The sequence below is a fragment of the Coregonus lavaretus genome, assembly GCF_964263955.1.
Source record: "Coregonus lavaretus genome assembly, chromosome: 2".
NCBI lineage: Eukaryota > Metazoa > Chordata > Actinopteri > Salmoniformes > Salmonidae > Coregonus > Coregonus lavaretus.
The window spans coordinates 37,369,388-37,513,566 of NC_139989.1; the positions used below are offsets into that span (position 1 = coordinate 37,369,388).

A 144,179-nucleotide genomic window follows, 5' to 3' on the forward strand; every position below is an offset into this window, starting at 1 on the left:
GCAGGCGTCGTTATGGACATTTTCCGCCTTTCCATGTCCTAGTGCGTAATCCCCACATGCTTCAAGCAGACCACCATCGTTCCTGTTCCCAAGAACTCTAAGGTAACCTGCCACAATGATTACCGCCCAATAGCACTCACATCTGTATCAATGAAGTGCTTCGAAAGCCTGGTCATGGCACACATCAACTCCATCATCCCTGACACCCTAGACCCACTCCAGTTGGCATACCACCCCAACAGATCCACAGACTATGCAATCTATAATGAACAAAAATATAAATGCAACAATTTCAAAGATTTTACTGAGTTATAGTTCATATAAGAAAATCAGTCAATTGAAATAAATTCAATAGACCCTAATCTATGGATTTCACATGACTGGGAATACAGATATGCATCTGTTGGTCTGTGGATCAGAAAACCAGTCAGTATCTGGTGTGACCACCATTTGTCTCATGCAGCGCGACACATCTCCTGTGCATAGAGTTGATCAGGCTGTTGATTGTGGCCTGTGGAATGTTGTCCCACTCCTCTTCAATGGCTGTGCGAAGTTGCTGGACATTGGCGGGAACTGGAACAAGCTTTTGTACAGTATGAAAAAATGTATGCACTCACTAACTGTAAGTCGCTCTGGATAAGAGCGTCTGCTAAATTACTAAAATGTAAAAATCGATCAAGAGCATCCCAAACATGCTCAATGGGTGACATGTCTGGTGAGTATGCAGGTCATGGAAGAACTGGGACATATTCAGCTTCCAGGAATTGTGTACAGATCCTTGCGACATGTGGCGTGCATTATCATGCTGAAACATGAGGTGATGGCAGTGGATGAATGGCACAACAATGGGCCTCAGGATCTCCTCACGGTATCTCTGTGCATTCAAATTGCCATCGATAAAATGCATTTGTGTTTGTTGTCCTTAGCTTATGCCTGCCTGCCCTTACCATAACCCTACCGTCACCATGGCGCACTCTGTTCACAACGTTGACATCAGCAAACCGCTCGCCCTCACGACACCATACATGTGGTCTGCGGTTGTGAGGCCTGTTGGACGTACTGCCAAAATCTCTAAAACGACGTTGGTAGAGCAATTAACATTACATTCTCTGGCAACAGCTCTGGTGGACAATCCTGCAGTCAGCATGCCAATTCCATACTCCCTCAAAACTTGAGACATCTGTGTATTGTGTGAAAAAATTTCACATTTCAGAGTGGCCTTTTATTTTCCCCAGCACAAGGTGCACCTGTGTAATGATCATGTTGTGTAATGATCATGTTGTTTAATCAGCTTCTTGATATTCCACACCTCTCAGGTGGATGGATTATCTTGGCAAAGAAGAAATGCTCACTACCAGGGATGTAAACAACTTTGATCACATAATTTGAGAGAAATAAGCTTTTTGTGCTTATGGAACATTTCTGGGATCTTTTATTTCAGCTCATGAAACATGGGACCAGCACTTTACATGTTGCGTTCATATTTTTGTTCAATTTAAATTGCAATACACACTGCCCTCACCCACCTAGACAAGAGGGGAAATACCAATGAGAGAATGCTGTTCATTGACTACAGCTCAGCGTTCAACACCATAGTCCCCTCCAAGCTCATCACCAAGCTTGGGACACTGGGACTGAACACCTCCCTCTGCCACTGGATCCTGGACTTCCTGATGGGCCGCCCCCAGCTGGTGAGGGTCGATAACAACACCTCCGCCACGCTGACTAACAACACTTAGTTGTGTACTTAGTCCCCTCCTGTACTCCCTGTTCACCTACGACTGCGTGGCCAACTCCATCCTCAAGTTTGCTGACGACATGGCGGTGGTGGGCCTGATCACCGACAGTGATGAGACAGCCTACAGAGAGGAGGTCAGAGACATGGCAGTGTGGTGCCAGGACAACAATCTCCACCTTAACATCAGCAAGACCAAGGAGCTGATTGTGGACTGCAGGATAAAACAGGGGGTGCACAAAGTAATGAGACTTTTAAACATACAGTGAGGGAAAAAAGTATTTGATCCCCTGCTGATTTTGTACATTTGCCCACTGACAAATAAATTATCAGTCTATAATTTTAATGGTAGGTTTATTTGAACAGTGAGAGACAGAATAACAACAACAAAATCCAGAAAAACGCATGTCAAAAATGTTATAAATTGATTTGCATTTTAATGAGGGAAATAGTATTTGACCCCCTCTCAATCAGAAAGATTTCTGGCTCCCAGGTGTCGTTTATACAGGTAACGAGCTGAGATTAGGAGCACACTCTTAAAGGGAGTGCTCCTAATCTCAGTTTGTCTGCTAAATGGCATATTATTATTATTACCTGTATAAAAGACACCTGTCCACAGAAGCAATCAATCAGATTCCAAACTCTCCACCATGGCCAAGACCAAAGAGCTCTCCAAGGATGTCAGGGACAAGATTGTAGACCTACACAAGGCTGGAATGGGCTACAAGACCATCGCCAAGCAGCTTGGTGAGAAGGTGACAACAGTTGGTGCGATTATTCGCAAATGGAAGAAACACAAAAGGACTGTCAATCTCCCTCGGCCTGGGGCTCCATGCAAGATCTCACCTCGTGGAGTTGCAATGATCATGAGAACGGTGAGGAATCAACCCAGAACTACATGGGAGGATCTTGTCAATGATCTCAAGGCAGCTGGGACCATAGTCACCAAGAAAACAATTGGTAACACACTACGCCGTGAAGGACTGAAATCCTGCAGCGCCCGCAAGGTCCCCCTGCTCAAGAAAGCACATAAACAGGCCCGTCTGAAGTTTGCCAAAGAACATCTGAATGATTCAGAGGAGAACTGGGTGAAAGTGTTGTGGTCAGATGAGACCAAAATCGAGCTCTTTGGCATCAACTCAACTCGCCGTGTTTGGAGGAGGAGGAATGCTGCCTGTTACGCACGCCTCTCGGAAGAGGGAACGCAACACCCTGCTACAACTCAACTCTACGTGGTGTGAAAGAGGTATGGGACTGTAGGTGTGAGTAAGGATGACAAAAGGCAGAGAATACCGTTAACATGGAATTTATTCCTTCGCACGGTAAGTTTGGGGAAAAGGGGCTGGACGGAACCAAAGCAAAGAAAGTAAATATCAAAGCCCCCTCTCCTACCTTACCTGCCTACCCACTACTTACTTAACTAGCACCACCTGGTGCACTAACCAAAATACAAGGGATGGTCCGCCCAGTTCTTTCCTAGTGTGCTTAGACAGTCAACTTCTACGGGTAATGTATGCCCGCGGGCCTCTTGCTTAAGCACTCCCTAGGTGCCTTCCCCTTCCCCCCTTGGGAACAAATGAAACAAAAATAGCACAAACTGGTTCACAACAAAAACCTGAGAAAAAAACTAACTCAGGACATTAAAGAAACTCTGAGCCACAAACTAACACAAAACATTACAATTGGTTCTCAGAGCAACAACAACACAGTACATACCAAACTCTTAGCATACAACCAACAAGCTGTAACTCTCAGCAATTCTGGTTCCCCTTTTTCCTCTTCTGAGCAACAGAACTGGGGCTTGTATAGCTTCAGAAGGAGTTGGTAATTGGAGACAGCGGCGTCCTGACGAGGGCGCAGGGTCAGCTCTCCAATCATCAATGTTCATTGACCAATCAGCTGCTTGTTGGGGATATTCAGGAACCCATTTCCTGAAATACATACATGAAAATACACAACCTACAACACAGAAACTGAGGAACGTAACACTGCCTATGACCCCAAGAACACCATCCCCACCGTCAAACATGGAGGTGGAAACAATATGCTTTGGGGGTGTTTTTCTGCTAAGGGGACAGGACAACTTCACCGCATCAAAGGGACGATGGACGGGGCCATGTACCGTCAAATCTTGGGTGAGAACCTCCTTCCCTCAGCCAGGGCATTGAAAATGGGTCGTGGATGGGTATTCCAGCAAGACAATGACCCAAAACACACGGCCAAGGCAACAAAGGAGTGGCTCAAGAAGAAGCACATTAAGGTCCTGGAGTGGCCTAGCCAGTCTCCAGACCTTAATCCCATAGAAAATCTGTGGAGGGAGCTGAAGGTTCGAGTTGCTAAACGTCAGCCTCGAAACCTTAATGACTTGGAGAAGATCTGCAAAGAGGAGTGGAACAAAATCCCTCCTGAGATGTGTGCAAACCTGGTGGCCAACTACAAGAAACGTCTGACCTCTGTGATTGCCAACAAGGGTTTTGCCACCAAGTACTAAGTCATGTTTTGCAGAGGGGTCAAATACTTATTTCCCTCATTAAAATGCAAATCAATTTATAACATTTTTGACATGCGTTTTTCTGGATTTTCTTGTTGTTATTCTGTCTCTCACTGTTCAAATAAACCTACCATTAAAATTATAGACTGATCATGTCTTTGTCAGTGGGCAAACGTACAAATTCAGCAGGGGATCAAATACTTTTTTCCCTCACTGTATAGACAATAGCTGCCCACCCCCACCAAAGACTATATGCACTGACTATATGCATACTCCCAGGTCTCTACCAACACACTCACACACGCCTACACTGACACTCTTGCACACACACACACACACACACACACACACACACTCACATTAACACCCACACATGTGCCTTCAGAAAGTATTCACACCCCTTGACCTTTTCCACATTTTGTTGTGTTACAGCCTGAATTGAAAATGGATTAAATTGAGCTTTTTGTAACTGGCCTATACACAATACCCCATAATGTTTAAGAAATGTTAGCAAATGAATATAAAAATGAAAAGCTTTAATGTATTGAGTCAGTAAGTATTCCACCCCTTTGTTATGGCAAGCCTAAATAAGTTCAGGAGTAAAAATTTGCTTAACACGTCACATAATAAGTTGCATCGACTCAATTTGTGTGCAATAATAGTGTTGAAACATAATTTTTGAATGACAACGTCATCTGTGTACCCCACACATACATTTATCTGTAAGGTCCCTCAGTCGAGCAGTGAATTTCAAACACAGATTCAACCAGAAACACCAGGGAGGTTTTCCAATGCCTCGCAGGAAAGATGGGTAAAGATGGGTAATAATTTAAATAAAAGCAGACGTTGAATATCCCTTTGAGCATGGTGAAGTTATTCATTACACTTTGGATAGTGTATCAATACACCCAGTCACTAAAAAGATACAGGCGTCCTTCCTAACTCAGTTGCCATAGAGGAAGGAAAACGCTCAGGGATTTCCCCATGAGCCCAATGGTGACTTTAAAACGGTTACAGAGTTTACTGGCGGTAATAGGAGAAAACTGAGGATGGATCAACAGAAAACAAATATTCAAAAACATGCATCCTGTTTGCTAAAGTAAAACTGCAAAAAGTGTGGCAAAGAAATGAATCCAAAGCGTTATGTTTGGGGCAAATCCAACACATCACTGAGTACTGCTCTTCATATTTTCAATCATGGTGGTGGCTGCATCATGTTATGGGTATGCTTGGCAAGGACTAGGGAGTTTTTTAATGATAAAAATAAACGGAATAGAGCTAAGCACTGGCAACATCCTAGGGGAAAACCTGATTCAGTCTGCTTTCCAACAGACACTGGGAGACAAATTCACCTTTCAGCAGGACAATATAACGTAAAACCCAAGGCCAAATACACAGTGCTTTGGAAAATATTCAGACATTTAAATTTTAGTCATTTAGCAGACGCTCTTATCCAGAGTGACTTACAGTTAGTGAGTGCATACATTATTTGTTTATTTTATTTTTCATACTGGCCCCCCGTGGGGGAATTGAATCCACAACCCTGGCGTTGCAAACGCCATGCTCTACCAACTGAGCTACATCCCTGCCGGCCATTCCCTCCCCTACCCTGGGCCAATTGTGCGCCGCCCCATGGGCCTCCCGGTCGCGGCGGGCTACGACAGAGCCTGGATTCAAACCAGGATCTCTAGTGGCACAGCTAGCACTGCGATGCAGTGCCTTAGACCACTGCGCCACTCGGGACCCCTTGACTTTTTCCACATTTTGTTACGTTACAGCCTTATTCTAAAATTGATTAAAAAAAGTAAATAATCCTGAGCAATCTACACACAATACCCCATCATGAACAATTTAAATAAAACTGAAATATCACATTTACATAAGTATTCAGACCCTTTACTCAGTACTTTGTTGAAGCACCTTTGGCAGCGATTACAGCATTGAGTCTTCTTGGGTATGATGATACAAGCTTGGCACACCTGTATTTGGAGAGTTTCTTCCACTCTTCTCTGCAGATCCTCTGAAGCATTGTCAGGTTGGATGGGGTGCATTGCTGCACAGCTATTTTCAGGTCTCTCCAGAGATGTTAGATCGGGTTCAAGTCCGGGCTCTGGCTGGGCTACTCAAGGACATTCAGAGACTTGTCCCGAAGCCACTCCTGCTTTGTCTTGGCTGTGTGCTTAGGGTCGTTGTCCTATTGGAAGGTGCACCTTCGCCCCAGTCTGAGGTCCTGAGTACTCTGGAGCAGGTTTTCATCAAGGATCTATCTGTACTTTTCTCCGTTCATCTTTCCCTCGATCCTGACTAGTCTCCCAGTCCCTGCCTCTGAAAAACATCCCCACAGCCTGATGCTGCCACCACCATGCTTCACCATAGGGATGGTGCCAGGTTTCCTCCAGACGTGACACTTGGCATTCAGGCCAAAGAGTTCAATCTTGGTTTCATCAGACCAGAGAATCTTGTTTCTCATAGTCTGAGAGTCTTTAGGTGCCTTTTGGCAAACTCCAAGTGGGCTGTAATGTGCCTTTTACTGAGGAGTGGCTTCCGTCTGGCCACTCTACCTTAAAGGCCTGATTGGTGGAGTGCTGCAGAGATGATTGTCCTTCTGGAAGGTTCTCCCATCTCCACACAGGAACTCTAGAGCTCTGTCAGAGTGACCTTTGGGTTCTTGGTCAACTCCCTGACCAAGGCCCTTCTCCCCCGATTGCTCAGTTTGGCTGGGCGGCCAGCTCTAGGAAGAGTCTTGGTGTTTCCAAACTTCTTCCATTTAAGAATGATGGAGGCAACTGTGTTCTTGGGGATCATCAATGCTGCAGAAATATTTTGGTACCCTTCCCCAGATCTCTGCCTCGACACAATCCTGTCTCGGCGCTCTACGGACAATTCCTTCAACCTCATGGCTTGGTTTTTGCTCTGACATGCACTGTCAACTGTGGGACCTTATATAGACAGGTGTGTGCCTTTCCAAATCACATCCAATCAATTGAATTTACCACAGGTGGACTCCAATCAAGTTGTAGAAACATCTTAAGGGGTATCAATGGAAACAGGACGCACCGGAGATACATTTTGAGTCTCATAGCAAAGGGTCTGTATACAGTTGAAGTCGGAAGTTTACATGCACTTAGGTTGCAGTCATTAAAACTTGTTTTTCAACCACTCCACAAATGTCTTGTTAACAAACCATAGTTTTGGCATGTCGGTTAGGACATCTACTTTGTGCATGACACAAGTAATTTTGCCAACAATTGTTTACAGACAGATTATTTCACTTATAATTCACTGTATCACAATTCCAGTGGGTCAGAAGTTTACATACACTAAGTTGACTGTGCCATTAAACAGCTTGGAAAATTCCAGAAAATTATGTCATGGCTGTAGAAGCTTCTGATAGGCTAATTGACATCATTTGAGTAAATTGGAGGTGTACCTGTGGATGTATTTCAAGGCCTACCTTCAAACTCAGTGCCTCTTTGCTTGACATCATGGGAAAATCAAAAGAAATCAGCCAAGACCTCAGAAAATGTTTTGTAGACCTCCACAAGTCTGGTTCATCCTTGGGAGCAATTTCCAAATGCCTGAAGGTACCACGTTCACCTGTACAAACAATAGTATGCAAGTGCAAACACCATGAGACCACGCAGCCGTCATACCGCTCAGAAAGGAGACGCGTTCTGTCTCTTAGAGATTAACGTACTTTGGTGCGAAAAGTGTAAATCAGTCCCAGAACAACAGCAAAGGACCTTGTGAAGATGTTGAAGGAAACAGGTACAAAAGTATCTATATCCACAGTAAAGTGAGTACTATAACGACATAACCTGAAAGGCCGCTCAGCAAGGAAGAAGCCACTGCTCCAAAACCGCCATAAAAAAGCCAGACTACGGTTTGCAACTGCACATGGGGACAAAGATCATACTTTTTGGAGAAATGTCCTCTGGTCTGATGAAACAAAAATAGAACTGTTTGGCCATAATGACCATCGTTATGTTTGGAGGAAAAAGGTGGATGCTTGCAAGCTGAATAACACCGTCCCAACTGTGAAGCACGGGGGTGGCAGCATCATGCTGTGGGGGTGCTTTGCTGCAGGAGGGACTGGTGCACTTCACAAAATAGATGGCATCATGAGGAAGGAAAATATGTGGTTATATTGAAGCAACATCTCAAGACATCAGTCAGGAAGTTAAAGCTTGGTCGCAAATGGGTCTTCCAAATGGACAATGACCCCAAGCAGACTTCCAAAGTTGTGGCAAAATGGCTTAAGGACAACAAAGTCAAGGTATTGGAGTGGCCATCACAAAGCCCTGACCTCAATCCTGTAGAAAATGTGTGGGCAGAACTGAAAAAGTGGGTGTGCGAGCAAGGAGGCCTACAAACCTGATTCAGTTACACCAGCTCTGTCAGGAGGAATGGGCCAAAATTCACCCAATTTATTGTGGGAAGCTTGTGGAAGGCTACCCGAGTTTGACCCAAGTTAAACAATTTAAAGGCAATGCTACCAAATACTAATTGAGTGTATGTAAACTTCTGACCCACTGGGAATGTGATGAAATAAATAAAAGCTGAAATAAATCATTCTCTCTACTATTATTCGGACATTTCACATTCTTTAAATAAAGTGGTGATCCTAACTGACCTAAAACAGCACATTTTTACTAGGATTAAATGTCAGGAATTGTGAAAAACTAAGTTTAAATGTATTTGGCTAAGGTGTATGTAAACTTCCGACTTCAACTGTAAAATCTCTGGCAAGACTTGAAAATGGCTGTGTAGCAATGATCAACAACTAATTTCACAAAGCTTGAAGAATTTTTAAAATACTAATGTGCAAATATTATATAATCCAGGTGTGCAAAGCTCTTAGAGAGTCACAGCTGTAATCGCTGCCAAATTTAGAATTCTTCTTCCACTTTGACATTAGAGTATTTTGTGTAGATCGTTGACAAAAAATTACAATTAAATCAATTTTAATCCCACTTTGTAACACAACAAAATGTGGAAAAAGTCAAGGGGTGTGAAGGCACTCACCACCACGCACACACCCACCCACCACTTATGCTGCTGCTATAATGTTTACTATTATTTGTATTATTTATCCTGATACCATTCACTTTCTCCTAACCCCTGCCTACATGTACATATCTACCTCAACTACTCCAGTATCCCTGCACATTGTAAATTTGATACTGGCACTGACCCTGTATATACAGTGGGGAGAACAAGTATTTGATACACTGCCGATTTTGCAGGTTTTCCTACTTACAAAGCATGTAGAGATCTGTAATTTTTATCATAGAGATTGAGATATACCTGCTGGAGCGCATACTACGGGTGGGTGTTGCTATGGTGACCAATGAGCTAAGATAAGGCGGGGATTTGCCTAGCAGTGATTTATAGATGACCTGGAGCCAGTGGGTTTGGCGACGAATATGTAGTGAGGACCAGCCAACAAGAGCGTACAGGTCACAGTGGTGGGTAGAATATGGGGCTTTGGTGACAAAACGGATGGCACTGTGATAGACTACATCCAATTTGCTGAGTAGAGTGTTGGAGGCTATTTTGTAAATGACATCACCGAAGTCAAGGAAATCGGTAGGATAGTCAGTTTTACGAGGGCATGTTTGGCAGCATGAGTGAAGGAGGCTTTGTTGCGAAATTTGAAGCCGATTCTAGATTTAACTTTGGATTGGAGATGCTTAATGTGAGTCTGGAAGGATAGTTTACAGTCTAACCAGACACCTAGGTATTTGTAGTTGTCCACATACCCTAGGTCAGACCCGCCGAGAGTAGTGATTCTAGTCGGGTGGGCGGGTGCCAGCAGCGTTCGATTGAAGAGCATGCATTTAGTTTTATTAGTGTTTAAGAGCAGTTGGAGGCTACGGAAGGAGTGTTGTATGGCATTGAAGCTTGTTTGGAGGTTTGTTAACACAGTGTCCAATGAAGGGCCAGATGTATACAAAATGGTGTCGTCTGCGTAGAGGTGGATCTGAGAGTCACCAGCAGCAAGAGTGACATCATTGATATACACAGAGAAAAGAGTCGGCCCGAGAATTGAACCCTGTGGCACCCCCATAGAGACAGCCATAGGTCCAGACAACAGACCCTCCGATTTGACACATTGAACTCTATCTGAGAAGTAGTTGGTGAACCAGGCGAGGCAGTCATTTGAGAAACCAAGGCTATTTAGTCTGCCAATAAGAATGTGGTGGTTGACAGAGTCTAAAGCCTTGGCCAGGTCGATGAAGACGGCTGCACAGTACTGTCTGTTATCGATTGCGGTTATAATATCGTTTAGGACCTTGAGCGTGGCTGAGGTGCACCCATGACCAGCTCGGAAACCGGATTGCATAGCGGAGAAGGTACGGTGGGATTCGAAATGGTCGGTGATCTGTTTGTTAACTTGGCTTTCAAAAACTTTCGAAAGGCAGGGCAGGATGGATATAGGTCTGTAACAGTTTGGATCTAGAGTGTCACCCCCTTTGAAGAGGGGGATGACGGCATCAGCTTTCCAATCTCTGGGGATCTCAGACGTTACAAAAGAGAGGTTGAACAGGCTAGTAATAGGGATTGCGACAATTTCGGCTGCTAATTATAGAAAGAAACGGTCCAGATTGTCTAGCCCAGATGATTTGTAGGGGTCCAGATTTTGCAGCTCTTTCAGAACATCAGCTGTCTGAATTTGTGTGAAGGAGAAGTGGGGGGTGCATGGGCAAGTTGCAGCAGAGGGTGCAGAGCTGGTGGCCGGGGTAGTGGTAGCCAGGTGGAAAGCATGGCCAGCCGTAGCAAAATGCTTGTTGAAATTCGCGATTATTGTAGATTTATCGGTGGTGATAGTGTTTCCTAGCCTCAGTGCAGTGGGCAGCTGGGAGGAGGTGCTCTTATTCTCATTATAGCACAGCTTTATTCCTTTTGCACATGACCGCTCTATTCATTTGTTTTGTCCTGTTTTAACCTACTAACCAATTCTAATTGCTTAATTTTCAGATCAGCATATATTTCAAAATATATAGTTGTTGTTACCTGGAATGGTACACCTTGGAAACTTTAAAGTCTCCCCCGTCGTTTAAAAAAAGATTGCCTGATCTGTTATCTGCAGCACCACTGTTTATGGGATCTGTTGTGTACCCCTGCTGGCCCCCACAACTCATCTGTCGTACATTTAGTAGGGAGTGCCTGGCTCCATGTCAGGCCTCTATCACCGGGTCTCTCTCACCCTTTCATTGCCTGTCCCAGAATCCTTACCTAGGTAGTTGTTTAGTCTTGAACTTCAAGCACACATAAGGGATCATTCACAAAAATTCAACTAATCTAATTGTGGCACTTAGTATATTAATGCTGTAACAATGCGTTAGTGTTTAGTCATTGTTCTTTAGTTAGCAAATGTTTTCTGGACCCACTACTTCCATTTTTCAAGCATAAAAAAAAAAGTTTGATAAATGAGGCATATTCAATGCCTTATGAGTGTTTTTCAGAGAGCATGGAGGCCTGGTCACTGAGATCCATTACTTTGGGTGAACCCAGAACACTCGGCAAGTAAGTGAGACAAGTGCCTTAATCCTCCATTGCTCATTCAATTAGCCAGCTACCTCAAACATGATGTTACACTCAATTTACAGTATGTCAAGTACTGTGGGCCAGAGTACCACAGAAGTCCTGACCCCCAAATTATGGGGGATAAAAGGAGGGGTTCAGCCAATGGCTTTGCTCATTACACAGGAGCAACGGCTTAGTTTACAGATGTAGGATCGTAATTTGAGCCAGGTTTCTCCAGCAAGAACAAAATTATGCAGCAACAGGAAATGTGAATTATTATAATTATAATTAATCTACATTTTTGGAGGAGTTGATACATTTTTCGTAAGGGAAAATCAAATCTGAAATTTCAAAGTGGAAATTACAAACTTCAGAAGCCTTTTTAAACCTCAAATACACTACAAGTTTTACATTTCCTGCACTGCAGGAAAGTTGTCCTGCAAAAGGGTGATCAAATTAAGATACCTGGATTAACCTGCATGAGACATCAACTATGATGACTCACACAGCATGGTGGAGTTTTTACCCTCTGTAGATGTAGTGTACATTCATTATGGCAATAAATAAGGATGAATTAGTGCTTGATAGTCACACACTGCACAGGTATTGGTTTATGTTACAGCCAATGCTTTGCTGCAATGTAGTCATAAAGGTAAATCAAGTACTAAGACCTATTTTTCGATTACAAACTGGAAGATAACAGGGCAAAGATAACTTGGTGTAAGTATATTAGGAATGTTGACAGGCTGCAGGGGTTACTGAGTTCTCATGTCCCAAAATAAGACATATTCTAATTTCTCACTCAATTTGTCATTCCAATTGCAGTGCTATCTTGACAGTTTAGAATGCACTGAGGGCTGTGGGTTTGGAGAGAGCACTGCACTGTACACTGATATGCTGCGGCTTCCATAATTAATCCTTGTATCGCCATACCCTTAAAGAACTAACATCAAATATATGTTGATACAATTTTAAAATCTGATATCTATAGAAAATAACAGTTTCATTCTATTGAAAAGCCCCAAAATCTGTAAATTCAGTAAATAAAAACGTGTAAAAAGGAGAGAAAATCAAATGTAGAATAATAATCTATTGTCAGACATAAACAATAATATATTTATTTTGAAGATGATCTTGTAAACATCGCACATGTAGTGGTTATTTTTCTACTAAATTACCTCTGCTCAGCCCTCAGCCAAGTGATACTGTACTATAGGATTCGACCAGCAGGTGGTGCAGTTTGGAGGAATTGTATTGTGGAAAGTTAATATTGTATTCATCCTGCATACAAAGCTCATTGGAATTGATCGCCATGCACTGGTTGACAGTGTTTTATAGCAAAAAGTTATAGGGCGTTTGGGAAGTTTTCTTAGAGGAAGTTTGTCCTCTCACACAGATGCCACTGGAATTCCTTAGTTAATAAGGAGCTGACACACACATTTACTGTCTGGCGCTGTCTGTCAGCCTGCCGTCTCTCTGCCAGTCTGTCTGCCTGTCTGTCTATTTCAGATGTTTTACATGTTTTACAGAAGAGACCAGGCCTCTTCCTCATGAAAATGTATGCACTCACTAACTGTAAGTCGCTCTGGATAAGAGCGTCTGCTAAATGACTAAAATGTAAAATGTAAAATGTAAAAATGTAAGAGCCTGATCGAACATCTTCATTGATCCAGGGGGATAGACAATGACGTCATTGGCCTTGGCAAGCACCCTTACTGTACTCTGGGTCTGTTGTTGTACCTGCAGAGAGCCGGAGGGGACATGGGCACTCAATGACAGGGATCTCCCAAACATGTCTGTCTGAGCCTCAGGTCACCTTTAGAAATATAATGCCTCCTCAAATAGAGTTGAATAAGGATTCAATTGTATAAGAAGCCTACATTGCAACACTATTGGAATTGTATTGTATACTGTCTACCTTTGTAAACTTTATAAACCTGAGCTCTTTAATAACTGACAATTGAGCAGTTTTAAGAGCTCCCATCTGATTAACCCAAGCGAAAAATAAATATATTTAAATATACTTAAATCATACTTCCTTAAGATATTTGAATATATTTAAATAGGTGTGTGATAAATATACTTAAGTACACTACCGGTCAAAAGTTTTAGAACACCTACTCATTCAAGTTTTTTTATTTATATTTTGCACTATTTTGTAGAATATTAGTGAAGACATCTAAACTATGAAATAACACATATGGAATCATTTAGTAACCAAAAAAGTGTTAAACAAATCAAAATATATTTGAGATTCTTCAAATAGCGACCCTTTGCCTTGATGACAGCTTTGCACGCACTTGGCATTCTCTCAACCAGCTTCAACTGGAATGCTTTTACAACAATCTTGAAGGAGTTCCCACATATGCTGAGCACTTGTTGGCTGCTTTTTCTTCACTCTGCGGTCCGACTCATCCCAAACCATCTCAATTTGGTTCAGGTCAGGGGATTGTGGAGGCCAGGTCATCTGATGCAGCACTCCACTCTCCTTCTTGGTAAAATAGCCCTTACACAGCCTGGAGGTGTGTTGAGTCATTGTCCTGCTGAAAAACAAATGATAGTCCCACTAAGCCCAAACCAGATGGATGGCGTATCATTGCAGAATGCTGTGGTAGCCATACTGGTTAAGTGTGCCTTGAATTCTAAATAAATCACAGACAGTGTCACCAGCAAAGCACCCCACACCATAACACCTCCTCCTCTATGCTTTACGTGGGAAATACACATGCAGAGATCATCCGTTCACCCACATTGCGTCTCACAAAGACACGGTGGTTGGAACCAAAACTCTCCAATTTCCGGAGACATTTGAAACCCCACCTCTTTAAGGAATACCTGGGATAGGATAAAGTAATCCTTCTACCCCCCCCCCCCCCAAAAAAAAATTGTAATTGTAAAGTGGTTATCCCACTGGCTATAGGGTGAATGCATCAATTTGTGAGTCGCTCTGGACTAGAGCGTCTGCTAAATGACGTAAATGTGCCCTTGAGCAAGGCACTTAACCCTAATTGCTCCTGTAAGTCGCTCTGGATAAGAGCGTCTGCTAAATGACTAAAATGTAAAATGTAAATGTAAATGGACCAGACCAAAGGACCAAAGTTTATATTTGCTTATTTGAGCTGTTCTTGCCATAATATGGACTTGGTCTTTTGCCAAATAGGGCTATCTTCTGTATACCCCCCCCCCCCCACCTTGTCACAACACAACTGATTGGCTCAAACGCGTTAAGAAGGAAATAAATTCCACAAATTAACTTTTAAGAAGGCACACCTGTTAATTGAAATGCATTCCAGGTGACTACCTCATGAAACTGGTTGAGAGAATGCCAAGAGTGTGCAAAGCTGTCATCAAGGCAAAGGGTGGCTATTTGAAGAATCTCAAATATAAAATATATATTGATTTGTTTAACTCCTTTTTTGGTTACTACAATTTTCCATTTGTGTTATTTCATAGTTTTGATGTTTTCACTATTATTCTACAATGTAGAAAATAGTAAAAAATAAAGAAAAACCCTTGAATGAGTAGGTGTTCTAAAACATTTGACCGGTAGTTTATATTTAAAATGATCTAAATTGGAACAATTTTAAATACATTGAATGCATTTAATGTCAATTGTATTTTATTAGCATTTAAGTGTATTAAATACATTTTAAATTATCTAAATTGGAGAAGAAGAAAAAATGTACTTAAGTATATTATTAATATATTAGATAAAGAGCAAAACAAATATACTTTGAATACACCTTACAGTGAGGGAAAAAAGTATTTGATCCCCTGCTGATTTTGTACATTTGCCCACTGACAAAGAAATGATCAGTCTATAATTTTAATGGTAGGTTTATTTGAACAGTGAGAGACAGAATAACAACAAAAAAAATCCAGAAAAACGCATGTCAAAAATGTTATAAATTGATTTACATTTTAATGAGGGAAATAGTATTTGACCCCCTCTCAATCAGAAAGATTTCTGGCTCCCAGGTGTCTTTTATACAGGTAACGAGCTGAGATTAGGAGCACACTCTTAAAGGGAGTGCTCCTAATCTCAGTTTGTCTGCTAAATGGCATATTATTATTATTATTACCTGTATAAAAGACACCTGTCCACAGAAGCAATCAATCAATCAGATTCCAAACTCTCCACCATGGCCAAGACCAAAGAGCTCTCCAAGGATGTCAGGGACAAGATTCTAGACCTACACAAAGGCTGGAATGGGCTACAAGACCATCGCCAAGCAGCTTGGTGAGAAGGTGACAACAGTTCGTACGATTATTCGCAAATGGAAGAAACACAAAAGGACTGTATTTGACCCCTCTGCAAAACATGACTTAGTACTTGGTGGCAAAACCCTTGTTGGCAACCACAGAGGTCAGACGTTTCTTGTAGTTGGCCACCAGGTTTGCACACATCTCAGGAGGGATTTTGTTCCACTCCTCTTTGCAGATCTTTTCCAAGTCATTAAGGTTTCGAGGCTGACATTTGGCAACTCAAACCTTCAGCTCCCTCCACAGATTTTCTATGGGATTAAGGTCTAGAGACTGGCTAGGCACCCCAGGACCTTAATGTGCTTCTTCTTGAGCCACTCCTTTGTTGCCTTGGCCGTGTGTTTTGCGTCATTGTCATGCTGGAATACCCATCCACGACCCATTTTCAATGCCCTGGCTGAGGGAAGGAGGTTCTCACCCAAGATTTGACGGTACATGGCCCCGTCCATCGTCCCTTTGATGCGGTGAAGTTGTCCTGTCCCCTTAGCAGAAAAACACCCCCAAAGCATATTGTTTCCACCTCCATGTTTGACGGTGGGGATGGTGTTCTTGGGGTCATAGGCAGCATTCCTCCTCCTCCAAACACAGCGAGTTGAGTTGATGCCAAAGAGCTCTATTTTGGTCTCATCTGACCACAACACTAACACCCAGTTTTCCTCTAAATCATTCAGATGTTCTTTGGCAAACTTCAGATGGTAATGTATATGTGCTTTCTTGAGCAGGGGGACCTTGCGGGTGCTGCAGGATTTCAGTCCTTCACGGCGTAGTGTGTTACGAATTGTTTTCTTGGTGACTATGGTCCCAGCTGCCTTGAGATCATTGACAAGATCCTCCTGTGTAGTTCTGGGCTGATTCCTCACCGTTCTCATGATCATTGCAACTCCACGAGGTCAGATCTTGCATGGAGCCCCAGGCCAAGGGAGATTGACAGTCCTTTTGTGTTTCTTCCATTTGCGAATAATCGCACCAACTGTTGTCACCTTCTCACCAAGCTGCTTGGCGATGGTCTTGTAGCCCATTCCAGCCTTGTGTAGGTCTACAATCTTGTCCTTGACATCCTTGGAGAGCTCTTTGGTCTTGGCCATGGTGGAGAGTTTGGAACCTGATTGATTGATTGCTTCTGTGGACAGGTGTCTTTTATACAGGTAACAAGCTGAGATTAGGAGCATTTCCTTTAAGAGTATGTTCCTAATCTCAGCTCGTTACCTGTATAAAAGACACCTGGGAGCCAGAAATCTTTCTGATTGAGAGGGGGTCAAATACTTATTTGCCTCATTAAAATGCAAATCAATTTATAAAAACATTTACATGCGTTTTCTGGATTTTGTTGTTGTTATTCTGTCTCTCACTGTTAAAATAAACCTACCATTAAAATTATAGACTGATCATTTCTTTGTCAGTGGGCAAACATACAAAATCAGCAGGGGATCAAATACTTTTTTCCCTCACTGTAAGTACATTTTATGTATATTTCTCATGAATCTGAAGTATACTGAAATCATATTTGAATTAGAATTCCTGTATTTCCTTTACAAATACAGTTTATTTATAATGTGTTTCAAGTATACTTTTACAAATATACTTTTTGTTTCATTTGATATTGTAATTATTAATGTAAAGGTTACCTTGATTGACCAAGGCATCTTCTCAGCCAATGTTAACATGTTATTTACAAAGCAGTTCTGGCTGCAACAGCATCAAAACATTTGAATAAGCTAAATATGAGGCACAATATGATATTATATATCAGAACTTCAGCTGCAGAAAAGGATGCTGGGTAATATGTACATTTTTGGCACATGTGTTTTTGAAAGTATACTTTAAATATATTTTGTGGTCATTTAAGCTAAATATACTTTTTTGAAAGTACACTTAAGTATATATTTTTGAGATATAAAAAAGTATACTCTCAGGAAGCATGTTCCTCAGCTGTGCATGTTTCCTTATGTGGAATAAGGCCCTGTGTCGCTCAGTTGGTAGAGCACGGCGCTTGCAACGCCAGGGTTGTGGGTTCGATTCCCACGGGTGGCCAGTATAAAAAAATAAAAAATGTAAAGTCGCTCTGGATAAGAGCGTCTGCTAAATGACGTAACTGAATAAACTATCATTGTCAACTCTCTCTGCACACATATTGGCACTGAAAAAGTATTCATACCCCTTGGATTTCTTCAAATTGTATTCTTACAAAGTGGGATTAATATGGATTTAATTGTAATTTCTGGTCAACAATCTACACAAAATACTCTGTATTGTCAAAGTGTAAGACAATTTTTTATTTGTTTTAAAGATGTATTAAAATTAAATTCACGCACCTGAGTCAATACATGTTCGAAACACCTTTACAGCAATGTGTCTTCTTGGGTAAGTCTCTAAGAGCTTTACACATCTGGATTGTGCAATATTAGCCCCTTATTGTTTTCATAATTCTTCAAGCTCTGTCAAGGTGCTGGCGATCATGGCTAGACAGCAATTTTCAAGTCTTGCCATAGATTCTCAAGCAGATTTAAGTCAAAGCTGTAACTTGGCCACTCAGGAACATTCACTTTCTTCTTGGTAAGCAACCAGTGTAGATTTGGCCTTGTGTTGTAGGTTATTGTCCTGCTGAAAGGTGCATTCTTCTCCCAGTGTCAGGTGTAAAGCAGACTGAAGCAGGTTTTCATCTAGGATTTAGCCCGTGCTTAGCTCCATTTCATTTTATCCTGAAAAACTCCCCAATATTTGCCGATGTCAAGCATACCCATACCATGATGCAGCCGCTACCATGCTTGAAAATAAGGAGGCAGTTAATCAGTGATGTGTTGTGTTGGATTTGCCCCAAACATAATTATTTGCTTTGGATAATTATTAACTTGACCATGCTTAAAGAGATATTCAATGTCTGATTTTAGCTCAGCTGGTAGAGCACGGCGCTTGTAACGCCAAGGTAGTGGGTTCGATCCCCGGGACCACCCATACACAAAAACAAAAAAAATGTATGCACGCATGACTGTAAGTTGCTTTGGATAAAAGCGTCTGCTAAATGGCATATTATTATTATTATTATTATTATTTTATATTGTTACCCATCAACCAATCAATGCCCTTCTTTATGAGGCTTTCGAAAGACTCCGTGGTCTTTGTAGTTGAATCTGTGCTTGAAATTCAATACTTGACTGAGGGACCTTATAGATGTTGTATAAGTGGGGAACAGAGGAAGGGTTAGTCATTTAAAAATCATGCCAACCCCTATTTTCTCAGAGTGTGCATCTAACATATTATGTGATTCGTTAAGCCAAATTGTTCTCCTGAACTAATTTAGGCTTGCCTAACCAAAGGGGCTGAAAACTTATGCAACTACTATATTTTAGTTATCAAATTTGTATGATTCTTTTTTTTTTTATCGTCCACTTTGACAGTATTTTGAGTAAATTGTTGACCAAAAAATGAGAGTTAAATCAATTGTAACCCCACTTTTTAACACAATAAAATGTGAAGAAATCCAAGGGGTATGAATACTTTTGCAAGGCACTGTATACTTATAGTGTGCTTGATCACTCACAGAGTTTCATAAAAAAATATAAATGATTCAACTTTAAAACAACTCCAAGTGTATTTTGAATGAAAATACTAAATGACAACTAAAGCGTTTGAAATTGAAGTACAATTTTAATGAGTGTGTAAGTTTAATGATAGTGAACATATGGTATACTTAAAGACTGAAAAACAATTAATTTAAAGTACAGTTTTAATAAGTGTATTGAAGGTTGATGATAGTATATTTATATTGTACTAAAAGACTGAAAAACTATTAATTTAAAGTACACTTTTCATAAATGTGTTGAAGTGTAATGATAGTATATTTATAGTATACTTAAGATATACTAGAAATGTACATCTCGTATTTGAAGTATATTTTTTGTATATTTAAGTATACTTTAGTGTACTTGTAATACATTAAAATAAAAAATAGAAAATAGCTTGGGTAGCTATCACCTCTTACCGGCAGAGCAGGTTGCTTTACATATGTTCCTGAATCCTTAGAAAATGGCAGTGGATGCGTGACCACAATGTCAAATAATTACATTTGACTCCTTGTCATGCATAGAGGTTACATATTTAAACATTTACATAATATTATCTACACAGTTGTCCTGCCGAGGGTGTTACAGAGCCTTCTTTGAAGTTCTACTTTTAGGCCAAATTATTTTTGAAAGACTGTGGGGCTATTATGTTGATTTCCCTATTTTGAAGCCAAATATAGGCTAATACTTGATTATTTATAATTATTTCAGAGATGTAAAACTCACAAAAAAATAATCTTCACCAAATGATAGAGCTAATTATCTTGTTTAGAGCGGAGGAGGCTCCCTGCAGCCAAACCAGCCTTCACATACTGTAGCCCTCAAGGAATTGATTTAGCTGTTCCTGTCATACACTGTACTATAATTAGCTTCAGGCTTCAAAGTTACAAAAACTCTGTAGGATGGCCTCCCTCGCATCCCAACGTAATTATGTATCTCTGTTAACCTACAAACACACCGTAAGCCAATGTGTCTTTAGTACAGTTATGTATCATAGGGGGATTAAGTGCAGTGATGGATACACAAACAATAGCATGACTGTAGCAGTGTTTTTCTAAATAGGCCCACTCTCTGTGTGAGTGAAAGAACATCGCCTACCTACAGTACATTACCAAGCCTCTACCCTCATTTTAGTCGAGCATACAGAAAAGGACACAGCCAAAGTCTGAGTGTTTTTTTCTTTCTCCTTTTTCATTATCTCATTTGCGCTGGATCATTCTGCTAAATGTAAAGCTGGTATCTCCTGGCTGGCATCAGTTAATCTTGCAACCTCAACAGGGAGAGACAGAGTCATCGCGGCAATCTAAGATCCTCCACATACCCTCGGAATTGAACAGATTCACCTTTTATAACCCTACCACTTGTAGATATTATTGTTATTAAACCTTTATTTTGACAGAGAAGGTCTATTTTTCTGATGAGCCCTGTGTAAATGCATCAAACGTATTGTATATACAGTGCATTCGGAGAGTATTCTGACCCCTTGACTTTTTCCAAATTTTTGTTACGTTACAGCCTTATTCTAAAATGGATTTTTAAAATTACACAATACCACATAAGGACGAAGCAAAAACAGGTTTTTAGAAATTTTTGCAAATGTATTAAGATAAAAAAAACGAAATATCACATTTACGTAAGTATTCAGACCCTTTACTCAGTACCTTTGGCAGCGATTACAGCCTTGAGTCTTCTTGGGTATGACGCTACAAGCTTGGCACACCTGTATTTGGGGAGTTTCTTCCATTCTTCTCTGCAGATCGTCTGAAGCCCTGTCAGGTTGGACAGCGACTTTCAGGTCTCTCCAGAGATGTTCGATCGGGTTCAAGTCCGGGCTCTGGCTGGGCCACTCAAGGACATTCAGAGACTTGTCCCGAAGCCACTCTTGCATTGTCTTGGCTGTGTGCTTTGGGTTGTTGTCCTGTTGGAAGGCATTCTGGAGCAGGTTTTCATCAAGGATCTCGCTGTACTTTGCTCCGTTCATCTTTCCCTCGATCCTGACTAGTCTACCAGTCCCTGCCGCTGAAAAACATCCCCACAGCATGATGCTGCCACCACCATGCTTCACTGTAGGTATGGTGCCAGGTTTCCTCCAGACGTGACGCTTGGCATTCAGACCAAAGAGTTCAAACTTGGTTTCATCAGACCAGAGAATCTTGTTTCTCATAGTCTGAGAGTCCTTTGGGTGCTTTTTGGGTAAACTCCAAGCGGGCAGTCATGTGCCTTTTAGTAAGAAGTGGCTTTTGTCTGGCCACTCTACTATAAAGGCCTGATTGGTGGAGTGCTGCAGAGATAGTTGTCCTTCTGGAAGGTTCTCCCATCTCCACAGAGGAACTCTGGAGCTCTCTCAGAGTGACCATCGGGTTCTTGGTCACCTCCCTGACCAAGGCTCTTCTCCCCCGATTGCTCAGTTTGGCCGTGCGGCCAGCCCTATCTTGGTGGTTCCAAACGTCTTCCATTTAAGAGTGATGGAGGCCACTCTGTGTTCTTGGGGACCTCATAGCAAATGGTCTGAATACTTATGTAAATAAGGTATTTCTGTTTCTTATTTGTAATACATTTGCAAAAATGACAAAAACCTGTTTTTGCTTTGTCATTATGGGGTATTGTGTGTATATTGATGAGGAAAAACATTTATTTAATCAATTTTAGGATAAGTCTGGAACGTAACAAAATGTAGAAAAAGGGAAGGGGTCTGAATACTTTCGGAATGCTCTGTACAACATACAATATACAAAATTACAAAACATATTAAGAAAAACAGACACATTTATCAGCATAGGTCTCTGATCATTTCTCTGAACTGACCAAGGGGGACCAGAACATCTCATTTCAGAGATCCTTTATGAATTGTTCCACATAAAGGGTGATTTAATAAAAATGCAGCAATACCCAACTCTGTGGAGACTAAAGGGGCCTCCAGTGTTATCCAAGCCTGTAACCAGGTTTGTTAATTTATAGGACGTTTCTGCATGAGTGCTTTGTAAATAAACACAAGAGAATGCTGCTCTCTCTTTACATATAAAGAGGTCCAACCCACTTTTTGATAAAAACACAATGGTGAGTTCTATAATCATCACCAGTAATAAACCTAAGGGCACAATGGAAAACAGCATCTAGTGGTTTAAGTGCAGATGCTGCTGCATGCATAGAGATAATATCACCATAATCAAAATAGACATAGAAGTGTCCTGGACAATTTCCTTCATATTAACAAAAGTCAGACATGCTTTGTTTCTTTAAAATAAACCAACCTTGAACATCACCTTCTTCACCAGCTCAGTGACATGTTTTCTTTATGACAGTTTTCCCTCAAGCCAGATACGAAGACATTTGTAGGAAGGAACTCACTCAATTTGTGTACCGTTCAAACTAGTCATTACAAGTTCATTTAAATCTGGGTTATGGGACCTAGAAAAAAACATGCATTTTGTTTTGTTTGCATTTAGCACTAACTTTAGGTCCAATGGGGACCTCTGCAGTGCTATCAATGTTAATTTCAAATTTGAAAAGGCTTGTCCAACCAATGGAGCAATGGAATACAACACTGTATCATCTGCATACAAATTAATAGATGTAGTTTTTACAGCATTACCAATGTTATTTATATAGATTGTAAACAGTAATGGGCTGAGTAAAGGGGCACCCCTTTATTTAACTCAAGGAACTCAGATTTGACTCCATCTACCTTGATGGCCTGAGTTCTGTCATAGAGATAACTATCAAACCATCGGCAAGCATCAGTACTCAACCCTATCGTGGACAGCTTATTCAACAGAATAACATGGTCTACAGTATCAAAAGCTTTTGCCAAGTTATGGCAGTCCAATTCTTTCTATCATCTAAGGCATTTGCAATATCGTTTACAACAAGCATGGTAGCCATAGTGGTACTATGTTTAGGTCTGAATCCGGATTGATTAACTGTGGCGTACAGCAGGTCAGCCACCAGGGGGAGACTCGTCGAGGCCTGGTAACAGATGGAGTATACATCACGAGGCGGTGGCTCCATCTGCTGGACGTGCCAGGTCTCGACGGGCTCCCCGGACAGGACTAATTGAGGCTGATTGGGAGCTGGTGAGTAATTAAGGGCCGATTGCTCACCAGCTGTGGAAGGCCCATAAAGCTGCCAGAAGGGCAGCACATGGGAGAGGACTGGGGGAAGTAAGGTAACTTCTGTGTAGTTGGAGACGGTATCCTGGAGAGGGTCTCATAGGGAGACTAATCTTTTCTTTTGATTATTTTATTAATAAACACCCTTGAAACTGAGCTAATCATACTCTGTCCATGTCTGATCTGTGTAAACGTCTTGACCCAACCCCCTGACCTGCCACATAACATTAAGAATACCATTTACAGATATAAAATAACGTAGCTGTCTGCTGACCAATGATTCTAGGATTTTCGCAACACAAGGGAGCCTGGAAATGGGTCGATAATTATTGAGATCACTACTATCCCAGCCCTTATGGAGTTGAGTAGCAGCACAAAAGCTGCTTTCCACACTTTTGGAATATTTATATATTAAAGTTAAATAAAGAATGTGTGTTACGGAGCCAGCAATGGGAGGTGCTGCGTACTTAAGCAAAGACGGGTCCAAATTGTCAGCCCCTAATGACTTCTTGGTGTCAATAGCTAATAAGGCAGCAGGAACTTCTGTTTCTGTGATTGCCAAAAATAAAAACCCTGATAAAATTCCCTTACTAATCAAACATGAGATGGACACCACTATTTCCATCTAAAGCTATCGCCCACCCATCCTGACCTTAAACCTTCAAACCCAAGGTGAAAATCTCCATTTTTAGCACATGGCTGAGCGTGTCTTTGCCCTCTTTGGCCTCTAGGGGGAGCAGGGCCTGCAGCAGCATGATTCAGTGGACTTTTGACTTGAAGGGCCTGAGAAGCGGAGGGATGGAAAAAATTACTGTGACCAAGGAGGCGTGCCAGGGAGCTGTAATGGGACAATATAACACCATTTCACCCACACATACAATTGGCCCGTTGGTCACTTAAGCGTAATATGTTGCAGTGCATTGTGGGTCCAGCTGGTCTGTGACTATACTGTGGAGGGGTGATAAGGGATTAGACAAGTATGTTGACATAGGCCCGAATATGGTGTTTACAATCACTAATTGTTATTCGGATTTAGATGGGACTTTTAAAAACTTGTTTTCTTTAATTTCTGCTCATTCTTTTTGAGCCGTTCACACGAGAAGTATTATTTTCAAGGCAAAAGCATTGTTCCATCTTGCACTGTCACAAATGAACAGTTTAGAATTTTCCCATTCTCGTCCCCTTTCTGAAGACGGAAATAATATTCTCCCTCGTCTCCTGGCTTGCTGTCTCATCGTTTTGGAAGAAATCCAACGAGACTAAGGTTTTTTTTATAGCCTCCCATTTCTGCCATGACTATGTGAAATAGTACATCATCATAGCAGTATCAGGGATTTAACTGATCTGATCCCATGTTGAAGAACTAAGAATAAATGTTTCATTCTGGACTTTTCCATTCACTTCCTGGTTTGTTTCCTTGTCTTGCCAGCATCCTGCGCAGAGTGCTGAGGTGTCAGTGTAGTACTGCAGTGGGCACCAGGCCCTGGCCTTTATTTTGGCATTCTGTGACATTGTTTGTTGGCTTTGGCTTCCGCCTGAAACTGAAACAGTAAATCTATATGTCTGTCACCAGTCCCCTTACGCCGCCACATCCTGCCGGTTAGACTAAACATAATTTGATCTCTCAGAGGCCTGCGTGCTTACGTGTCAAATTCGGATCTCGGTTTAATCTGTAACCAAGTACAATTCCTCATATGAAATATAATGTACCTTTAATTACGGCACAATTAACAAAAATATGTACGTTTATAAGTAGACATATTTATTGTAAATCTGCTGAGGTCATATCTCAGGCCATGTAGCTCAGTTGGTAGAGCATGGCGCATGCAATGCCAGGGTTGTGGGTTTGTTTCCCACAGGGGGCCAGTATGAAAATGTATGCACTCACTAACTGTAAGTTGCTCTGGATAAGAGCGTCTGCTAAATGACTAAAATGTAAATGTAAGCATCTGGAATTTCCTCTGGCTGCTCAGATGGTTAGAGGATTCTCCTGTGCTAAAAATGTAGCATTAATTAGTTATATGACAAGGGCTGTGGTGCATATGTAGTTCATATTTTGAATTGCTTACAACATTGTGGTCTGAATTTGAATTTAGCTTATTCAATCATCATTCTTGTATCATCATAGAACCTGACAAGCTTCTCCCCACACTAAAGCATTGAACAACCCATTTGACTAGGCTACATATCAATAACCACGACTGCAACAGACAGACTACAGTAGACGGACATGGAAACATGGAAACCCACACCCTCGTTAGAACCAGTCCAAACAGACAGTGACATGCAACACGTATTACAGCGTGCTCAGCAAAAACCATGTTGGCAGGCGATTTGTCCGTTGACCGACTTTTTCACAGACCTGTTTGGCATGAGAGGTGGGCCAACAACCCTGAGGCCACTTGGGGTGAAGTGAGAAGTCAAGACAAGCAGATGAAGCTTCTTTTGACTGAGTTGTTATTTTTTAAAAAGGAACTAAGTTCCTCTTTGTGTTATAAGAGAAGGTGCCGTCTCGGCAGAGCCAATTGAGAGGTGTGACTTTTTCAACTTTTCTGCTGAGTCATTTATGTGTCTTCTTCCCTTTCAACACATCTGAGGCTGTTCTGTACACACACACATGCACATTCTCACACACACAGTTACACACTTACAAATATACCCAAGCAATGTGTCGACTGTAGTCATTTCTACTACTATTACAACTAATACTACCACTACTACTTCTACTACTACAACTACACTACTAGGCCTACTAAATTAATGAAACAACCAATTTGGAACCTAACAATAAAACTCCTATCTCTACTGTACCAGCATCACAGCTGCTGTAATAAGCCAATGGAAATGTTATTTCTTTGAAAACACATTGTACCCATCACTAATGGTGCTTTTCCATTGAGACTTTCCCACACCAGTGGGCCGCCAGTGTTTTATGTTAATGTTGGCTCTAGTGTTATTGTGTTTCCATCAGGAGTGTGATCCTTAAGACATGTTGCGAGCAGAATCAACACCTGCATCATTCAAGACTGTTGCTTTGTGAGAAGGTGTTAAAGTTCACAGTTAGCCATTGTTATGTAAATGCTGCTGAAAAGTAACCAGGACCTTGCCTTGGCTCCAAGATAGAGCAGGTCCACTGGAGCCATGACCCAGTGAGACACAGGTGACATCCGACGTAGATGGAAACAGAAAAGTCTGAGCATTTTGGGTAAAACACTGGGGTAAATCCTCGATGGGAAATGCACCGTGAGTGAAAATGACTCAAGGAATTATCTGCTGCTCAACAAACCCTGTTTCTCAAATCGATGTTGATAGCCATATTGTCATGACTTCCGCCGAGGCTGCCTCCCCTCCTTGTTCGGGCAGGTTTCGGCGTTCGTCGTCACCGGCTTACTAGCTACTGCCGATCCCATTCTCATCACTCCACTTGTCATGTCTTGTCTTGTCAATCACACACACCTGGTGCTCATTCCCCTAATTAGTATGTGTATAAGTGTTCCCTCTGTTCCCCTTGTCTTTGTGAGTGATTGTTTATTGTGAGAGCGAGTAACTCTTCCATTGGTATTTGCCAAGGTGGAATTTTTCCCTTGTTATAGTTTCGTTTTCACGCTGGGTGTGTTTTATATATGTAAACGATATAAACTCTGGACTTCTGTGTTTTACCTCCTGTGCCTGACTCCTTCATTCACACCTCGTCACAGAATCACTCACCCGCTGAATGGAGTCAGCAGGAGAAGACCGCATGCCTGGAGTTGTGGCAAGGGTCCAGGAGCATTCCTCGATGCTGGCCAGCTTGGGGGAAGCGATTGATCGGGTTCTTCAGGTAGTAGAACGCCTGGAGAGGAGAGGACCCGATCTATCGAGACCAGCTGGTCAACCGGATCCAGCCACCTACACCCCAGCCCCTGGAGGGATCCAGATATCCCGGCCACCGGCATTTGATGGGACGGCAGTGCGATGTAAGGGATTTTTGCTCCAACTCGAGCTGTATTTCTCCAGCATCAGGCCAGCGCCACTGGAGCGGGAGAAGGTATCCGTCCTCGTTTCCTGCCTATGTGGGAGAGCCCTGGTGTGGGCCAACGCGGTGTGGAACAAGAGAGGTGCCGTGTTGGAGGACTATGGGGAGTTTGCTCGCCTCTTTTGGGCCGTTTTCGAACGACTGGTCCATCTGAGGCAGGGGACGAGGACCGCACAGGACTACGCGCTGGAGTTCCGGACGCTGGCTGCGGGGTCCGGGTGGAACGTGCGGGCCCTGATCAACCATTTCCGGTGCCACCTAAGGGAGGATGAGCTAGCCTGCCGTGATGCCATGCTATCGTTCTCCCAACTGGTGGACATGGCCATCCGGCTGGACAATCTACTAGCAGCCAGAGGACGTCATGGTAGGGGTCTGCCCGTTCCCACTCTGGACAACTCTGACCCCGGGCTGATGGAGCTGGGGGGAGCCGCCGGTTGAGAGAGCGCAGTCTTAGGTATTCCGTGGTTAGCCCTTCACAACCCCAATTTTTCATGGCCGCAGAGGGTTCTTATGGGGTGGTCCGGGTAGGTGTCTACGTGTTTCTGTTGGTGCGACCACGGTGGAAAGTCTAGACGGTACTCCCACCGTGCGCATTCCCCCCGAATACCATGATCTGGCGCTTGCGTTTTCCAAGATGCAAGCGACTAAATTACCACCTCATCGAGAGGGGGATTGTGCGATAAACCTTTGGGTAGACGCTGTACCTCCCAGGAGTCATGTGTATCCCCTGTCGCAGGCTGAAACAGAAGCTATGGAAACATACGTCACCGAGACCCTGCGCCAGGGGTATATACGTCCCTCCACTTCACCTGCTTCCTCGAGTTTCTTCTTTGTGAAGAAGAAAGATGGCGGTTTACGCCTGTGCATTGATTATAGACCACTGAATAAGGTGACGGAACGATTTAGTTATCCTCTTCCCCTCATTCCTTCAGTGATTGAGTCAATGCATGCGGGCCGTTTTTTCACAAAATTAGACCTCAGGAGTGCCTACAACCTGGTGTGTATTCGGGAAGGGGATGAGTGGAAAACAGCATTCAGCACAACCTCGGGGCATTATGAATACCTGGTGATGCCCTACGGTTTGATGAATGCTCCATCCGTTTTCCAGTCCTTTGTGAACGAGATGTTTCGGGACATGCTTGGTCGCGTTGTGGTGGTCTACATCGATGACATCCTGGTGTATTCCTCTACGCGCGCCGAGCATGTGTCCCTGGTTCGCAAGGTACTGGTCCGACTGCTGGAAAAATATATTTATGCCAAGGCAGAGAAGTGTGAGTTTTTCCAGCAGTCAATCTCCTTCCTCGGATACCGCATTACTACCACAGGTGAGGAGATGGAGGGAGATCGCATTTCAGCCGTGCGTAATTGGCCGACTCCAACCACGGTGAAGGAGGTGCAGCGTTTCCTTGGCTTTGCCAACTACTATCGGAGGTATATTTGGGGCTTTGGCAAGGTCGAAGCTCCCATTATCTCCTTATTGAAGGGTGGGACGTCCCGGCTCCGCTGGTCAGCTGAGGCTGATTTGGCCTTCAGTAGATTGCGGGGTCTGTTCACCTCCGCCCCGGTACTGGCTCACCCCGATCCGTCACTACCGTTCGTAGTGGAGGTGGATGCGTCCGAGGTAGGGATAGGCACTGTCTTATCCCAACACTCGGGGACGCCACCCAAGCTCCGCCCCTGTGCCTTCTTTTCGAAGAAGCTCAGCTCGGCAGAGCAGAACTACGGTGTTGGTGATCGGGAGCTGCTGGCTGTTGTCCGAGCTTTGACGGTGTGGAGGCATTGGCTCGAAGGGACGAAAAACCCTTTCCTCGTCTGGACAGGCCACTGTAACCTGGAGTACGTTCGGGCAGCGAGGAGGCTGTATCCTCGCCAGGCCAGGTGGGCCCTCTTCTTCACCCGGTTTGATTTCACACTCTCATACATTCCAGGTACGAAGAACGTGAAGGCAGATGCACTGTCTCGGCTGGATCCGGTTGGCCAGCTGGTCTCGACAGATCGGGTCCTGTCCTCTCCAGGCGTTGGACGACCTGAAGAACCTGATCCATCGCTTCCTCCAAGCTGGCCAGCATCGTGGAATGCTCCTGGACCCGTGCCACGACTCCAGGCATGCGCTCCTCTCCCGATGACTCCATAGTGAAGGGTGGGTGATTCTGTGAGAATGTGATTTGAAGGAGTCAGGTGCAGGAGGGTAAATCACCGAATACAGAGTTTATTCCGTAGGACACAGTTATGCTGGATAGCGTCAACAAAAACACAGGCACAAGGGGAACAATATCCCCGGAAATACAAGGTACGGTACAACCGAGCTACACTCAACTCACAAATAACAATCACCCACAAGGACAAGGGGGCAGAGGGAACACTTATACACAGACTAATGATGGGATATGAACCAGGTGTGTGTAATTGACAAGACAAGACAAGACAAATGGAGTGATGTTATATGGAGCGGCAGTGGCTAGTAAGCCGGTGACGACGAACGCTGAAACCTGCCCGAACAAGGAAGGGAGGCAGCTTCGGAGGAAGTCGTGACAACATTAAAGGGCCAATATGCAACTTTTTGGGTGACCTGACCAAATTCACATAGAAATGTGTGTTATAGATCTATCATTCTACTTGAAAGCAAGACTAAGAAGCGGTGGATCTGTTCTATGTGCGCTATTTCTAAGTTTTGTTTTTGCTACTTTCGGTTTTGTACACCAGCTTCAAACAGCAGAAACAACAACATTTTGTTTTAGATGGTACAATGATTCTCTACACTATACTAGCTTATTTTGTCACATAAACTGAAATTAGGCGAACTATTAGAGTTTTAGCAACCAGGAAATGCCGGAGCAATTGTGCATATTGCAATGGATTGGCAAATAACAGTTACTGATGTGCACACTCCAAAGGTATCTTGAAAGATGCAACATTAATGTATATTTGACACGTCTGGTTTTATACTCTTGCGCATTAAGTTTTCATCAGATGAAAAACCGAGGGCCTGATCGAACTCTCAATGTTCAGGGCTGGAACTGTCATAAAATATGCAATTGGAGGAAACAAGACAGAGTGTGTGTCAGAACTATTTTACTGGTCTGTCAATGGGAACTCGTCAAACTTAATAAGGCTAAATAAAGCAGTGAAGTGAACGTTTTTTTCATTCAGTATGTCTGTCCCCTTGTATTTGTGTTGTGTGTATGGGTATATTTGGGTGTTAGAGAGGTTGTGAGAAAGTGTGTGTGTGTGTGTGTGTGCGCGCGCGTGTGTGTGTGTGTGTGTGTGTGTGTGTGTGTGGACGTGTTTAACTATACTTGAAGAAGTGTGGACGTGTTTAACTATACTTGAAGAAGTGTGGACGTGTTTAACTATACTTGAAGAATAGTAAACCCCAAAAAATTTGACCAACTGGGGACATGTTGTTAGTCCCCACAATGTCAAATGGTATTTCTAGGGGGTTAAGGGTTAAGGTTAGAATTAGTGTTAGGGTTAGGGTTAGGATTAGGTTCAGGGTTAGGACCTAGGATTAGATTTAGGGTTAGGAGCTAGGGTTAGGTTTAGGGTTAAGGTTAGGTTTTCAGGTTAAGGTTAGGGTTAGGGTTAAGGTTAGGGTAAGGGTAAGGGTACGGGTTAGGTTTAGGGTTAGGGGTTAGGGAAAATAGGATTTTGAATGGGACTGAATTTTGTCCCCCCACAAGGTTAGTTGTACAAGACGTGTGTGTGTGTGTGTGTGTGTGTGTGTGTGTGTGTGTGTGTGTGTGTGTGTGTGTGTGTGTGTGTGTGTGTGTGTGTGCGTGTGTGTGTGCTTAGGTTGGTTGTTTGGTTTGTCACAGGCTACTCCATAAATGGGTATATCTCTGTTAGCCACTCCCCTTCTGACATACTGTATGTTGGTGTATAAATATACATAGGTTTACTGTTGTCCTATCCAATGTATTTCACCTCGAAATACCAACGTCTCTGTGTAAGGTGAGTCCAAATAATTTGATTGCATTCCTCTTGTAGAAAACTCACTATTGTTTTTTCATTGCCACTCAATGTACATATTTTATGAATCATCACTTGATATATTCAAATTTAAGTAATGTTATTCTGAATTTCAGTTCTATTTTGGTCATTTACATTTTAGTCATTTAGCAGACGCTCTTATCCAGAGCGACTTACAATTAGTGAGTGCATACATTTTTCATGCTGGCCCCCCGTGGGAATCGAAACCACAACCCTGGCGTTGCAAAAGCCATGCTCTACCAACTGAGCTACACGGGACCATGATGGTCATATAGTCACTATTGTGAACCCATTAACTATTGTTAAATAATTTGACTATTTTCAACAGTCAATAAGATAACTATTCACAATCCAAAGAATTGAAAGAGCTCAATTGTTCAAAAGGCCATATTGCCTAATATAAGGTTTAGTGATTTGAATTATCAAAGACAGTTCAAATGAGAGAGCCATTCAGTCAGTGAAGGGTCTGAATATTGTAATCCTTGTTGCACAGTATGGAGAAATTGAGAGATAGAAAAACACATCTTTAGGATGTGATGGAGGCTCAGTAAATCAAATAATAATCAATTTGTTCCTCAAATTAACATGAGTTTTAAAAGAACTTGCATTCATTATGAAACTCATTTTTGTCACGATCGTTAGACGGAGTAGACCAAGGCGCAGCGTGATGAGCGAACATACTTCTTTATTTGATGAATACACGAACAAACAAACGATGACGTGACGTCCTAGGTTAACAACCAACACGGAACAAACCAAACGGAACAAGATCCCACAACTATTGTGGGAAAAACAGCCTCTATAAATATGGCTCCCAATCAGAGACAACCAGCAACAGCTGACACTCGTTGCCTCTGATTGGGAACCACTCTGGCCAACACAGAAATACAATACATAGAATAAGCACGCCCTGGCTCAACATATAGAGTCCCAGAGCCAGAGTGTGACAGTACCCCCCCCTAAAGGCGCGGACTGCGACCGCGCCTAAACATAAACAAACCAGGGGAGGGCTGGGTGGGCATTCCTCCTCGAAGGCGGTTCCGGCTCCGGGCTCGCCCACCACCCTCCAATAATCCCCCCATAGCGCCCCTGGTCCGGTCTGGCCCCGCTGGCTGGAGCTGAACATCGTAGGAGCGGATAGCTTCAGCTCCGGTGTGGAGCAGCTGACCGGTACCTGACCAGGCACCGGTGACCCAGGCACGGGTTGTGCCGGACTGACGACGCACACCCCTGGCTTGGTGCGTGGAGCAGGAACGGGCCGGACCAGGCTGACGATGCGCACCCCTGGCTTGGTGTGTGGAGCAGGAACGGGCCGGACCGGGCTGACGATGCGCACCCCTGGCTTGGTGCGTGGAGCAGGCACGGGCCGGACCGGGCTGACGATGCGCACCCCTGGCTTGGTGCGTGGAGCAGGAACGGGCCGGACCGGGCTGACGACTCGCACCCCTGGCTTGGTGCGTGGAGCAGGAACGGGCCGGACCGGGCTGACGATGCGCACCCCTGGCTTGGCGCGTGGAGCAGGAACGGGCCGGACCGGGCTGACGATGCGCACCCCTGGCTTGGTGCGTGGAGCAGGAACGGGCCGGACCGGGCTGACGATGCGCACCCCTGGCTTGGTGCGTGGAGCAGGCACGGGCCGGACCGGGCTGACGATGCGCACCCCTGGCTTGGTGCGTGGAGCAGGAACGGGCCGGACCGGGCTGACGATGCGCACCCCTGGCTTGGTGCGTGGAGCAGGAACGGGCCGGACCGGGCTGACGATGCGCACCCCTGGCTTGGTGCGTGGAGCAGGAACGGGCCGGACCGGGCTGACGATGCGCACCCCTGGCTTGGTGCGTGGAGCAGGCACGGGCCGGATCGGGCTGACGATGCGCACCCCTGGCTTGGTGCGTGGAGCAGGCACGGGCCGGACCGGGCTGACGATGCGCACCCCTGGCTTGGTGCATGGAGCAGGAACGGGCCGGACCGGGCTGACGACTCGCACCCCTGGCTTGGTGCGTGGAGCAGGAACGGGCCGGACCGGGCTGACGACTCGCACCCCTGGCTTGGTGCGTGGAGCAGGAACGGGCCGGACCGGGCTGACGACTCGCACCCCTGGCTTGGTGCGTGGAGCAGGAACGGGCCGGACCGGGCTGACGACTCGCACCCCTGGCTTGGTGCGTGGAGCAGGAACGGGCCGGACCGGGCTGACGACTCGCACCCCTGGCTTGGTGCGTGGAGCAGGAACGGGCCGGACCGGGCTGACGATGCGCACCCCTGGCTTGGTGCGTGGAGCAGCAACGGGCCAGACCGGGCTGGCGACGCACACCGTAGGCTTGGTGCGAGTGGCAGGAACAGGCCGGGCCGGGCTGGCGACGCACACCGTAGGCTTGGTGCGAGGAGCAGGAACAGGCCGGGCCGGGCTGGCGACGCACACCGTAGGCTTGGTGCGAGGAGCAGGAACAGGCCGGGCCGGGCTGGCGACGCGCACCGTAGGCTTGGTGCGAGGGGCAGGAACAGGCCGGACCGTACTGGGAACACACACCACTGGCATTAAACGGGGATCAGGAACGGGCCGGACCGGACTGGCAATACACCTCAGTACCTCTCGCCGTGCCTCTACAACTTCCTTCCCTCCTCTCACCAATGGCTCCCGTAACCCGGTGGCCTTCTCTCCTCGTCTCCCATTTCGCCCTGTGGCAGCCTCCTGCTGCCCAGTCGCCCATGCCGTGTGCCCCCCCCTAAAAAATTTCTGGGGTTGCCTCTCGTCCGTCCGACGACGACACTGTTGACGCCGTTGCTCCTCTCTCGCCAGGGCCTTAATCTTAGCCCATGGCCCTTTGCCCCCGAGCATGTCCTCCCAGGACCACGATTTGCCCACCTGGGCCATCGCCAACCTCTCCAGCTCCTTTCCCGGCGCTTCCTCCCATGTCCAGGCCGCCTGCTCCTGGACACGCTGCTTGGTCCTGGTATGGTGGGATCTTCTGTCACGATCGTTAGACGGAGTAGACCAAGGCGCAGCGTGATGAGCGAACATACTTCTTTATTTGATGAATACACGAACAAACAAACGATGACGTGACGTCCTAGGTTAACAACCAACACGGAACAAACCAAACGGAACAAGATCCCACAACTATTGTGGGAAAAACAGCCTCTATAAATATGGCTCCCAATCAGAGACAACCAGCAACAGCTGACACTCATTGCCTCTGATTGGGAACCACTCTGGCCAACACAGAAATACAATACATAGAATAAGCACGCCCTGGCTCAACATATAGAGTCCCAGAGCCAGGGTGTGACAATTTTAAGATATACTTTATCAAAATTATTTTCTCAAACATGTACAGCAAAATCCTCTCATTAAATGTCAACCAGTTTTCTTTGCTTGAATTTAGATCTGAATCCAAGATGTTTGTGTGCATCAGTAACTCCTCTTATATCCAATATACAGTGGGGAAAAAAAGTATTTAGTCAGCCACCAATTGTCCAAGTTCTCCCACTTAAAAAGATGAGAGAGGCCTGTAATTTTCATCATAGGTACACGTCAACTATGACAGACAAAATGAGGAAAAAAAATCCAGAAAATCACATTGTAGGATTTTTAATGAATTTATTTGCAAATTATGGTGGAAAATAAGTATTTGGTCAATAACAAAAGTTTCTCAATACTTTGCTATATACCCTTTGTTGGCAATGACACAGGTCAAACGTTTTCTGTAAGTCTTCACAAGGTTTTCACACACTGTTGCTGGTATTTTGGCCCATTCCTCCATGCAGATGTCCTCTAGAGCAGTGATGTTTTGGGGCTGTCGCTGGGCAACACAGACTTTCAACTCCCTCCAAAGATTTTCTATGGGGTTGAGATCTGGAGACTGGCTAGGCCACTCCAGGACCTTGAAATGCTTCTTACGAAGCCACTCCTTCGTTGCCCGGGCGGTGTGTTTGGGATCATTGTCATGCTGAAAGACCCAGCCACGTTTCATCTTCAATGCCCTTGCTGATGGAAGGAGGTTTTCACTCAAAATCTCACGATACATGGCCCCATTCATTCTTTCCTTTACATGGATCAGTCGTCCTGGTCCCTTTGCAGAAAAACAGCCCCAAAGCATGATGTTTCCACCCCCATGCTTCACTGTAGGGATGGTGTTCTTTGGATGCAACTCAGCATTCTTTGTCCTCCAAACATGACGAGTTGAGTTTTTACCAAAAAGTTCTATTTTGGTTTCATCTGACCATATGACATTCTCCCAATCCTCTTCTGGATCATCCAAATGCACTCTAGCAAACTTCAGACGGGCCTGGACATGTACTGGCTTAAGCAGGGGGACACGTCTGGCACTGCAGGATTTGAGTCTCTGGCGGCATAGTGTGTTACTGATGGTAGGCTTTGTTACTTTGGTCCCAGCTCTCTGCAGGTCATTCACTAGGTCCCCCCGTGTGGTTTTGGGATTTTTGCTCACCGTTCTTGTGATCATTTTGACCCCACGGGGTGAGATCTTGCGTGGAGCCCCAGATCGAGGGAGATTATCAGTGGTCTTGTATGTCTTCCATTTCCTAATAATTGCTCCCACGGTTGATTTCTTCAAACCAAGCTGCTTACCTATTGCAGATTCAGTCTTCCCAGCCTGGTGCAGGTCTACAATGTTGTTTCTGGTGTCCTTTGACAGCTCTTTGGTCTTGGCCATAGTGGAGTTTGGAGTGTGACTGTTTGAGGTTGTGGACAGGTGTCTTTTATACTGATAACAAGTTCAAACAGGTGCCATTAATACAGGTAACGAGTGGAGGACAGAGAAGCCTCTTAAAGAAGAAGTTACAGGTCTGTGAGAGCCAGAAATCTTGCTTGTTTGTAGGTGACCAAATACTTATTTTCCACCATAATTTGCAAATAAATTCATAAAAAATCCTACAATGTGATTTTCTGGATTTTTTTTTCTCAATTTGTCTGTCATAGTTGACGTGTACCTATGATGAAAATTACAGGCCTCTCTCATCTTTTTAAGTGGGAAAACTTGCACAATTGGTGGCTGACTAAATACTTTTTTTCCCCACTGTATGATCTATGTTATATTCAGTGGTGTAAAGTACTTAAGTAAAAATAGTTTAAAGTACTACTTCAGTAGTTTTTTGGGGTATCTGTACTTTACTTTACTATTTATATTTTTGACAACTTTTACTTTTACCTCACTACAGAAAATAATGTAATTTTTACACCCTGACACCCAAATATACTTGTTACATTTTGACAGGAAAATGGTCCAATTCACACACTTATCAAGAGAACATCCCTGGTCATCCCTACTGCATCTGATCTGGCGGACTCACTAAACACAAATGCTTAGTTTGTAAATGATGTCTGAGTGATGAGTGGTGCCCCTGGCTTTCCGTATTATTATATATAAAAAAAAATGGTGCCATATGTTTTGCTTAATTTAAGGAATTTGAAATTATTTTTACTTTGACTTTTGATACTTAAGTACATTTTAGCAATTCCATTTACTTTTGATACTTAAGTATATTTCAAACCAAATATTTTTAGACTTTTACTCAAGTAGTATTTTACTGGGTGACTTTCACTTTTACTTGAGTCATTTTCTAATAAGTTATCTTTACCTTTATCCAAGTATGACAATTGAGCACTTTTTCCACCACTGGTTATATTGTTTTCCAATTCATTAACTTTAGTGACCTTTTAAAGGCAATGTGGGAAATACAGATCTTGGAATGCCTGAACGAACTTCCATGTGGATTTCACAGTGACTTGAGACCTTTTTTAGATTTTTGTCCTTTAATAATACACCCAAATTTAGTAAATACACCCATTTTTGGGATGTTGATGTGACGTCTTTGCCCAGTGGGATGGCAATTGCAAAAGCTTATAATAACTTTATTTCTAAAATCCCTCATTATATTCTTTCTACATCTATACCCTGCCTTTGTCACACCATATTTGTCCATTTTCTCTCTTCCCAGCACCTGCCATGCCTGTCAACCTTCTACTCTTCCTCTTCCTCCCTGTGTGTCACGGTTGCCACACTGGCTCCTTCACCGACTGCCAGAAGGTTCAGTTCGTCCCCGGCCACAACCTGGCCGGAGAGGGTTTCGACATCGTCAAGATGCAAGATGCAAGATGCGCCTTTGTGGTGGATGTGCAGAAGTTCATGGTAGATGGGCACGACGGTAACTGCACCCTGTGCATCAACACTCTGATGAACAACCAGGTCCAGAAGTTGCCACTCTCTGTAATGGACTGGCGCACAAAGGTGACATGTCGTCGGATCATCAGCAGCAAGATGTACGAATCAAGCAGCTCCGTTCTGAAGGAGACCACTAACTCTGCCAGCATCAGCTGGAAGGTTGGCCTGGGATTCAAGGGCATTGCTGGGGTTGCTGTTGGAGGCACACACTCCAAGACTGCCAGTTCGCCAGAGGCCACTCCACCAAAGATAAGTAATCTTTCACCAGCCATGAATTCAAATGCAAATATTACACATGAGTCAAGATTTTGATTTTAGTGTCATAGGATGTAAATTGAGGTGGTCTAAAGCCAAAAAACAACAACAGCTAATTATATAAAATGTGTACGGAAAAAAACGGTGTTCTCCATGTTGTTGAAGTTGTTTTCATTCATCATACCTCTCTCCCTGTCCTTAGCTTCCGCCTACGAACCCAACCTCCCCTGAGCCAGGAGTTTCAGGACTCCCTAAAAAACCTCCCCAGCATGTAGACTCACAAAACCGACCCCGCCTACCGCCACTTCCTCTCCATCTATGGCACCCACTACATCCGCAGGGTGCACCTGGAGGGCCGGGTGCACTCCACCACAGCCGTACGCACCTGTAAGGTGGCCATGAGCGGCCTCTCCCTCCATTCTGTCAGAAACTGTCTAGGGGTGGAAGACAGTGGCACCATCAACGGTGTCACGATCAGCGCTGAGACCATGTACTGCAAGTCCCAGAGCAAAAAACTCAAGACAGGCCAAAGCTTCGGAGCCACCTTCTTGGACCGTGTCACCGAAGTGCAGGGCGGCAACGTCGAGGTTGCGGACATCCTCTTCAACCCCGACAAGAAGTCTGGCTACAAAACCTGGCTGAAGTCCCTGAAGAAGGTCCCTGCTGTGGTCTCCTACCAGCTCAGCTCCCTGCACTTCCTGGCCAGAGACAACCCCATCCTCAAGGCCAACCTGCGCAATGCCATCAGAGACTACATCCAGAAGTACACTGTGTACACCTCCTGCCCGTCTGCTTGCAAGATGGGGAGACGCAACAAAGACTGCGTCTGTAAGTGCAGCGGTCACAGGAACGTGGTCAGGATGAATGTGACGGTGGTCCGAGCTACGGGGCTCTGGGGCGACTACTTCTCTAAGACAGACGGCTACGTCAAGGTCTTCTATGGAAAGCAAGGCGATTCCACTCCTGTGATCTGGAACAATGACTTCCACTACTGGAACTACAGGATTCAGTATGGAACGGTGGATTTGAAAAGTAGTTTTTTCAATTTTTTTGTTAAATAGTCAGATCCGTCTCTTGAGGGTTACTATGCATAGGCTTCCTGTACAAAGGAATAAGTGGAGCAGCAAGACATATGTTAAGGGTGTTTTGGGATCTCCAGGGTAGTTTCCAGTTTGCTAATTTTGCTCCCTATTCTATAAAACCTTGTAACAGTAAAAAATATATTTAAAAAATAACATTTTGCCAGCATTGTGAATATATTGTGTATTCCCACTGCTCTTACTTAGAGTTCTTTGTCTCGTTCACCCACTCTCTGTGTTACTTAACAGAGCCTTGCACATTGAGGTGTGGGACCGCGACAACAGATGGAACAATGACCTGCTAGGAAAGGGCTCCATAACCCTTCGAAGGGGCATGAACGTCAACCAAAGGTTCAAGTTGAAACACGGCACACTTTATGTCTCCCTGTCTGTGGTTTGCGGCCCCAGCCTTAAAGGAGCCTTCTGTGATCAATATGCCCCCTCGCCTGGGTCCCAGGGTAGGCTGAGTTACGTCCATGACTGGGACAGAGAGACAGAGATGTTACCCACTCTCCGGAACAGGACCTTCCTGTGAGCGGCGCCCCTCGTGTTAAATTACTTACTTAATTATAATATAATAATAATATATGCCATTTAGCAGATGCTTTTATCCAAAAGGACTTACAGTACAGTGCATACATTTTAGAATACGTGACCCCCAGCGGGAATCAAACCCACAACCCTCTAACCAATGCTCTTACCATCTGAGCCACACAGGACTACTTACTCCTCTTCACTCCATGTGGAACATAAGGTCGCAACAACACACACCATGCCAGACGGTCCTTTGCAGCTTTCTCTCTGCTTCACCTTTGTTACATGAGGCTAATGGTAAATCAGTAAAAATAATGCATTAAATCTATAGGTCAACCAATTAGTCTTTCCTTTCCAAGGCGATAAAATTATGCATTGTTTCAGGGTTGCCTCTACATTCGTATCTTTTTTATTTCTGTCACAAAAATAATTATTTCTCATTATTTACTTTTTTTTATTTTTACAATTCAATGTAATGTCTGATACATCCACTCGTATAAATGTGACACACAAAAAAACCTTCTTCAAAGTAATGTGAAAGGAGGGATTTTAAGTTTATTTGAGGCCTGCTTGAAGGGGAACATTACAGTGCCTTGCAAAAGTTTTCATCCCCCTTGGCATTTTTACTATATTGTTGCATTACAACCTGTAACTTAAATGTATTTTTATTTGGATTTCATGTAATGGACAAGCACAAAATAAACTTTACTTGATTGAAAAAATTCAAAAAAATAAATAATGGAAAAGTGGTGCGTGCATACAGTGGGGAAAAAAAGTATTTAGTCAGCCACCAATTGTGCAAGTTCTCCCACTTAAAAAGATGAGAGAGGCCTGTAATTTTCATCATAGGTACACGTCAACTATGACAGACAAAATGAGAAGAAAAAAATCCAGAAAATCACATTGTAGGATTTTTTATGAATTTATTTGCAAATTATGGTGGAAAATAAGTATTTGGTCAATAACAAAAGTTTCTCAATACTTTGTTATATACCCTTTGTTGGCAATGACACAGGTCAAACGTTTTCTGTAAGTCTTCACAAGGTTTTCACACACTGTTGCTGGTATTTTGGCCCATTCCTCCATGCAGATGTCCTCTAGAGCAGTGTTGTTTTGGGGCTGTCGCTGGGCAACACGGACTTTCAACTCCCTCCAAAGATTTTCTATGGGGTTGAGATCTGGAGACTGGCTAGGCCACTCCAGGACCTTGAAATGCTTCTTACGAAGCCACTCCTTCGTGTGTTTGGGATCATTGTCATGCTGAAAGACCCAGCCACGTTTCATCTTCAATGCCCTTGCTGATGGAAGGAGGTTTTCACTCAAAATCTTACGATACATGGCCCCATTCATTCTTTCCTTTACACGCATCAGTCGTCCTGGTCCCTTTGCAGAAAAACAGCCCCAAAGCATGATGTTTCCACCCCCATGCTTCACATTAGGTATGGTGTTCTTTGGATGCAACTCAGCATTCTTTGTCCTCCATACACGACGAGTTGAGTTTTTACCAAAAAGTTATATTTTGGTTTCATCTGACCATATGACATTCTCCCAATCCTCTTCTGGATCATCCAAATGCACTCCAGCAAACTTCAGACGGGCCTGGACATGTACTGGCTTAAGCAGGGGGACACGTCTGGCACTGCAGGATTTGAGTCCCTGGCGGCATAGTGTGTTACTGATGGTAGGCTTTGTTACTTTGGTCCTAGCTCTCTGCAGGTCATTCACTAGGTCCCCCCGTGTGGTTCTGGGATTTTTGCTCACCGTTCTTGTGATCATTTTGACCCCACGGGGTGAGATCTTGCGTGGAGCCCCAGATTGAGGGAGATTATCAGTGGTCTTGTATGTCTTCCATTTCCTAATAATTGCTCCCACAGTTGATTTCTTAAAACCAAGCTGCTTACCTATTGCAGATTCAGTCTTCCCAGCCTGGTGCAAGTCTACAATTTTTGTTTCTGGTGTCCTTTGACAGCTCTTTGGTCTTGGCCATAGTGGAGTTTGGAGTGTGACTGTTTGAGGTTGTGGACAGGTGTATTTTATACTGATAACAAGTTCAAACAGGTGCCATTAATACAGGTAACGAGTGGAGGACAGAGGAGCCTCTTAAAGAAGAAGTTACAGGTCTGTGAGAGCCAGAAATCTTGCTTGTTTGTAGGTGACCAAATACTTATTTTCCACCATAATTTGCAAATAAATTCATAAAAAATCCTACAATGTGATTTTCTGGATTTTTTCCCCTCAATTTGTCTGTCATAGTTGACGTGTACCTATGATGAAAATTACAGGCCTCTCTCATCTTTTTAAGTGGGAGAACTTCCACAATTGGTGGCTGACTAAATGCTTTTTTTCCCCACTGTATGTATTCACCCCCTTTGCTATGAAGCCCCTAAATAAGATCTCGTACCTTCAGAAGTCACATAATTAGTTAAGTCCACCTGTGTGCAATCTAAGTGTCACATGATCTGTCACATGATCTCAGTATATATACACCTGTTCTGAAAGGCCCCAGAGTCTGCAACACCACTAAGCAAGGGGCACCACCAAGCAAGCGGCACCATGAAGACCAAGGAGCTCTCCAAACAGGTCAGGGACAAAGTTGTGGAGTACGGATCAGGGTTGGGTTAAAAAAAAATATCAGAAACTTTGAACATCCCACGGAGCACCATTAAATCCAGTATAAAAAAATTGAAAGAATATGGCACCACAACACACCTGCCAAGGGAGGGCCGCCCACCAAAACTCAGGGACCAGGCAAGGAGGGCATTAATCAGAGAGGCAACAAAGAAACCAAAGATAACCCTGAAGGAGCTGCAAAGCTCCACAGCGGAGATTGGAGTATCTGTCCATAGGACCACTTTAAGCCGTACACTCCACAGAGCTAGGCTTTACGGAAGAGTGGCCAGAAAAAAGCCATTGCTTAAAGAAAAAAATAAGCAAACACGTTTGGTGTTCGCCAAAAGCCATGTGGGAGACTCCCCAAACATATGGAAGAAGGTATTCTGGTCAGATGAAACTAAAATTGAGCTTTTTGGCCATCAAGGAAAACACTATGTCTGGCGCAAACCCAACACCTCTCATCACCCCGAGAACACCATCCACAGTAAAGCATAGTGGTGGCAGCATCATGCTGTGTGTCACACCCTGGTTCTGGGACTCATTATGTTGAGCCAGGGTGTGTGCAGTCTATATGTTTATGTTCTATGTTGGGTGTCTAGGTTGGTGTTTTCTATGTTTAGTCAATGACTCCCAATCGGAGGTAACGAGTGTCAGCTGTCGGCTCGTTATCTCTGATTGGGAGCCATATTTATACTGTGTGTTTTCACCTTGGGGTTGTGGGTTTTTGTTCCATGTTTCTGTCAGTGTTACAGAGGACTTCACTATCGTCATTTGTTGTTTTTCGTGGTTGCTTTATTTAATAAAGTAATGTTCGCTCAACGCGCTGCGCTTTGGTCTACTCATTTGGAAGACGATCGTGACAGAAAAACCCACCATACCAAGACCAAGCAGCGTGTCCAGGAGCAGGCAGCCTGGACGTGGGAGCAGATCTTGGACGGGCAGGGGTCCTGGACCTGGGAGGAAATCCTGGCCGGGATGGATCGCCGGCCATGGAGTGAGACGGTGGAGGCGCGCCGTAGAGAGGAGCTACGGCGTGATCAGGGTCGTCGTCGGACGGTCGTGAGTCAACCCCAGAAAATTTTTAGGGGGGGGCACACGGCAAGGACGACGGGGCTAACGGAGGCAGAGAAGGGGCGAATCCAAGAGGCCACCAGGTTACGGGGGCTACTGGTGAAAGGAGGGAAAGGAGATGTAGAGGCACGGCGTGAGAGGCTGAGGTGTGTATCCAGTCCGGTCCGGCCCGTTCCAGTTCCCGGGGTAGAGCCAGTGGTGTGTGTCCCCAGTACGGTCCGGCCTGGTACGGCCCCTCGCACCAAATGGACGGTGCGCGTCTCCAGCCCGGTCCGACCTGTTCCTGCCTCTCGCACAAGGCCTACGGTGTGCTTCGCCAGCCCAGCCCGGCCTGTTCCTGCTTCCCGCACTAGCCCTGAGATGCGTGTCCTCAGCCCGGGACCACCAGTTCCGGCACCACGCACTAGGCCTTATGTGACTTCGAGATATTAGCTGATGTAAGAAGGGCTATATAAAATAAAATTGATTGATTGATTGATGTGCGTCCCCAGGGTCCAGCATGCCCTGTTCCTGCTCCCCGCACTAGCCCTGAGATGCGTGTCCTCAGCCCGGGACCACCAGTTCCGGCACCACGCACTAGGCCTTATGTGCGTCCCCAGGGTCCTGCATGCCCTGTTCCTTCTCCCCGCACTAGCCCTGAGATGCGTGTCCTCAGCCCGGGACCACCAGTTCCGGCACCACGCACCAGGCCTATAGTGCGTCTCGGCCGGCCAGAGTCTGCCGTCTGCCCAACGGCGCCTGAACTGCCCGTCTGCCCAACGGTGCCTGAACTGCCCGTCTGCCCAACGCCGTCTGAACTGTCAGTCTGCCAAGCGCTGCATAAGCCGCCCGTCTGCCATGAGCCTTCAGAGCCGTCCGCCAGACCGGAGCCGCTAAAGCCTTCCGCCAGACAGGATCAGCCAGAGCCTTCCGCCAGACAGGATCAGCCAGAGCCTTCCGCCAGACGGGATCAGCCAGAGCCTTCCGCCAGACGGGATCAGCCAGAGCCTTCCGCCAGACAGGATCAGCCAGAGCCTTCCGCCAGACAGGATCAGCCAGAGCCTTCCGCCAGACAGGATCAGCCAGAGCCTTCCGCCAGACAGGATCAGCCAGAGCCTTCCGCCAGACAGGATCAGCCAGAGCCTTCCGCCAGCCATGAGCAGCCAGATCCGTCAGCCAGCCATGAGCAGCCAGATCCGTCAGCCAGCCATGAGCAGCCAGATCCTTCAGCCAGCCATGAGCAGCCAGATCCGTCAGCCAGCCATGAGCAGCCAGATCCGTCAGCCAGCCATGAGCCGTCCAGCCAGGATCCGCCAGAGCCGTCCAGCCAGGATCCGCCAGAGCCGTCCAGCCAGGATCCGCTAGAGCCGTCCAGCCAGGATCCGCCCGCCAGCCAGGATCCGCCATTCAGTCCGGTGCTGCCCCTTAGTCCGGTGCTGTCCCTTAGCCTGGTGCTGCCCCTTAGTCCGGTGCTGCCCCTTAGCCTGGTGCTGCCCCTTAGTCCGGTGCTGCCCCTTATCCTGGTGCTGCTCCTTATCCTGGTGCTGCTCCTTATCCGGGTGCTGCCCCTTAGTCCGGTGCTGGCCCTTAATCTAGTGAGGTTAAGGTGGAGGGTGGTCAGTTGGAGGAGGCTACGTAAGCGGGTAGTGACTATGGTGGGGTGGTGGTCTAGGCCGGAGCCAGAACCGCCACCGAGGAGGTATGCCCGCCCAGCCCTCCCCTGTTTGGGGGTTTTGAGGCGCGGTCGCAGTCCGCGCCTTTAGGGGGGGGTACTGTCACACCCTGGTTCTGGGACTCATTATGTTGAGCCAGGGTGTGTGCAGTCTATATGTTTATGTTCTATGTTGGGTGTCTAGGTTGGTGTTTTCTATGTTTAGTCAATGACTCCCAATCGGAGGTAACGAGTGTCAGCTGTCGGCTCGTTATCTCTGATTGGGAGCCATATTTATACTGTGTGTTTTCACCTTGGGGTTGTGGGTTTTTGTTCCATGTTGCTGTCAGTGTTACAGAGGACTTCACTATCGTCATTTGTTGTTTTTCGTGGTTGCTTTATTTAATAAAGTCATGTTCGCTCAACGCGCTGCGCTTTGGTCTACTCATTTGGAAGACGATCGTGACACTGTGGGGATGTTTTTCATCGGTAGGGAAACTGGTCAGAATTGAAGGAATGATGGATGGCGCTAAATACAGGGAAATTCTTGAGGGAAACCTGTTTCAGTCTTCCAGAGATTTGAGACTGGGACGGAGGTTCACCTTCCAGCAGGACAATGACCCTAAGCATACTGCTAAAGCAACACTCGAGTGGTTTAAGGGGAAACATTTAAATGTCTTGGAATGGCCTAGTCAAAGCCCAGACCTCAATCCAATTGAGAATTTGTGGTATGACTTAAAGATTGCTGTACACCAGCGGAACCCATCCAACTTGAAGGTGCTGGAGCAGTTTTGCCTTGAAGAATGGGCAAAGATCCCAGTGGCTAGATGTGCCAAGCTTATAGAGACATACAGCTGTAATTGCTGCAAAAGGTGGCTCTACAAAGTATTGACTTTGGGGGGGGTGAATAGTTATGCATGCTCAAGTTTTCTGTTTTTTGTCTTATTTCTTGTTTGTTTCACTACAAAAAATATTTTGCATCTTCAAAGTGGTAGGCATGTTGTGTAAATCAAATGATACAAATCCCCCCAAAATCCATTTTAATTCCAGGTTGTAAGGCAACAAAATAGGAAAAATGCCAAGGGCGGTGAATACTTTCGCAAGCCACTGCACCCAAGTGCTTTTGCTGATTCATTACCACCCAGATGAAGTGGGTGAGACCACAGAATCTGGATGCGTTGCAAATTGCATCCTATTCCATTTATAGTGCACTACCTTTGACCAGGGCTCACAGAGCTCTGGTCAAAAGTAGTGCACTATATAGGGAATAGGGTGCCATTTCGGACACATAATCTGCATTAGACCAAGGTAACAGGAACATGACCACATTCCTCAACTGACATTACACTTGGGAACAGCTGAGAAAGCAAATGTAAATGTCACTTACATTTAGTTTTGACAGTATTTATTATTTTATATATATATATGTTCCTTTCCTTTCACATTTGTTTAAACTTTGTTAATGCAAATTACATTTTATCATTACATTTTCTATTTTCTGCTTGTACTGTCCGTCAATAAATTGAGTAGGCCTATCATGGTGCCAGTGATTATTTCACTACTGAACAATTTGATACCTGTGGGCTGAATCCTATCTGTGGGCTGAATTTACACGCGTTAACCCAGACTTTCATGTAAACCATGTATTTGGGTCAATGGTAGACATGAGAATTCAAGTTATTCATGGATATGAAGTTACAGTAGGATTTGGCCTTGTATTCCCTTACAGAGAAACTACAAGATTTCACATGCAAAATCATTTGATTTCACATGAAATTTCACGTGAAATCATGTGAAAATGTGTTTTTGGAACACTTCACATGTGATCACATTTTCACATGTGTAGTTTCATGTTATCACATGTTGCGTTACATGTTGTCACATGCTATCACATTAACTTCACATAAGATCACGTGTTCACATGAAGTTCATGTTGTTTTTCTGTAAGGGTTTTGTGAGGATAGTTTAGAATTCCAGTTATAACGGCTGGTTATTTGGAAAAGGATAATCACCTCTAAAGATGAATTCCTGAGGTAAAATGTTTTTTGACTTTTTGAAGGGAGCACTTAAACTGCCAGAGATATTTGGGGTGTATACGACAGGTATAATCTCTGACTTGACTACCTCCAGATCATGTTTTGTTATTTCAATTGTAGGCCTTAACTCAGAGTCCTTTTCAGCAGGCCTGGTTTTGTGAGGACAGCTGGGAACTTGGTAGAAGTGATAAGAACAGGTTACCCAGATGGCATCAGTTAAAACAGAGCAATGTCCACAATGGCTTCCATTATTGTATCTATTTCACACTACTGAGCCAAACTGAACTGAGCCAATCTGAACTGAGCCAAACTGTGCCCAGCCAAGCCAAGCTGTACTGGGCTGAATTGGTTACGCATCCACTATAGTTACTGTAACTCTGCAGGACAGGACAATGTGAAAATAAAATATCAGAGCCAGCAGGGTATAGTTCAGGTCGGCCCTATAGTGTGAATCAAGCAGATGTGAGATGTTATGACTATCAGGGACTCCTTCAGGATATACCCCCTTTTTAGTGAGATGGACCCCCACTCTTTCAGCTATGTTTTAACCCTGCCTCATCTCTGCTTTTTTCTTTCTACTCTATGCTAAATGGAAGACATCAAGGTGGGTTATACAGTACAAGACTGTTGGTTCATCACTGGGTATGCTGCCATTTCCAAGGAAATTAGAGTAGAGCGTGAGTTCATCACAATCGTAAAATCCTTATTTGAAATGACTCTGCACCGTGGCCCAATTTATTAGCGATCTTACTGGATATAAGATGGCACTGCATAACATAGGTACTGATTAATTGGTAGATAGTATATGTTTATCCTTTGAATTTCTCCCATTTAATATTGGTAGCTTAACAACTTCGGTCTAACCTCAGTACCTGATACTGTACATTGCTTGTAGAATTAAAACTGAGAAGTATTACAGATAGTACTGAACCATGCCAAGCCACAAGTTAGGTCATCTGTGCTAGACTAATCATTCCACTGAATGAGGATATAATGTGCATTATTCGGACATGAACTCCATACATTGCCTTGAATACAGGCATTGAATAATGTTAGGAGCTATTATGGATTATTCTTTACAGTCGGCTCTGCTCAAACAGTCAGGGGCCATTCAGGGATACTGTCAATATGGAATGTGAGTGCACAACTCTGATCAATTGAGTCATCATGTGAGGAAATGGAATTGAGCACAAGGTTGGAGACAATATTCATGTTATGTTTAGTAATATGACCCCTTTTGTTGGTTTGGGGGGAAAGGCCACTGAATACGGAATACAATAAGATAACTTTGACACAAGATGTAGACTTATAAAGCAATCTAACATGGTAGCCTATTCTAATTTAATTAAACAAAGGTGTCTGAAATGTTGAAACAATGTTGATGGCATTTGCCTCAGGTTATAGGCTATTAGAATGCAGGTCTAGATGTATTACAATCTAATAACTGTAAAATCAGAGGTGTGAAGGTTTTCAAAATCTAGGCCTGTCAGTAAAATAGTCTGCTGTAGCCTAATATTAAAACAGAAAGTAAAGTATGATATTGAATTCGCAAAATAATTAGGCTACATTGCCTTTTAGCCTACAGCTGACTTCCAGTCATTACGATGGCGTTTGCCATTTTGTAGTGGACAGCTAATACATAGAGCTCTTGTGCATTGAAGTGGGTGCCAGTATGAAAAAAATAATAATAATGTATGCACTCACTAACTATAAGTCGCTCTGGATAAGAGCGTCTGCTAAATTACTAAAAAGTGGGTGGCTTCCGATTTTTTTTTAAAACGTGTTTAATGGGGGTAACATCACCTCATCCTCTAATTATCTCACTTCCTTCTGCCTGCCTGCCACTATATACCACCATGAGCCCCTTGTGGAAACCGCTCCTTTGGGAAGGGGGGCTGGGGTTTCCGTTGCCCTACCCGTCTCCGTGCGCGTGAACTGAATTCCACCAAATTATTTTCATTCACCTAAAACAAACTACAGTTCGCTGGTTGGCATAGAGCGCCGACCGATTACGCGCTGCGGATAGACACCGAAGGGAAAAAAGAGCGGAGGGGGAGGGGTAGCAGGTAAAGTCATAGAGATGGAGAGAGGGAGACCACGCGTGCGCACAGAGTTCCATCCCTCTGCATCGCTTCTTTTTTCATCCTTTTTTTTTTTTTTGCAGCATCAGTACCGCGCTCGTATCGCATTCGTTTGCTGGAGTCGGAGCGCGCTGCGGGGCGACACTGCACCGCCAAGGAGGACGCACAAGCACCGTAGAGTGGGGACTAGAGAAAAGGAAAAAAGACAGAGAAGGTAGAGCACAGGGGAGACTCATAGCCTACCCCCTCATTTGAATACTGGAAGAAAATATAAAATTGTCGGACCTTTGGACATAAGAAGACAACGAGGCGGAAAAACCCAGGCGATTATATTTTAGCCAGCACGGCGTGGAAACAATGAAGGATCGTACACAAGAACTACGAAGTGTAAGCTTATATATTTCTACCATTCCTGCCCTCCTCCCTTGGTCACACTCTCTCCTCCCTTCCGAATCCTCATCGCAATCGGGCGTCAGCGTCTGACATCTCCTTGCTGAGCGCTAGCTCACGGCAAACATAAAAAATATGTGCACTGAGGTTTCGGTTCTTACCAAAAATACAGAGGCGGATATCTTTAGGCTATTCATTTCTATTTTACGCATTCGAATGTATATTCCCATCAGTGTCAATAGCCTAGTGGTGCCCGCATGCGTGCACTGATGATCATACACGTATATGAGCATGATAGAAATATGACTTCTCTATTAAAGGTCCGTTAAAATGCAGTGATTTGAGAAAATAGCATAGGGGTATTAGCATTGCAGGCAAGCATATAAAACAAACACATCTACCATAGATAGTCTACTGATAGAAATTACCCATATCGATATAAGCTTATGCATGCTTATTGCTGGGTAATATGGATGGACAGCTACCCTTAACAGTGGTAAAAATACATTGGATGAAGGCTATCCTAGCCCATAGTCCTCATAGCCAAGCAATCTCTGCAAATACCGTTAAAGATTTTTCTTCAACCCTTGATAGAACGAAATATTTGTTCAGAATTGCCTCAGCCCATCGGATTTATCGTTTTCTAGATAGTTGATGGAGAGAGCGTTTTATAGGAGTGGGACGGGGTCGACTACGGTGGGGTTGGGGGGTCATATTATGAGATTGTACATTTAGTTATAACTGGCCTCTATAATAGGGTATAGTTTACATTATTGCTTGTATTAGACCCTAATTCGATCAAGGAGGACAGAATTGTAGCTCTCTCCCAGCTATGTGCCTACAGGGTTCAATTGGGTTCGCTTTGGCGACACTATGCTATGGCAGGATCTGCACCAGGGTTTAATTTTTTCCCTGCATTGGAAAACCACATTCATACCGGTTTAAAACACATTCGGTGACTAGATATATGCCACAAGGATAGACACTGTCATATATTTGTGCAATTTGTCTGTCTAGGTTTAATTGAAAACAAATTTCCCCTATCCTCAAAGCAATAAAATCGATATGAGGCCCGAAGCATGCATGGCTTTTTTGTCGTAGCCCAACCTCCAAGGTCTGGAGATCAATAAAATATCAGAGGAAACGCCTGGACTCACTGCCGCTCTGCACCTATATCTAAAGCGTGTGTGTGTGTTTGTGTGTGTGCCTGTGTGTGATTATTACATCCAAAGGTAGAGCCAATACAGGTTATACTGCACAGCTGTGAACATTATAGCAAATGATTAGGATTGTGCCACCGTCCCTGAGATAGCCCCTGGTCAGCGGATGCACCTTGTATGAATTCTGTGCCTCCTTCTGTGCCTTCCCACTGAAACGCTGAACACAGCTAGATCCATACTCAGTCAGACACTAGGCACTTGCCTCACTGCCCACTGCAGATTCAAGGAGACTAGGCTACAGAAATCTCTCGGTTATGACGCTTTCGTGTCCAAACGAACCATAAGAGCGTTTATTAGACGTGTTCATTTTGTAGATTCTCTTGCTCTCTGAGACGGATTTTCGTTCTTTCTTTACCTGTAAATAATGGTTTTGTATATCCAACCCAACCCCCCTCACCTTCCCGATATAATGGATGCCATCTGAAGTGAAATTGATAAATAATCGCTACCGTTGTCTAAGCTCTATGAAAATAATATTGTTAATGTTATATATATATATATATATATATAATGATAGAATATCACGTAATTCTGGCAACAGATGTTGTATGATTGGGTAATAATTACATTTTATGTAATCATCAACATCACAGTGACGTATACGTCGCGCGCTACATCGTCCTACTCTGAGCAAGCCGTGTCTGCACGGGTTTCACCGAATGTGCTACGTGTGTGAGTGAGAAAAAGATTGGCCGGCTATATTTACCATGTCTATACCGACTATTCCCGTGTAAGCCAAAGAGACGGCTGATAGACCTTCGAGTGAGAGTGCGCGCGTGCGTTAATGCACAATATCTATTCCAATTTTATTGATTATAAACTGGGGGGGTTGCTGAGAAGGGACATAATCGAAGCTCAATCGCACTATATATCATAAACCTAAGATGAAACTGCAACCTTGAGCCAAATTCTGGGGGTTGAAAAGGCACAGGCATAGTATTCTTATTCTTAACCATATTTCTAAGCATTATAGTCTACAGAGATGTCAGTGGAATTCCTTACTCATAAAAGTAATATTGCTCTCTGTCGTTGACACACACACACACACACACACACACACACACACACACACACACACACACACACATATTATTGATTTGTTCTCCCAAGACCAAAGATATATCACTCACTCAATGTCCTTAACATTTCTGCAAAATTGTGTGTGTGCATTTTTATTTTTATTGGTTATATGGTTGCATTTAAACCCCAATTCTGATCTTGTTTTTACCACTTATAGGTCTTCTGACCAATCACATCAGATATTTTCATGTCAGATCTTTCTCAACGCTGATCTGATTGGTCAAAAGACCAATCCAGAGTGTCATTTTAGTTGCAAAGTGGATACTTTTCTGGACTGTTTTATTTATAGGCCTATAGCATTGCCAACCTCTCTCATATTAGTAGTCAATAGAGCATTATGTAATTTACACTGTCTAGAATATCAGTAACATTACTTGTGGCCTTGACAGGCAGAGCCATAAATTCAATACATGCATCCAATTTGTAGCTACTCGGTAGGGTCGTGAGCTTATTTATAAGAGGTTTATAACATATCCAGTGACATCTTTGTGTCCAATGCAGAATTAGCACAACATTCTGTAATTCCAGTAACTGTATATTTTGTGTTGTTTTGCTTAAATCTTTGTGTGCCTCGATTCACTGTGATGCATTATTTAGCCCCACATGTATTTAGCATTCATATTCACCACATGTATGCCACAACGGAAGTTTAAGAGTGGGAAAAACAGCTTTCACCTCCCTACCATGCAATGTGTCCCACATAAACAGGGATTTTAGTAAGACACAAGCTGGAACTCCCTGATTGCGACAGAGGAAAGGAGTGTTTGACTTCAGTGTCCGACCTAGACAGCACACCTTTATTTACATTGAGAGGCTTATTCACGTAGAGGTCTGTGGTACTGTATATGAAGTGCCTTCAGAAAGTATTCACACCCCTTTACTTTTTCCACATTTTGTTGTTTTACAGCCTGAATTTTAAAGTAATTGTAAGGTCCCTCAATCGAGTAGTGAATTTCAAGCACAGATTCAACCACAAAGACCAGTTTTTTTTTCAATGCCTCGCAAAGAAGGGCACCGATTGGTAGATGTGTAACAAAATAAAAATCAGACGCTGAATATCCCTTTTAGCATGGTGAAGTTATTAATTAGGCTTTGGATGATGTATCAATACACCCTGTCACTACAAAGATACAGGCGTCCTTCCTAACTCAATTGCCGGAGACGAAGGAAACTGCTCAGGGATTTCACCATGAGACCAATGTTGATTTTAAAACAGTTAAGAGTTTAATGGTTGTGAAATTAGAAAAATTAGATGGATCAACAACATTGTAGTTACTATACTCCACAATACTAACCTAAATGACAGAGTGAAAAGAAGGAAGCCTGTACAGAATAAAAGTATTCCAAAACATGCATCGTTTGCAACAAGGCACTTAAGTAATACTGCAAAAAATGTGGCAAATAAACTTTTTGTCCTGAATTCAAAGCGTTATGTTTGGGGCAAATTCACCACAGCACATCACTGAGTACCACTCTTCATTTTTTCAAGCATGGTGGTGGCTACATCATGTTATGGGTATGCTTGTCATCGGCAAGGACTAGAGAGTTTTTTTTTTTTTTTAAATAAACGGAATACAGCTAAGTACAGGCAAAATCTTAGAGGAAAACGTGGTTGAGTCTTCTTTCCAACAGACACTGGGAGACTAATCCACCTTTCAGCAGGACAATTACCTAAAACACAAGGCCAAATCTACACTGGAATTGCTTACCAAGATGACATTGAATGTTCCTGAGTGGCGTAGTTACAGTTTTGGCTTGAAAATCTATGGCAAGACTTGAAAATGGCTTTCTAGCAATGATTAACAACCAACTTGACAGAGCTTGAAGAATTTAAAAAAGAATAATGTGCAAATATTGTACAATACAGGTGTGCAAAGCTCTTAGAAACTTACCCAAAAAAGACTCACGCTGCCAAAGGTGTTTCTAACATGTATTGTCTCAGGGGGGTGAATACTTATCTAATCCAGATATATTAGTGTTTTATTTTTCATAAATATTTCATAAATGTTAGAATTTTTCTTCCACTTTGACATTACAGAGTATTTTGTGTAGATCGTTGACCAAAACTGACCATTAAATCAATTTTAATCCCTCTTTGTAGCACAACAAACTGTGGAAAAAGTAAAGGGGGTGTGAATACTTTCTGAAGGCACTGTACATTGAAACATTCACCTGTACAAACCTCAGATTATACAGTACCATATTTAAATGTTGCAAAACATTGTTATTGCAATGTAATAACAATGAAACAACTTTAAGATTATATTGTTCATATTTTTATCAAGGCTGTTGAGAATTAGGCTGGGAGAGGAGAAATGTATAGCCATCTGTTCTGAGTCAAAAGCCTATGTTTTGGTGACAATCCATCATCGAAATGGGTACAATCAAACACAGATAGCAGCTGATGAATGAGTGAACCTTCTATAACCTTTTGACCTTTGACAACAAGGGTTAATCAAGGCTCCTTCAGGACAAAATGATACTAAAGCTAATAGGGTTAACATGTTGTAGTGATAGTACAATACAAATTATACCAAAGCACAATTTGCCAGGTGTAGTAAAGATCATGCCACATGATAGTTGCGATATATCTTGACTCTATTGTGCCTTGAGCTGTCCTTGAGTCATTGAAGGGCATGGCACAAACCACCACTTAAAAAACGCAGAGCAGAACTATATACAGGAGAGTGGAGAGAGACACTAACATATTATACACGCTGAATGAGGTTTGGTCAAAGTGTATGACTGAATTCTGAGGTTTGGTCAAAGTGTATGACTGAATTCTGTGTATGACTGAATTCTATTTCAGAAATTATAATATTTAGGTAAATAACTGCATGTTAAAACTGTGTGAGGGCAGTTCTGTCTCAAAGGCACAGCCTAGCAGTTCAGCTGTACTGAATGCATTTGACATATTTGCATCTATTTGTGGTGGCTTTTATAAAGGATTTTCTTGGCATATTCGAAGTTGACATGTTCATCTACTTTTATATTGTATTTTATATGAAGTATGCATCTTTTATGTTACACAATTCCATATTAGGACATTCATATCACATTTCTATGAGACAGTAATCCCACCTGACCCTAAAATGTCATTATGCTCACTGCTAAACAAATGAAATCAAAGACCACAGTGGTGATTTGCATTTGATGCAGTTAGTAGATCTATAGGATATCATTATACCCCCCCCCCCCCCCCCCCTAACACATTGTCTGAAAGAATTCTCATCCTAAAGTGGATTTTTTCACAAAATGTGTAGCAGAGCATCTCCATTTGATGGCCCTCCAATAGTCACTCCCCATGAGTGATTACCGCAGCTAGTAATACATTATGGATGAGCACCACCCCTGACTACATGCCACATCAATGTAATAGCGGATTGCACCAGAGAATACTGGTCGCTCTGTGTTGAGTATTTTCCATTTAAAGACATTATGCTTCGTGGATGGAGAGTATATTCCAGGAGAGGTCAAGGATGTGCATTATCTATTCTAAAGATGTATTTGTATCAAACGGTGAGTCATAACGGCGGCCATGTTGGAAATGAATAACCCAGGAAAAGCCACAGTTTCCTGGTTTAGCCCTAAAGTCTGGCGCATCTGTGGTAGAGTATGGGCATGATAGGGGACGGACGCAGTGTTCTGTGAGGTCATTTGCAACCAAGGGCAGAGACAGCCACTATATTTAAAACCTCAGTGCTTTTCAGTGGTACACACAATACAAACAGAAACCTAGAACTACCGGTAGATACGTCCTAAATTTGATTTATTTCCCAATAAACAAGGTCGAGCAGACCCAAGCTGAATGAGTGATGTGTGTTTTGAGTCCTCCTCCACAAAGTCATTTAAGCAGAGGGATCTTCATTTGCACTCTGTCAACCCAAAAAGTAATTAAGCCTGAAATTGTAGTCGTATAGACACAAAAGTTAAACAATGAAGGAAACAAATGCTAATCAGGATTAAATAGCAGAAGGGAATGTGACGGATCTATTGCAGCAAGACGTCTTTCATCTGACCGAGGGAACTGTTTGCCTACTGGTACTTACAGACTGGTACACGTGCCCTTGATGTGGTGGACACATTAGACAGTAAAAATAACCCTCCAAGGCATGTTTTAGCATCTATATTCCTCTCAGTGGCAATGAACTGAACAGAGGAGGGAAAGTCACTTTACGTAGACAACAAATAGCCTTTGTTTTGAGTGTAGTATTTGGTGTGGATTGGGTTTGGGGGTATGGTTAAAAGCTGACCCCAATCCATGAAGCCTAGGGTACTCAGGAACAGTCTTTGTCTGTCTGTGAGTCTTACTCACCTCACACTGCTGAATCTGTCACATGTTGTTCATCCCCACATATTTGGATTAAAGGATTTTTTATTAAATAGAAACTACCTCGATGTCTGCCCTGCTTTTTTGATATAGTTACGTTTATCTCAATAAAGCTAGTCATTTATCCTAGGAGTTATACCTTCAAATGAGTTCTAGAAAGTCCAAAAACCATCCGATAATTCCTACTCCACTTTTACTCAATTGTTTTTACTATGTGCTATATAAAGAATAGCTTGCATTTTTTAAATGTCAACGTAGGGGAAAGAAAGACATGCTGACCACTTACTTCCGTCAACAACTTCAGCCACTAAATTAACACGCTGAATAATTACTTCAGCTCTGGCATCCATCATACTTTTCTGAGGACTCTGTGCCTTACTGTGCCCATACAAGTCAGAGAGGAGCAGGTTGATCAGTCAGATGAGATCATGTGGCTGTCTGGCGAAATTCTGTTCATAGCCTAACGCACATCCCCTTTCGCTCAGACTGAGCTAAACACAGGTGGAGCAGTGAGATCACCACCACATGGAGCCGTTTCAGGATGCTTACGATGTCCTGCAGTTGGAATTTATTGTGACTCACACTGCTTTAAGTAATAAGATGTTCCAAGGACTATCATTCTATCTTTCAAGCACCGTAGAGTCTAAATCTCTTTGGATATTGAATGCCCATGATCATTCAAGTCAGTTGTTGTACGTTTTGAAACACGGAATCCGAAGTGTGGGGTATGCCATCTCTTTGTCACAAATGCAGACTTTTATTTAACCCTTTACACTCGTGGAAATTGACCTATATGGATAGGGATCCATTGAAATGTTTATTACGGAAGAAATATGAAAAGCATGGTCTCAATTGAAAGGGTTTGGAAAATGTAATTTTGGGAAAATTATTAGACTAAAGTTTAGGACACAACAGTTCACATGACACAAGACTGAATCCAAATATTACACTGCGGATTTTATGTGCATTTTACATTTACTCTACTTTTTGCCACATTTGTTGATGACAAAATCTGAAAATACTCTGGATACATTCAGTAACATGATAAAAATATTCCTGGAAAATGTGGGGTAGGTGCAACATAAGACAAAAACATTACAAGGGTTTGAGTGAGAGGACTAACTGGTGTATTCAATTGGCCACACACCTCTCTAAAGTGTGCACAGTTCCTAAGTAATTTCAATGCACTTCAATGACTCAAAGAAGAGTCGTCAACTATAAGGTGCTTTTTTGAGCTCTCCTAGCTGTGCTGTTGAGGAACTAGAGCAAGTACACTTGTAGTTATTTTGTTAGGAACACAACCCTGCATCCCCGTAATCACACAATTACTGTTGTTCACACAATCCAAAAAACGGCTCATTATAAATCGCAATCTGGGTCAGGTGGGCATAATTTGAAAGCTTGTTCTATTGCCAACAGTTATAAAATACTATCTTACCATGTAAGGCAATTCAGAGAAACAGACCGTAATTTTGGTGCGCATACAGGCTTAGAAAAAAATGGTTATTCACCCTTTACCCTTTGTTCCAGGTAGAACCCTATTGGGTTCCATGTATAATCCTTTCCCCTGAGGGCTCTACATAGAACCCAAAATAGTTCTACCTGGAACCAAAAATAATTCTACCTGGAACCAAAAAGGGTTCTCCTTTTGGAAACCTTTTTTCTAAGAGTGTAGAAAGGTGTCATGAGTGCATTCAGGTGCGTGTTCCGCGATATATTTTCTTCACAATAGACAAATATAGGCTCATTCTGTTCAGAACAACCCAGGGTATGACGCCATGTCATCTTGTAACTGTACATCAAACATAGTGATCATAAACGTTGACCCTGTATATGAAGTGCACATTTGGACTCACAGGTATTTGGCTTGCTTGTATGCCATCAAAGTGGTATTTATTATAATCCTCAACGTCTCATCTTTCAAAATACATCGAGTCCTCTTAATTTACAGCATTTCCCTCACACAGACAATAAAACATTTGCAAAAGTTTCCCAATTTGTGGGAGGGATGGGGCAACTTCTTGTCGCGTGCGGTGCACAAGTTCAGAACGGCTGTCAGTCAAAACCCATACAGTGCTTTGAAGCGCAGAGCCTGAGCTCTGATGTAATTTATAGGATGTTACTGTACAGCTATTGTGTTCCAATTTAGGCGCTTATCAGTGCCCAAATCTGCCATTTTCAACCCCAGGTACGATTGTAAAGGACTACGTCACGTGATTTGGTTTTAATCTAACATCTTTAAATGACTCGGCACAATGAAAGGACAAAGGAAGGACAAGAGTTCAGCAACAAAATTTGCCTTAAGGACCACTATGTTGGGGAGATGTTATTGAAGTTTGATTATCTCCTGCTCTCTCAATTTGTATGATCACCATGTTATCGTTGCAGAATATTATTTCTGAAATTGCTAGTTGGGGAAATTGTCTTGGAAACAATCTAGGAATGTCAGATGGTCTGATTGTGTTGTATGATCTTTTAGAGGTCAGAGTTTTGCCATTTTTGGGGCGAGGAGATACAATAATTCCATGTCTGTTTGGATTGTAATGGGTAAATGTCAGATCTATTTACTACACTGTGAAGCAATCATACACCTTGATGACAAACACATTTAAAAGGTGTTCCCGGATATATCAATCCAACCACTAAAGTGAGTAAAATTGAAGGACAAAACACTATATGATGACCGATTTAGATTGATGTACTGTATATTTGACATCCTCAAGAAACCATGCCTGCGGGTAGTCTAACTATCGATAAAGCTACAGACTTATGACCCCAATAAGTAATCAATCTCTCTCTCTACTACAGTACATTAATAAGTTAAGCACTTAAAGCATTTTGATGGGTGAGAAGCTATGTATGGCTCATGTTAAGTTCTCAGAAAGTTGCAAAGAAGGATGACCCTTCTGTAGTACTACCCTTTACATGGAAACTATACTATAACAACATTGTAATTGCTGACAATGAAATAATAAAACAACAATTGAATCCTGCATTTAGGGAGGAAATACAGGTTAGAGAGTACTATATTAACTGTACAATTCAATCCTGATACATGAAATAGTTTTGAATTTGTCCCATACTCTCACTTTCATTCCGACTATCCATCCTCATTTGTGTGTCTATTTTTCTAAAAGGTGGCATTACTGGTGCTATCTGCACAATGCCCCTCGCATCCTTAAATTACCTAGTTTACAAGTATTGCTGATCTCACATTGGTATGATGGTAGTAGCAGTAGTTTGAATCTCCCACATTACATAATAAATTGTAGCCGTTGAATTTTAATCTGGACATACAGTACCAGTCAAAAGTTTGGACACCTACTCATTCAAGGGTTTTTATTTATTTTTACTATTTTCTACATTGTAGAATAATAGCTAAGACATCAAAACTATGAAATAACACATATGGAATCATGTCGTAACCAAAAAAGTGTTACACAAATCATAATATATTTTATATTTGAGATTCTTCAAAGTAGACACCCTTTGCCTTGATGACAGATTTGCACACTCTTGGCATTCTCTCAACCACCTTCACCTGGAATGCTTTTCCCACATATGATGAGCACTTGTTGGCTGCTTTTCCTTCACTCTGCGGTCCAACTCATCCCAAACCATCTCAATTGGGTTGAGGTCGGGTGATTGTGGAGGCCAGGTCATCTGATGCAGCACTCCATCACTCACCTTCTTGGTAAAATAGCCCTTACACAGCCTGGAGGTGTCCTGTTGAAAAACAAATTATAGTCCCACTAAGCACAAACCAGCTGGGATGGCGTATCGCTGCAGGATGCTGTAGTAGCCATGCTGGTTAAGTGTGCCATGAATTCTAAATAAATCACAGACAGTGTCACCAGCAAAGCACCCCCACACCATCACATCTCCTCCTCCATGCTTCACTGTGGGAACCACACGTTCAGAGATAATCCGTTCACCCCCTCTGCATCTCACAAAGACACGGCGGTTGGAACCAAAAATCTAAAATTTGGACTCATCAGACCAAAGGACAGATTTCCACCGGTCTAATGTCCATTGCTCGTGTTTCTTGGCCCAAGCAAGTCTCTTCTTTTTTTTGGTGTCCTTCAGTAGTGGTTTCTTTGCAGCAATTCGACCATGAAGGCCTGATTCACGCAGTCTCCTCTGAACAGTTGATGTTGAGATGTGTCTGTTACTTGAACTCTGTGAAGCATTTATTTGGGCTGCAATTTCTGAGGCTGGTAACTCTAATGACCTTATCCTCTGCAGCATTGGTAACTCTGGGTCTTCCATTCCTGTGGCGGTCCTCATCAGAGCCAGTTTCATCATATCGCTTGATGGTTTTTGCGACTGCACTTGAAGAAACTTTCAAAGTTCTTTAAATTTTCCGGATTGACTGACCTTCATGTCCTAAAGTAATGATGGACTGTCGTTTCTCTTTGCTTATTTGAGCTGTTCTTGCCATAATATGGACTTGGTCTTTTACCAAATAGGGCTATCTTCTGTATACCACCCTACCTTGTCACAACACAACTGATTGGCTCAAACCCATTAAGAAGGAAAGAAATTCCACAAATTAACTTTTTGGCATGTAGCTTAGTGGTTAAGAGCATTGTGCCAGTAACCGAAAGATCGCTGGTTCTAATCCCCAAGCCGACTAGGTGAAAAATCTGTCGATGTGCCCTTGAGCAAGGCACTTAACCCTAATTGCTCCTGTAAGTCGCTCTGGATAAGATCGTCTGCTAAATGACTAAAAATGTAAAATGTAAAAAAAGAAGGAACACCTGTTAATTGAAATGCATTCCATGAAGCTGGTTGATAGAATGCCAAGAGTGTCCAAAGATGGCTACTTTGAATAGTAAAAAATATATTTTGATTTGTTTAACACTTTTCTGGTTACTACATGATTCCATCTGTGTTATTTCATAGTTTTGATGTCTTCACTATTATTCTACAATGTAGAAAATAGTAAAAATAAATAAAAGCCCTGGAATGAGTAGGTATGTCCAAACTTTTGACTGGTACTGTAAGTAAGTAAATTACAATGAAACAGCCTTCAGATGCTATACTTAAGTGGTTAAGCTCATTTACATATAGACTGTTCTTTTTTGTGTAGGTTGAATATGTAATTGATCACCCACTTCCTGTTTCAATCATGAGGCGAGGGATGGAAGGAGGGGGGTGGGGGGGGGGAGATGAAGAAATATGCAGCTCACTGCTCCCTATAATGTCTTCTGCAGCAAGGGGATTTGGCAAGGCAGCAGAAAACTGATCAATCAAAAAATTGGTAACACTTTACTCTAGGTGTCCATATGTATGCATTCATAAAGCCTTTATAACAACTATATAACACATTATAACATTTGTCATAAGCTGTTATAAGTAGTTTTAAATAGTTATAAGTAACAAATAATATGTTATAAAACTAGTTATAATGGGTGTTATATAGATGACTGTTCATCCTGTTGTCATATGCTCTTATGTCACTGTTAATAACAACTGCTATTACACAGTCTGCATAACAACTTATGTCATATGTTATTATATGCTTCATAAGAGTCTACATACCAGATGATATTACAGGGTGTTATCTCATTTACCAACCTCTGTGCCACATTATTACATTGAACCGAATGATGGTGTCATAACCATGTCATATGCCATTATAGAGTGTGTACAGACACCTTAAGTAACGTGACATTAATTTGAGGTCTTATAAAACAGTTATGAATGTGCTTATTGACCCTCCTGTAGCTCAGTTGGTAGAGCATGGCGCTTGCAACGCAAGGGTTGTGGGTTCGTTTCCCACGGGGGGCCTGTATGAAAAATGTATGCACTCACTAATTGTAAGTCGCTCTGGATAAGAGCGTCTGCTAAATGACTAAAATGTCAATTGGATCACTTATACCACAGGATGAGTTGAGAGTATCACAACATTTTACCATTCAAAGGATTTTAAAAAAACATGGGCAAATGGGAGCACAGATGTACATAGGATTTTTAATTGGACGAGACAATAAACTGCTCTGAGTTGTACAAATTGGACCAGTGCTGCCCCATCTCATTGAGTAACTCAAGTTGAAGGCCGACCGGGGTACTGCAAGCTGCCATTAGCAACTAAGTTATCCTTATAACTTCTTCTGTGTGCGATTTTAAAATAATCGGTTCATTGACATACATCAGGTGTATTAGAAGCAATTATTGGTACCATGATTGTCTTCCACATTTTTTTTATTTACACAAAGATTGACCACAGATATTGCAATTTTTCATTCACTATAATGGGGGATCCTGTTTTCTGCTAACAATGCCTGCAGTACCGCAGTAGGCCTTGAACTTACGTGGCTTCAAGGAGTTGGCCCAGTTCTCTCCTGGGCAAATCCAATGATTTATATACACTCTAGATGACAGACAGGGGGCGCCGTTTTGAAGCCCTCGCGCCTCTATCTTGGCAATCCCCCACCATTGTAAAGATATTTTTGAAGCTATAGAAAGGCATTTATTAATGTCTACATTTGTTTTTGCCACGTCTATTCTATTACAGACTTTTAAATGATATTATGTGAGCTGAACATACAAATCTATAGATTTCTTCCCGTAAAATATATATTTTTGAAAGTACTAATGTTACTGTTATTAATTTTGTCCTTGAAACATTTAATTGAAATACCTTAGAATTCCATTCATTCCTATGGAGGACTGCTCCTTCTGGGGAGTGCCAATATGGCCGACCTGTGGCTTCAAATCCTCTCATTGGCCAAAACATACACTATATATACAAAAGTATGTGGACACCCGTTGCTGACAGGTGTATAAAATCGAGCACACAGCCATGGAATCTCCATAGACAAACATTGGCAATAGAATAGGCCTCCCGAGTGGCGCAGTGGTCTAAGGCACTGCATCGCAGTGCTAGCTGTGCCACTAGAGATCCTGGTTCGTATCCAGGCTCTGTCGTAGCCGGCCGCGTAGGATGCCACCTTTCCATCAAGTCAGTTCGTCAAATTTTTGCCCTGCTAGAGCTGCCCCAGCCAACTGTACGGGTTGTTATTGTGAAGTGGAAACGTCTAGGAGCAACAACGGCTCAGCTGCGAAGTGGTAGACCACACAAGCTAACAGAACGAGACCGCTGAGTACTGAAGCACGTAGCGCGTAAACATTGTCTGTCCTTGGTTGCAACACTCACTACCGAGTTCCAAACTGCCTCTGGAAGCAAGGTCAGCACAAGAACTGTTAGTCGGGAGCTTCATGAAATGGGTTTCCTTGGCCAAGCAGCTGCACACAAGCCTAAGATCACCATGCGCAATGCCAAGTGTCAGCTGGAGTGGTGTAAAGCTCGCCGCCATTGGACTCTGGAGCAGTGGAAACGCGTTCTCTGGAGTGATGAATCACGCTTCACCATCTGCCAGTCCGACGGACGAATCTGGGTTTGGCGGATGCCAGGAGAACGCTACCTGCCCCAATGCATAGTGCCAAATGTAAAGTTTGGTGGAGGAGGAATAATGGTCTGGGGCTTTTTTTCATGGTTCGGGCTAGGCCCCTTGGTTCGAGTGAAGGGAAATCTTAACGCTACAGCATACAATTACATTCTAGACGATTCTGTGCTTCCAACTTTGTGGCAACAGTTTGGGGAAGGCCATTTCCTGTTTCAGCATGACAATGACTGCCCTTGACCAGCACAAAGTTAAATCTAGAATCGGCTTCCTATTTTGCAACAAAGCCTCCTTCACTCATGCTGCCAAACATGCCCTCGTAAAACTGACTATCCTACCGATCCTTGACTTCTGCGATGTCATTTACAAAATAGCCTCCAACACTCTACTCAGCAAATTGGATGTAGTCTATCACAATGCCATCCGTTTTGTCACCAAAGCCCCATATACTACCCACCACTGTGACCTGTACGCTCTTGTTGGCTGGTCATCACTACATATTCGTCGCCAAACCCACTGGCTCCAGGCCATCTATAAATCACTGCTAGGCAAATCCCCGCCTTATCTTAGCTCATTGGTCACCATAGCAACACCCACCCGTAGTATGCGCTCCAGCAGGTATATCTCACTGGTCATCCCCAAAGCCAACACCTCCTTTGGCCGCCATTCCTTCCAGTTCTCTGCTGCCAATGACTGGAATGAATTGCAAAAATCTCTGAAGCTGGAGACTCTTATCTCCCTCACTAACTTTAAGCATCAGTTGTCAGAGCACCTTACCGATCACTGCACCTGTACACAGCCCATCTGAAATTAGCCCACCCAACTACCTCATCCCCATATTGTTATTTATTTTGCTAATTTGCACCCCAGTATCTCTATTTCCACATAATCTCTTGCACATCTATCATTCCAGTGTTAATACTAATTGTAATTATTTTGCACTATAGCCTATTTATTGCCTTACCTCCATAACTTGCTATATTTGCACACACTGTACATATATTTTCTGTTGTATTTTTGACTTTATGTTTTGTTTTACCCCGTATGTAACTCTGTGTTGTTGTTTTTATCGCACTGCTTTGCTTTATCTTGGCCAGGTCGCAGTTGTAAATTAGAACTTGTTCTCAACTGGCTTACCTGGTTAAATAAATGTTAAATAAAAATAAAAAAATCAAATGCCCCTGTGCACAAAGCAAGGTCCATACAGAAATGTTTTGTCGAGATCAGTGTGGAAGAACTTCACTGGTCTGCACAGGGCCCTGACCTCAACCCCATCAAACACCTTTGGGATGAATTGGAACGCCGACTGCGAGCCAGGCCTAATCGCTCAACATCAGTGCCCGACCTAACTAATGCTCTTGTGGCTGAATGGAAGCAAGTCCCCGCAGCAATGTTCCAACATCTAGTGGAAAGCCTTACCAGAAGAGTAGATGCTGTTATAGCAGCAAAGGGGGGACCAACTCCATTATAATGCTCATGATTTTGGAATGAGATGTTCGATGTGAAGATGTCCACATACTTTTGGTAATGTAGTGTAGCATCCACAATCCAGGCTTTATATACATCATTGGGCAAATCTAGCAGTAAAGTCTGAATGGAATCCTTGGTACTTCCTAACTCTGATGTCACCCCATTGAAATATACATTTTAAACGGTTAAGGTAAGGGTTAAGGTTACGGTTAGGTAATGGTTAAGGTTAGGGTTGGAGTTAAGGTTAGGGTTTAAGGTAGGCACGTCTCAAGGATCCTTGCTATCACTAACCCAAATCTAGCCACAGCAAATAACATGGTTAATTGCTATTGACATTAATTAGATTGTGTAAAATAATGTGTATTAAGATGAAAATGTTATTACGTTTAAAGTGTGAAAGAGGATGTTAATGTATAATGTGCTACAGAGTACCTTTTTTATTTCCACCAGTAGCTAGTGAAGTTAACTAGCTAGTGCTAGCAGATTGCTAGATAGTAAGCTAGCTAGCCATCGGTGGGTCAGTGAAATGTTGCAGTTGCACATCTTCCTTTTTTCACAGCAGTCACAAATCCTGGTGTGCTCCAGCAACCTTGATGTTGTAAAATTCTATTTGCTTCCGTTTTGTTAGAACATTTTTGTGTTTTGGCAAGTTGTTGGTATTATAATGTTTATTTTTCATATCTGGACTGAGTGCAGTTTTTCCAAAAATGTATAATCCTAAATATATCTGTGCTCCCATTTGACAATGCTTCTTGGAGATCCTTTGAATGGTAACGTTTTGTGATTCTCAACTCATCCTGTGGAGCAACCACATGCATAACTATTTTATAACACCTCAAATGAATGTCACTTTACTTAAGGTGTCTGTGCACACTCTATAACGGCATATGACATGGTTATGACGCCCATCATTACGTTCAATGTAATAATGTGACACAGAGGTTAGTAAATGACCTAACACCCTGTAATATCATCTGGTATGTAGACTCTTATGAAGCATGTAATAACATATGACAGAAGTGGTCATGCAGTTGTTATTAACAGTTGACATTAGAGCATATGACAACAGGATGAAGTGTAATCTAGGTAGACACTAGTTGTAGGATGGAACACTCCTATAGGTTCCTAGGCTACGTGATGCAAGATAATTTAAAACACGCAATCATAGATTTGTTAAACGCTCCCATCATTCACCATTTTATATATTGATTACATGGCTCATTGAATTCTGTGAATTGGTCATGTACAATGCCCTAAAAACGTCTTGGCAGCCTCACGAACCTGTCTCCATTTCTCAGCTGTGATCCCCTGAGGGAGACCACAGACTTGGTTCAACGGTGATGAAGTGAATTTGAGTAAGTCTAAATGTATTTTGGGGGCTTTGCATGCAGTTCAGAGAAGGTCTAAATTGAGTTTGAACTTAGCACTGTGCCACATGTTTCCAAAAACACCTCTGGCAATATTTCTACTCCTCTTATCATACTTGTTGATAACACCCACATTTCTGATAAAAACTGATAGTGATAGTCATTAAGGTTTTATAAATTCATTTAAAAGAGGAATTAGAAGATTGTCATTTTGTGTTAGGGTTTTAGAGATATGGCTCAGCCGACACTCAACTTTTTGATTATCCCTCTTTCATTAGTTACTTTAACCCCTAACCCATTCCACAAAGTAAATTATAAACTGAGTGGTTCGAGCCCTGACTGCTGATTGGCTGACAGCCATGGTATATCAGATCGTATACCACGGGTATGACAAAACATTCATTTTTATTGCTCTAATTACGTTGTTAACCAGTTTATAACAGCAATAAGGCACCTTGGGGGTTTGTGGTACACTACATTACCAAAAAGTATGTGGACACCTACTCGTCGAACATCTCATTCGAAAATATTGAGTTGGTCCCCCCTTTGCCGCTATAACAGCCTCCACTCTTCTGGGAAGGCTTTCCACTAGATGTTCGAACATTGCTGTGGGGACTTGATTCCATTCAGCCACAAGAGCATTAGTGAGGTTGGGCACTGGTGTTGGGCGATTAGGCCTGGCTCGCAGTTGGCGTTCCAATTCATCCCAAAGGTGTTCGATGGGGTTGAGGTCAGGACTCTGTGCAGGCCAGTCAAGTTATTCCACACCGATCTCAACAAACCATTTCTGTATGGACCTCACTTTGTGCACAGGGGCATGGTGAAACAGGAAAGGGACTTCCCCAAACTGTTGACACAAGGTTGGAAGCACAGAATCGTCTAGAATGTCAATGTATGCTGTAGCGTTAAGATTTCCCTTCACTGGAACTAAGGGGCCTAGCCCAAACCATGAAAAATAGCCCCAGACCATTATTCCTCCTCCACCAAACTTTACAGATTCGTCCGTTGGACTGGCAGATGGTAAAGCGTGATTCATCACTCCAGAGAACGCGTTTCCACTGCTCCAGAGTCCAATGGCAGCGAGCTTTACACCACTCCAGCCGACGCTTGGCATTGCGCATAGTGATCTTAGGCTTGTGTGCGGCTGCTCGGCCATGGAAACCCATTTCATGAAGCTCCCGACGAACAGTTCTTGTGCTGACGTTGCTTCCAGAGGCAGTTTGGAACTCGGTAGTGAGTGTTGCAACCAAGGACAGACGATTTTTATGCGAAACGCACTTCAGTACTCGGCGATCCCATTCTGTGAGCTTGTGTGGCCTACCACTTCGCGGCTGAGCCGTTGTTGCTCCTAGATGTTTCCACTTCACAGTAACAGCACTTACGGTTGACCAGGGCAGCTCTAGCAGGGCAGAAATTTGACGAACTGACTTGTTGGACAGGTGGCATCCTATGACAGTGCCACATTGAAAGTCACTGAGCTCTTCAGTAAGGCCATTCTACTGCCAATGTTTGTCTATGGAGATTGCACGGCCGTGTGCTCGATTTTATACACCTGTCAGCAACGGGTGTGGCTGAAATAGCCAAATCCACACCAGGGGTGTCTACAGACTTTTGTATATACAGTGTCACTAATATACAAAATATATACATTTGTCACTAATTCAATTTCAGTATTTTCTCTGGATGCACAGTGCAGTGCAACAGATGGGTATCTTACAGTGCAGAATACGATTCTCCACTCTTCTCCCAACATGTGCACTTCCTGTCATGGATTTAAAAGCATTGGAGTGGTGTAAGCTTAGACTGGAGGGAGTTTCCACCATGGTGAGTGTGCAAGTGCACACTTCTGGAGAAGGGTGGAGAATCGGGACGAAACCTGTGTCCCCTGGAGTCTAGCCTCCCTCTCTCTCTGTGAGCCTCTGGGTGCTGCATATAGCCCAGGTTTGGCAGCCAGTGCAACTCGCACATCACATCCTGACCTTGTTTGTGACTTCACTTAAGACACTCCCCATAAAAAAAAACAGCTCACTTCCATTTTCTCCCTTGGCCCCCTCAAAGCATCAGAATGACGGTTGATAAAGGAACATGGACACTGACAATCAATGCTTTTTATAGCCGTGGAAGTGGAAAAGCGAACATGGATTGACAAAAGATGGACATGAAGTGGATGAGGGTTGACGTGTGTATACATCAGGGCTCTTTAGTTCATCTCTCCCCTCTCCATGCCCTCTACCTCTGCTGCCACCACTCAAAACCCCCAAGTCTAACCCTAACCCACTGTGTACTACATTGGGACATTAGTTCATGTTGTTACCAGGCCCCAAAGGCATGGGTAGTAATGGCGGACAGGGGACATCTCTCTCTCTCTCCGGTGGCTTCTTCCACTCCCAGCACAGATGGACTAGGGGTAGGGCAAGGCGCTTGTGGCATTTGTATTCACCCCCACACCTGAAGTCGTCCAGGCTTATGTAATTCTCCCTGACAGGGAGCTCTGTGGCATGGATGAAGAGGGATGGCGTTGGAGGTGGGATGACGTATGGAATGGGCGAACCCTGGTTGGGTCACAACGGCTGTTTGATCCCCTGTCCTGAGAGCAATGAGATTATTTTGTAGGTGGTAACAGATGCTGTTTAACCTGCATTGTGTGTTAGCTAGCTACAGACTCTCTCCTCTATTCCCCTCCCCCACCCTTTTCCAATTTCTCTCCCTCCCTCTCTCCATCTCCCTCTCCTTTTCTCTCTCCCTGGATCTCGCCCTCCCTCTTCCTCCCATCCCCCACTCTCTCTCTCTCTCTCTCTCTCTCTCTCTCTCTCTCTCTCTCTCTCTCTCTCTCTCTCTCTCTCTCTCTCTCTCTCTCTCTCTCTCTCTCTCTCTCTCTCTCTCTCTCTCTCTCTCTCTCTCTCTCTCTCTCCTCTGTCCCCTCCCCCACAGCCACTATCTCTTTTCTCTTGACCCTTTCTCTCTCTCTCTCTCACATTCTGCCTCACTCGATCTCTCTCATCCCCTCTGCTCCTCCTCCTCCTCCACACTCACCATAGCTCCATCTTTGCCGCAGGGCTTTAGCTGTCAAAGTGCAGTCAGTCAAATTAATCCAATTAATATGCACATAAACACACTCATATACACATATGTGTAAACATTTGCACAAATAAGTTTATAAGCTGTATGACCAAGCATCTGCACATACATGGGCCCTATCAATCCATCCATCCACCAAGCAGCAGGGATCACAGCAGTATGCATCCTCCCTCTGTGGTTGAACTGATACACTCACTGCTTCTGTTTGGTAGCTGTCTGGATGCTACTCACATTATTCCTGGTGGATCCAATGCTGTCCGCAGGCTAGCAGGCAATCACGGATGCTGTTGGCCGCAATATCTCCCATAAAACCTCAACTGGGTCTCAGTTGTTGTTTTTTAAGCTGCTGCGTGTTTAATATGATTTACTCAATATGATCATTTTGCGAGCCTTCAGTTTCAAATGGTTTTCAAGAACGTTGCAAGAATATAATTCTGCACTTCAAATGTGCTTTGGCTGTTTTCTCTAGGGTGTGTGTTTTTAGGAGATAATCAATACTTGTGTATTTAGGCTATCTCAAAAATCCAGACTGGATATTTGTGAATAACACTTCATACAAATACACATCCACACACATCCACATAAATATACACACATATACACACATACATACACATCAAAGGTACACATATACACACATACATAATACTCACATTCTATGCATCCATACTCTCTTCCCCCATCCATCCACTCACCCATCCACACACAAACGCAAAGCAGAGAGTGGTAATGCATGTTATATTTTATGTAGACATTTTTACTGCAGGGCCAATGTCATAGCTGCATGTGATTCCATGGACAACGGCATTGTACCTTCCCTTCTTCTCTACCAATAAAACAATATAAATAGAGCGAAGCTCCCCTGCCACTAGAGCCAAAACAGCTGGTTAGGTTGTCAACGGCTTGATGAATAAGCGATAAATTAAATATTTGCTTAAGTAATAGCGAGTGAGATGGTGTACATTTGTCAGTGTTTACGTACGTCCAAAATGTGTAGTGGTGTTCTAATGAGGCGAGGATCATTTATTACACAGTAGTATTTTAGGTAATTAATTGTACTGTTTTAAAATGTTTCTTTGATTATTTGACTTTAGTATCATTATATTACACAGTAGTATTTTAGGTAATTAATTGTACTGTTTTAAAATGTTTCTTTGATTATTTGACTTTAGTATCATTATAGTGCTCCATAGGGGTAACATTGCCTGTAGAACATACTGTACAGTACATATTCATCTCTCTGGTGTGCGGAATAGGCCTATTGAACGTTTTTCAATTGCTACATTTTCATTGAAGGCTAACGTTTTCTTTTTTACACGACACTCAGAGATACAACATTAGAATGCATGCTTCCTGCCTAACATTGTATCGCCATGAATATAATGAAATAACTACTTGAAAAGGCGTGTTACAGTCCGCGAGCGGATAACCCCACGGCTAGCTTTGTGGTCGCTAAAAGTTTCATTGTGTCACGAGTCGCTGGCATGCATCTTCAACGCCATACAACACTCCTTCAGTAGCCTCCAACTGCTCTTAAACACTAGTAAAACTAAATGCATGCTCTTCAATCGAACGCTGCTGGCACCCGCCCACCCGACTAGAATCACTACTCTCGACGGGTCTGACCTAGAGTATGTGGACAACTACAAATACCTAGGTGTCTGGTTAGACTGTAAACTCTCCTTCCAGACTCACATTAAGAATCTCCAATCCAAATGTAATCCAGAATCGGCTTCCTATTTCGCAACAAAGCCTCCTTCACTCATGCTGCCAAACATGCCCTCGTAAAACTGACTATCCTACCGATCCTTGACTTCGGCGATGTCATTTACAAAATAGCCTCCAACACTCTACTCAGCAAATTGGATGTAGTCTATCACAGTGCCATCCGTTTTGTCTCCAAAGCCCCATACACTACCCACCACTGTGACCTGTACGCTCTTGTTGGCTGGTCCTCATTACATGTTCATCATCAAACCTACTAGCTCCAGGCCATCTATAAATCACTGCTAGGCAAATCCGTGCCTTATCTTAGCTCATTGGTCACCATAGCAACACCCACCCGTAGTATGCGCTCCAGCAGGTATATCTCACTGGTCATCCCCAAAGCCAACACCTCCTTTGGCCGCCATTCCTTCCAGTTCTCTGCTGCCAATAATAATAATAATAATAATATGCCATTTAGCAGACGCTTTTATCCAAAGCGACTTACAGTCATGCGTGCATACATTTTTTTGTGTATGGGTGGTCCCGGGGATCGAACCCACTACCTTGGCGTTACAAGCGCCGTGCTCTACCAGCTGAGCTACAGAGGACCACATTCCAATGACTGGAATGAATTGCAAAAATCTCTGAAGCTGGAGACTCTTATCTCCCTCACTAACTTTAAGCATCAGTTGTCAGAGCACCTTACCGATCACTGCACCTGTACACAGCCCATCTGAAATTAGCCCACCCAACTACCTCATCCCCATATTGTTATTTATTTTGCTCATTTGCACCCCAGTATCTCTATTTGCACATAATCTCTTGCACATCTATCATTCCAGTGTTAATACTAATTGTAATTATTTTGCACTATAGCCTATTTATTGCCTTACCTCCATAACTTGCTACATTTGCTCACACTGTATATATATTTTCTGTTGTATTTTTTGACTTTATGTTTTGTTTTACCCCATATTTAACTCTGTGTTGTTGTTTTTATCACACTGCTTTGCTTTATCTTGGCCAGGTCGCAGTTGTAAATGAGAACTTGTTCTCAACTGGCTTACCTGGTTAAATAAAGGTGAAATAAAAATAAATAAAATAAAAATCTGGATGGGGCTGGCTGCTTAAAGGGGGTGAGTGGGACACAGACTGGGCTTCTTCATGTGGGTTACCCAGTTGAAATGCGATGATGTATGTCTTTGGATCACATGCAGAGGACACACTCTTTTAACTAGGGCAACTGTTTAGATCCCTCAACAGTTTAGAACCGTGTACTGTTCTATATTCTATAGCCAGAATTACTGAGGCTTACATGACAGGTGTATCAGGCCTGCCCTACATTGCTCAGAGCAACACACCAGCATTTCCCTGTGGTGCCCTATCTCTCAGATGTGCAATGTCTTATGTACTGCTCTGTACACTATGATGTCGCATTCACACCCAGCAATGAATGTGTTTTCGAATGTTCTGGTATATCTGAAGGGAGGGGAATGGTGGAAGTACTGTGCATCCATTACATTGCTATCAAATCCTTTTAGCTGCTTGTTGTAACTCAGTGTAGAATAGTGTGTACAATGAAGAATAGGTTGTCTGGAGTTAGCTTTAGTTATAGCCTCTACATTAGCTATAGGCCCTACGTAACATTAGATTAAATATAATTTGGTTCAAACCCTGATTAGCCAGTCTAGCCATTTAGCCTGTCCAGTGTAATCTTGAATGCTAGCCTGATGGTTTGTTTAGTCTAGCTGTTACAACAATCCATTGCCACAAGCAAGCGAGCGGTACACTGGGTAGGTACTAACCTGTGTATGAAGACTGCATTTCTGTGGATTGTAATGGAACCCCATCTGATTCCACCAATCATGTCCAACCGTATTCAACCATATCGTACCTCACAGCATCTTTTGATGCCTATTCTCTGCTAAATAATTAGCATTTATTATTCCTCAAAAACCTTTCAAACAAACCAGTGTCTACATTGTACCATTGTTGTCCATATTAATTGTAATACTACATTGTCCAATCTAGTACCAGTTGTAACACAATCTACTGATTTTAATTAATTATATAGATTATGTTGCTGATGTTACTGCAGCAAACCTCTCTCAAACCTTATCTCTGCAGCCCAGACATGTTATGCACTATTGTAGTCACATTCCTATCGTCAGTTGAATTCCACTTAAACGCCATTCCATTAAACATAGTCCTAGCAGATTTACCTGCTCATATATGCAACTTTTCATACCTACCTAAGTACCTGCTCTCTCTCCTTACCGATATCTGTTGTCGTGGAATGTTTTGCCCCTTAGCCCCTTTTTTCATTAGTATGCGCATGCCTCTCATATTGAAGACATGAGCTGTAAACTAGCTTATCTGCCCATTGGCAAGCAAGGGCTAGAGAGGCTGCCATTCCCCCGTCGGGTGAAAGCGGATGCAGGTGGAGTGCTGGGAGGGGTAGAGGAACAGAACAGACAAATATAGCTACAGTGTGTAGACAACACACACAAACGTGGAAATTAAAAAATGCTGACGAGTTCAAGATGAGATATCTGTAGCCTATCCGACATAGCTGCAGCTTGTAATGAGGATCCCCTCAGAGGCATCTGTCAACAGAGCTAGCGATGAGTTAGCATTAGCCCTGCTGATCATTTCACTACACATTTTAATACACAAGTTGACTGCTTTCTGTCTGACTTTAGGTAGGCGCCAATAGTAATGATTGCAGATTATATCTACCTTGTAGTGACACCAGGGGGTGAATGAGGTACATATGCTACTCACATCGTAACATAATACTTCTGCATAACATTTGCCATATTTAATTAATAATTGTTACGGGTTCCAACAGAGGTGCTGCCTGACCTCGAGTCATGAAGGGCTGCAGTGGCTGCTGGCTTTCATTCTTGCTTTTTTAAATCAGTGGCTGATTTAGACCTGGCTTTCTAGGTGTGTGGACTCTCTGGGCAATCAGTGACATTAACTGATCAATTAGGGGCAAGGGAGAAATGGAAAACCAGCAGCACTGCAGTCCTAGAGGACTGTTCTACAACCCCTGGGTGAAAAGCATGATTGGTATCCTCCTCTTTTCTTGGCTAAACACATAGTACAAAGCCACCACGTATGGACGCACACAAACAATGCATAGTGGTGTAGGGTGATAGCTAGCAAACAAATGTAGCTATTCAAGCGGAGCTATTTATAGCTGTATTGATTTAGCAGGGGTCTGTGTTAGTGTATAGGTAAGATGTTAATGTGATAAGAGATAGTGGAAAGACTCCAAATTGTAATACAACACTGACATTGTGAAATATGAGAATACATTGCCTCTCTGAAGAGGTCAGCTATCTTGGATATTCTGAATACCTTTGTTATCTGACTCTTTTACAATCAAAGCTACTTGTCATATTAGATTTTTCTACGATCACAATTTATCTTTTTAAAGTCCGGAAATATATATTTCTCATTTAATCTCTGTCACATATCAGAATTAAGGTGCATTTATCCATTTATGTGTGTTTGCCTTTTCAAATAAAGCCAACATGCCTTTGTGTGATGCTGCACGTGGATCTGCATATGCATATTTGTTTGTGGCTTACCATATACATGAAATGGCACGTTTTTTTAAGTTTAAAAATATTAACCTTTTGAGCAGTAGGTAGGCGTAGGCTATATGCTTAGGATTTAACATTGATACCTCTTACAACATCATGCTTGTATCTATATCATATAAGCCCAGTGTCACGATCGTCATAATGATTGGACCAAGGCGCAGCGTGATATGCGTACATCTCTTTTTAATAGTGTACTAGCAACACAATACAAAATACAAAAACAACAAAACGAAACGTGAAGTCCTCGGTTAACAAACACAAACCTACACGGAACAAGATCCTACAAAACACAAGTGCACAACAGGCTGCCTAAGTATGGTTCCCAATCAGAGACAACAAGCAACAGCTGATACACGTTGCCTCTGATTGAGAACCACCCCGGCCAACATAGAAACACATAACCTAGAACAGAACATAGAAAACGAAACATAGACACTACACAAAGAAACTAACACCCTGGCTCAACATACAAGAGTCCCCAGAGCCAGGGCGTGACACCCAGCTAAGATTGTGTGCATCTGTGCAGTGTGACAGTCAGGCAGCCATGGAGATGGTGGGCTGGGCAATATGCAGCAGAAGCTGTTCTCTCATTCCATGAATAATACATAGAAAATGGACAGAATATTTCAGCTCTGGGAAGGAGGAAATCTGAGCAGTTGATCATGAACAAACCTTTGGGGTTCCCTGAAAGTAATGGTAGAGTTTTTGGTAGTTTCAACATGGATTAAAATGTTAAATCTGCATCAGTTATCTTAATTGGAAATTATCTAGGAATAGGCCACTATCTCATATCAAATTAATTATTTACTTGCAACACTGCGGTTATATCACAAGCATAGTATATTACTATGTCTGCTGTATGATTTTTATTTGCTACTTTACACCTATAAAAACATCTAACGCATTATCCAGATTGGTGGTATCTGAAGGCCTATTATAATCAATACTTTGATTGATTGTCTTTTTTAACCTCACCCTTTTACAATGAAAGCTTGGAGGACAACACAATGCATGTATGACCACAGTCACTTGATTGTACACAATCAGTCGTGTTCATATCTTACTCCAACATGCTCCAGTCCTAGGCCTTTTGAATGAAACGGACCACACAGATGAACCACAGTTCCAGATCTGTAGCCTTTGATAAAAACCAAGGGAACCTAAACTGATTCAGGCGTGTCTGTCAGAATCGTTGTTCTCAGTGGAAGCCTGTCGGTTGTTTATTCTGATTGAACATTCTATATATCTTTCTCTTTGATGATCGTATGGGGATGTGAAATCAATTACTCATTTGTGCAACATGTAATTTAAGCAAATAATCACAGCAATTATATTTTGTAAAGCTATGGCCATTTAAATGGAGCTGGTACTAAATGCTTCAGAAAATAATTGCAAGAAATTGATAAGAATATGGTAGGTTATTGATATTGCCTGTGTGAATGTTAGCACGAATGTGAGTCACCACTCATTAGCCTGAAAGCTACTGTGAAAACTCAACACATTATATTCTCTATTTTGTGCTTAAATGCAGCAAAAAAAAATCAGAAGAGTATTTAATTGACAAAAAATCAATACAAAGAGGTAAGATGAAAAAACAAAACAACAGCTAAATGTCCTCCAAGAACTGCAGCGAGTATCAATGTCAAAGCTCCATGCACTGAAGTCATATTAATCCTTTGTCACACACTCCATATACACTAGCATCACATTACATTGGACAGTGAGTGATCCAACCAGGAACTGTCTCTCATCATACTATACAAGGCAGAGTGGGTGACTGTCATCCGAGGGCACAGAGGGCAGGAACATGAACTGCTCAGCCTCAAGGTGGAGCTAGCTAGTTAGAGGTGGGGACTGGAGGGAAATGTTTCAAACCAAGGCAAAGCCAGCCCCAACAGCTGGAGACATAGTTCACTGTCCGTTACAATCAGGGAGCCAGCGCTCAAGTTCAACACCCAGCAACTCGACTAGGCCTCCCAACGCATCCAGCCTCTTCCTTTTCCCTCCCATATGCGCCTATGAAAAAACATTTTCTCCCCGACAAACTTGTCTGCTGCTGTATCTTTTGGCATGAGATGCGATTTAGAGGACTTAACTCTCCTGTCTTTGTCCGGCCAGAAGACATACAAGAACAATGGAGAGTGAAGGGAAAAGGTTGACTAGAGTGTGCCCAAGTAGAGGGCTGCCATTTTGTACATTTCTCTGTTTGCCAATAGTTGTAGATAGCTGTCCACTAGCTGTGTTTATGACTAAGCTGTTCAGCAATGACTGTTCTTGTGTTGTGGACTTAGTAGACGACACTGTAGAGGTCTTGTCGATTTGTTGTTTTTACCCAGGTGAAATGGATTTGTCAACCCCTCTCCCCCTCACAATGTGACTCAACATGGCTGCCATTAGGTCACAAAAACACTCTAGGGGCTAGATTCAATCCGTAGCGCTGAAGTTCAGCGTTATAGCGTGATTTAAATGTAAAGGTAATTTCCGATTGAGCCAACATATGTAGCATTTACCGTGAATGCAGTCTCCGCTAACGCGGGAACATTGCCTTTAAATGTCTATCGCGCAGCTCTTCAGCACTATGGATTAAATAGAGCCCTAGATCTAACTGCTGCTTGCTGTTATTGCTTGTCTGTTAATTGAACATAAATACTATGCCCTTCTCTGGCGCAAATAGGCAAAATACCCATCAAGCTGTTGCCTAAACAGTTAATCAATTTGACCATTGTCAGAACGGCGACAGTGAAATGCGGTAGGCGAAGTCACACGCAGGACACAGAGCTACAGGAAACCATACTTTAATAACAGTCGCCAGTGAAAATAAACAGTCTCCAAAACAACGGAGAAAACTACCAACCCGCACACTGCCGATGACACAAACAATAACACACAAAACACAATGCACGACAGAGGGTTAAATAGGGAATACAATACAACATAATGGGGAACAGGTGTACACAATCAGACCCAACAAGTCAAACACCGAAACATAGATCGGTGGCAGCTAGTACTCCGGGGACGACGAACGCCGAAGCCTGCCCGAGCAGGGAGGAGGAGCAGCCTCGGCTGAATCCGTGACAACCATACACCAAACACACGGTGATCTATCTCAGGCCTATCTATTGCCTGGTGTCACCTTTTTCATTGGGTGTATAATTTGTAGTGCCCATAATATCCTCAACAGAATGAGCTGTGTGCTGCCCCATGGCAGACGGCCCACGCTCCACCTTGCCAACACTGCACACCTCAGGCCCTCTCAATGGGCCTCTGGCAATTCATCAACGCCAAGCGCGACAAGAAGGACACATCTTTATTATTTTAGCGCAAATGTAAGTTGTTCCATCGATTCTGCTGCTTTTTCAACACCTTCGTACAGAGCCTCTCTTTCTCACTGTCTCTTAGTCATTGACCCCGTTGAGGTCAGTTCACACAGCCCGCATCGCTCTAAGTCGAGGAGCGTTTGTGTAAGGGTTTGTGTAAGACGCTGAAGGTCACTCCTTTCACTCCCTTCAAGGGTCACTCCCTTCATATCATTAACTGTTTGAAAGGCTTTTTTGTGGCTTTATCTAAAATGGCTGCCATGCATTTCACCAAGCAGTATGGATACAAGCGTTTCCCTTTTTATTCTCTGCCCCTTACCCTTCCATCCTTACCCCTTACCCTTCCAACAGTTAGGAGAGATCTACAGCCAAGTGGGGTACTGTGTTATCTGCGGTTTGCACAGGTCACAAATACGCAATCAACAATAAATAGCAATATGCCAGTGTAGTGCATGGGGGACTGATGTTGTGTTTCACTTGTTCTGTTTCAGGCTAAGGACAGCGATGATGATGAAGAAGTTGTCCAGGTTGACCGGGATCACTTCATGGATGAGTTCTTCGAACAGGTCAGTGCAACAAAACAACTGTAATATTAGAAATTAGAAATATCCTAATAACCATTATTACAAACTTAACCTGGTAGTTCCTGTATGCACACATCTACAGGTCATATTTAATAAAAGGGGGCAAAATGGCTAATTAAGGTCTATGCATAATGTCATAATTGGCAATTAACTGGTAGCCTTATAAGTGCCATATCTCTAAAGTTAAGTTATTACTGTTTTATATGTTACCTATTTACTAGTGTTTCCAAGTGCAGTGTATTAATGCTATATCATTATGGGGGGAAAACAGGTCACATAATGTAAAAACAAGAAAATAAAATAGACCTACATTACCTCCAGGTCATGCTCCTTTCAGCTTTATCTTTCAAAATTGAAAGTGCTTAAGCATAATTTATATCAACATCCTAAACAACAAGGACACACAACATGCTATGAGAGGAAAAGGAGGAGGGGAAGGATATGCAAATAGAGCAACATTATGTTTGGTGTTTTATGGATGTAACAGCTTTTAAGTCCCTCCCCCTGTGTTTTTTGTGATTTGTTTTGCCTAAAATGCCAAAATTGAGTGACCTTACTCTTCTTCCTACCATAAAAGACTGCAGTGAATCCATCAACTCTATCAGTGGAGGTATATGTTATACTTTGGAGATGCTGCCAGAACTCTTTATCGCTAAGTGTTAAGTCTTAACGAAGACATTAACACCCTAGATGTCTGACAATATGGCTATAGAATGTCCCAGCATTTATGGGAGTACAGACAATCTGTGGCTTAAAATTTCCAGCAGTCTATTTATTTGTGTAAGACGCTCAGAACGCGGCCTCCATTTTTTACACAGAGGAATTAATTTCTCTCTTTGAAAAGGCTTTTAAAGCAAAAACCTTGAACCCAGTTATCTGCAACACAGCACCAAGAATCGCAAACAAAATCCCCAACTCTGGTCCTTGTCTTTTGATCAGCATCTTATCAAGCCTTGTAGACTAGTTGAGCAGACTCTCAATTGGCTAGGAATCGATCAAATTAGCGGCAGGAAGCGAGAGGAGAGAGAACCAGTAGACACTGTTTGTGGGGCCCTGAGGGGCTAGCTGGGATTGAGGACACCTGCCTTTGAAGAGCTCTGCTGCTGCAGGCAGGGTGTAGTCATTAAGCCTGGCTTAGCTGTGCTCCTCACTACCTTATGGGCCGTGGCTCAACTCCTCCGTCCTAATGAAAACGAATCTGTCTGCTTTACAAAGCTCTCTTCTAAAACTATTAAGTGAACACTATAGGGGAAGGGGAATTGGCTCAATCTAGGCTAAACAATGACTCACTATAAAGCATGAGTTGATTCAGTATGCCTTAGCTTCGTTGAGGAAGTAGCTCACAAGCCATTGTCATTGAACTCTCTGTCCCCTAGGAAGAACAATAGGAATAGCTATTAATAATGGAGTAGAGAATGAATAGGAATGGAGAGCACATATACAGTGGGGAAAAAAAGTATTTAGTCAGCCACCAATTGTGCAAGTTCTCCCACTTAAAAAAATGAGAGAGGCCTGTAATTTTCATCATAGGTACACGTCAACTATGACAGACAAATTGAGAATTATTTTTCCAGAAAATCACATTGTAGGATTTTTAATGAATTTATTTGCAAATTATGGTGGAAAATAAGTATTTGGTCACCTACAAACAAGCAAGATTTCTGTCTCTCACAGACCTGTAACTTCTTCTTTAAGAGGCTCCTCTGTCCTCCACTCGTTACCTGTATTAATGGCACCTGTTTGAACTTGTTATCAGTATAAAATACACCTGTCCACAACCTCAAACAGTCACACTCCAAACTCCACTATGGCCAAGACCAAAGAGCTGTCAAAGGACACCAGAAACAAAATTGTACACCTGCACCAGGCTGGGAAGACTGAATCTGCAATAGGTAAGCAGCTTGGTTTGAAGAAATCAACTGTGGGAGCAATTATTAGGAAATGGAAGACATACAAGACCACTGATAATCTCCCTCGATCTGGGGCTCCACGCAAGATCTCACCCCGTGGGGTCAAAATGATCACAAGAACGGTGAGTAAAAATCCCAGAACCACACGGGGGGACCTAGTGAATGACCTGCAGAGAGCTGGGACCAAAGTAACAAAGCCTACCATCAGTAACACACTACGCCGCCAGGGACTCAAATCCTGCAGTGCCAGACGTGTCCCCCTGCTTAAGCCAGTACATGTCCAGGCCCGTCTGAAGTTTGCTAGAGTGCATTTGGATGATCCAGAAGAGGATTGGGAGAATGTCATATGGTCAGATGAAACCAAAATATAACTTTTTGGTAAAAACTCAACTTGTCGTGTTTGGAGGACAAAGAATGCTGAGTTGCATCCAAAGAACACCATACCTACTGTGAAGCATGGGGGTGGAAACATCATGCTTTGGGGCTGTTTTTCTGCAAAGGGACCAGGACGACTGACCCGTGTAAAGTAAAGAATGAATGGGGCCATGTATCGTGAGATTTTGAGTGAAAACCTCCTTCCATCAGCAAGGGCATTGAAGATGAAACGTGGCTGGGTCTTTCAGCATGACAATGATCCCAAACACACCGCCCGGGCAACGAAGGAGTGGCTTCGTAAGAAGCATTTCAAGGTCCTGGAATGGCCTAGCCAGTCTCCAGATCTCAACCCCATAGAAAATCTTTGGAGGGAGTTGAAAGTCCGTGTTGCCCAGCGACAGCCCCAAAACATCACTGCTCTAGAGGAGATCTGCATGGAGGAATGGGCCAAAATACCAGCAAAAGTGTGTGAAAACCTTGTGAAGACTTACAGAAAACGTTTGACCTGTGTCATTGCCAACAAAGGGTATATAACAAAGTATTGAGAAACTTTTGTTATTGACCAAATACTTATTTTCCACCATAATTTGCAAATAAATTCATAAAAAATTCTACAATGTGATTTTCTGGAGAAAAAAAATCTCATTTTGTCTGTCATAGTTGACGTGTACCTATGATAAAAATTACAGGCCTCTCTCATCTTCTTAAGTGGGAGAACTTGCACAATTGGTGGCTGACTAAATACTTTTTTTCCCCACTGTATACTGATATCCATACAGTCAATGCAAAAGTATCCGCATATACACAAACAGTGCCAAGAAAAGGGGCACTTGTTCTGCCTTTGACACGTCTGTATTGGGATTTGGATTACATAACACATTCAGATGGATTGGTGGAATGAATACAGAATGTGTGGTTAGGCTGCTGAGTCTGACTTTGCACAGGCTTTCAGGGGATAGTCAGAAGTTCTTGGAAATGTATTATCTGCAGGGACGTCTGCACATTCTGTGGGGTTGGAGGAGTTTGAACACCCACCATTAAAACAGCGACCATCTTGTATCATACAAATGTTAGATAGAGGTATTGATCCACGACACTTGACGAGATATAGCTAATAATGTAATAAGTTATTAGAGAATGTATGTAAACATGTCTCGCTGTGAAAACCATTTAAGCTAAATAACATACAATTCCCCCACCGATGGCGAAGAATCAAGCCTCCAAACCCTAAAACCAGCAGAGATTATAATTATCAGTCAATAATTGACTTATGTGGTCCAATGGAGATTCCCCTGCTCTCCCACCCATCAAAAAGTGTTTCCATTGGGTCGTCATGTCAGTCGATGATTGACTGTGTAAGGTAATCCTGTCCATGATGAGGTTCAGAGGCCTCAGCTCTACCACGCTGTACGCACATCCTCTCCATGGGTGGCTGTGGTTGGTAGATTCCATAGAAATATAATTACTAGAACGGGAAAGCCTCTTAGACCACGGCTAATTAAAGAGTATAAGAATTAAGCCCTCATGTATGTTGCCTCTGCCCCCTTCCTCTCACTCCCTGTGCAGGTGGAAGAGATCCGAGTCTGTATAGATAAGCTGTCAGAAGATGTGGAGCAGGTCAAGAAGCAGCATAGCGCCATCCTGGCAGCGCCCAACCCTGACGAAAGTAAGTCTTGGTGGCCACGAGCCACATCCATGAGCCCGAATGGATACTTTTACGACGGGGCCCAATTCCATACCAGTTCCACACTGCTTTCCCTCAGTCCTTATGAACTCCACCTTGCAGCACTGACAGGACTGGATAGGTAGAAGTGATATGCCGGAAAATGTCATATTGCTCTCCTGTTTACTATCTGTATCAAATCCTTTCAGGTCTTTGGGAGGGGGAGTCAGTAAGAGCCTGAAGATAACGGAGACATTTACATTTACATTTAAGTCATTTAGCAGACGCTTTTATCCAGAGCGACTTACAAATTGGAGACAGATTGGTTTAAGTGTGTGTGTGACCCTGGCCATTTACCTGTGGGAGATACTCCACCCACGCACCCAGTGAATGTGACCCCACCCACGCATCTCTTACTGAGTCACACCCGGCCCACGAACACAGAACCGGCCAACACACACACACACACACACACACACACACGACTGAAATAATTATTTTGCAAGGGTGGGACTCCACCCACTGGTTGACAAGGGTTCACCACCACACTCACTGAATACTCAATGAAACATTTTTGTTGTGTTTATTGTGACAATACTGTCACTATTATAACACATTTTAATCTTACGGTCAATAAAGACAACACACACATTTGCCCTAACATGAAATGAAGTTGTTTCAAGGCAGGCTTTAAAAAAAGAAGAGCACTAAAGTATTACCAATCATAGCACTTATGAGTATGGTATAAAACAGACATGAAGATGTGTGTAAATATTTAAATAATATGGTATTTTCTCCAATAATTTGATTGAAATCAAATCCTGTTAACTTTCAACCACTGCTTTTAGGCCCTGATGACTGTCTGGCGTTTTGTCAAAACCCCAATAGGGCCCAAAATATGCCACAATCAATCAGTCAAGAACGCACAATGAAAGACGTTTCAGAAAATGGCCCCTTCATTGTTTCCGTGCTGCTATAGGGCCGTGCGGTTGTTAGGCGATGAGTGTAGTATGATCTTTAGAGTTCACAGTGACCCAGGCTGCTAGTGACTCAACTGGAGTGGATGAATGTTTCATTGCTAATGTTAGGCCTTGTCAGACAACCTCTAGTCTGGGTTAACCCAGAGTCTCAGGGCAGGCAGTGGCACGATACCTACTGTACCCTCATCACGGAATCCTTCAGATTTCACACGTTCACATCCCTTTTATTTCACAATCACTTTTACTGTAGCTCCTCAATGTGTTTTTGCATGCAATTATTTTGCCTTATGATTTCAATATTTGATTTGAATTTCTACATGTGCATTTTATGTTATGTTATGTTGTTGGACTGTTTCTGTCTTTTTCTGTTTGTCTTTCGTTCCTTTTCTTCCCTCTTTCCCCCCCTTTTTTTTCTTGTCATACATGCTTCATGAAGGACTTGCTCCAGGGGACTAGTTGTCGGAGTTCAGTTTTTGTGAGTGAGCTAACTGGTTACTAGTTATCTACCCAGGTAGTTTAACTAGTAAGTATGTGGTTGCTATGCTATGTGTGTGTATGTTGTCTGATTTCTTTATGTGATAAATGTGGGGAATCTGGTCATTTGGGACATTTCTTTGTGACTAAAGTGTCTGAGTAGCAGACATCAAAGTCATATATTTAGATTCACTGTAATTATTAATTATATTAAATATTCCAACTCAGACAGTATGTATGTTGTCCCTGCAGAATTGCCGGCATATTTCTGTTTCGGTTCTGTTTTTTATTATATTAATGTATGCTAGCTTAATCTAAAATGTATGTCCTCAAAATGAACCAAATGCTTAAATTTGGCCTCTCCCTATGTCAAGCCATTCCAAATGCTGTTTGGTAGTCAGTGGACGATACAAAATGCATTCCAGTGTACTTCCTTGAGTAATGCATGCTGGGAAGTGTAGTTGCTTACTGAATACATCTTTGTAGAAAAACCATCTTCAGTTTTCATCAGTTGGAAACCCAATGCTGTAGCCTGTAGTTATTCAGATTGCACTTTGCTATTTTCAAATGAATTGTGAATCGTACAGTGAAGAATCATACTTGGACTTGGCAACGGGACGAAGGGCATCTCCATAATGTATAGTGAAATCCCAAGGAATCACTCCATTTGAGTTGGGCACAGAATTCAATTATCACGTCACACACAGGGTGTACACATGGACAGGGAGCATCCGTCAACAGAAGGCAATACACATCAGCCAAAATATTTATTAAGCTATTTAGTTGTAGTCTATATCCAGTTACATTTACACACATAAAATGCCTTATAGGTAAAGGCCTTATAGAGGGTTTTTATATAGGGTTTTTTGTCAGAGGGCAAAAGCTAAATCTTTCAACTGAAATGGCTTTTTGTTGTAGCCAGCTCTTGTGTTTTGAAATATATATCACGGATGCTAGTCCCAGACTACAGTATTGACCCACAAGGAGATGTCGTTGTGTGCAAATATGAGTTGCCAGTTCAGTGACATAGGACACTTTTTGCTTTTGGATAATCGATAGACAGATAAAATGCAGAGGCATACAGTAGCTACAGGACACCTTAAATACACTAACATTTAGACATGATCACAGAAAAAACAGCACAGGATTCAAAACACAACACAACCCAACAAGCAAGGCCTCCAGTTTTAACCTATTAAGTACCAGACAGGATCTGATTGGTTTGTTGATAGCACCAATCATTTGCCCAGTGACTACAGGTTAATTGGCACTAACTGACTCTAAATATACCCCAATCAAATATAACAAAACTACAATTACTTTCCTTGCTGATACAGTACTTTGAAAGGTAATTGACTTATCTGTGTTGTCTGTATACAAATTACTGGTTATCCAAATTTTCCTGTACATATATCATTTCAATGCATAGAACACTGTATCACTGTAGTAGCCTACTGTTGTGTATGATGAATATCCTTTTCGACCACAAAAATGTGATTTTAAATGATATTATTTTTGTGTGTTGAATGATTTATTTTAAACATTTCCGCTCTCAATATAGCCAAACTACACTCTTATAAAAAAGGGTTTCAAAACAGTTCTTCAGCTGTCCCCATAGGATAACCCTTTTTGGTTACAGGTAGAACCATTTTGGGTTCCATGTAGAACCCTCTATATGGAACCAAAAAGGTTCTACCTGGAACCAAAAAGGGTTATTCAAAGGGTTCTCCTATGGGGACAGCTGAAGAACCCTTTTAGGTTCTAGATAGCACCTTTTTTTCTAAGAGTGTACTTCCTACATAGCTTCACAGGATTAGATATGTTGTTTCTGTATGATTCATGAAGTACGAGGCTACAAGGCCCATGTTTTAAGATCAACCAGCGGATGTAGGTGCTGCACTCTTATCCAACAGCCAAATTACAACACGAGAGAAACATGCCGGCAGTTAACTCATTAGTTATGTATAATCATGGGTAGACATTATACATTTGTTGTAGATAAACAAATTATGCATAAGAGTTTCTATTACCAGTTAATGATGTGTTAGGAGATAGTCCTCTTGTTAGTGGAGTGCTCTGGAAAACAGACTTTTGCACTAGACTACATGAGAGTGTTGGGGTGTTTGCGGAGGTGGGCGAGAGAGAAGGGAGTGATTGAGGGAATTACGGGTGCGAAGGAAGGAGAGGATGAGGTAGGAAGTGAAGTGTGTGGGTGGGTGGGAAGGAGAGAGGAGAGGAGGAGAGACAGAAAGGGCTGAGCTGGAAACTGACTGAATGAATGGCACTGCAGCGGTAATAAATCAGCCCAAACACTGCAGCTGAGCCCTACACACACATACACACACACACACACACACACACGCGCAAACACACACGCAGTGTGCACTGTTTCATGCATGAGTGCTTTCTCATATAGATGCAAACACACACTCACACACAAAGGCTTATTAACATATTGACTTTAAAACACTGTCACACACACTCATCCATTCCAACCTACACAATCCCATATTCTTTGTCAAGATAATAAACTGATATAATGTTATGACATGGAACACAATGTTGAGCATGGCATAATTATGTTTCTCTTTCTGTATCTCAGAGACCAAGCAGGAGTTGGAGGACCTTACAGCTGACATCAAGAAGACAGCCAATAAAGTCCGCTCAAAATTAAAAGGTAAATATAAAATGGAAATGGAAAATGTTGTGTGAAACACTGGAAAACAGCAATATTGTATGGTGTTAAGTTGTCCACGCCTCAGCTAGATGTTGAACACAAGATTAGAACCTCTTGGCTATGAAGGAAATGATGTCAAACCTACCCTATTTATTTTGTCAAATAACAACATAAGCCAATGTTTAGTCTTTATCAGCCCCTTAAATCAGAGAGTGTTTGTCCTCAAGGGAGTCCCCATGATTTCAGGCCTAACATCATAAAACAAAAAGGTTACGATGGGCAAAAATAAATATATTCGCTATATCTAGTGGCCCGCTGCAATTACGTCAAATGAGCATCTCAGGGACTTTTGTTAAGGACAAGAGTATCAACTCCAACAATTGTATTTTTAATTAGGGGAGAGTTATAACTAAGAGCAAAGCTGAGGGAGCTAAATGTTAACTGCATTGAGAGTTAACAATTCAAGCCATGATGGTTCAAGGACATTGCTGCGTTAATGTGTGACGGTCGAGCCCTGAATTCATCTATCTGGGAGTTCCAACCAACCATTCGCCCCAAACACACACCCCATCCACACTCGCATATGCACATGCACATGAAAACAGCTTTGATGGTAGATATCCGTCTATAATTGCAATCCCCACAAGGTCTGTCTGTTTTTGTCCTTTACGAACACGGATCTGCTTTTCATGTTTTCATTTTCCATTTGTATCTCGAACATACAGACAAATATTTGCATACGTTGAATATACAGAACATACTACAGTCTTGCAAGTGTGTGTATTTATTTGAACCTTATCTGTGATATCGTTTGTTAATACAATAGTCTCTCTCATGTGGTAGATTTATGATCTAATTGAGTAGGAAGTAAAGATCATAACAGAGAGCATACAAAAATCTTGGATTCTCTTTGATTCAACATAATACAGAAAAAACTGCAGAATTTGTCAGGTAACTCTCCATTTTTTAATTTTATTTTTACAGTAGCATTACTATACATTTCAATCCTACCCACTGTGAACACGTGAATATATGCCAATCATTTGGCAATTAAATCAGCCCGTCAGCTGCCTAGTTATGCGTACAGTAGAGAACAGAGAATATACTTCTGGGGGTTTTGCTGTAGAAAATAGGTAGTCTCTGGTGATCCCCCCAAGGGGCATATTGTGAAAAACAAAGCCGCAATGGAGGTGACATCACTCTTGTCATCCAAAAGCCTTCTGCCTCCAGCCTCAGACTGGCAGCATGTCAGGTCGCATCTCAGTTGATGCCAGGATCTAGGAGCAATAAGTTGCTTTGGTCACCATTTCCTAATAACTAATAAAGTGAGAATTGACAAATACCCTTTAAAAACTGTAATAGGACTTGATGGTGTAGCAATTTATATTTTAGGCTTTGCATTCTTCTTAGGAATACTCTCTTGTGCCTCATATGATTCAATAACTTTTTATTGAAAATGCTTTTTTACAATGTAAGATCTACTATTTACAATTGCTCACCGGTCTAGTTCGTAAATTAAGAAGCAACCTCTTCAGACTCCCAGTACACTGAATTGTCCATTAAACCAGCATCAGTACAGCAAAGGTAATAACATTCAAATGAATTGAATGCCAAGCTGCATTATACACAGTGCTAAAAAAATTCACAATTTTCCATCAGACCTCGGGTGAAAGATCACCTCAGGTTTACAGGTGACCGCTACACTATGCTATGCTACTACTCTGCTTCCTTGTACTGTATGTCATGCGGTAGCTTTGCAGTCCAGGAGAGAGAAGCAGCTGTTTAAGACCACATTAAGGAGACCCCCCTTGGCATTATTATGCAAATCAGCTGAGTCATGACAGTGAAAAATGAAACGGCAGTAGGCAGCAAGCCAGAGGAAGTGCCTCACTAGTGTATTGTAGCTAGGTAGCCGACCAACCGTATATCCACCACTATAGATAGATACTCAACTATACTGTAGATTCTCTAGATTGGTCAGGATGTTATGCAACGATAGGGAAAACATCATAGAGCGATACTGTATGACCTCATAGATGCTGTGGGTAAATATGCAATACATTCCCTGCACTATCCACATTACCACAGGTGCACTACACAAGATACAAGAGCAAAGATAGGTCAAGAATACAAAACATTAAATCGATCATTTCAGAGACACAAACTAAAACAAATCATACTTATTACAGTGGGGGGAAAAAGTATTTAGTTAGCCACCAATTGTGCAAGTTCTCCCACTTAAAAAGATGAGAGAGGCCTGTAATTTTCATCATAGGTACACGTCAACTATGACAGACAAAATGAGAAAAAAAAATCCAGAAAATCACATTGTAGGATTTTTTATGAATTTTATTTGCAAATTATGGTGGAAAATAAGTATTTGGTCAATAACAAAAGTTTCTCAATACTTTGTTATATACCCTTTGTTGGCAATGACACAGGTCAAACGTTTTCTGTAAGTCTTCACAAGGTTTTCACACACTGTTGCTGGTATTTTGGCCCATTCCTCCATGCAGATCTCCTCTAGAGCAGTGATGTTTTGGGGCTGTCGCTGGGCAACACAGACTTTCAACTCCCTCCAAAGATTTTATATGGGGTTGAGATCTGGAGACTGGCTAGGCCACTCCAGGACCTTGAAATGCTTCTTACGAAGCCACTCCTTCGTTGCCCTGGCGGTGTGTTTGGGATCATTGTCATGCTGAAAGACCCAGCCACGTTTCATCTTCAATGCCCTTGCTGATGGAAGGAGGTTTTCACTCAAAATCTCACGATACATGGCCCCATTCATTCTTTCCTTTACACGGATCAGTCGTCCTGGTCCCTTTGCAGAAAAACAGCCCCAAAGCATGATGTTTCCACCCCCATGCTTCACAGTAGGTATGGTGTTCTTTGGATGCAACTCAGCATTCTTTGTCCTCCAAACACGACGAGTTGAGTTTTTACCAAAAAGTTCTATTTTGGTTTCATCTGACCATATGACATTCTCCCAATCTTCTTCTGGATCATCCAAATGCACTCTAGCAAACTTCAGACGGGCCTGGACATGTACTGGCATATTTTAAGCACGTCTGGCACTGCAGGATTTGAGTCCCTGGCGGCGTAGTGTGTTACTGATGGTAGGCTTTGTTACTTTGGTCCCAGCTCTCTGCAGGTCATTCACTAGGTCCCCCCGTGTGGTTCTGGGATTTTTGCTCACCGTTCTTGTGATCATTTTGACCCCACGGGGTGAGATCTTGTGTGGAGCCCCAGATCGAGGGAGATTATCAGTGGTCTTGTATGTCTTCCATTTCCTAATAATTGCTCCCACAGTTGATTTCTTCAAACCAAGCTGCTTACCTATTGCAGATTCAGTCTTCCCAGCCTGGTGCAGGTCTACAATTTTGTTTCTGGTGTCCTTTGACAGCTCTTTGGTCTTGGCCATAGTGGAGTTTGGAGTGTGACTGTTTGAGGTTGTGGACAGGTGTCTTTTATACTGATAACAAGTTCAAACAGGTGCCATTAATACAGGTAACGAGTGGAGGACAGAGGAGCCCCTTAAAGAATAAGTTACAGGTCTGTGAGAGCCAGAAATCTTGCTTGTTTGTAGGTGACCAAATACTTATTTTCCACCATAATTTGCAAATCAATTCATAAAAAATCCTACAATGTGATTTTCTGGAGAAAAAAAATCTCAATTTGTCTGTCATAGTTGACGTGTACCTATGATGAAAATTACAGGCCTCTCTCATCTTTTTAAGTGGGAGAACTTGCACAATTGGTGGCTGACTAAATACTTTTTTCCCCCACTGTAAATGTAGTTGATACCAATATACCTGAAGCACGAGGCAAATATCTCAGTGGTCAACCCACTCGCTGCTGATAGACCACTACTAAGAAACTATACAAACGTGCACAAGAGGTCTGATTTTGGGGCGTGAATTCATATACCAGTAGGAGTTTCGGACTAATCTCCTTTGAAGTATAAGCTCCCTCTGAAGACAGATAGGAAACCACTCACTCAAAGGTGCTGAGTCACATTCCTCTATCTAGAAGACTCCCACTCATCTGGTTGTTTCTTCTAAATTGCATCACAAAAGACTTTGATGCTGAGAGAGAGCTTCCTCTATCAAAGGTAACTTATCCAGAACGCTGCAGCCCGTCTGGTGTTCAACCTTCCCAAGTTCTCTCATGTCACCCCGCTCCTCCGCACACTCCACTGGCTTCCAGTTGAAGCTCGCATCTACTACAAAAACATGGTGCTTGCCTACGGAGCTGTGAGGGCATCTGGGCACCATGCAGCAGCAACAAAACATCCAATCAGCAATATGGAAATCTCCTTTGTTATTGATCTAAGGTGGGTTCCAAAGTGGGCCTAGCTTATAGAGACACTAGCGGAGCACTGTGTCTTTGACCAGGGCGCACTGTAATAAAGAAAAAGTACAGGAAGAGGATGTGCCATATGGTGAGACAATTCATCTGGAATATAACAGGGGAACTCTTTGTTAAGAGGTGGAGATATTGTGAGGAGCGGTTGCGCAGTTACATTGACAATCTTATGAAGCTTAATGAAGCCTTTATAAAGCCTACATAGATGATTCACAAATACAAATGTTATACTATAGGTGATATAATAGGTCGTTACGTCTGGTGCTTTGGTTTGACATAGTTTTATTTCTCCATGTTCTCTTTATTGTTCTCAGAAATGCTCTTGGGGAAGGTCACGCAGAGAGAGAGAGAAAACCAATGTAAAACGATGATACGCAAAATATGTTTGAATAATCACATACAGTACACAATATATTATATTGGGTATCACATTATCTCGTAGTTGTGAGAAACCCAACATTTGACCATAAATATGTATCAGGAATTACCTTTTTTTCCAAAAGCTTTTTAAGGACATTGTCTCTATTTATAAGGGGCTTGGCAGGATCCCCCAAATGTGTTGTTTGTGATCAATATTTTATAGTTTTGGGAACATTGCATTTGTTCAAAAGGAGATGGTATTTCATAAGCTGACAGTTTGACATCCCCAAATCCTGCTATTTCTCTGTTTTGTCAATCCAAATGAAATGCACCAAGGGCATTTTACACAGTTACATCACATTTAGAACACAGCTGGAAAATAATGTTTTGTTTGTGGTCAGCAACACACTATGGGCCCGATTCAGACTTAGGAAATCTATTCCTTTTTGACACATTTTGATTTAAAGAGCGACTGCCCCTAAAAAGCAACTTCTCATTTTGAAAATGGCCTACAGTTCTTTCAGAAAGTATTCACACCCCTGTTGTGTTACAGGCTGAATTTAAAATGGACTACATTCAGATTTTGTGTCACTGATCTACACACAATACCCCATAATGTCAAAGTGGAATTATGTTTTTAGAAATGTTTACAAATTAATAAAATTAAAAGCTGAACTGTCTTGAGTCAATAAGCATTCAATCCTTTTGTTATGGCAAGCCTAAATAAGTTCAGGAGTAAAAATGTGCTTAACAAGTCAGATAATAAGTTGCATGGACTCACTTTATATGCAATGTATAATAATGTTTAAAATGACTACACCATCTCTGTACCCCATACATACAATTATTTGTAAGGTCCCTATGTCGAGTAGTGAATTTCAAGCACAGATTCAACCACAAAGACCAGGGAGGTTTTACTATGGTTCACAAAGAAGGGCACATATTGGTAGATGGGTAACAACAACAAAAGCAGACATTGAATATCCCTTTGAGCATGGTGAAGTTATTAATTTTATACTCTGGATGGTGTATCAATATACCCACTCACTACAAAGATACAGGCGCCCTTCCTAAATCAGTTGCTGGAGAGGAAGGAAACCACTCACGGATTTCACCATGAAGCCAGTGGTGATTTAAAAATATTTACAGAATTTAATTGCTGTGATAGGTGATAACTGATGATGGATCAACAACATTGTGAAAAAAGGGAAGCTTGTACAGAATAAAAATATTCAAAATCATGCATCCTGTTTGCAATAAGGCACTAAAGTAATACTGCAAAGAATTTGTCAAAGAAATTGACTTTTTGTCCTGATTACAAAGTGTTATGTTTGGGGCAAATCTGAGTACAACTCTTCATATTTTCAAGAACGCTGGTGACTGCATCATGTTATGGGTATGCTTGTCATCGGCAAGGACTAGGGATTTTTTTTAGGATAAAAAAGAAACAGAATAGAGCTAAGCACACGAAAATTCATTGAGGAAACCTAGTTCAGTCTGCTTTCCAACAGTTTTGACTTAAACCGGCTTGAAAATCTATGGCAAGACTTGAAAATGGTTGTCAAGCAACCAATTTGACAGAGCTTGAAGAATTTGTTAAAGAATAATGTGCAAATGTTGCGCAATCCAGCTGTGGAAAGCTCTTAGAGACTTACCCAGAAAGACTCACAGTTGTAATCGCTGCCAAAGATGCTTCTACAAAGTATTGACTCAGGGGTGTGAATACTTATGTAAATGTGATATTTCTGTATTTCATTTTCAACAAATTAGCAAAAATGTCTAAAAACATGTTTTCACTTTGTCATTATGGGGGATTGTGTGTAAAAATATATATATTTAATCAATTTTGAACTCAGGTTGTAACACAACAAAATGTGGAATAATTCAAGGGGTATGAATACTTTCTGAAGGCACTGTATATTTACAATCCCCTTATGCAAACTGATTACTCATTTACCTAGGTCTTATCAATAGCACTTATCAGTTTATAAATTACAGTACATGGAGATTGGTGTTATTTCTATCATAAAAAAGGAAAGTCAATGTTTTTTCACTTGGAACTGACAAGTTGCTCGACCTTATTAATGATTTCCTCGCGCGTAAAGTCGGTGCAATTATGAGGGAATTAAGTCAAGGTCAGAATACAGCATATCGGAAGACACACCTCTGCCACACCTCCAGTTCTATGATCTCCACCCCAAACGAATAGCTGGCTGGCACATACTTTACCTCATGCTTAAATTCAAGGGCAGAATATGCCTAGAGAGAAAAGTGCATAAAAAGGGAATTAAGTTCCATTTACGCGCATAAATCGGGTCTGATGTTTGGTATGTTGACCCATTAAGTAAAATGCCTCTATCCGTTGTAAAACAGTAGGATTTTATAATTAGGCCTGGGCCTATTTGTAACTGTAGCATTAGCACATTGCACATGACTTACTAATTGCTCCACCCAAGATGGCATAATGTTAGCATATTAGCATGCTATCTAAAGTACCTGACTCTGATGGGGAGGTAACTGACTGAAATTCAGTGGAAGATGGGGAATCTCCTTTCTGTTTGGCGGTTCCATTGTATATTTCTCACAATTTCTTGCCTCTTTCCCAGCAATCGAGCAGAGCATCGAGCAGGAGGAGGGGCTGAACAGATCATCTGCAGACCTGCGAATTCGTAAGACACAGGTGAGTCACTCACTCTATCTTCTGCACATCCACTGAGGAGATGCCAAGTACCAAAAAGGTGTTGATCAAACATAAAGCTGCTGGTATATCATAAAGAAGGAGAATACACGGCTTCACCACCACTTTAGCCTTCTGCCAACTACACTTTTGCAGACCTGGGTTTGAAAAAGAAACGAAAACAAATATTATGTGAATACAGGTTTGGATTTAAAGCTATATTGTTATTGTGCCATGTGGTCTGATGCCTACCCAGAATACCACCACTTAGGCCTAGAGTATAAATCTTCATATAGTAGGAGACTTAACGGATACCTTTATGAAGCGGGAATTCCTAAGGCCTTCATGACCATGGACAGTCATGCACCATTGAATGTAAATGCTCATTATCTTTTGACATGATAGAAAATGTGATAAATTGATAATGTCATTTCAATGACTGATGAACTAAGTGATTACAGTGGGGGAAAAAAGTATTTAGTCAGCCACCAATTGTGCAAGTTCTCCCACTTAAAAAGATGAGAGAGGCCTGTAATTTTCATCATAGGTACACGTCAACTATGACAGACAAAATGAGATTTTTTTTCTCCAGAAAATCACATTGTAGGATTTTTAATGAATTTATTTGCAAATTATGGTGGAAAATAAGTATTTGGTCAATAACAAAAGTTTCTCAATACTTTGTTTTATACCCTTTGTTGGCAATGACACAGGTCAAACGTTTTCTGTAAGTCTTCACAAGGTTTTCACACACTGTTGCTGGTATTTTGGCCGATTCCTCCATGCAGATCTCCTCTAGAGCAGTGATGTTTTGGGGCTGTCGCTGGGCAACACGGACTTTCAACTCCCTCCAAAGATTTTCTATGGGGTTGAGATCTGGAGGCTGGCTAGGCCACTCCAGGACCTTGAAATGCTTCTTACGAAGCCACTCCTTCGTTGCCCGGGCGGTGTGTTTGGGATCATTGTCATGCTGAAAGACCCAGCCACGTTTCATCTTCAATGCCCTTGCTGATGGAAGGAGGTTTTCACTCAAAATCTCACGATACATGGCCCCATTCATTCTTTCCTTTACACGGATCAGTCGTCCTGGTCCCTTTTCAGAAAAACAGCCCCAAAGCATGATGTTTCCACCCCCATGCTTCACAGTAGGTATGGTGTTCTTTGGATGCAACTCAGCATTCTTTGTCCTCCAAACACGACGAGTTGAGTTTTTACCAAAAAGTTCTATTTTGGTTTCATCTGACCATATGACATTCTCCCAATCCTCTTCTGGATCATCCAAATGCACTCTAGCAAACTTCAGACGGGCCTGGACATGTACTGGCTTAAGCAGGGGGACACGTCTGACACTGCAGGATTTGAGTCCCTGGCGGCGTAGTGTGTTACTGATGGTAGGCTTTGTTACTTTGGTCCCAGCTCTCTGCAGGTCATTCACTAGGTCCCCCCGTGTGGTTCTGAGATTTTTGCTCACCGTTCTTGTGATCATTTTGACCCCACGGGGTGAGATCTTGCGTGGAGCCCCAGATCGAGGGAGATTATCAGTGGTCTTGTATGTCTTCCATTTCCTAATAATTGCTCCCACAGTTGATTTCTTCAAACCAAGCTGCTTACATATTGCAGATTCAGTCTTCCCAGCCTGGTGCAGGTCTACAATTTTGTTTCTGGTGTCCTTTGACAGCTCTTTAGTCTTGGCCATAGTGGAGTTTGGAGTGTGACTGTTTGAGGTTGTGGACAGGTGTCTTTTATACTGATAACAAGTTCAAACAGGTGCCATTAATACAGGTAACGAGTGGAGGACAGAGGAGCCTCTTAAAGAAGAAGTTACAGGTCTGTGAGAGCCAGAAATCTTGCTTGTTTGTAGGTGACCAAATACTTATTTTCCACCATAATTTGCAAATAAATTCATAAAAAATCCTACAATGTGATTTTCTGGATATTTTTTTCTCAATTTGTCTGTCATAGTTGACGTGTACCTATGATGAAAATTACAGGCCTCTCTCATCTTTTTAAGTGGGAGAACTTGCACAATTGGTGGCTGACTAAATAATAGTACCTAAGGAAGGCCCTATGAAAGATATATTCAAAATGCACTTTTAAGATTATACAAGTTGGCATATATCAAGAGTTTTAGAGTCGCCATGTGAGAAATGTGCTTAAAAACTAGCGATTAAAGATTAGGATAAATGTTCCGCTGGTTTGAGTCGCAGAGGTAGGTCCTCCCCCTTGGGTTGTAACCTGTTCTTAAATTAACCTGTGACGGTGAATGAACCTTCATTCTCAAATAAAAATTCATAAGGTTGTGAGGTCTGTATGAGGACTAATTATATTTCACTTAGGACCAAATTTAAAAGCCTTTGTTTAGAGAGAGTAACACAAAAACCAAAGGTATGTTCTTTGAATATGAAGTGAAATTATGATGGCACCACATTCTCTGAATGGAATTGTGAAAGATTGTCAAATTGCTCAATGACAAACAGTTATCAATTGTGGCAGGAGGAAGGGTCCTTTTAACCTTTTACTGCAGTGGGCTAAATCAGGGTCACACAGAGTGTTTCTTGGTAGTCTTAAAAAATCTACTTTGAAAGCAAAGTATACACCTCACACACACATGGATATGGGCTTAAACAAAAGAAGTCACCCGTACCATGTCAGATATAGAGTTGAAATGTATTCAATTTTGAGTTTGCACCCCAATATTACACTTTATATACATCACAGAAGACTGAAATATAACAAAACTGTTTGACATAGAAACACCAGATTTTCAGCATTTTTATTTATTTATAATGTTTATTAATTATGAAATTATGAAAAATATTAATAACATTCCACCCATGAGGCCACTAGTCATTTGACTGCAGGAAAGGGATATGAGACCTTTGAATAAGCCGCACATTTTTACATTTACATTTTAGTAATTTAGCAGACGCTCTTATCCAGAGCGACTTACAGGAGCAATTAGGGTTAAGTGCCTTGCTCAAGGGCACATCGACAGATATTTCACCTAGTCGGCTCGGGGATTAGAACCAGCGACCTTTCGGTTACTGGCACAACGCTCTTAACCACTAAGCTACCTGCCGCCACTACGCACCACTGCCCTGCAGTATGAAAAGGAGGTGGTATAAAACAGGAGTGACACAGCAACACTACCAACATTATTCACATACAGTGGGGTCCGAAATGATTGACACCCTTGATAAAGATGAGCAATAATGACTGTATAAAATTAATAATTCAAATACTAAGCTGTACTGTATGCTCAAAAATGTGGGAAATTATATTATTTTATACTAATACAACTGCTCTAAAAGGTAGGGGTCAAAATTATTGACACCCCTAAAAATTCTTATAAATAAAGTAGTCAAAAGTTTAGTATTTGGTCCAATATTCCTAGCACGCAATGACTACATCAAACCTGTGACTCTACAAACTTGTTGGATGCATTTGCAGTTTGTTTCAGATTATTTTGTACCCAATAGAAATGAATGGTAAATAATGTATTCTGTAATAGAGTATGTTTCTAAACACTTCTACATTAATGTGGATGCTACCATGATTATGGATAATCCTGAATGAATCGTGAATAATGATGAGTGAGAATGTTACAGATGAACAAAGGTCATACCCCCAAGACATGCTAACCTCCCCTGTTACTGGTAATAGTGAGAGGTTAGCATGTCTTTGGGGTATGATGTTTGACCCTCTGTGACTTTCTCACTATCACTCACATTATTCATGATTCATTCAGGATGATCCATAATGTAGTCATTGTTTGCTAGAAATATGGGACCAAATACTACACTTTTGACTACTATATTTATAAGAATCTTTAGTGGTGTCAATCATTTTGACCCCTACCTTTTTGAGAAAAAATTATATTACTTGTTAAACAAAATCATCTCTTTCTCTGAGCAATTGTATTAGTATAAAATAAAATAATTCCCCCTATTTTTGAGCTCAGTATTTGAATTATTATCAAGGGTGTCAATCATTTCGGAACCCACAGTATACCAAAACAAGTACAATGGCAAAGGTGACATTTCCCATATCATACCACATGAACAACTCTATATACTGAGTATAGCCCACCTAAACATTCAATCAAGCTATGTACTGAATTGTGCCTTTTTCAAAACGACACCACTTTCCTTTAAACCACCCAAATGTTTATTCATTTGAAATTCAGATAATCTCACTGTGAACCAATGTTCGTCAGAGGTGGCCAGAAAGAGCATCTGTCTCTTTAGGCTCTTGACTCTCTCAACCACCTGATCCTCTGACTCACTGCCACTAATCCAGCCTCCCTTCCATCCTCACCATAGCTACACTTAGAAAAAAGGGTTCCAAAAGGGTTCTTCGGCTGTCCCCTAAGGAGAATCCTTTTTGTGTTCCAGGTAGAACTCTTTTGGGTTCCATGTAGAACCCTCTGTGTAAAGGGTTCTACATGGAACTCAAAAGGGTTCTACATGGAACTCAAAAGTGTTCTACCTGGAACCAAAAGGGTTCTACCTGGAACCAAAAAGGGTTCTTCAGAGGGTTCTCCTATGGGGACTGCCGAAGAACCCTTTTAGGTTCTAGATAGCACTTTTTTTTCTAAGAGTGTACAGTACCTCTCCCTTATTCTCTGTCTTGCATTGTTAGTGGGTTATTCAGGCAAGCGGAGCAGGAAACACTGCTGGGCTGAATCTCAGGCCTTCCCTCCAGGACACAGAATTGAGCCATCCTTGCTTTGACCCCTGCCTGTATTATTTTCGGCAGTAATTCGATGCACAAGGCTCAGTGATACTCAATGATCCCCTCTGGTGGTCGGAACGTTCAACTGCCACTGTCATTGACTTTGCAGCATCAGCAAAATCTCTAATGCAGCAGCCATTATTTGAATGGAGGTGCATGTGTGCATACATATGAAGGCATTTCTGCCATTTTCATCAAGGCTATGATTGATGTGCACTGCAAATGGCCAATTAGGCATCATCACAGTATCAGATGGTGTTGATCGACCTTATTTATGATTTTCTTTGCTCCAATGGCCACTCCCTAACCCCCTCCCATCTGATCTCCTTGTGTCTGTCCCTTTAGCACTCAACGCTGTCACGCAAGTTTGTAGAGGTGATGACCGAGTACAACACCACGCAGTCCAAATACAGGGACCGCTGCAAGGACCGTATCCAGAGACAGCTGGAGATCAGTGAGTATATGTAGCCCACCACCATCGTAGGGCACATTTAATACAACACTATTACACTCAAGGGACTGACATTAGATACTATACTCTATATCAGGGATCATCAACTAGATTCAGCCGCGGGCCAATTATTTGTTGAGAGGATGGTCGGGGGGCCGGAACGTAATTACAAATAATTTGTAGACTGCCAATTGACCGCAAGAATCCCAAACAGATATAATGTTTGACTAAAACATAACAATTTCAAGCCTTGCTTACATTTGTATACGATTGTCCAACAATGAACATACCATTCCACTGATTCCGCTCCAGCCATTACCACGAGCCCATTTTCCCCTATTAAGGTGCCACCAACCTCCTGTGTTATGGAGATATTATACAAGTACAGTTCATAGAGAATAGAACCATACACAGACATTATACTGACATAATCAACCTATATTCTCTCTTTTAGGGTAGGTTAGGCCCAGATTTTGTTCAGCATTCTTTGACAATTACTTTGTTAAAATGACTGCACAAATACAATCCGATTGATTGATTGGTTGATTGATTTTGTGATTGGTAATAAATCAACAAGACTAATGCCATACACACACACATGCTGACAGCAGACAGGGTAACACCGACTGACAAGGAGGTACGTTAGTATCTTACACAAGAAACAGCCAGAGTTCTTACTAAATATACACTGATACCCAACAGCACAGACACAAAGATGGGTTTTGTAGACGTAAGGATATTTTCAAGGCAGCCCCACTCATCTTCATACGAGACAGACTGGAATTCACAGACACTGAGTATCCTTTTAATACTGAAGTGCACAGATACAGACACTGGCAAGCGTTTCATACACAACTCACAGCCATAGTGACATCTGAGGTCCAGACATCAACTAATAGTATGCACAGACACAGTATTTTTCAAAGACTGGGACAGACTAAGCAGAATAAACGCATTTTAAGTTTATTAAGACGATAATATGTAGACAAGGGGGTTGAATGGCCACATATGACCACATATTAGCCAATGATAAGTTGCATAGTCATGCAGTTTGACTTTCCTTATAGTACAGTGATAAATTGATTGTAATTCAGCTCGTACGTTTAATTTAAAAGCTGTATTTTCTTTCATATTATTTCATTTTGAATAATATTTTTAGGATACCTTAGAGCTTTAAATTGATCTAGATTATTCTAGACATCTGGTTAGAGATACGTGCTCTTTTTTAATTACTGCCCAGAATCAGTGCTGTGCCTCAAAGTGGCACTAAAATGGTGGAAATGTGTTGATTTAAATAACTAAGTGCATCAGGCAAAGCGTTAAGATAATTTGTCATTGCGTGTGTGTGTGTGTGTGTGTTTGCGTGCGCTCGGCAGCTGGGAGAACAACCACCAACGAGGAGCTGGAGGATATGCTGGAGAGTGGCAAGCTTGCCATTTTCACCGATGATGTGAGTACAACACCTGAGCCTGGCCATTCCCCATGGCAGACATATATCCACAGTGAAGGCATGGGGACCACAGATGCTAATAACCTGTGTGGCTAGCTATAGCTAGCTAGCTACATCTGTCATGTTTGCATTCAATAAACTACTGTTATGTTGACTATTATTAGTCCTGATATTAATTTTCACAGAAGAAGAATGTTGATTATTACAGGTGGTAAAAGAACAGATAAAATCCTCTTCTCTCCTCATCCTCCATCTCCTTCTCAACCCTCTGTTTTGGGTCCTTAGATCAAGATGGACTCTCAGATAGACAAGCAGGCCCTGAATGAGATTGAGACCCGACACACCGAGATCATCAAGCTGGAGAACAGCATCCGTGAGCTGCACGACATGTTTGTAGACATGGCCATGCTGGTGGAGAGCCAGGTAAAGTTTTGTTTTTATTTGAAATGTTTTTTAAAAATGAATGAATTAATAAACGCCCAGTCTTATGCCATTAGCCTTATGTTGAGCACAGAATCAATTAGAATCGGCCTACTCACACCAATATCAAGGGTGTGGTTTAATTCTGCACCAATGGCATCAGTCATTTTGTGATGTTAAAATGAAAACATTGGAGCATCTATGTATCTTCGAACTGAGCCTTACATCTTCCATAATGAAATCTGTCAAACTGTGATTTCGTTTTTACCACAATTGACTGAGAACAGGGCAGATATTTGGAGCTGAGAGTTGAACAAATGACATTTAGCCTCAGGCGTGTGGGTTCACAGGCATATTTGAGTAATTGTGCTTTGAGACTGGAGAAATGTTGCATGTAGTACCCTGTGACTATTCTAAGTTTAGATTGAGACTGTGAGTAAACACACTGTAGCCTAAACTAGTTCCACACCAATGAGCAATGCTGTGTAGCCATTCAGAAAAGCTCAGGCTACAACTGTAGCCTTTTTATTTCCTGGTTTCATCAGTGTAGCCAGCTCTCTGCTGCTAGTGTTCAGTTATCTTAATTAATGAAGGGTTCTTACAGTATGTTCAGGGTTGTGGCTGTACATTGTGGTTGCACTAACAGTTGAAGTCGGAAGTTTACATACACCTTAGGAAATACATTTAAACTCAGTTTTTCACAATTCCTGACATTTAATCCTAGTAAAAATGCCCTGTCTTAGGTCAGTTAGGATCACCACTTTATTTTAAGAATGTATGTAAACTTCCGACTTCAACTGTAAGTTGAAATGGTATAGCACAGACTTGCACCTTAAAAATACAAAACACCTCACATGAATACTGGATGATATTCTAGAATTTTTGTCTTAAATGTGTTGGTAACATACTACAGTTTATTCCCAAAGTTATGACAAATTAATTAAGTAACATTTTCAAATATCTTCATATTTACAGAATATTTATTAATATTACATAGCATCTCTTTACATTATGTGAGATACAATATGAGAATACTATGTTGCCAATTTCGATTCTCACTGTGAAGAAATGACCATTGACTTCCACTAAGAGCCTATGAATCTCATCAGGACGACCTAAATTATGAAATTGCTTCTGGGTAACAGGGAAATATGGTTTCTAAGTTTAGCTCATGCACTATAAACCGATTATTTCATCCAAACTACAATAGGGGGGAAAACGCTTTTGAGTGACAATTCTTCTCTTTCTCTGAGGGCTTTTCCTCATGGACAATATGCTATTGTGTGTGATGAATAAACATAGGTACTTAGCTAAGCTTATTTCATTTATGTATCAATACTGTTGTTTCCTTTGGCAACATTATGCAGCTCACAATATAAAAAATCTATCCTTTAGATCAAAGACAACATTTAGATGATAAGTGGCTTCATCAATATGACTTACAGTACTTTGTCACTGAAATAAAAATGAATAGAAAACAGGTTATATTTGTGCTAGAAACGTTGTTTGGATTCAACAGAAATACCACACATGAGCCTTAAAAAATATGGGGGGGGGACATATGCATACAATTGTTGTTGAGGCTGACTTAAAGTGGTAATAGACAAGGTATTCTCCTCAGTCTGCTTGCATTTTGATGACGGTGCATTTTGCTGTTTACAGGGAGAGATGATTGACAGAATTGAGTACAACGTGGAGCACTCCGTGGACTTTGTGGAGCGGGCTGTGTCTGACACCAAGAAGGCTGTCAAATACCAGAGCCAGGCTCGCAAGGTAAGTCACAGGCTCTCCGTATAGCAGGGCTAACGCATATAATGTGTATACGCATATATACTGTACTTCCACATGTTTTATGACTGTTCCTTTGCTGTAACCCACATCCCCCACCTACATGAGGATGTATACATACTGTACATTATAATATACATACTATACATATGACATCATATAAACACACACATACACACATACTAAAATAGGCACAGCATCCTCCTACAGTCAATCATACCCCAAAAGGTTAATGCCCACCACCCCCTCATACTATATTATTAAAGAGTACACACACACACTCTAATAACAATAATATTCACCACCTCTTCATGTACAGTACATTTCCTCTTGGGCATTCCACCCTCACTCACACAGTACCTTAATGATTAGTAAGCTACCAACCTTCACAGACATGATAGCTTTGGACACAATGTACACACTAATGTTTTGTATAGTTAAATGAAATTGTCCCTTACCGTAAAATGTGTTCAGAAACTGTCCCATAGCATATATACAATCACAAGTCTCCCTGTGTCTTGCTAACACCATCACTGCCTTGTTGTCCCCCCCTGCAGAAGAAGCTCATGATCATCGTCTGCTGTACTATTTTGGGAGTCGTCTTGGCGTCCACTATCGGCGGATACCTGGGCTTTTAATGACGACAACGACGAAAGACTGCCGCAAGAGAAAAAAAAACACACAGAGAGAAAAACATCAAATACAATTTCAGATAAGGAAAACGTTCTAAAAGGGGTTGGGTGGGGTTGAAAAAACAAAGACAAAAAAAACAAAACCGACATTATATCTGACTAAATACATAACGTATACAAAAAAGAGGGTACAAATAAACATAATATTTGCAATGTTCATGTAAATGTATTGAACATAAGAAACAGCACATGGGTTAGCTACCTGGAAAGAAATATGACGTAAAACATTTTTTTTAAACGTTTCTTTCTTTTTGGGGGGGATCTCCAGGACAGTGCCAATGACTGCTAAATTGTGTGTTGTTCCAGCAAAGGTAGTTTACTTGGACGCGATTTTAGAACATAATGCACAAAACTGTAGAAAGGAATTGGGATGATCGGTGTAGCTTATTTCATAGATACAATAATCACGTTTCGTTGGGAGAGACTGACTTTGGTTTTGGTTGAACAGTGTCTTTTAGAGACTTCTCATGAGTTGATTATTCCTGTAAATCACGTTAATCAGCCAGTCAAATTAGTGTAGTCAACTTGAGCAACTTGCCAATTGGCTAATCAAATCTCCTAGATAGGCATTCATTTGCAACAATGTCTTTACTTCGACCAATAGGGACAAGAGCTTACACCCATGGAGCTGTTACAACGGCAGATGAAAGGCCCTGGCTGACAGACAGATGGAGGCGTCTCCTTTAGGGCGTGGCACTACAGTAGCAGCTTTAAAAAATAACTGACAGTTTGCAGGTGCTCAAGAAAAGCCCTTCTCTGCTCTTATCCATACAGTAGAAGCATGGAGAGAGGAATGTCTCCGGGTCTTCAGCTAATTCGAAATGCCTGTAGCAGAAACCAAATTCTGAGAGACAGATTAGAGAGGTGAGACAGGAGGGGGGGTGGGGTAAACCGACGGTCAAACTATGCAGTTTTGACAAAGAAAGCTGACCAGCTCGAGTTTTCCCAAGGATGTTAAAAGAGAACAAACAGAGACAAAATGTATATTATAAAAGGTTGCAAGATACACCAGAGAGGTAAGGAAGAGAGGGAGGTGAAAGAAAGATGGACCTTTAGCCGTCATGCCTGTTCTACAGATGTTGCTAAAAATGGGGAACATGTTAAAAAGTAAAGATGAAAATTTAACAACGGAATCTGAAAACTTGAAATGCTGGCTAGCCCTGGTGTAGAGTCTCATGTCTTACTTTGGAAGTGGTTAGTTCTACTGTGGTTGTGTAGTGTGTGACGTGTCCTGTGACATATAGTCTGGCCTCATATTTCCTTTATGGACCTTCTTTAGCTATATTTTGCATTTTGCCGTTTGCTTTATTTTATTATCAAAGATACAAATCATATAAGCAAATGGGTACTGTGAATGGAACAAGTTTGTGTGCCCATCTCGTGAAATTTTATTTTTTACTAAGCAAAGTATATTCTTAAAAAACACGCAACTATAGAATCTATTCACAAAACATGTTATTTATTAATAATTTAACAATTGGTAGGTCATGTTGAGCTTTTAGGGAACCTATTCAACCCTCTGCTTGTGTTGTTTGGGTGCTATTTCATGAAGATGGGCGTTTTTCCTCTTAATATTCCATTGATGGTGCTGAAGTATTACCAGTTCAGAATGCCAAGGTTAGGAGAGAATACTGTGCTCTATGATTACACATTCTAGAAATGAATGCCATTTGAGTTCAGGCTAAGAACAGATATGAATGCTGCTACATTTATCTGAAGGAGACAACTCTACCTTGCCAAGGAAATATGCATGGCAACATGATACGGATGTCATAGTGACTCTGTTGAAGCCAGCACTGTAAAGTCGCAGATTAAGATCCAATTGCGGGAATAACTGGATCAAAATCATGACTCATGAGCCTTGCCCTCAAAGTCCCAATTCCCTGGCTTGCGTTGACGGTGTTGGCGCCGACTAGATGAACTAAAGCGTTCTGACTGTTTGGGGTCACCTTCATGGAATAGTGTCCCTGTGTGGTTCATATGGCAAGGCCCTACCCCCTGTGATCTAGATTGGACATGGACCTAATCAGAATGTAGAATATACTCTACGATCAATAGATGTTGAAAAAGCAATAACTTTATTGCTGGTGTATTGATTTTATTTTATTATAGTCAATTTAAAGATGAACCCAATTATCCTTTGATGTTAGCTTCCTATATGTAAGATCTTCATAGGATATAAGTTGTAGCCTAGCGGTTAAGAGTGTTGGGCCAGTAACTGAAAGGTTGCTGGTTTGAATACCTGAGCTGACTAGGTGAACAATCTGTTTATGTGCCCTTGAGCCTGGCACTTAACCCTAATTGCTCCTGTACTACGCTCTGGATAACAGCGTCTGCTAAATGACTTAAATGTAAGTCATAAGTTGTACTTTTCTTCATTTCAAGTGCCCAAACAGACTATGCTAGCCACCGCAAGATGAAACTGTGTTTTCTTGTAACTGATACTTTGACTGTATATGTTATAGTTTTAAGGAAAAAACTATATGTTGTCAAATGTTTTCTTAAAAAACTAATTATGTGTTGAATATGTCCTTAATATTGTATATTCAGAGGGAGGAGCCAGCTCTCAGTTTTCTGAACATGGATTTTAAGAGTGCTATGGAAATGTAGCTAAATTCAACATTTCCAAATGCCAAAAGTGACTCTGTTCAGTGTAAAACTAAAGGCGGATGATTTTACTCCACGAGTGTCCCAACACAGAGAATCACGTTAGATTAACCTTCTGACACAGAATTGTCTATTAATGAAAATCTCACAGGACATTGGATAGGATATTTCAGAGTTAGCATACAGGAGACCTAATTCATCTTACCTATTGGCTGCTGCAAAATCAATACACACCCACCCACACTTCACAGTTACATGGTCATTCCCCTGTCATTGTCATCAGCAAGGAACATTCTTTGCTTAAGTCATCGGATTCTTGGTGAATTTCTAAGTCAAGTGGCCCTATGATGGTCATCCCTGACTGACTGTCATTGAACTGTCTCTGTTGTCGTCCAAACTTTAAACTACAGTAACTACATTAAAATTATGTTCCACTTTCAGCTCAGGGGCCAACCAAATCATGGCCCTTTGAAGTGCTAAGTAGTAGTACGTTCATGCTTTGTGCTAAGGCCTGCCATATCATCATAAGGACAATACTTGCAATAAATAGGAAACTGAAACCTTAAATGAAATGTTCAGTCATTTCACATATCCATGCAAACGGCTATTTGGTTCTGAGTGTGAAACAGTGGCCTTTGATAGTGGGCTGTCCTTACAGAATGGAAGTTTGCGTTGCTGACTTTTTCCATGAACAACAACATAACATTAGGAGATTGGCACTCACTTACACCTAGGAACATATTGAGCAAGAAACAACAAAAAATGGCCTCTATTTAAACATGATTTAACTTCAGGACTAACCCATGTCACTGTTTTCTACGTGCATACCGGTAACCACTTTTGAGTTCAGTCCCACGGCTCTTATATTGTCTTGATGAAGTCCAATTTGTATCTTTCCATGGCTAGAACGTCATGCTGCAGCAAGAGATATTGAGGGCATAGGAGTGGAGAACGGGAAATGTAGGGTCGTTCGACTAACATCTCCACCCACAGATCCAGGAGGGAATCTCACTATAGTCCTCAAGTCATTCCAGCACTGGCCAGCATGTTTTTTTTTTTTTAAGCTTCTGTGTATTTAATGTGTCCAACCACTTACATGTACAGTTAAAATGGGGTTATATTGATGTCGTTGTTTTTTTTTTAAAGGAATACGGCTAGGGAGCCCTTATTCTTTAAGGCATGCAACTTTCGGCTTTGTGAGTTTGCATGGTGATTTCTGCTCTCAATCATGTGCGCACTTTACACTCTTTAAGAAAACACTGTCTATCACGTTCACGGTTTAATTTATCGATCGATTATTTATATTTACTCACTAGGAACGGGGTGAGGGGGTTATAGTTATATCGTTGCTGGTGTCTGTTTTATCGCAAGTCTACAGAGACATCATATTTACATTGGTACGTCCAGAGGGGTGATCTACGTATGTACGAGTGTGTGTAAACCTCTGGGTACTGTTTGGTGCAAAATATCGTCCCTCCCTTCCTCCAGAGTACCGTAGTGTGCGGTTTTCCCCCATCATGGCAGAACCACTGGTAGTAATTCTGATACATTCCATTCTGTACCCCTCTTTCTCTCCCATGGCATCTATCCCACTTTGCTTCGAGTGCTTCTATGGTGACGTATGCGTCCTTTGTGAGGAAACGTTAATCGTGAGTCTTTAAACTGCGAGTGCAACTTGTGAGCTCCTAGGCCTTGTGTGCATGCCCCTCGTCCCAGGCAAAAAAAAAGATGATGTGTGTGTTTGTGTGTGAGCATGAACATTTGTTTGTGTACGGTATGTGTGTGCCCGTCTGCGATCGACGCAGACCAGTTGCATCACACTCTGAGCACGCGACTAGGCGTAAGGGCTGTTCGGGTTTAGCAGGTCCATGGGTTGTAGCTGTTGAGTTCCAGTTTTATGTTGAAAACAGAACAAAAAATATATACACTATTTATATATGTTACCAAATTCAAACCAAAGCATTTTGCCCCACGTGTTCTCAGTCACCTGATCAAAGAGCACAAAGAAAGTCAAGTTTACAAAAAAAAACGCTTATAATGTAATAATAGTAATCTAGAGTTATCATCCAGATTATATCCCCCCTTCAAATCATTGTATGTTGTTCTGTCAGCTAATTGATTCAAACCTCAGAAATGACTTGTTGAATAGACTTCACATATTGTCCTTTAATCATTCGTAGTTTGTAGTCTTTGTGGTTGTAATAGTGAAAAGAGATGCATAATCATATGATATACATGCAGTCCTCTTACACTTGAGTCCAAAGGAGACAACAGTGACTATTATTATTTGGTGAGATACATATCCCTATCCACATTTCTATATAGTCTACACACCTGTCTTTATGCACACAATATCTACATCTTTTTTGTTTTGGCCTCTTTACCACCCAATTTGATGCTCACTTGCTTTGCTTTCTCTGTGCTGGCAACACACCTGAACAGAGTGTACCCAGATCAACTTTGGTGAATATAAGGGCACTGACCTGGATGAACCAAAGTATTCTATGTTTTTACTCCTGTATTGTTTTGAAATGAAAAGATGTATCGGGTGTGCAGAATATCGGAATGCCCTCCAAACGTAGTGAGCATAGAGAAAGTATTCTGTAAATGAGTGGAGAATTAATGACTGTAATGACCTTGCCATCTAGCTTCTGTCCGTGCAAAGCCTTGTCAGTGTAGCCAATGGAAAGGAAAACCTCTTCTGGAAAGGGCTTGAATATGGCCTTGAACTGCAAATATAACCAGTTAGATCTTTCAAAACAAAATATCTGTTTTATATTATCATGGTTCATATTTGGGGTTTCCCTGGCTATATATGGGCACCATTACATATTTGCTTGTTGTAGCCACAAGAAATTCAAGGCCCTATGCAATGGCCACTGGCTTTATCCTCACCGTTAAGTCAATATTCAAACTGCTTTCACAGAAGAGGTTGTTCTTGAAATTAAATAATTTCAATAACCAACTAAACCCTCTTCGGAGATGCTACTTTCTATTGTGGCTTACTAATGTGCTGCTGTCATTTGCCACAACGAAACCTTGTGTTGTTTTCTTTGCTTTATGGTCCTATTCTGGAACATACCAAATCTCACAACAGTATTCCTTTGTATCAGTGTTCTAATTGGGAGGGGGGTTGGCGGTGTAGGAATGGTGCCCCAAAATTGTGACTTCAGAAAGTTGATCATTATCTGAATGGTCATAACAGTAGGTTAACAGAAAACTGATATTAAATATATTATTATAATGAAAATAAAATGCAGTAACATTTGCAAACTGAGTGAGAAAGAACGGCAAAATGATCAAATGCTAAACAAAAAAACGTGAGTGATTATATTATAGCAATGATTTAAAGAGATAAAGGAGTTATGTTAACAAAAATAATAGTAGTAATATTGAATGCTCGCAATTTTGTCAAACTGAACTGGATTTTTGTGTCTTGTAATTATTGTAAATACTTCAAAGAGAGAAAAAATGACTTGCATGTCCATGTATAAAACTACTGAGAAACTTGTTCCTGTCAAAGTTGTGAAGTGGTTCGATCTCTGCCCTATCCCCACTGTCCCCCCTCTTTGGACTGACTGTCTGTACATATATGTTCTTTCAGTTTTAATGTGTGTTTGGAGAGTGTTTGGACAAAATAAAGAATAATTTGTGTGCCAACCATATCAGTCAAAAACCAACCAGTTTGATTTCGTTCAGAGGCATCCGTCTCTGATGAATAGTGCTTCCCTCCATCCATAGTAAGAAGGGAGTGGTAACATACATGTTGCCATGTCGTCTCGGTTTCCTGCTTCCAGGCCAAATATGAACTCAAACACTCTCTTTGTCTCCAATTATTAGCCAGTAGTCAGTCAAAAACAGCCCTGTCATTATGATTGGTATTGTCTTGTATAATGACAATGTCAACCTTGTCACTTGGCTTTGGGCTTCTTCTCATGGGCCCAGGGTCTCTCATCGCTGTGGAAAGTATACTATGGTGAAAAAATAAGTCCTTCTCTTAATTGAACCCGCCATTACGTAGTGGTCATGACATTTAGAGTCATTAAGTACTAATTTCTGTGATCTTTAATGTCTGGAAAGTGTTGCAACTCTCCTATGTTCATGTGCATAGGAGAGAAAATGATTTCCATTGTCACATTTGTAAGAATTTCCATTTTTGAAATTAGTTAGGCTCTGCGTTGAGTTTTTGTCCTCTTTTGTACTGATATCTTAGCGCTTCAGATGCAATCAACCAAATCACCTTCTTATGAATTTGAGAGGATTTTGTCCCAATTGTGAGGCAACCCAAGGAGGTCTGAGCACCCTCAAAGGGAAAGTTGTGGATCATACTGAAAGATTGGCCTGTGACAATATAGAAATCCACTTTTATGTGCAATACAAAAGAAAAAGGGCTTTCTCTAACATGCAGAAGGGAGACAATATTATTTCAGACCTTGATCGACCACAACACAGTTTTGGTTGCAAATCGAAAGCCACAGTTGGTGGAAGTGATTTGAAATGTGTAACAACACAGGCAGAAGAGAACAACTCCATCTTGTTCTGTGAAAGTCAGTTAGAGGGGGTTGTTGGGGTGGGAGAGATCAGAGTGAAACAAGAAAATTATACTTAGAGAGACTGAAAAAAAGAGGACAGTTGGATCGTTTGCTGCAACTTTGACTGGAAATGCAACTTGTGTCCCGTTTTTTTTGTGTGTATGTGTGCGTACCGTAATGTAAAAAACTATCTGTCCCTCTCTCTCCCTCTCTTGTACTGCTGTGTGCTGTTCTGTTTAGTTAGTGTGATGTGCCAGTATTTCCCCTCCCCACCCTTTGCTATCTCCCCTACTCTCGCTCTCTCTCTCCCTTTTCTCCATGGATCTTTAAGATGACAACTCTATGCAGATGCTGTCTTTTATAAGTGTGTCAAATTTTAATTTAAAATAAAAACTATAAAAAAAACTAACCCGACAGACATATTGAAATGATAACAAAAAATGAATAAAGAAAAGGATTGTTCAGTGTACCCTCGCAGTGGTTGGTCTTCATTAATGTTGTCAGTCTCCATCGCTATAGTATCCAATGACTCAAATTCAATTGTATTATTTGCCAATTTTGTTGTTAGATCATAATCTACCAAACATATGCCAATGTAATGTTATTTCATGTTATTTTGATTTAGGAATATGAGATATTAGTTTGTGTTAAGCATCCTCATGTCATCCTATCAACACCTTGTCATGAAGCATTAAGTGTGTCTGCAGTCCCTGGGGCCTATTCACAGAGATTTGGATTAAGTCACAGTGAGTATCTCTGTAGCCCCTGATCGCCCTCCACTGGGTTAGCAACATCTCAGACAACTTTCCACTGTGATATGCAAGACTTGGCAAGCATTCTGACACAAAAATGGCTGCTGTTCGTCACTCCGGTAAGTCAAGTGTTACAAATTGGTAGTGGGTCAGGTGACTCAGTTCGCTCCTTAAAATTTAACATATTTTGACACGTAGTGAAACGTACAATATAAATGTGATCCATCCTTATTGTATTATGACATTGTTTTTTCTTGAAAGGACCCATTGCCATCCAGTATGTTTTTAAAGGTGGACTAGGTCATTTTCAAAAAGCGTCTCAGAGCAGCAGAGCGGATCTATGATCAGCTCCAGCCCTGTCCATATATTATTCATTATTATCCAAAAGACAAAACTGATCCTATATCAGTACTCCTACTCTGAGACCCTTTGTGAACAAAGGGCTTTGAACAGCTGCTCAGCCATTTTGTGTGGGTTAGCTCCTTCAGCACACTGCCCATCTGGTTCCCAGCCTTCCAAAAGGACCATTAGGAATCCATGACTCACGGTCCAATCTACACATTATGACCTCATCATTAAGGCATGCAAGACATTCCCACTTTGATCACTCACCCTGGTGCAAATTCTATCCCCATCACCTCATGAAGTATGGTTACTTACCCATTGGGGTGGGATGATTGTTATGTACATTACACTGCTGTTCATCTGTCCTCTGCTATGTGCTGATTGTAATTAGTTAGTATGGGCACCTGACCTGTTAAATGACACAGCACATATTTTAACATTTGAATGTACAATACTTTACACAAGGTTTCGGTGAGAGACTGACACAAAACCAGAGCTGAAGAGCTGAATGGGAAATCTGGAGTAGTAGGAAATTCAAGATTGGGATAAAAGGAAATGGAAAAAAACCCCGCCTGTTTTTGATTAACTAAACCATTCCCATCTGTGTCAGCCACACTAATCTAGCTCCACCAATCAACAAAGGAAAATGTAAACAACCAATTTGAACAATTCTGAAAAAACACCTAAATAAATACAGTGTTCCATTTTATACAGGGATTCAATAGTCTGTTACCTCCACATCCACATTCTGTACTCCCCCACTACCCTCTCATGGCTCCACACCCAGACTCTATCTATGTCCCAAATGGCACCCTATTCCCTACATGTGGTCCTCTGTAACTCAATTGGTAGAGCATGGCGCTTGTAATGCCAGGGTAGTGGGTTTGATCCCCGGGACCATCCACACGTAAAAATGTATGCACACATGACTGTAAGTCGCTTTGGATAAAAGCGTCTGCTAAATGGCAAATTATTATTATTATTACATAACACTGGGCAAAAACCACTTGAATCAATGTTGTTTCCACATCATTGAATTCACGTTAGTTGACAACTCAACCAAATGTAAATCAAAACTGGATGTTGAACTGACGTCTGTGCCCAGTGGGATGGACCCTCGTCGAAAGTAGTGCACTGTAGGGAATAGGGTGCCATTTGGAATAGGGTGCCAAGTTGGTGGTTGGGGATATCCCTCTAGTGGTGCGGGGGCTGTGCTTTGGCGGAGTGGGTGGGGTTATATCCTTCCTGTTTGGCCCTGTCCGGGGGTTTCTTCGGATGGGGCCACAGTGTCTCCGGACCGCTCCTGTCTCAGCCTCCAGTATTTATGCTGCAGTAGTTTATGTGTCGGGGGGCTGGGGTTAGTTGGTTATACCTGGAGTACTTCTCCTGTCTTATCCAGTGTCCTGTGTGAATTTAAGTATGCTCTCTCTAAATTCTCTCGTTCTCTCTTTCTCTCTGAGAACCTGAGCCCTAGGACCATACGTCAGGACTACCGGGCATGATGACACCCTGCTGCCCCCAGTCCGCCTGGCCTTGCTGCTATTCCAGTTTCAACTGTTCTGCCTGCGGCTACGAAACCCCTACCTGTCCCAGACCTGCTGTTTTCAACTCTAAATGATCGGCTATGAAAAGCCAACTGAGAGACCTGAGCCCTAGGACCATACGTCGGGACTACCGGCCGTGGTGACTCCTTGCTATCCCCAGTCCGCCTGGCCTTGCTGCTATTCCAGTTTAAACTGTTCTGCCTGCGGTTATGGAACCCCTACCTGTCCCAGACCTGCTGTTTTAAACTCTAATGATCGGCTATGAAAAGCCAACTGAGATTTATTCCTGATTATTATTTGACCATGCTTGTCACTTATGAACATTTTTGAACATCTTGGCATGGTTCTGTTATAATCTCCACCCGGCACAGCCAGAAGAGGACTGGCCACCCCTCATAGCCTGGTTCCTCTCTAGGTTTCTTCCTAGGTTTTGCCTTTCTAGGGAGTTTTTCCTAGCCACCGTGCTTCTACACCTGCATTACTAGCTGTTTGGGGTTTTAGGCTGGGTTTCTGTACAGCACTTCGAGATATTAGCTGATGTAAGAAGGGCTATATAAAATAAAATTGATTGAATTGATTGATATAGTGCCCCTCTCACTACCCCCTCATTGCATCAAACACAACACCAGGGTCACAAGGCCCCAGACAGTGAGGAATGGCATCCGCTTACTGGACTCTCAGGACAGTCACAGTCCTTGGCCCCAGGGGGATTTGCCTTGTTGCTAGGCTTTTGGACTCCTCTGCTCTCTGATGGTACATGGGGTTTGGGTCACATTCATCATTCCGAATGGGTATGGACATTGGGAAATGGCAGTGGTGTAAAGAACTTAAGTAAAATTACTTTAAAGTACTACTTAAGCAGTTATTTGGAGTATCTGTACATTATTTATATTTTTGCCAACTTTTACTTCACTAAATTTAATAAAGAAAATAATGTACTTTCTACTCCATACATTTTCCCTGACACCCAAAAGTACTTGTTACATTTTGACAGGAAAATGATCCAATTCACACACTTATAGTGCATTCAGAAAGTATTCAGACCCCTTGACTTTTTTGTTACGTTACATCCTTATAAAGTGGATTCAATCGTTTTTTCCCCTCAATCTACAGTCGTGGTCAAACGTTTTGAGAATGACACAAGTATTGGTCTTCACAAAGTTCACTGCTTCAGTGTTATGAGATATTTTTGTCAAGCATTCCATAAGTGTCAAATACTTTTATTGACAATTACATTAAGTTTATGCAAAGAGTTGGTCGTCACCAAACTGTTTTGGATGGTTGGGAGAAGTTGCTCTCGGAGGATGTGTTGGTACCATTCTTTATTCATGGCTGTGTTCTTAGGCAAAATTGTGAGTGAGCCCACTCCCTTGGCTGAGAAGCAACTCCACACATGAATGGTCTCAGGATGCTTTACTGTTGGCATGACACAGGACTGATGGTAGCGCTCACCTTGTCTTCTCCGGACAAGGTGTTTTCCGGATGCCCCAAACAATCGGAAAGGGGATTCATCAGAGAAAATGACTTTACCCCACAGTCCTCAGCAGTCCAATCCCTGTACCTTTTGCAGAATATCAGTCTGTCCCTGATGTTTTTCCTGGAGAGAAGTGGCTTCTTTGCTGCCCTTCTTGACACCAGGTCATCCTCCAAAAGACTTCACCTCACTGTGCTTGCAGATGCACTCACACCTGCCTGCTGCCATTCCTGAGCAAGCTCTGCACTGATGGTGCCCCGATCCCGCAGCTGAATCAACTTTAGGAGACAGTCCTGGCGCTTGCTGGACTTGCTTGGGCACCCTGACGCCTTCTTCACAACAATTGAACCTCTCTCCTTGAAGTTCTTGATGATCCGATAAATGGTTGATTTAGGTGCAATCTTACTAGCAGCAATATCCTTGCCTGTGAAGCCCTTTTTGTGCAAAGCAATGATGACGGCACGTGTTTCCTTGCAGGTAACCATGGTTAACAGAGGAAGCACCACCCTCCTTTTAAAGCTTCCAGTCTGTTATTCTAACTCAATCATCATGACAGAGTGATCTCCAGTCCTCGTCAACACTCTCACCTGTGTTAACGAGAGAATCACTGACATGATGGCAGCTGGTCCTTTTGTGGCAGGGCTGAAATGCAGTGGAAATATTTTTTTAGGGATTAAGTTCATTTTCATGATAAAGAGGGACTTTCTTCTGATCACTCTTCATTACATTCTTGAGTATATGCAAATTGCCATCATCAAAACTGAGGCAGCAGACTGTGAAAATTAGTATTTGTGTCATTCTCAAAACTTTTGACCACGACTGTACACACAAACAGGTTTAGAAATGTTTGCAGATTTATTAAAAATAGAAAACAGAAATATTACATTTACATAAGAATTCAGACCCTTTACTCAGAACTTTGTTAAAGCACCTTTGGCAGAGATTACAGCCTCGAGTCTTCTTGGGTATGACGCTACAAGCTTGGCACCTGTATTTGGCGAGTTTCTCCCATTCTTCTCTGCAGATCCTCTCAAGCTCTGTCAGGTTGGATGGGGAGCGTCGCTGCACAGCTATTTTCAGGTCTCTCCAGAGATATTTGATCTTGTGCAACTCAAGGACATTCAGAGACTTGTCCCAAAGCCACTCCTGCGTTGTCTTGGCTGTGTGCTTAGGATCGTTGTCCTGTTGGAAGGTGAACATCCACCCCAGTCTGAGGTCCTGAGTGTGCTGGAGCAGGTTTTCATCAAGGATCTCTGTACTTTGCTCCGTTCAGCTTTCCCCTCGATCCTGACTAGTCTCCCAGTCGCTGCCGCTGAAAAACATCCCCACAGCATGATACTGCCACCACCATGCTTCACCGTAGGGATAGTGCCAGGTTTCCTCCAGACGTGACGCTTGGCATTCAGGCCAAAGAGTTCAATCTTGGTTTTATCAGACCAGAGAATCTTGTTTCTCAGGGTCAGAGTCCTTTAGGTGCCTTTTGGCAAACTCCAAGAGGGCTGTCATGTGCCTTTTACTAAGGAGTGGCTTGCATCTGGCCACTCTACCATAAAGGCCTGATTGGTAGAGTGCTGCAGAGATGGTTTTCCTTCTGGAAGGTTCTCCCATCTCCACAGAGGAACTCTGGAGCTCTGTCAGAGTGATCATCGGGTTCTTGGTCACCTCCCTGACCAAGGCCCTTCTCCCCCGATTGCTCAGTTTAGCCGTGCGGCCAGCTCAAGGAAGAGTCTTGGTGGTTCCAAACTTCTTCCATTTAAGAATGATGGAGGCCACTGTGTTCTTGGGGACCTTCAATGCTGCAGAAATGTTTTGGTACCCTTCCCCAGATCTGTCCCTCGACACAATCCTGTCTTGGAGCTCTACGGACAATTCCTTCGACCTCATGGCTTGGTTTTACTCTGACATGCACTGTCAACTGTGGGACCTTACATAGACAGGTGTGTGCCTTTCCAAATCATGTCCAATCAATATAATTTACCACAGGTGGACTCCAATCAAGTTGAAGAAACATCTCAAGGATGATCAATGGAAACAGGGTGCACCGGAGCTCAGTTTCAAGTCTCATAGCAAAGAGTCTGAGTACTTATGTAAATAAGGTTTTTCTGTTTTCGCTTTGTCATTATGAGGTATTGTGTTTAGATTGATGAGGAAATTGTTTCACTTAATCCATAAGGCTGTAACGTACCAAAATGTGGAAAAAGTAAAGGGGTCTGAATACTTTCCGAATGCACTGTATCAAGAGAACTTCCCTGGTCATCCATACTGCCTCTGATCTGGCGGACTCACTAAACACAAATGCTTTGTTTGTAAATTATGTCTGAATGTTGGTGTGTGCCCCTGGCTATCCGTCAATAAAAATTAAATACAAAATTGTGCCCCCTGGTTTGCTTAATATAAGGAATTTGAAATGGTTTATACTTTTACTTTTGATACTTAAGTACATTTGAGCAATTCCATTTACTTTTGATACATAAGTATATTTAAAACCAAATACTTTTAGACTTTTACTCAAGTAGTATTTTACTAGGTGACTTTCACTTTTAATTGAGTCATTTTTTATTAAGGTATCTTTACTTTTACTTAAGTATGACAATTGAGTACTTTTCCACCACTGGGAAACGAAAGTGGGATTCACTGCAGACCGCTCAGGTAAACTGACTGAGAGAGCACAAATGAACAAAACCTTAGTGATCATGATGGTGAATATATTTGTTCTTTTTTCTATGACAGGCCTTCCTGACTGAAGGGAAGAGAGCCCCCAAAACAGGCCTACTTTAACCCTACTTATAACAGTTCATGATTATAGCAATAAAATACTGTAGGAGTTTTGGAAATATGTAAGCAACCTTCAAATAAATTGTTACCGTGTTAAAGTGTTATTAAAAACGTAAATTCATAAAAAGTGTGAGGAGCTGAAGGACAATTGATTCACAACAAATTTTTCCAGCTATTTATTTTCAGTACTCCGCATTAGGGGGTTATAATATGGACAAGTTTTGTTAAGAAATTAATAATCAAAACAGTTTATGAAAGTGTATAGTAAGCATTACATATATACTTGAAACAAAAAGTAAAAACTTGAAATGAATACTTGTTCAAAGCAATTCTTTCTAAACTAGCTGTAATGAAGGTTGAAGTGTCCAGAATCTAAAATATACAGTTGTCCTGTGGTCTAGTTTTATCACATTACTCCTAAATCACTTCACTGTCACTTTATTTCACTTGCTAGCAGTGCTCCCAGTAAAATATGTTCACACAGAGATTTGAATAGTTGAATATAACACAATTGTATAAGGAAATACTAGCTAATGAATGAATACAGAAACAAGAAACACACAAGTTAGAAAACAATTAGAACCTCACAAGAGAGCAATACACCCTCAGGATAGAACTCATTTACAGAAATGTGATTCACAGTTAAACTCAATCTTTACGATGTCAAATGTCAAAGTACATCTCAACTCTTTAATCCAACATATTGCTCATATGTTTAAAATCCTTTAGTAACTCTTCAATATCTTTTATACTGTATGACACAACAAAAGCCGCAAGCAAAGGCTTCATTGAAGATTAACAGATGGGATGTAATGATGTGTAGCAGTCAAAAAGGAACAATCCCAAAACCTTAATATTGAAGGTTTTTTACCAGTAATCCTGGTGTACCATTGCAGGCGGAAGGGTTGTTGTCCCCTAGCAAAGGCCATCGAGTGAATGTAGCAAGCACAGCTAACTGATTGGGTGGGATGAATGCTGATGGGTGAAGATTTTGCAACCAGTGTAGACATCGTCCATGTCAAGTCCACTTTCTCCCCTTGTCTGGGGTTGCATGCAGGGTCTTGCATGTCTAGACCACATAACCTGCTCTATGAAAATCACGCTCTATAACAAGAGGGATATGGTGGTGAATGAGAAGGAGGGTGAAGAAGAGTTTTGGCACCTCCAGAACCTTGGCATTTCAATGCTTCCCCTTTCCCCACCCCCACCCATACTTTGTATAGATATGGGTCTGAGGCATAGCCAAGAGGGAGACACTGGTAGCAGCCACAGACACATTGGTGGGCACAGGACGCGCTGAGCCGCCCCAATGCAACTTTATGTGGTGGCGCAGGTTGGACTTGCTGGAGAAGCGCTTGTCGCACTGCTGGCAGGAGAAGGGTTTCTCCTTGGTGTGGATGCGTCGGTGGATTATGAGCTGGGTGGACACACGGAAGGACTTTCTGCACTCTGGGCACTCATAGCGTTTGCTCTCCGTGTGGATGCGCTGGTGGTTCTTGAGGGCGTTCAGATTGTGAAACTCCTTTTGACAGGAGGTGCAGAAATAGGTGCCAGTCTTGTGGATATTCTTGTGGTTGAGGAGGGAGCTGGCGTGGCGGTAGGTACGGCCACACTGGTCACAGACGTGCGATTTGGCCCCCCCACCAATTACCGGTTTACCTGAAAATGTAAACGTTGAACTTGTATTAAACCAAACCTCCAGAAACCTTGGCTTTTCAATGTGTATTACAGTAGCACTTCCCCTTCCCCCACCTATAGAAATGGGCCTGAGCGCATACCCAGGAAACTGGAAGGCGCTGAGCCTCTCCAGTGCAACTTCATGTGGTGGTGTAGGTTAGACTTGCTGGAGAAGCGCTTGGTGCATTGCTGGCAGGAGAAGGGCTTCTCCTGGGTGTGAATGCGGCGGTGGACGATGAGTTGGCTAGGCGCACGGAAGACCTTTCCACAGTCTAAGCACCGGTGTCGTTTGACCTCAGTGTGTATGCGCCGATGGGTCTTGAGAGCCATCAGGTTGGAGAACTCCTTCTGACAAGAGCTGCAGAAATAGGCGCCTGTCTTGTGGATGTTCTTGTGGTTCTGGAGGGATCCGGCATGGCGGTAACCACGGCCGCACTGGTCGCAGACATGCAACTTGGGTGGTCTCCCTGCGCCAATTGGTGGATGACCTGAAAATGTAAAATGTAGGACTTGTGTCATGCCATAATTCTGCTATTTCATTTGTATACACATTAATGCTGGCTTCACATGCTCGTGGGAAATGGGAAACTGGGAAGTCATAAGCCCGACATGATTGTGTCCAAGTGCTTTTGAAGTTGGAACAATTCTTCAACCAATAAGCTTGCTACCATTGCTAATAATAAAGTTAGCTAGCTTGCTTAACGTCGACAATATGGTCAGACTAGCTACATTATACATATTGATAAGGTTGTAATTGTCAAAAACTGATTTGTTGTCAAAGGTAAAAGGTCAGTGGTGAAACGTCACAACTCAGGTAACAAAAATTTCTCTGTGTTTCCCACTTGGACAGTCCTTCAAGTGAAATTTCCCACTGGGAACAAAGAGCTTCTGATAACTCCGATAGCATGTGAACGCTGCATTATGAACAGCTTCAGCAATGAAAAAAAACCACATAAATTCTTCAACAATTAAAGGTGCATTCCGTAACATTTCCACATGCACATAGATCTTGATATGTATCGGTAGTAATAAATTAATACTATTAATTGAGACAAAAACAAAAGTGGCCTGGCCACCCTCAGTGTATACAAAATGCAGCGTCTTCTTGATTCAATATTGGTTCTAGTTTTCAGAAGTTGAAAGCCCAACAATAATGTCTCTACAAAATAATATTTTGGGCTTATAATAAGATGTCATATTCGTCAAAACCCGAGAGGGAGTCAAAAATATTCCTGAAATGTTAAAGATTGCACCTTTAACAATACATTTTTAATTTTGGGCAATTCACCTGAGCCTTTTCAATATGTCAATCAAACCATTGGGCAAATCAAATGGGCCTTCCCTACACTGATGGTGTACTGAGCCTGGAGTCAAATGGTGAGGCTACGTGTTGTAAATGTCTACACTCTCCCACTGTACACTGCAGGTATATGGGTTTATTATGTACTTCCACTAGCCAACAGTATTTAATATGGTCGTCTACATAGCTTTGTTACTGTACCTTGAATTTGGTAGAAGAAACTGATTCCTCAATTTGGGAACAAATGTATTGCTACAGTTAATTATATTCAACAAGGATGGATCTTTATTAAGCACAAACTTCTATCATGCAAATATAAAATACGAAATGTACATGAAAACAAAACAAATCAGGAATAGGTCAGAGTACATGTGTAGGATTAAGGTTGAGAGATTTGTATCTTCAATATCTAGGCTAGTTTAATCTTCATGGTGACAAATACACAAAAATTGGGTGACAGCCATATTGCAATGTTGATTCTACAGCCCTTAGGAGGACACTTTCCTCAAAAAACGATTTTCTTTGGTTTCTCCCAGTACTTGAGCGTTTCTTAAATCAACCCAGATAAAAATGTTTGATTTATTTATTTATTTTGAGCAGCCACTTGTTAGTTTAGCATGCCAATCCAAGAGTCCATAGGAACAACAACACACTTAACCACCATGCAGACACTCCATTCCAACGTGTAGTGACCATATCACTCTTGAACAACGTATTATAATAGAAATGCCATTGTGGTTGCTAGACTTTGGCATCAGCTCAACAGATTCCATATGGACACTGGTGTTAGCATGCTAAGCTAACTAGCGACAAATATGCACTCTCAAACTTGTCTGGGTTGATTAAAAAAAGCTATGTGGAAATATTGGGTTGGTCTAAATATCAGCTAAGTGTAAAAACTAAAGAAAGGAGTTTTGGGAGGATATTCTTCTTCCAAGGATGAAAGAACGACAAACCCTTTTTGCTGGTTATAAAATGAAGGTATATTTTCACCAACCACATTGTAAACTCAATATCATTTGGTGATTTTTGTGTTGCATAAAACAAAAACATATTCTAGCATCAAGATAATGGAGTGCATTTGAACATTGTACCTTAAATATTACATATAGCTATGATCATATGATACTTTTGTAATTCATTAGTCCATTTTTTCATTGTTTGGACTAACATGAGTAAATGACTCAGTCATTTTCATAGGTCTAATCCTCTAGGGCTGTGTTTATACAGGCAGCCTTATTCAGATCTTTTTTTTCACTAATTGCTCTTTTGACTAATTAGATCAGCTCTGAATAAGATCTGATGTGAAAAGACCTGATGCGTTTGGTCAAAAGAACAATTAGTGGAAAAGATATCAACATTGGGCTGCCTGGGTGTATGATTTGAGGGCACCAGCCTTTCTAGAGGCAACAAGCATTATCAAACTTCATCCTCAGTCTGCATCATTTGCTTAAAGATAATCTGCAATTGTATACCCCTCTTCCTTACATATACTCAAAAACTGAAATTATTTGGTCCTTCAACTAGACACATTTTCATTTGACCAATTCACTGAAGTGAAAATGTTCAAGCCAAGCCTTTAACAAGGTTGAGTTTACCCAGGTTGATTTCACCTTCATCACAGGTTAAAAATGTCCTGTGTGAAAACATGTTGATCATTAAAAAACACTTAACACTTTCAAAAGTACATTAAAAGTGTGGAGTTAAAGGACAATCGATTCACAACACTGTTCTTCACTTTTTTCCCCAGCTATTTATTTTCAGTACTCAGCATTAGGTGTTATAATATGGACAGGTTTTGTTAAGAAATGAATTATCAAAACATAGTTTATAAAAGTGTATAGTAAGCAGTACATATATATATGTATGAAACAAAAAGTTAGAACTACAAATTATTCATTATAGTTGTTCAAACCAATCCTTTCTAAACTAGCCATAATGAAGGTTGGAAGTGTCCACTTTTAACCAATTGTGGAGAAAAAGCAAGAGTTTAATTAAAATAGTTAGTTGTCCTGTGGTCTAGTTGAATCACATTACTCCTAAATCACTTCACTGTCACTTTATATTTCACTTCCTAGCACCAGTGCTCCCTGTAAAAGGTGTTCACACAGAGCTTTGAATAGTCAAAATGCAATTAAATTAAATACTAATAAATACAAGGGTTACGATAAGGTGTAACAAAAACTTAAAAGAATGAATGCACAAACATTTCACAAAGTCATCCCTTTGAGTGTGAGCTTTTTGTGAAACAGAAGGAAGTCCAGTCTGACTTGAGGGGAGACGGTCACATCACTTGTAAAAGGCAAACATTTCAGAAATATTTCCTTAAATCTTTGTAATGCAATCAAAAAACACATTATACATGTTCCCTGTTTATTGTACAAGGGACAGATGTTTTCTTTTTTTGAAGCATAACAAATTGAGACAACATGGAGGAGTACTGTCACTGTAACAAGTGTTCTTTGGGAGTCCTTCATACTTGACTCCATGTCAATTATACATACAGGATGAATAGTCAGGGGTAAGTGTAAGGAAAGGGGGTGGTTACAACACAGCTCCTAAACTGAGAGATCCTAAAACTAGCGTTTTCCGTAACAAGTGTTAATATAAATAAATGCATTCTACAATGATCTGTTTTATAAAAGTCGAACTGTAAATAATACAGTCAGAAGTACGATTACGATACAGGATAAAACCAAATGCCGGCATGGGCCTAACAATATACATTTTCTTTACTTTCTTTTTTTATAACCACAACTTATTGTCTATACATGTTAACTAGTTAGGCGCAGTGTTGAAAATATGGGTGCCCAGATTTTTTTTTTAAATATTAGAGGAGGAATACACAAATGTGATGCCAGAAAGAAGCAACCGATAAAGAGCATTGCTGTCATCTGCAGAATAATAAGGTTTGAAGCTCATCTTCGTGCTGCAAGAAACACACAAGTTAGAAAACAATTAGAACCTCACAAGAGAGCAATACACCCTCAGGTCAGTTCTAGAATATAGAAATGTGACATCTCCTACCACTGCATTAATTAACTGTTAAAACAAAAATTTTACAATGTCGAAGTACATCTCAACTCTTTGCTCCAACATATTGCTCACTTCAGAGACACGGTTTGAACAATTTGTTACTGGTTAAGATGTTTTGTATAACATGACAAAGGCCGCATGCAAAGGCTTTATCCAAAATCAACAGATATGGAATGGGATGTCATGTGCAATGCATTCAAACTGCAAAGATGCCACAAAAAACCCTTAACATTGGTCAAATTCATCAATGTGGTTGACTTGGTGAACTTCACGCTACACTCTTGGCATGGCATTAGGATGTTCTTCCTATTGTGCCCTGTATGCTGTGACTTCTTTGACACTGGGCTTAACTGTCAATAAAACACTGAGAAATCTACAATCATCTACTGTGTAACATGCAACAGGAGGCTATGACAACAGTATATCATTAAAGGTTTCTAAAGGGCCGAACAGAGAAGTCTAGCACACATCCTACACTGAGTGAGCAGTAATCCTTGTGTACCATTACAGGCTGATGGGTTGTTGTCCCCTAGCAAAGGCCATCGAGTGAATGCAAGCAAGCGTAGCCATGCTGGTTGGGATGAAGCAGATGGGGGAAGCTTTTGCAACCAGACTGTCTTAACCAGTGGAGATGTCATCCATGCCAAGTCAGTCCCCCCCCCCCCTCCCTTATCGGAGGTTGCATGCAGGGCCTGTGAGTCTAGATCACATAACCTGCTCTGTGGAAATCTATAGATATAAACTTCACACTCTACAACAAGAGGGAGATGGTGGTGAATGAGAAGGAACGGGACTAAGAGTTTTAGAACCTCTAGAACCTTGGCCTTTCAATGCATCCCACACTAGAACCACCCCTTCCCCCACTCCCACCCATACTTATAGAAATGGGCCTGAGGGCATACCCAGGAAGCTGGCAGCGCCCATGGCCATGGTGGGGGGCGCTGAGCTGCTCCAGTGCACCTTCTGGTGGTGGCGCAGGTTGGACTTGCTGGAGAAGCGCTTGTCGCACTGCTGGCAGGAAAAGGGCTTTTCCTTGGTGTGGATGCGCCTGTGGCAGATGAGCTGGGTGGACACACGGAAGGACTTTCCGCAGTCGGGGCACTGGAAACGTTTGGGCTCAGTGTGAATGCGCCGGTGGTTCTTGAGGGACATCAGGTTGGGAAACTCCTTCTGACAGGAGTTACAGAAGTAGGCACCTGTTTTGTGACTGTTTTTGTGGTTGAGGAGGGAGCTGGCATGGAGGTAGGCACGGCCACACTGGTTGCAGATGTGCGACTTGGTCCCCGTCGCCCCACGGCTCCTGCTGCCACTGGGGCCTTGGAAGGACAGGGAGTTCATTTTGGGTAGTCCATTGGGGTCCAGTCCTTGGGCCTGCAACAGCGTGAGATCCAGGCCGGAGTCCCAGCTAAGGCCTGAGCTCCCGCCCCCGGATGTGCCCCCAGATGCTCCCCCAGCCCTGGCCTGTGTCTGCTGGGGGGGCCTGGGGGCTTGGCCGTGGGAGATCTCCTGGTGGAGCCGGAAGCTGGCCTGGCTGGGGAAGCTGCGCTGGCAGGGGCCACAAGTTAGCTCCCTCTCCTTTAGGTGGACGCGACGGTGGCTGTTGAGCTGGGAGGAGACACGGAAAGCTTTGCCGCATTCTGGGCAGCGGTGACGTCGTATCTCTGAATGGATGCGCCGGTGGTTCTTGAGGGCCAGGAGGTTGGAATAGGTCTTGAGGCACACGGCACAGTGGTAAATGCCGACGGTGTGGGTGTTTTTGTGGTTGAGGAGGGAGCTGGCATGGGCGTAGGAGCGGCCACACTGGTCACATCTGTGGAGAGAGACAAGAGAACAAGAAATTAGTAATGGCTTGCGGTTCTTTTTCACTAATCTAACCAATCTAATTGGCTGGTTACCACTTTTCCATTAGATAAAACTAACATACATATACATACATATACATATATATATATATATATATATATATATATATATATACATATATACATATATATATATATATATATATATATATATATATATATATATATATATATATATATATATATATATATATATATATATATATATATATATAAAATAATTGGTACAGGTATATGATCTGGAATCCGGCTTAAAGCTTTGGAGATGACTATAAGTGGTTTACCATGTCCTACAAGAAGAAATAGTCAATTTACACACATAATAAAAAGGGGAACACATTTTGGAGGAAACAGGGGGGGGAAATATGGACTGTCCTTAATCAAATAATTGAAAACTAATTTGAGTCTTGGAAGGTATGTGTGGCTCCCTGCACTGCACATTTGGATACAACAATTCCATATCACACTTTTTATAGTTATTAAAATGATTCTGACTTTCTTATTGGCCGCAACTGTGGTGAAATATGGTGCCTTAGTGCAGATTACCCCACCCCCCAAAAATAACTAAATTACAACAAAGCATGTGCAGTGCAGCAAGCTCCAAATACTTACTGTGGATCTAAGTCTAAGGATAGGCCTATGGCCTTTATCAATGTAGTATTCACTGTAAAATCAGCAAAAAACATACAAGAACCTTTTAACTTCTATGGTCTTTTACCATTAAACCAGCTTTTGTGCCTTGACTTTTTCAAATAAATAAGCCCACTAAACTAGGTTTACACTATCAACAACCTAAACGTACAATGTACCTATAAAAGAGACAGGGAAGCACAAAAAAGGAGCACTACAATTCATAACAAGTACAAGGAACACACAAATCATAAATCTTACTTATTATACTACGTCAGCTACTTTGAATTGGTATCAATTAATGGCAGTTTTCTTAGGTAAAAGTAGAAAATAAAACATCCAACTGAACAATCAAATCAATTCTGATTCATAGTAACCTAGGAAACTAATGTATATCTAACTGAAAGCAAACAGGGTGACTTATCTGGTCTCCACTAATCAATCTGTCCAAACTTCAGAAATATCCGAATTCCGGTGCACGTATGGTCCCAAGGAAGCCGGATTGGAGATCATATACCTGTAATAGACATGTAGAAACCTATGATCTTCACTATTTTCACTTCAAGAATCACAAACAACAGACGAAAACTCACGTGTACCGGCACTCTTCTCCCCCTGTCGTGCTTGCAGTGGCCATCCTCCTGCCCTCCTTGCCTACCTGGTTCTCCCCGCAGCGGTGCCTCGCCAGGCCTGACCTCCCCTGGAAGCTCTTCCCGCAGCTGGTGCAGCCAAAGCGTGTGTGGCCCTCCTCATGGACCTTCTGGTGATTGCGGAGGAACCTGGCTAGCCGGAACGCTTTCCCGCAGTGGTGGCAGATGTGCCTCTTCTTCTGCGTGTGGATGCGCATGTGGTTGCGAAGCGCCATGTAGTTGGAGTACGGCTTGTCGCAGTAGGTGCAGGTAAAGGTGCCTATCTTGTGCGTGTGCTTGTGGTTCAGCAGGCTGCTGGCATGTTTGTAAGAGCAGCTGCAGATGTCACAGCTGTACGGACGTTCATCTGGCACAAGGTCAGCCCCATCGATACTGAGGCTTGAGCTATTGAGGGAGGCAGAGGACGAAGGGAGCTGCTGAGCAGGGCAGTCATGTGCAGCCAGCTCGTCAGCAGTAGCGAAACCCTCGCAGCACCCATCACACTCGTAATCCATTTGAGCAACAGCTCCTGCAGCCCCCTTGCAGAGCTGTGCAGAGTGGTGGGTGGTCAGCTGCTTTTGGGTGCGGAATCCTTTGCCACATTCCTGGCAAGTGTGCTTCTTGAGGGCAAAATGAAGACGCAGATGGTTTTTCATGGCCAGGCGGTTGGGGTAAGTGGAGTTGCAGACATTGCAGTGATACTCGCCAATTTTGTGAAGATTCTTGTGGTTGGCCAAGCTGCCTGCATGACGATAGCTCCGTCCGCATTCATCACAGGCGAAGGGTCGTCGTCCCCCTTCTTGTAGATCAAAATTCTGAGCCCTTGAAGTACCCGCCTCTGAGTAGGGTTGCTTGAAGCCTTGTTGTTGCTGTCCATACTTGTCTCCCCCTATGCCAGGGTTCTGGGATTTGGACGATTCTCCTCTCATGGCCTGCATGCCAGAGGGTCCTCCTTGATACCTTCCATTGCCTAGTTTCGCGAGCTGGGCGTGAGCCTTTGCTCTGTGTTCTTCATGGAGCCGAAGGTGGTTTTCCAGCTGCTTCTGGATCTTGAAGGCCTTCCCACACTCCTCACACTTGTGCCTGCAAAAGAAAGTGAGGACCAAATTAAAGATGGGTGAGGAACTGGTAAACACTCCTTTTCCCTATTCCACGATCTGCCAGCCACTCAACTCGCTCCTAACATCATGAGTGGACAGCCTACTGGCTGAATGGGCACTAGCTACGTTTAGTAATGATGATAAAAGCACATTTGGGGAAGGTTATTTACCATTCAAGTAAAGCCATCGTTTCGGAATCGGGTGCCACTTGGGGACCGCTTCTCCCTGTGCCAGCGGCAGCCTTGCTGTAGCAAGCCAATAAAGGGAAATCACCAGTCAGAAATACATTTTACGTTTAGAATGGATTCAAAGATGTCATGGCCTGGCCATTTCTTGGGTTCCTCAGCATTGCTTAAGGGGTGTTTTGTTTTTAATTAGCTTTACAGACTGGACTGTAGCACAGAGTAGACTCTTACATTCAATGTCGTTCGTTTTTCAGCTGTGCCGCTGTACAGTGAGGGAAAAGCGGTGTGTTTTCTTCAACAATTCAAATGCCTGTTTTTAACATCAATGCGGAGGCCCTCGATAGGCAAATTGATTATTCTTACTCATATCTAGTATTATTACAATGAAAAATACTGCATCTCAATATTTCAGAGAAAATAAAGACCAATCCATGAAGGTACTGTACAATCCAGATTTTAGTGTAAAATGTCCCATTGATGTCAATTGGAAATTTGGACCAAATTCAAGCTATGCACACAGATCTTATGTTATTAATATGCCCACAAAGACAAAAAGAGTCTCAATGAGGAAACACATCAAACAAAAGCTTACCTTTTTAAGTCAAAGTGGGTCCTCTGGTGGTTCTTGAGGGCCAGCAGGTTGTAGTAGCGCTTCTGACAGACAAGGCATCTGAAGACTCCGGTCTTGTGAGATTTCTTGTGGTTGAGCAGGGAGCAAGGGTGCCTGTAGCCCCTTCCACACTGGTCACATTTGTGGGGTCGATCCTCCGAATCTGGCATCTGTTGTCTACGGTCCTGTCCTCCCATATCACGACTGCCTCCAGGTCCTCCAACTCCGCCGCCACTAACTCCATCTCCGCCAGTCATCCCTTTAGCTCCATTCAATCCTTCTTTGCTCAGCACTCCTCCTCTTCCCTTTCCAGGACACAGGTGAGTGATCAAGTGATGGCGATCAGCAAAGAACATGCCACAGTCAACGCAAATGTGATTCCTCCCATCACCATCCATTTTTCCATTAGTATTGGTGGGATCTGCCACCATGCCCTGCGCTGCTGCATCTGACCTTTGTGGCCCATGAATCAGTTGGTGGTTTAACAGGTCTTGCTTTCTGGAGAAGCTCTGGCCACAGGTGCTGCAGATAATCCTCCAGTCTGCCTCACCGTTAGGAGAAAGTGCTGAAGTCCCAGGCCCTGTGGGATTGTTAGCATGGCTGCGCAGATGGCTCCTCAGGGCCCTGAGGCTGGCATAATGGTTCCCACACACCGAGCACTGGTACACCTCGCCATCATCTTCATCTTCTTTATTCATCCTTTTTCCACTTCCCTGGGCATGGGACTGAGAACCATACTGAGAGCGCTGTCCATTGCTCTCTTTCACATTTCCTCCACCTGAAGGGAGAGCAGCGCCTCCAGGGCTGTTGTAGCCGCTCATGTTTCCCATGAATCCATTGGACATCCCCTGGTTCTGTCGCCGTTGGGGACACATGTGAGATTTGATGCCAGAGATGTCCCCATACATTTCTCCACAGTCAGTGCACATGTGTCTATCAGCCTGGCGGTGGTTCTGGGGAAGAGGGGAGTGCCCAGAGTTGCTCTGGGCAAGGGAGCCATCAAATCGATCATGGAACTCCAGTGAATCCAAACCACTGCTGTGGCCACCATCAGGTACAAAGTGAGCAGCATCACCAAGATTTCCAGGGAGCGAGATAGGGGTGGTTGCACCACTCCCCTCCTGCACATAACTATTCTGAGAGTCAAGTGTAAGGGGTTCCGAGGAGAGCCAGTCGCCTTCAGTGTTGAGGGATGATTGGTTGGATGTTCTTCCCTTGTGGCTGCGGAGGTGGCTATGCAAGGCTGCCAAGTGCGGATACTGCTTGCAGCAGATGGTGCACTGGTAGAGGCCAGTCTGGTGGGAGCGCTTGTGGTTTACCAGGCTTCCAGCATGGCGGTAGCTTTTCCCACAATCCTGACACTTGAAACGACGTTCGCCATCATCAGAAGAAGACTGCACTCTCTCTCCAGATGGTGATGGGTTAGAGTTAGAGCCAATCCCATCAGTGTTCAGGATACCATCCTGACCATGGGAGCCTGGGTGGGGGTCATGGGTCAGGTAATGAACTTTGAGGCTCTCCAGATCAGGATGCCCAGCCCCACAGTATGCACAAGTGTAAATGGGGTTATTGACAGGAGGTCCAAGCATTGGGTCAAAGGGGCCACGTTTATCATTTGGCAAAGGAGGAAGCGGCAGAGGGTCACCGAGGGCAGGTGTGTACGCTGGGGAACGGACAGCGCTGAGATTGTGCGGCATTATCCCAGGGAAACTACGGGCAAGACCCAGTGAAGAGGAGGCTGCATTATGCAACTGGATGTGCTCCTGGAAGTCACTCTTGTTGGGCAAGGCTACCTGGCACAGGTGGCAGAAGCAATTAGCCGCATCATCGGTTTGGGGCGCAGACGAACGCTGATCAGTCACAGAATCATGTATGTTGTTGTTAACCATCGATGCTCCAGGAGTCTTAAACTTTGAGTGGGTTCGGTCATGGCCGTTGAGAGCAGCCAGGTTGTTGAACTGCTTGTAACAGACGGTACACTTGAACGCCCCCTCCTGGTGACATTTCTTGTGATTAACCAGGCTGCCATGGTGGCGGTATGTCCTATCACACTGATCGCATTTGAATGGACGATCCCAGGCATCATCGGTTACAGGTGACTTCTTATGATCATCTGGGTCATGTGACATCACGCCATGAACCATTCCACTGTTGTTCAGGTGACTGCGGGCAAAGCCATCGGACAGATCCTGTGCAAGACCATAGTTCCTCTCATCATGTCCGTCTTCAGTGCCTTCATCACCGCCGTCTTCCTCTGCCTGGGCACTGCTTGGGGATAGGGTGTGGATACGGAGGTGGTTCTTCAGAGCCACAGCATTGGGAAGGGTTCTGGTGCAGACTGGGCACTGAAAGGAACCCACTTCATGGGATTTCTTATGGTTGGCCAGGCTGCCAGCATGCTTATAGATGCGTCCACATTGCTCACACTCAAACCTGCCATTCTCTTCTTGCTGGTAGTGAGCCTTCATGTGTTCTAACAGACTAGGGGTACTGGGGCAAACCATATCACACTCTTTACAGGGGAAACCCTTGACACGGCTCATATCATGCATTGCCATAGTAGGCTTATACATTTAGGGAAGGGGAAATCAAGTCTCAAGATAATCAACAAAGTAGACAAGGGGAAAAGAGAGTCTTAGCTCTTGGATTCTGTGGTGTCAGCCATTTTCTTCCCAGAGCTGAAGATAGTCTTCTCTTTCAGCCATTCAATGCCACCCCGTCAGGGCAGCACCGGAAGGATCTGGACACGGAGCAGGCACTGGAAGAGCACTGTTGAAATAGAAAAAACATAAAAAGGGGCCATTTAATGATTTAGAAGAGACTCAAACCAGAAAAGATTGAACATACTGAATGTCTAGCCATTTGCACTGTCAATGTGGAAAGGTTATCTATTCTATACTGCAAGAAATATGACACAGAACACCTTCATTAGAATAATAAAGGTCTGGCAAAAGCCAACAAAGGCTACAAATCCACCACATCAGACATTCAGACCAATAAAATGTTTCCAACATTGAAACTCTGCCTATCAAGGGTGCTGGGCAGGGTAAATCAAGAACACCTACAGAGCAGTGACACACACAGGATTGTCTACCGTTCGCCAGCCGAGTGTAATTTGCACTTCTGAGCAGTGTCGGCAGTCAATCTCTTTGTGTTCACACAGCAAAGTCGTCAGCCACAAAGCATTGTTAAAATACTACAAACCAGAAGGTGGCAGTAGCATTGTTTGGCAACGCATGTCCGTGTGTTTTGCTTAGTTTATGGTCTAGATTCCAACGTTAGCTAGCTAGCTGCGCTAATGTTCCTATTTTGTAGAATGCCCTTGTTGATCCTAGCCAGATGGCCACAGTTAGTTAACTACCTAAAATGATGACGAAGAAAACATTTAATTCACTCTTCATAATCCCATATGGCCAGTGCCAGCACATAGCCAAATGTTTAGCATATTCACTAGCTAGCACAAAATAGCTAGCTAGGGATGGACACTGCATTAACTTGGCAGCTAACACAGGCAGTTGTTTCATGGAAACGAACCCATTGTGATTTAATTATAATATCAATACTAGCTATAGTGGTTAGCTAGCTTGGAGGAAGTATTTAGCGTTGTGTCTGTGCACTTAGCTAGCTACCATCCCATAGCCTACAAGTGTGACTGGCTCATCCGTGGATCCGTCACTCCTGTTGGCTCCCCCACATGGGGGTTCGTGCTCTCTGATTGGCTCAAAGTCAAGTTGTTGGCAACTGATGAGCATTGCGATTCTACAAGTAGAAATGGCAGGTCCGTCGCCACCGGGTCAGCACGCAGCTGGTACCGCTTTTGTTCGAGCAAGAGAAGGAACGGCCTCCCACTGTGATAAGTACCTATCGGCAGTCTGATTCTCTGCGTTTCATTATTAATCGTCCTGAAATTTAGGCTCTGTCCAGAAACAACGGCCCAATCCCAAATCGACCCCTATACCACACAGATTATACACTAAGATCTGATTGGATTTGAAAGGTGTAAGTAACATGGCAATAGCTCCACCTTGCCCTCTGATAGGCCAGGGGGAAGTTTCCCCATATTGCTTATACAAATCAAATCCTCTCAGATCTCCACAAGTGCATAGGGGTCAATTTGGGATTGGGCCAACCCCTAGCCCCATATCCCCTAGACCAGGGATACTCATCTCTTACCATATGACAGGGTTTCCCAAACTTGGTCCCCAAGTGGTGCACGTTTTGGTTTTTGCCCCAGCACTACACAGCTGATTCAAATAATCAACTAATCATCTAGCTTTGATAATTTAAATCAGCTGGGTAGTGTTAGGGCAAAAACCAAAACGTGCATCCCTTGGGTTCCCTAGGCCAGAGTTTGGGAAACGCTGCGCTACGAGGTCCGGAGGCTGCTGGTTCTTTTCTACCTGATAATTGCACACACCTGGTGTCCCAGGTCTAAGTCAGTCCCTGATTAGAGGGAAACAATTACATAATGCAGTGGAACTGGCTTTTATAAATTATTCCCCTCTAATCAGGGACTGATTTAGACCTGGTACACCAGGTTGGTGCAATTAATTATCAGGTCAAACAGAAAACCAGCAGTATTCCTGACCTCGTAGGGTAAAATTGTAATATCGCTGCCCTAGACACTTTTTGAAATCCACCAGGAAGTCAATCACTATTCTTAAAGCCCTAATGCAGACTTTGGAATAGTATTTTGAAATCATCACTGTATGTCTCGAAATGCTCAGTCTGATTGTGTAGGCGTTGGGAAACAAATTGGAAGATATTGACATACACAGCCCTGATTGGCTTATAGGATGGTCTAGAGCCCACCCACTTCACAGATGAACAGTCATAGGTCTATTATACTCAGATCACATTGTAACATCCTTTCAGTTACTGGCCCAACGCTCTTAATTGCTAGGCTACCTGCTGCCCAGAAACAACTTGGGCCAAAAGTTTCTGAACAGGCTGAAATTCCTGGAATTTTTTCCCAAACAGCTCTTACATATCATAATTTTCACAATTTCCATGTGTTATTTTGACCTGTGTGGAAATAATATTTAAAAAAGGAAAATCTTATTTGTAACTGCACTGCCCTTTTAACATTCAACCATTATGCATTATTGTGGGGTGAAAACATGATATCAGTTCACAACCTCTTTGGACAACATAAAGGTTACTTTGGAGTCATTAGAATAGTGAATATGCATTGACAAACTTAAATATGTTGTCTTACATTTATAGAATTCATTGCTTTATGTTTTGCCAATGTTTGATGAATAGGACATTATAGCCTATATTTTATTTGTACATGATTTATCATCTACTGACAATTGTCAGTGCGGATTGTGAGAACTTTTAGACGTGGCTTTTGTTTTATTAGATCTGGCATGTTTGCAGCTTGTGCTCACTTCCGCCAGGCTGACCAATGTGTCCTGTGCCAAGTTCTTCCTGCAGAATCTTGGAACCACACCTATAGTTTGCACATTAACAGCACACATAGCAAAACAGACAATACACAAAGGTTTGTGGAATGCTTCATTTCATAATTTCACATTGTGAAAAATCATCAATTTAAGTTCTGTGATAATTCATGCAAATTCTAATTAAGAAATGGGTCCAATGCCACATTGGTCATTTTCAGTAACATAGGCCTAGTAGTCTGTAATAGTCAAATATAGGCTCAATTCACTATTATAGAGCTTTCCACAATTTTTTACCCAACCTATATTTGAATAAGGCATCCTATTCCAGAATGGCTTATTGACATAGGCCTACCAGTATTTGTTCCTGTAGTCAAGTGAACTCAACAGAATACACTTTTTACCCTGCATGGGTTAGTCTCACAGCTCTCGTGTGAAAGTCCCATAACCTCCGGGAAGGTACCCTGACGCCAGGCCATCTGGATGTGCTAGGCTCATCAAGTCAATCAAGATCTGTGTAGCGAAATACCAGATGGGTCTAACATCACAAAAAGCACTTCCGCTACAGTTTGGGTTGTCTGTCATCTGTTGTTTACACTTTGAAGCATATATATTCATTGCTGAGCTGAGGTGGGCCCAGTTTGGAATAAAGGCATATGTCTATTCAAATGATAGCGGGGTGGGAAGGATCTAGATTTATATAGAAACATCCAGTGAGCAAGGCTATTTGACACTTTAAACAAATGGGAATTAAAACCATTTATATTAGAAAACGTTGTTTGCTTAACTTATGGGATGCAAAAATTATATAATCACAATGGGCCCATGGTGTAAAAAGTGAAATAATTTATAAATCTCTGGCCTGCAGAAGCCAGGGTTTCTGGTTCTCTATGGGGAGAAAAATGTAATGTGAATGTTCACACTTCAGCTCGATTGGCCATTATCAAACGTGGTGTGAATGATGCAAGTAGCAGAATTATTCAAACGTAAGAGACAGAAATGGGGAGGTGAAGCATAAACAACTTTGGAATAATTTTAACTTCACTGACTAATTCCCATTTGCAACTAAATTCAAACAGAAAAATATTTACACTGTCTAAGAACTGTCAAATAAAATTAAGTAACGAGTGTGCACATAAGTAGTTAGCCTAGCAAACTAGCTAAACTAATTTGATAGCAGAAGAAAGAAAATTAATCAAACAGTGAAATCACAACCACCTTTACCGCGCAAAAATGGTTTGCAGGATTCTGTAAACAGCCAAGGAACCACATAAAAGAAACATTTTTGTATTTAATATGAATATAAATATTACAGATAGTTGTACATACACCGTTTACCTGGGCTAATATCTTTACAATTACTTTCCGTGTGACTCGATGTTTACACGTGCATTGTTTTGATTGAGAGCTCGGACGACTTAGGGCTGGATCTACACTTCAACAAATCATATTTTTCTTTCATAATAGGGAGGCCCAAGAAACTGTAATTCGAAATAATTGAAATAAAGTATAATCTGACTGTAGTGGGCGGCGATTCTAACGCGCTCCCTGACCTTGCCACAGTTCACACAGCGTAAATTTGTCAGGACAAAAGCAGGGCATCTTTAACGCCGATCCGCGAGACATTCCGTGCTCTTTTCCATCGGACGACTCCCCAAATTAGGCAACGTCAAGGCCGGAGGACCGAGAAAACATAAACTATAAGGAATTTTGCTCATAAATGCATAGTTAACTGAAACATCGAATTACCAAATGTTGAAATATAACGTAAATTCGCGTTAACCAAAAATATAACAACGACTCAATTTCCATCAAAAATTGCTCTCTAAGAAGCTACTTGCAACTAGCTAGTACACTAGCCGCATTTTAGCTAGCTGTGCAAACATTAGCCTGTTAGCTAGGTCAAGTCGTGAAAATACATGACTTCGGATCATATAACTGCATTTTCGGTTATTTTAATACAGTGTAGTTAAATGTTTGAGACATTACTTCACCTCAAGGTGCAATTAAACTGGCCAACTATCAAACTAATGTAATAATCTGCACCGAGCCGACAAACTAGCTAGCGCGGCCGCCTAGCTAACTACCCCCCACGATGCTAAAAAATACAAGGAAAACGGAAGTCGTTAACTCTACATTTTGCAAACTCAAAGAAATATAAGATGCACATTCTGCATAAATGTATATTCCCTTGTTATCTGCACAGACCATATTATTTCAGGGGTAATTCATGCCTAAGAAGCCAAATAACCGTGGCACGCAAAGGTTAGCTTGCTGGCTAACGTGCGCTAGCCTAGAACCAACAAAGATCTCGACAAATACATTCTGGCCCATTGATGGAAAACATCGTTTTTGATACGTTTTATGCAATCGACTTACCCGTTTAATGACGTTCTTTGCACTAGAGCGAATGATGCCGAATCTGAAAACCGCAGCATTTGCGTTCTCATTTAGGAGACTTGTTATTTTTTCAGAACAACAACCGACTTTGGTTCTTCGGTCATTTTTTTCTTCACCGATTCAACATACTTCCTGCTAGCTAGCGGTGTGAAGCGGAGACATACGTACTTTTGCGCGTCATCATGCGCAGAATAACATTTGAGTCTGCATCAAACACCTATATTTTTAAAAACAGATTACTGTTTTGCATGCTGTACTGTATTTTGCTCTCCAGACACTAACTGGTCCATTTTGCTCCTGCGCGCTCAATCGTGTTATTAATCCAAATCAGACAAACATCCACAATTGGTGCAGGCGCTGCTCATAATAGATTCTCGTGGAAACAGCCTTTGCTTCGTTGATCATGGAGGAAATGACATTCTGAGGTCACTATGTCTGTCTATGGTATTGTACATTACTGTCATCGTTTCTTTCATGGTTTGGGAGTGATAGTATAATACTCCAAAATGATTTAGTTGATTTTATTAGGCTGTCCAATGTGCTTCACTGTCTTCTAATCTGTTTCGTATTAACCTATTCCCAATTTAGTTTGAAGTGATTCACATGCAAATATCTAGCTTGTGAAAAGAAATCACGTGTATCAGTTGACAATTCACAGCCATCGAATACATTTTATGCCATTGTGTTTGTGAATCTATGAGTATTTCTAAGGCATATATGTTTCTTGGTCCACAGATGTAGCCTTCCTAACCATCATTCAAAGCTATTGCAATCATTTATGATTGTTCAATCAGTGACAAGTTACCTAGGAGCCTGGAGGAGGTCACATAGGCCTGATTATAGGACACTGCATTTGAGTCAAATATTTATTGTCATTTGTTTTATTATCATTATTATTGTTGTATATTATTTATTATTATTATTATTATTGTAGGAATATTTAATCATCTAAACCATTTCTTTTATATATATGTTGAGACATTTTCGTTGGCTAAGTTTTGTCTTTTTATTTTGAGCTCCGTATTTAGTTTAAGATATGTTAAAAGTAGGCCTGTTGTAAAATAAATAGCATCAGCCCATTGCTGTCATTTGTTGGAAATTGCAGCAATGTAGGCCTGTTCAAGGTTTAAACCAGTTCTTTAAATATACACTGAGTGTACAAAACATTAAGAACACCTTCCTAACAACCGCAGACCACGTGTATGGCGTCGTGTGGGCGAGCGGTTTGCTAATGTCAACTTTGTGAACAGAGTGCCCCATGGTGGCGGTGGGGTTTTGGTATGGGCAGGCATAAGCTACGGACAATGAACACAATTGCATTTTATCGATTACTATTTGAATACACAGAGATACCATGACGAGATCCTGGGGCCCATTGTCGTGCCATTGATCCGCCGCCATCACCTCATGTTTCAGCATGATAATGCAGGGCCCCATGTCGCAAGGATCTGTACACAATTCCTGGAAGCTGAAAATGGCCCAGTTCTTCCATGGCCTGCATACTCACCAGACATGTCAGCTATTGAGCATATTTGGGATGTTCTGGATTGACGAGTACGAAAGCACGTTCCAGTTAACGCCAATATCCAGCAACTTCGCACAGCCATCGAAGAGGAGTGGGACAACATTCCACAGGCTGATCAAATCTATGCGAAGGAGATGTGTCGCACTGCATGATGCAAATGGTGGTCACAACAGATACTGACTGGTTTTCTGATCCATGCCCCTACCTTATATATATATATATATATATATATATATATATATATAACTCAGCAAAAAAAGAAACGTCCTCTCACTGTCAACTGCGTTTATTTTCAGCAAACTTAACATGTGTAAATATTTGTATGAACATAACAAGATTCAACAACTGAGACATAAACTGAACAAGTTCCACAGTCATGTGACTAACAGAAATTGAATAATGTGTCCCTGAACAAAGGGGGGGGGGGGAGTCAAAATCAAAAGTAACAGTCAGTATCTGGTGTGGCCACCAGCTGCATTAAGTACTGCAGTGCATCTCCTCCTCATGGACTGCACCAGATTTGCCAGTTCTTGCTGTGAGATGTTACCCCACTCTTCCACCAAGGCACCTGCAAGTTCCCAGACATTTCTGGGGGGAATGGCCCTAGCCCTCACCTTCCGATCCAACAGGTCCCAGAAGTGCTCAATGGGATTGAGATCCGGGCTCTTCGCTGGCCATGGCAGAACACTGACATTCCTGTCTTGCAGGAAATCACGCACAGAACGAGCAGTATGGCTGGTGGCATTGTCATGCTGGAGGGTCATGTCAGGATGAGCCTGCAGGAAGGGTACCACATGAGGGAGGAGGATGTCTTCCCTGTAACGCACAGCGTTGAGATTGCTTGCAATGACAACAAGCTCAGTCCGATGATGCTGTGACACACCGCCCCAGACCATGACGGACCCTCCATCTCCAAATCGATCCCGCTCCAGAGTACAGGCCTCGGTGTAACGCTCATTCCTTCCAACGATAAACGCGAATCCGACTATCACCCCTGGTGAGACAAAACCGCGACTCATCAGTGAAGAGCACTTTTTGCTAGTCCTGTCTGGTCCAGCGACGGTGGGTTTGTGCCCATAGGCAACGTTGTTGCCGGTGATGTCTGGTGAGGACCTGCCTTACAACATGCCTACAAGCCCTCAGTCCAGCCTCTCTCAGCCTATTGCGGACAGTCTGAGCACTGATGGAGGGATTGTGCGTTCCTGGTGTAACTCGGGCAGGTGTGATGTTCGGATGTACCGATCCTGTGCAGGTGTTGTTACACGTGGTCTACCACTGTGAGGACATTCAGCTGTCCATCCTGTCTCCCTGTAGCGCTGTCTTAGGCGTCTCACAGTATGGACATTATTTCCCTGGCCACATCTGCAGTCCTCATGCCTCCTTGCAGCACGCCTAAGGCACGTTCACGCAGATGAGCAGGGACCCTGGGCATCGTTCTTTTGGTGTTTTTCAGAGTCAGTAGAAAGGCCTCTTTAGTTTCCTAAGTTTTCATAACTGTGACCTTAATTGCCTACCGTCTGTAAGCTCCCCTACGGACTCGGGAGAGGTGAAGGTCGAGAGCCATTCGTCCTCCGAAACACAACCCTGCCAAGTCGCACTGCTTCTTGACACACTGCTCGCTTAACCCGGAAGCCAGCCACACCAATGTGTCGGAGGAAACACTGTCCAACTTACGACCGAAGTCAGCATGCAGGTGCCCGGCCTGCCACAAGGAGTCGCTAGAGCACGATGAGACAAGGAAATCCCAGCCGGCCAAACCCTCCCCTAACCCGGACGATGCTGGGCCAATTGTGCGCCGCCTCATGGGTCTCCCGGTCACGGCCGGCTGTGACACAGCTTGGGATCGAACCCGAGGCTGTAGTGACGCCTTAGTACTGCGATGCAGTGCCTCAAACTGCTGCGCCACTCGGGAGGACCTCCTACCTTTTTTTAACCCCCTAGAGTCGATTGACGCACCGGTGTGTCAATCTAAATTACATAACCAAAAAAAATCCCCATCAAAATCCATCAGTTTAAGTTAAAAGTAACTAGTTTTGCATTGGATCAATCACTCAATCCGCTGCATCAGCCAGTGTCGCATTTCCGCATCTGCGGTGAAAGGTGGCAGAGCTGAGTGGTGTTTGTCAGCCCATGAGACATCCCGAAAATCTGTTTTCTCACGTAAACGACTGTAGCGGTTATGATCACTGTATGGAAAGGGGAGACTCTCACGAACACAATGGTGTTATCCGTTTTGCTCTACGACCCCCACAAGTGTCAGTAGACTTGTCTGAAGTCGGTACCATTGATGTGTGAACTTCTGTTTGGTAGTGTCCGAACCGTTTGGCCTACAAACTAATTGGACCCCACTGTGGAAAGGGGAGATTCTCACTAACATGATGGTGTTCTCCGTTTTGCTCTTCTGAAGATAACCGGTACCGGTTTAAAAACAGTATGAATGTAGTTTTGTGCCTACCCAACAAAAGGGTTTACATATACAGTCATGGCCAAAATTGTTGGCACCCCTGAAATTTTTCCAGAAAATGAAGTATTTCTCACAGAAAAGTATTGAAATTACACATGTTTTGCTATGCACATGTTTATTTCCTTTGTGTGTATTGGAATAACACAAAAAAAACAGGAAAAAAGCAAATTTGACATAATTTCACACAAAACTCAAAAAATGGGCCGGACAAAATGATTGGCACCCTTAACTTAATATTTAGTTGCACACCCTTTGGAAAAAATAACTGAAATCAGTCGCTTCCTATAACCATCAATAAGCTTCTTACACCTCTCACCCGGAATTTTGGACCACTCTTCTTTTGCAAACTGCTCCAGGTCTCTCATATTGGATGGGTGCCTTTTCCCAACAGCAATTTTAAGATCTCTCCACAGGTGTTCAATGGGATTAAGATCTGGACTCATTGCTGGCCACTTCAGAACTCTCCAGCGCTTTGTTGCCATCCATTTCTGGGTGCTTTTTGAAGTATGTTTGGGGTCATTGTCCTGCTGGAAGACCCATGATCTCGGACGCAAACCCAGCTTTCTGACACTGGGCCCTACATTGCGACCCAAAATCCTTTGGTAATCCTCAGATTTCATGATGCCTTGCACACAGTCAAGGCACCCAGTGCCAGAGGCAGCAAAACAACCCCAAAACATCTTTGAACCTCCACCATATTTGACTGTAGGTACTGTGTTCTTTTCTTTGAAGGCTTCATTACATTTTCGGTAAACAGTAGAACGATGTGCTTTACCAAAAAGCTCTATCTTGGTCTCATCTGTCCATAAGACGTTCTCCCAGAAGGAATTTGGCTTACTCATGTACATTTTGGCAAACTGTAGTCTTGCTTTTTTATGTCTCTGTGTCAGCAGTGGGGTCCTCCTGGGTCTCCTGCCATAGCGTTTCATTTCATTCAAATTTCGACGTATAGTTCGCGCTGACACTGATGCACCCTGAGCCTGCAGGACAGCTTGAATTTCTTTGGAACTTGTTTGGGGCTGCTTATCCACCATCCGGACTATCCTGCGTTGCAACCTTTCATCAATTTTTCTCTTCCGTCCACGTCCAGGGAGATTAGCTACAGTGCCATGGGTTGCAAACTTCTTGATCATGTTGCGCACTGTGGACAAAGGAACATCTAGATCTCTGGAGATGGACTTGTAACCTTGAGATTGTTGATATTTTTCCACAATTTTGGTTCTCAAGTCCTCAGACAGTTCTCTTTTCCTCTTTCTGTTCTCCATGCTTAGTGTGGCACACACAGAAACACAATGCAAAGACTGAGTCAACTTCTCTCCTTTTTATCTGCTTTCAGGTGTGATTTTTAGATTGCCCACACCTGTTACTTGCCCCAGGTGAGTTTAAAGGAGCATCACATGCTTGGAACAAACTTATTTATCCACAATTTTGAAAGGGTGCCAATAACTTTGTCCAGGCCCATTTTTTTAGTTTTGTGTGAAATTATGTCAAATTTGCTTTTTTCCTGTTTTTTTTTGTGTTATTCCAATACACACAAAGGAAATAAACATGTGCATAGCAAAACATGTGTAATTTCAATACTTTTCTGTGAGAAATACTTCATTTTCTGGAAAAATTTCAGGGGTGCCAACAATTTTGGCCATGACTGTATGTAAATAAAACGACAAAATATTTCCAGTTTTTTTTTCTCTCCTAGATTTAGAACAGACACTTCAAAACCTTGATTCTTATGATTTATTTATTTTGACTGACTTTTTTTGCCATTTATGAATGTGTTATTCAATGCGTTTCTATGGGCTTTAGTAGTAAAGGCCAAAATCTATATTTTATCAAATAATTTTTTGTATATACACTACCAGTCAAAAGTTTGGACACACCTACTCATTCAAGGGTTATATTTTACATTGTAGAATAATAATAAAGACATCAAAACTATGAAATAACACTTGGAATCATATAGTAACCAAAAAAGTCTTAAACAAATCAAAATATATTTTGTATTTGAGATTCTTCAAATAGCCACCCTTTGCCTTGATGACAGCTTTGCACACTCTTGGCATTCTCTCAAACAGCTTCACCTGGAATGCTTTTCCAACAGTCTTGAGGGAGTTCCCACATATGCTGAGCACTTGTTGGCTGCTTTTCCTTCGCTCTGCCGTCCGACTCATCCCAAACCATTTCAATTGGGTTAAGGTCGGGGGATTGTGGAGGCCAGGTCATCTGATGCAGCACTCTATCACTCTCCTTCTTGGTCAAATAGCCCTTACACAGCCCGGAGGTGTGTTGGGTTATTGTCCTGTTGGAAAACAAATGATAGTCCCACTAAGTGCAAACCAGATGGGATGGCGTATCGCTGCAGAATGCTGTGGTTGCCATGCTGGTTAAGTGTACCTTGAATTCTAAATAAATCACAGACAGTGTCACCAGCAAAGCACCATCAAACCTCCTCCTCCAAGCTTCACGGTGGGAACCACACATGCGGAGATCATCCATTCACCTACTCTGCGTCTCACAAAGAACCAAACATCTCAAATTTGGACTCATCAGACCAAAGGACAGATTTCCACCAGTCTAATGTCCATTGCCCGTGTTTCTTGGCCCAAGAAAGTCTCTTCTTATTATTGGTGTCAGTTAGTAGTGGTTTCTTTGCAGCAATTCGACCATGAAGGCCTGATTCACGCAGTCTCCTCTGAACAGTTGAACTCTGTGAAGCATTTATTTGGGCTGCAATCTGAGGTGCAGTTAACTCTAATGAACTTATCCTCTGCAGCAGAGGTAACTCTGGGTCTTCCTTTCCTGTGGCGGTCCTCATGGGAGCCAGTTTCATCATAGCGCTTGATGGTTTTTGCAACTGCACTTGAAGAAACTTTCAAAGTTCTTGACTTTTTCCAGATTGACTGACCTTCATGTCTTAAAGTAATGATGGACTGTAATTTCTCTTTGCTTATTTGCGCTATTTTACCAAATAGGGCTATCTTCTGTATACCCCCCCCCCCCCCCCCCCCCCCCCCTTGTCACAGCACAACTGATTGGCTCAAGCGCATTAAGAAGGAAAGAAATTCCACAAATTAACTTTTAACAAGGCAAACCTGTTAATTGAAATGCATTCCAGGTGACTACATCATGAAGCTGGTTGAGAGAATGCCAAGAGTGTGCAAAGCTGTCATCAAGGCAAAGGGTGGCTACTTTGAAGAATCTCAAATATAAATATATATTTTGAGTTGTTTAACACTTTTTTGGTTACTACATGATTCCATGTGTGTTATTTCATAGTTTTGATGTCTTCGCTATTATTCTACAATGTAGAAAATAGTAAAAAATTAAGAAAAACCCTGGAATGAGTAGATAAGTCCAAACTTTTGACTGGTACTGTACATGCATTGTTAACACTTTCAGATAGTTATGTGTATGTTCCTAACAGGCTGGACATATCTCATGGTCCATGTGTGAACAATCCACCTATAATTATTAGGGTTTAAGTGCCTTGAGTTAGACCAGTATGTTTTTCTGAAAGTCAAACATATAATATTTTCCTCAAATTGGTAAATATGTCATTTTTTCCCCAAAAGTTATG

At 42.5% G+C, this 144,179-nt stretch overlaps 2 protein-coding genes and 1 pseudogene across 5 annotated transcripts; 2 read left to right on the forward strand and 1 right to left on the reverse strand.

Moving 5' to 3' along the window:
- The first annotated feature begins 37,656 nt into the window (after positions 1-37,656).
- Positions 37,657-39,741, forward strand: LOC311138974 (perforin-1-like; annotated as a pseudogene). The gene is made up of 3 exons: positions 37,657-38,167; positions 38,330-39,187; positions 39,456-39,741. The product of its transcript is annotated as a perforin-1-like (transcript).
- A 9,544-nt stretch (positions 39,742-49,285) lies between these two features.
- Positions 49,286-103,810, forward strand: LOC311101738 (syntaxin-1B). The gene is made up of 10 exons (XM_084142917.1): positions 49,286-49,558; positions 78,645-78,719; positions 82,589-82,688; positions 86,742-86,816; positions 94,148-94,221; positions 99,298-99,406; positions 100,780-100,853; positions 101,139-101,276; positions 102,936-103,046; positions 103,619-103,810. The coding sequence occupies exons 1-10, from the start codon at positions 49,529-49,531 to the stop codon at positions 103,697-103,699; spliced, it is 867 nt and encodes a 288-aa protein (XP_083999043.1). The 5' UTR covers positions 49,286-49,528; the 3' UTR covers positions 103,700-103,810.
- An 18,918-nt stretch (positions 103,811-122,728) lies between these two features.
- LOC311149823 (zinc finger protein 646-like) lies at positions 122,729-136,779 on the reverse strand. 3 transcript variants are annotated; one of them, XM_084187050.1, is made up of 6 exons: positions 136,596-136,778; positions 128,794-131,580; positions 128,187-128,261; positions 126,881-127,999; positions 124,698-125,605; positions 122,729-123,688 (listed from the first exon to the last, which is right to left on the reverse strand). In XM_084187050.1, the coding sequence occupies exons 2-6, from the start codon at positions 131,382-131,384 to the stop codon at positions 123,678-123,680; spliced, it is 4,704 nt and encodes a 1,567-aa protein (XP_084043176.1). In that variant the 5' UTR covers positions 131,385-131,580; positions 136,596-136,778; the 3' UTR covers positions 122,729-123,677. The 3 variants fall into 3 exon arrangements, with proteins under 3 accessions (XP_084043176.1, XP_084043175.1, XP_084043177.1); XM_084187049.1 differs by having other exon boundaries at positions 122,729-125,605; XM_084187051.1 differs by lacking the exon at positions 128,187-128,261 and having other exon boundaries at positions 122,729-125,605; positions 136,596-136,779.
- Positions 136,780-144,179: the final 7,400 nt, after the last annotated feature.

Coding starts and splice junctions, on each gene's coding strand:
- LOC311149823 (XM_084187049.1), bottom strand. CDS start 131,384: ATGTATAAGCCTACTATGGCAATGCATGATATGAGCCGTGTCAAGGGT. Junction 128,262..128,793: donor ACCCACTTTGACTTAAAAAG/GTAAGCTTTTGT, acceptor GGCTTGCTACAG/CAAGGCTGCCGCTGGCACAG. Junction 128,000..128,186: donor ACGATGGCTTTACTTGAATG/GTAAATAACCTT, acceptor TTTCTTTTGCAG/GCACAAGTGTGAGGAGTGTG.
- LOC311101738 (XM_084142917.1), top strand. CDS start 49,529: ATGAAGGATCGTACACAAGAACTACGAAGT. Junction 94,222..99,297: donor TGCGAATTCGTAAGACACAG/GTGAGTCACTCA, acceptor CTGTCCCTTTAG/CACTCAACGCTGTCACGCAA. Junction 100,854..101,138: donor TTGCCATTTTCACCGATGAT/GTGAGTACAACA, acceptor TTGGGTCCTTAG/ATCAAGATGGACTCTCAGAT.